This window comes from Adiantum capillus-veneris, chromosome 27, assembly GCF_014529385.1.
Source record: "Adiantum capillus-veneris isolate H3 chromosome 27, ASM1452938v2, whole genome shotgun sequence".
In the NCBI taxonomy this organism is placed as follows: Eukaryota; Viridiplantae; Streptophyta; class Polypodiopsida; order Polypodiales; family Pteridaceae; genus Adiantum; species Adiantum capillus-veneris.
In genome coordinates, this window is record NC_140957.1 from 136,985,995 (window position 1) to 137,130,173 (window position 144,179).

Genomic DNA, 144,179 nt, shown 5'->3' on the forward strand with positions numbered 1-144,179 from the left:
AGTTCTCATCATAACGAAAATTTCCTTTTGAGAGGGATTTAGCCTTGGAAAATCCAACACTCTACACTAAGTCAATGTCTATTTTTATTAGTAATCATGACTAATTAGTGAAATGATTATGAGATTTATTATTTGCAAGCTATGATTTAATTACAACTAAAACTCAGCCTTCAGCTATCAATTGTGATGGAAAGATATCTTGCCAGCTCACTCACTAGCAATTTCACATTGATTGTTAAACATAGTTCTGATTATGTTGTATTTCCCACGTGTTTTGTAGATCTTAGCATCATTTTGATTAGTAAAGAAGGAAAATTTATTTTCAATCTCCATATCCATTGTGTGGTCTCTTGGTTGTGTGTGTGTGTGTGTGTGTGTGCGTGCTTGTAAGAGATCGATCTCTCCCCTATCCAAGGCTCACCTGTGGTTGTTGCAGCTTCTTCCCTTGACAATATACATCGTCCCAAAGTGATGAAAATTTGCTAAAGGTGATCCAAAAGCAGACTGGGAATCTACTAGGAGCAAGGGTGGGCAACCACCCTTGGCCAATATTAACTTCATAAAAACAAACAAATTGGCTTCTATATTTCACCATATTTCCATCACCATCACCTCACATCTATGTGCAAGAAAAAAAGCTTAACAATGATGGAGAGAGAAAGAGAGAGATAGAAGGAGCAATGTACACACACACACACACACACACACACACACACACACAGATTGAATTATCGTCCATGAAAGTCAAATGGTACTAAAATGCATGTGGGACAACTTCTTCCTCATGCAAATCTTGCTACATTGAGAGGGTCAACAAGAGTTTTTAGGCCACCCGAGAGGTTTTTGTTGAGCCTAGATTACATCATGTTGAGGGCTTGCAGTGAGCCTTTCGACTATGATGAAGATATGTTATGGGATGACAAGCTTAAGTGGGAGAGTGCGATTCAATCAGAGATGGGTTCAAAATTATTTAAAGAAGAATTAGACTTGGGAGTTAATGCCTTTGTCAAAAGGGATGAATACTTTGCCATGTAAATGGATTAACAAGGTGAAGGTCACACTTAATGATGGGAATCTAAAGTACAAAGCTAAATTGGGTGCCAAAGGTTTCAAGCAAAACCAAGGCAAAGAATTTGGCAAGATTTTTTTATCATTCGTCGAGATAATTACCTTGTGAATAGTACTTGCTTTGGTTGCCAAAGAAGACATGCAATTAGTCCAAATGGATGCTAAGACACCATTCTTACATGGTGATCTTCATGATGATATTCACAACCAACTGCTTTTGTTGAGAATGGCAAAGATAAGTTGGTGTTAAGGTTAAGATAAGCCTTATATGGTTTCAAGTAGGTACCATGGGAACGGTAGCATAAGTTTGATGATTTTATGAAGTCTCACCAGTATAAGCAATGCAAAATTATTTTGCTCTACAAAAAAAAAATATACAGTTGATAGTGTTTTGATTTCAATCCTTTATGTGCATGGATTCCTTATGCATCTATGGTTGGTTCTTTGATGTATGACATGATTGAGACTCGTCTAAACATTGCATTTGCAGTGCAAGTCGCTAGCAGATTATGAAGAATCTTGGCAAGATGCATTGGGATGCAGTGAAGGATGTGATGAGATATTTTAATGGTACATTAGAGTTGTATATTTGATTTGGAGGGAAAGATAAATGTGTATTTGGATGCATGGAAATAATGACAATAGAATGTCTATGATAGGTTATGTCTTTATATGTAGTAATAAAAACCTCTTTTGGCGATTTTGTTTGCAAGATTTATTTTTCAATCTACCACAAAATCCATGCACCATACAAGAAACGCCATCTTGGAACAGTTGCACCAAAATGTCCTCAACGGAATCCTATAGGGCCAATAAAGTTGCATGTTGTATACAGGTCACAAAATCATTATATTCATCCATCTCAGTGCTCTTTGATTGGTATGATTGGCACAGTGCTCTTTGATGCTTTCATATCTCCCACAAAGCAACTGTGTCTAGCCTCCATCTCCATTTCTTCTGTGTTATTGGTGGTGGAGGAGCCGGCTACATGGCCCATTGAGGAGGGTCATTTTTGTACTTTTTCTATCTCTCCTCATGATCCCATTCCTCTTCGGGCGTGAGCTTGTCCTTCTTCTTCTTTTCACATTGTTTTGCTCTTTGAAGATTTTTTGAAGGCATAGAGATCCCGCTCCCAGCCTGTGCTTGTTGGATGGCTTGAGCTCTGTTCTCTTCCGCTTTCCTCTCTTCCTTTGCATGTGCTTGTAAATTAGCCAAGTGATCTCTCTAGGCCTTAACTCTTTGCCACTCCTCTTGCTCCATCTGTCTTCTATGTTCTTCTTGCATTTTCTGTGCTTCTCTCTCATCTACCTCTTTCTTTTCCATCTCTTGATTTCTCTTCCTTCTCTTGGCTTCTCGTGCTTTAGAAACGGGGTCACCTCGTATTACTTTGATCAACCTTTGTTTGAACCGTTGGGAAATTTTTTGAGGTGTAGATGCCGCGGTTACTTGAGCATCGGGTGTTGTGACGAGGGCTCCTCATTTAGCAGTGGACCTCGGTATTCTTCTTCACTTACTCGTGTTTCTTGTATGTGTCTGTTTAGAGATGAGATTGGTGGGAGATCCGATAGAGGTGTGCGGTTGGCATGATCTAGTGGTGGGAGATCACCAAAAAACTACTGCATGGTGGCTTGATCATCTGGATTCGAAGATTGGAGAGACTGTTGGGCGTTTGGAGCGAGTTGCGGTGTTGGGTTATCCACATGTAATTGAGGATGTGGATTTGAAGCTGTAGATTTTGCATGAGGTGTTGGCTACGGATTTTCACTGATGTGCATAGTGGTCTGAACTTGTGTTTTGTCTATGTGGTGCAAGATATGAGTGCTTTCTCGTTTGCACTCAAGAGGATCTTTTAAAATGTGAAAACGAGAAATGAACTTTAAGTTGTGAGTTTTGACTTATATAGTACTTAAAGTTTAATATTTTTTCAAAACCTCAATAAAAATAATACAAATTTAAAAAACTCCAAAATAGATGAAACTTGACCCACAGGACCACTGATTGGGACATCAACAAATCACTTGGCATTACAATGCATGTTTACAATAGAAATAGCTAGTATCAAAAATTTATTAATTTTCCATCCAATGCCTTCCATTTCTCCGGTGTATCCAACCATCGCTGGAATTGATCTCTTGCACTCGAAGCATGATATGATTGTGATTGCCTCACGCTACCCACGTTCTTTATTTTTCATTTCAAACTTCTTTGCACTCTAGTCTTCTTCTTATCTCTCTCTATGAAAACTCTGTAGAACCAATTCAACATCTTGTGTAGGGCATTGCTCCTTTTCCTTCCACCTCCATGTCGTGCATTTTTGAAATACACTGCTTTTGCTTGATAGTATGAGTGATCCATTCCTTGGCTACCCCGATGCTCAATGAACCATAGGTGTCGAGAAAAAATGCACTATGTGCAAAAAGAATGTGCTGGAAAAAAAACAATCTTTAGTTCAAACACATATGCATTTTGACCGTAGAGCTCAAGTGTTCACAACCCACCATGTAATGTATTACGTGTGTCTCCCCCAGGCATTCACCATTTGCGCTGTGAAATTATTGATTAAAAAACGTTAAGGTGGATATCTCATCATAGGTTAGCTTTGCCTTTCAAGCATACCAAAAATATCATCAAGAGACTACCACACATGAGCACGCTTAATTCTTAGGGCTGCTTCGTTACCTCTATAGGTGATAATGTCACACACCTTTTTCCACAACTGAAGATCATTAGGACTTTGGGAGTCAGAATAGTCTAAAAGCAAATGCCTAACTTTACTACCACTCATATATGTTTTATTAGGGTGATCCTGTGTACTTCCGGATGTCTTCTTGTCCTTTGATAGCTCAACTGCACCACCATGTAGACAACACTCGATAGAATAGCCTCGAGTTCTCTTTAGTACAATCTTTCCTTCTTTCTGCAAGATCCATATTCCAAGCATAATTAATATGGATCATTAGCAACTTGTCAAGAATTTGTAGATGGACATGAAGGGTGCACACATGCACATTTATCAGTGGAATCAATAGAATAGGATCCCAAATTTGGATCGTCCATGTCTCGATTAGGGGTACACTTTGGTCACAACTGAGGATACCTTGAAAGCATTGTTGTAGTGCTTTACCCATTGTTTGTGTAGTGGACACACCTTTTGCAGAGTTGACTGCAACTTTGCCACCCTTACCGTTACCACCCTTTAACTTGATGGACTTTGAACCTTTGCCCTTAGTTCCCATTGAGACTTTATTGTGGCAGCAATAAATGCATGGAAAGAGGGTCATTCCTCCTTGCTTGCAACCTAACATACACTTGAGATTTTTCAATTCTCCTGCCAAATGTCACTCAACTTGGAACGTACCCAGGCCTGAAACCTGCAATCTTTCTCCTTCTTGTTGTTTGTCGAATGATGTCAGCAACTGGGATGTGATTGAAATACCATTTCAGGGACTCATGTGTCTCATGCAGGATATAAAAAAGTTATCAGCCACCAAATATTCTTCTCTGACTGAGGACCTAAACACGTGTTTTCCTTCTCGTTGGCATTTAGCTCAACATCGACACCCACCAAGGCCCTGTTCATCAGCATAATGCTTACCCTTTTGAGCTGTTGATCATTGACAATCTGGCACTCATCAAGCTTCATTACAAATATAACTTTTCCATCACACTCTTCCTGTGTCAACCCATAAAATCTGATCATTGACTCTTAGAGCTTCAACAAGTCAACATACACATTGTTGAACTTGTTGTAGCGAAAGGATTAATGACATGACATCCTCCACATATTGAAATCCACCCACAGGCTTGGAGCATCATTATTAGCATAATTTTTCACAACACTGACATTGTAAGGTGCTGACAGCAACCTAAACAAAACTTTTGCCATGTGACCTAGTGTGACAATTCTGTACAAAGCTTCATAGGCCTTGAAACTTATTCATGCACTCTCATACACCTCCATCATCTCCTGAGGTGACACAATGCTCTTTAGTTCATTGAAATACTTTTAGCGCAAAATGTTGGCAATGCTAGTGTCATAAAATCTAATATCTAGCTAACCCAAATGATTTTCTCATATTAAACTAATCATTTAATGTGGGAGAATAAATGGGAACAAGAGTTAAAATAGAGACATGTGCTTTTAGACCTATCTTAGCAGGGGACCAAAAGGAGAGATGGTTACATCTCAATAGGGGTCCAAAAGGAGATTGTCTACCAAAGAGAAATTGTAATAAGTGCTTCTAGACTTATCTCAACAGGGGACCAAGATGGAGATGGTTGCATCTCAACAGGGGTCCAAAAGGAGATGGACTACCAAAGAGCAATGTGAAATAAGTGCTTCGAGACTTATCTCAACAGGGGACCAAGAGAAGAGATGGTTACATTTCAATAGGCGTCCAAAAGGAGGTAGTCTATCAAAGAGCAACGTGCATCTAATGGAGCTTAAAAGACCTTAGGGTTAGCTTCATTAAAGACCTCCAAAGGCTAGTGTTAAAAGTCCTTAGACCTTAGGCAAGCTAGGGTTGTGCTTGAGGTGGGAACCGGGCCCAAGCTTGAGGTGCTTGCCATGCTTGGTGACTAAGGTGCTTGTCATGCTTGATGAGTAAGGTGCTTGAGGTGCTTGTCGTGCTTGCTGACTAAAGTGCTTGAGGTGCTTGTCGTGCTTGCTGACTAAAGTGCTTGAGGTGCTTGTCATGCCTGATGAGGCAGGTGCTTGAGAACTCCATCTCCTTCTCCAAGCTTGTTGATAAGTTGAGAGCCTACACCAACACTCTTGGCTATGAAATGCAAATCCAACCAAGAGCCATGCTTCAATGCTTAAATTTTCCATCTTCTCCATCTTCATTACTATGCTATTATGCTATGCTAAGCAAGAAGAGTAATGATAAATGAGGAACTATTTCTTTCTCCTATGAATGTTTCTTCTTCCTCTTCCCTACCCTCATTCCTCCCTAGCTCTCTCCACCTTCAAAGGTGTTTGAGGCCTTGGAGCTGAGGTCGCAGATGGTTAATGCTTCTACAAAGTCTATGTTATGCTCGTGATGCATGAAGCTTTCCATATTCATTGCATCACCTAGGTCACAAGGAACACAAAGATTGTATTATACCAAGGATCTCTTGATGGGAGAATCTATAATACAAAAGCCTATTGGAGGGAGGACCGGCTCCACATAAATCCGGTCCTCAACTATTGTCAAGTTCTCTAAACTCTCTCTCTTGCAAAAGTATCGTTCATGCCAAGTTAATCAAGTATAATGGTTATGTTGCTACCTCTAATTAAGTTTACCCTCTATGTTCTCAAAGTAGTCTCACAAAAATGCTCTCTTTAATTCTCATAATGCCACTATTCTCAAAGTTCATGGGCCAATTTCCATTACGTTAGTATCAGAGCTATTGGTTTCTCTTTTCTTGCTTAAGAAGAGAGGTCCTTAAGTCCATGAAAGATTGGGCCTGTTTATTTCAATAGGGTAAGTGGGATAGGGATCTATTATCTTGGTTGAGAAGGACTTAGTTCGAGGTACACCGTTGGGAACTATAGTCTTAATAATGGAGTCTCTCAGGGCTTGCCTTCGGCTTAACCATTATTGAGCTACTAGCAATCTCAATAGGAACTATAATCAAATGAGCAATGTTAGACCTTCTCCACTAGTATTTGCAATCAACAGTGTCTAAACCATGGGTGTGGCTGCTTGAGAACTAATTTTCAAAGGTAAAGAAGAGTAGCGACTAAGGTTTTTGAGGGTACCAAAGCACAAAGTAATTTTATACATAAATATAATTAGCATGGCTGAAAATAACCAAGAGAATAGAATGAACATTGATAACTTTGATTTTTCACATGAAGGTGCTAATGATGATGCCCCCATGTTTGTTAATTATCATGTTACTAGGTTGCAACAAGTATGAACAACCCTGCTTTGCAAGCCGAAGTTTCTCAACAACTTCGTGCTTATGGGATTTTCATTCCTCTCCAAGAGAGAGCTTAGGAGGCCTCTTGATGAGACTCCCAAAAGAAGACTCTCTCCCATAAGAGAGGAGGAATCCAAAGAACAAGAAAGAAGCGAATCCCTAAGTTCCTCTAAAAATGTGGCTCCACGAAGATGGTGGTTTAGACGATCGCCAACTCCTCCTAAGCCTGGAAACGGTCAACCCATAGTCCTTTTCCTCATCACTCCAAAAGAGAAGAGAGGAAACAAAGCTAGAAAAGGGTAAGAAAGAGGTCACCCTCTTCTTCACCTTCCTCCTCTTTCGACAAAAGCAATATCTATTCTCCAAGAGAATACAAGAGGGGAGGACATCGCAAATCTTACCCTACATGGTGAAGGTCACAAAAGCTCAAGAAGTTCAAAGAGGGAGGAAAGAGTATCTCATTTCTCACATACGATGGAACCTTTGGTGGTACCAACAACAAAATATTGGCCTTCATCCAGTAATTTGATGTGGCCTTTGGAGATGAGGGATTCACAGAGTCCTCAAAGCTACGCCATGTAGCTATGCACTTCCAGAAATCGGCTCATCAATGGTGGGCTAGACTTCATGGCAACGACAAAGCCCCAAAGACATGGAAAACTCTACGAGTTTCCATCATGAACCAATTCCTTACAAGTGATGCAAAGGACAAAGTGCTTACTGAATGGCAAAGTTTAAAGCTACTCTCCAATGAGTCTATCCACAAATATATGGACAATTTTTGGGATTTACATCTCAAGGCTATTGTCTTTCAAAAAATAGACTTCGCTGAGTACAAGCAACAGTTATGTGCAGGATTACCTGAAGAAATGGCTGAGTATGTCAATTACCAATGGCCTCAGTCTATCATGGAAGTAATCCACCACTCTATGGTTGCTTCATGCATCAATTTCCAACAAGGGGCTAAAAGGAATGCCAAGCCCATGGAAAACAAAGATCGAAATCAAGCAAAGGGGAAGAACAATGCTCAAAATTCTTGCCAAGAAAACTCTATCAACAACAATAAAGCTAAGGAAAAAGGAGTCTACAAATGCAAGAATTGACTTTCTCCCGAGGAGCTAGAGCGTGATAACCAATGCTTCAAGTGCGGGGAGCAAGGACAGACCTATCGAGCCTGCCCCCAAAGAAATGTGCGCAATGAGCCGCCTAGAGCCTCTATGGTTGAATCTCCAAAATAGGATGCTCATTGCCAAGGATTTCTCCTTTCCTATGCTTGAGGAAAGATGCAAGAGTATGATGCCTTTATTTTGTTTGACCGTGGTTCAACTCACAATTTCATATCCACGGAGTTGACCACCAAGCTAGGCATATAAGCCCAGTGGGAGATACATGAAAGCCAGTGGAGCTATCAAGGGACAAGACATCTTAGTTACTCCCTTAATAGGAAAATTGAGGCTTCATGTCCAAAGCTATGTGGACAAAGAGGATTTCTTCATCTCCCCTCTCAAACATGAGGATGTTATCGTTGGGGCACCATGGTTTAACTACATGGCTTCCAACATGAAGTTCCCTGAAAGGAGAATCTACTTCACCTACAAGGAAAAGAGCATGTACATATATGCTAATGAGTCGGGGAACACCACATCCCTCATAAATACGCTTGCTTTTGATAAGTCCATGGAAAGCTCTACTTCTACGTATACGATTTTTGTTAGAGAATCTGTAAAAGATTCTAATGTTTTCACAAGTAGCAATAAAGGGAATAAAGAGGAATTAGAGTTGTCTAATTTTCTAAATGGATTCCAAGATGTTTTCATTGATGACAACACTAGTGAGCTACCTCCAAAATGAGGATGATGACCATGCAATTGAGCTCCTACCAGGAAGCTCACCGCCTAACAAGCCTCCTTATTGAGTTTCCCAAGCTCAACAAGAGGAGATCATGAGGCAAGTGCAATAATTGGTGGAAAAAAGGATGGTGAGGCCTAGCTCCTCTCCATTCTGTTCACCAGTACTTTTAGTGCAAAAGAAAGATGGCATATATCACATGTGTGTCAACTATAGCGCACTAATAGGATCACTATAAACAAAAACATTTCCTGTGCCGCGCGTAGAAGATCTATTTGAGAAGTTACAAGTTTTGGCCTGACAAATGCTCCAACCGCATTCCAACTCATGATGGACAAAAATCTTCAGGCCACTCAAATTCTCTTCAGGAGTACAAGCGACACCTCTAGGTAATCTTTCAAGTTGTGAGAAAGAATAAGCTTTTCATTACTCAAAAGAAAAGTGCATTTTTCCTACAAGAGATTCAATATTTAGGTCACATTATCTCTAAAGATGGCACCCGTATGGATCTAACAAAGTTAGAGGTAATAAAAGGATGGCCTAATCCAAGGAATCTACAGCAGGTACAAAGATTTATAGGTATGTGTGCATACTATAGACGCTTCATAGAAAATTTCTCGCAAATAACAGACCCATTACATGACTTAATGAAAAAGAACGTTAAGTATTCATGGACTGCAAAAGTGCAAGAAACTTTTGAGAAGCTTAAGAAAAATCTTATATCTCAACGTGTGCTCACACTACTAGATCTCTCAAAGCGATTTGAGATCCAATGCGATGCTTGTGGTGATTGCCTTGGAGCTATTTTGTTCAAGAAGGGCATGCCATAGCATATGAGAGTCAAAGACTCAACTCCGATAAGCGAGTACTGGGCAAATACAAAAAAGAGCTACTAGCTGTTCTATATGCCCTAGACACATGGAAACGCTATCTCTTGGGGACTCCATTCATCCTACGAATGGGTCAATCACAAAGCCTCAAGAACTTCATGACGCAAACCAAGCTCTCTCGAAAAAAAAATGAGGTGGGCAAATTTTCTTTTGCAATTTAAATTTCATATTGCTCACATTGCCGGCAAGCACAATCAAGTGGTCAATGCACTTTCACGATGGCCAAGGGAAAATGTGGTGTCTATAGCAACTCACAATTATCTATTTTTTATGATAGATGCTACTGGCCGAGACTTTAAGTACGTAATTACAGCCTTTTCATTAGGGAAGAAAAAAAGAACCATTCACCTTGGAGGATGGTTATCTTCCAAATGGCAATAGGCTATGTGATACTCACCCATACAAAAAAAAAGTCATGTATGAATCCCATGCTTCTCATTATGTGGGGAAAAGAAGGATTCCATAATCTACTCTTTGAGGAGTAGAAATGTATTTCTGTTGGTCTACCATGAAAAGTAAACTTACAAGAATATGTTTCAAATGTGTGGTATGCCAAAAATTGAAATTTGACCGAGGGAAGCAACTTGGATTGTTTCAGTCGACAGGCTTAGCAAGAAAACACACTCTATGCTTGTCAAAGAGACTATTAAGGCACATCAAATGACAACCCTCTTCAGATCTCAAATTTTCAAGTATCACGACTTTCCAACATCCATAGTGTTGGACAAAGATCTTAGAATGACTAATAATTTCTAAAAGGGTCTCTTTGAGAATCTAATAAGTAGATTAAATTTCTCTTTCAGCCTATCATTCACAAACGATGACTAAAGTGAAATAATTAATCTAACGATTCTTGAATACTAAAAGCCTATGTCATGAAAGTAGATCAACGTTCTCAATGAGAGAAGTAACTACCTCTTATAGAGTATGCGCACAATGACATTGTACATACTTCTATGGAGAAAGCACCTTTCGAGGTTAAAGAGGGAAGATCCAAAAGTCCCTTACTACTTAAAGTACATGGGAAGATCTTCGCTACTATTGAATATAGCCGAGACTCACAAGAATATTTTCCAAAGAGTAAAGAGGTTATAGCCATCTCAAAGTAAAGGCAAAAAGGGATGCTGCTAATAAAACAGAAGAGCCTTAACCTTTATGGAAAATGATTGGGTCTTGCTAAAGGTTCTCAAGGCTTGTCTAAGGCATACTAGGATCATGTTTGTGGTGACGACATCTCCCAAACACCATGTAGAACTTGTCACTCTACTTTGGAAGTATGATATGGACAAAAGAGAAGACATGCTTGCAGCAGCTAAGTCTCCCGAGAACCAAATGGATTAGTCATCCATTCTGGAATGTTGTCGTAGGGTAAAAAGAGATCCTCTACTCGCTAAGAAACATGGACTAATGACTAGCTTTATCTTATCTACCTCATAGTCGAGAACGACTATGATTTCAAGAGAGAGGTAATGCCATAAAATCTAATATCTAGCTAACTCAAATGATTTTCTCATATTAAACTGATCATTTAATGTGGAAGAATAAACAAGAACAACAGTTAGAATAGACATATGTGCTTCTAGACCTATCTTAGCACGGGACCAAAAGGAGAGATGGTAACATCTCAATAGGAGTCCAAAAGGAGATTGTCTACCAAAGAGCAATGTGCAATAAGTGCTTCTAGACTTATCTCAGCAGGGGTCCAAGAGGAGAGATGGTTGCATCTCAATAGGGGTCCAAAAGGAGACGCTCTACCAAAGAGCAATGTGCAATAAGTGCCTCTAGATTTATCTCAGCAGGGGACCAAGAGGAGAGATGGTTACATCTCAATAGGGGTCCAAAGGAGGTAGTCTATCAAAATGCAATGTGCATCTAATGGAGCTTAAACTACCTTAGGGTTAGCTTCATTAAAGACCTCCAAAGTTTAGTGTTAAAATTCCTTAGACCTTAGGCAAGCTAGGGTTGTGCTTGAGGTGGGAACCCGGCCCAAGCTTAAGGTGCTTGTCATGCTTGGTGACTAAGGTGCTTGAGGTGCTTGTCATGCTTGATGAGTAAGGTGCTTGAGGTTCTTGTCATGCTTGCTGACTAAGGTGCTCGAGGTGCTTGTCGTGCTTGCTGACTAAGGTGCTTGAGGTGCTTGTCATGCTTGATGAGGCAGGTGCTTGAGAAGCTTCCCATGCATGGGGGTAAGGTGCTTGAGTCAAGAAGAGACTCTACAAAGGAGGGGGAAATCCCCAAAGTTACGAGAATCCTTAACTTAACTTTCCACTCAGCCAAAGGACACCCCCGTTTTCAAGGGGCACATGGACACATGTGAAGATCTCCCTATGCTTAGCCACATGGTGTGCTTGAATCCTATTGGCTTGGCTAAAGAGGGGTCCAATAAGCAAATATCAACAAATATCTAGATATTTTCAAGCTCTCTCTCTCAAAGAGGTAAGGAGGACACTTGTCCTAATGCTACCCATGTTGCTTGAAATGCATTATGCATGTGATTGGCTAGGCTTAGAGGGGTCCGATGAGCTTCAAGCTTGAGCTACAAGGAGGGGTTAACCAAAGCAAGCAAGGGGTGTGCTTGGGGGTATACACTCTCTCTCACACACTCATTTTTCACACATTCTCACTTGGTGAAAGTGCAAGAACTCCATCTCCTTCTCCAAGCTTGTTGAGAAGTTGAGAGCCTACACCAACACTCTTGGCTATGGAATGCAAATCCAACCAAGAGCCATGCTTCAATGCTTAAACTTTCCATCTTTTCCATCTTCATTACTATGCTATTATGTTATACTAAGCAAGAAGAGTAATAATAAGTGAGGAACTATTTCTTTCTCCTATGAATGTTTCTTCTTCCTCTTCCCTACCCTCATTCCCCGTTAGCTCTCTCTACCTTCGAAGGTGTTTGAGGCCTTGGGACTGAGGCCGGGGATGGTTAATGCTTCTACAAAGTCTATGTTATACTTGTGATGCATGAAGCTTTCCATCTTCATTGCATCACCTAGGTCACAAGGAACACAAAGATGTATTATACCAAGTCTCTCTTGATGGGAGACTCTATAATACAAAATCCTATTGGAGGGGGGACCGGCTCCACATAAATCCGTTCCTCAGCTATGTCAAGTTCTCTAAACTCAGAGGATGATGCATATGTATAAGCTGACAGATACATGGTCGTAGAGTAAAAGAAGTCTAACTATCAAGATGTGCCCATGGGCACATCAACATCAAATGCAACATTTCCAGAGAAAGAGGGCTCAAAATGAGTATCTGCCAAGGAGCGTGAGAACACATCATTAAGAAGAGCATTTTTGTAGGAGTGTGCGATCAATCTACTCCAAGCTTCAGCTCAAACCTTAATATTATTAGTCACAATCGCATCTAAGATAGCTGATGGCTTCCCTTCAGAAGCAAGCGGTAAACAATTCCTTGAAATTGCAAGTCCTCAAGCTTCAAAAGGCTTTTTGGGTTGTTGCCAAGCTTCCAAAAGACTCAACATGAGGCTATTTTCCTTTAGAGCTTGCATTTTGATTTGATTGAGGATCTAGAGATTGTTTGCCTTTACCTTTTTCAACCCGAGGCTTAATATGCATAGAAGACTCACCGTGCTTGATTCTTGACAGTGAGACTAACTCGTCATTGGAAACACAAGAAGCCTCATTTGTTTGTCTTAATAGCAAAAGGAATAGCAAAAAGCGGAGGTTGCGGATCAAGTTTAGAATACTAAGACTGCATATGACCAAATTTGTCACATTTAAAGCAGATGCCCTCGTAAAATTTCACCATTTAAGCTTGAGAGGTCTTTTACCAATAATAGCATCATCGGAGGTCAACATTATGCCTTCAAGGGGTTGGTTTATTGGTGTCCCAAAGTATATAAAATCTATCGGTGTTTGCATCCAGTTTTGGAGGACATATAACCTTTCCGAGTGTCGCAACAACAACAAGCAATAAATGTTTCCAAGAAACGTCTTGAATTTCCACCCACAAGACATTGATGCCTTATCAAGCTCTAATAGTCTTTTGTGAAAGACCAAGGCAAAACATGAATCATCTGAGTGCCATAGGACACATGAGACATTTCCAACAGAGCTGAATCTTAGCACTCGCATCAGAAAGAAAGAATCCTTTGGCACCAAAGAAAACGCACTGCTCTGCTTGTCTTGTAAGACAATAATTGACCCATTGTGCATAAGGCATTTTTTCAGGGAAGAATCTTCACATTGAGCATATTAATGGTGAGAATGAAAATTTGGATGGAAGGCAAAGCACCTTCCCAAGATTTCAGGACACATAAGAGGTTATTTGTCAGACATGCATGCAAAACTTACAAATCCGCAATCTCAAGAGCCATCTTTTTCGTGCGCTTATAGACCTTGTCAGAATTCGATTGAAGCTCATACATGAAAAACTTCACAGACTAGAAGGTAGATGAAGAAACGAGAACAAGACGAGGCAAAGCTTATGCCAAAAAGTAATGAACAAACAATCTAAGTGCGCACACACCTTCTTGAGACTAAAGAACCAAAAAATTCAATTTACACAGTGCGTAGCCATGGTGATGAAAAGTAACCGGTGATAAAATCATTAGAAAGCTAAGGGAACAAAAAATATTGAAGGATTTTAAAACTAAGTCAAAGGCACAATGGGAGAGCTAGTGAGAAAAGTGCAATAAAGCGACATGGGTGCTAGAATGGGGGGAAGTAATCAGGTATTTTCAAAACTCCACCTCACAGTGGTCTCTTTGGTTGACAAAAGCAGTCGGAGTTAGCCTGAACTCTTACTGGAGGGAAATTGCTAGAAGGTTGAACAATAAATGACTCCACCAGCCGATCCATTTTTGGGATGAAAACACCAAGCACTGCAAATCTTCTAACTCTCTAACTGACCAATTTGAACTAAATGGCATGGAAAAGGTGCTTATGTGTAGAACGGTTGAGGGATTGGACAAGGGTTGAAGGATTGGACAAGGGTCTGATGCCGATCATAATTTACTAACTATCTCACTAAGATCAAACTTTGTCTCAGCTGAGGAACATATTGCACATGTCATAACATATATGATGCATCACTATATAATGACAAACAAACATCTCATGTACCTACAATGTCAAACACCGAACCATCGGCCCAGTGCAGACGACCAAAGCTTTCACTAGAGAAAGTACACTAAGTAACCCACACAACCATACATAAGCACAATACACCTGTGCTGCATAATCTGCATTGCAAAGAATGCAACACGTGATTAAAATATCTGAAATCTAACACACTATCTCATCGAGCGGAAAGACGGCAACCAAAAATCGAAACCATAGGAAAATCAACTACTTAACAGTGGTCAAAGACGTCATCCAAGAGCCGATGCTGCTTGCTAGAAGAAACCGCTCCAAAAGTGCGTATCGGAGCACAGACGACCAAAGATTTCACTAGAGAAAGTACACTAAGTGACCCACACAACCATACATAAGCACAATACACCTGTGCTGCATAATCTGCATTGCAAAGAATGCAACACGTGATTAAAATATTTGAAATCTAACACACTACCTCATCGATCGGAAAGCCGGCGACAAGCAATCGAAACCATAGGACAATCAACTACTTAAAAGTTGTCAAAGCCGTCATCCAAGAGCCGATGCTGCTTGCTAGAAGAAACCGCTCCAAAAGTGCGTGTCGGAGCCGCTATGTGTCTAATGTGTGTGGCGAGTGGAGGGAATCAAGTCGTCATCGAGGAGACTACCTGCTATGTCGTGGCTAGGATGCCAGGGAGAAACTGTGGAGAAATACCGCTCAAAGTGTGAGAGGAGAGCCGATGTCGAGGCTATGCCAAAGGAGAGTCGAACTGCTCTCGCTCGCTTCGTCGGTGTCAAGAAAATCGGTAGTCAATACCATCTTTCATCGTCGAAAAGAAGCACCGAATCTCCAAGTTGATGTCGAAGCCAAGGGAAAATGGTCTCTGGCACCAATCCGCTCCAGATATGTTGAGATATATTCAAATGTCCCTAATGCCGAGAGCCACGGGGATGTCAGAGCTACAAGAAAAGATGCCAATAAACTAGAGAGAGAACAAAATCTCTCTCTTTCTAGAGTTCAACTCTCGCCAGATAGATCTTTGAGGTCTCTTTGGATAGTTTCCCACGATGTTAAAAATTCTCTTATGTTCTTCTTCTTCTAGTTGAAAACTATGTGTGTGTGTGCGAGCAACACACATACACACTCCACCTTCGCTTGCACTGTAGCAAAGTTTCTCAATTACCAACGCTATGCATCTGAAATCCCAATGGTATGCTTTGTTTATCCTTGTGCTAATTGTAGACAGCTGCCATAAGGCCAACGTTTTAATTTTTCGCTCCCAAAAAAAAAACCAGTGCCATTGATCGATTTCAAGCTTGGCTACTGATTTCGAGTTGCTCTCTTACTTGTCTCCAAGCTCATGAGGCCCTTTGCTTACTGTCTTGGACAATGATTTACACATAGTCAATTTCTGTAGCTCCTCTGGAGGCCGCTTGACACGCATCGGGAAGGCGGGTTGAGCCAAGTGCTCCTTTCCCAACCATCGTGCTACACTTGATGCAAAGCCAAAGCTCTAATACTAGTTGTGAGTGCACGAATGCGTGTGTACAAGTACGGAAGCGAAGAAGCATAAGCAGACACAATGTAGGTGGAGCAGAGTGGCCACTCCTTATTCTTTGTGTACATAAAGGAGTACGTGAGTGGGTCAATGAGGTTGTTAGTGGACGGCCGACACTAGACGTACGTCTTGGGGCAAGGCACAAGACACATGTTGCCTTTGCCCCCAACACCTTTCACTAACTAGGAGCATTTACATTTTAACTTCTTACCCCCCCCCCTCTCCCTTGGTGAATGTGTGACCATCAGATGTCTGTGACCATTATATATGATGAGCCCTCATGGAGGACCATCAAATTTTGTATCAATGTATGTTCTATCTTTCTGCTCCTTCCTTGGGCACCCAGATGTAATGTTTTTGGACTCTTCTAATTAATTCACAGCGCGTACTTGGTTTTTTTTTAAAAAATGTGTGACATCTTGTCTTTTCAAAGGATGTAATCACTCTCCCTCCTACGCTTGCTTACCGGGCCCCTTCTTAAAGGCATCGTTCTACTAGAATCAAAGCCATCAGATTTGGACTTCAAGCCCCCGGGGGATTCACTGCGAGAACGTTCGTATCTTGTCCGTATGTAGAGGGGTAGGCTAGCAAGTAAGATACCGTATATGGGGGGGTTTCTCTAATTTTGATGCACGCAGGTGACATCCCCCCATTACTAATAGTGAATCCCCCGGGTTCAAGCCTCCTTGCTGGCCGCGTTGCCTTCAATGGTTCGGCTTGGGCGAACGCTTTTGCTAAGGCTGGGTTCAGACTGAGCCGGCGGAAGAAAGAAGTCTTTGCAAATCTGCCGCCGCCTAGTGTGAACAGTGTGGAGGCAGAACAGTGAAAAAGCAAAGGGGGCTGAGAGAGGCCATCAACTCTTCCGAGGGGGGGAAGGGGGGTCGAAAGAAAAATGGAGGGCCCGGCGGAAGAGTGCCTCAACTTCAACCAATCAACTTTTGCCATGGAGCATTGACGCCCCTTTGCAGTTTTCTTCCGCCGCCTAGTCTGAACCCACCCTAAGCGTCGTTCACTTCGTCCTCTTTGCCGTAGTCTCTTGTTGCACAAATATAATTCTCCGTGGAGTTTCGATGCCTCTAAATTGGCTCCTCTACCCTATAGGAGTCTCCGCCGGGTAAGGAGTAGGGAAAGGACACTCAATGTCCTTTCATTGAAATAAGGGCAACTCCATGTGGCGACCGGCGGAGGCCGGGAGCCATGGGGGAGCGCTGATTTCAAGGAAAGGACACTCAGGTGTCTTTTCACGGTCGTCAAATGTCCAGGGAGAGGGGGGCCAGACAACGACAGCTATGTAGTGAATCCCTGCAACCACGACAAATTCCATGCGGCGATAGCGACCCACTGGGCAATTCCAACTTTTGATAGTGACGGACGGGGTTCCGTGTGCTGATGTGTCAATGTAGTACAGGCTGCTGCAGGCTTACGTTCCAGGTGCTGATTTGGCGAGCATCGAAGCATACAAGTCTCATATTACGGATTTTAATCGCCAGTAAATGGACGGCCCAGATTGGCGGGCCCCCCTCCCCTGGACTTTGACGGTGTCCGAAAACAACCCCCAACCCCCCCCCCCCCCCCCCCCCCCGGGCGTCGTCTTGTTGTCGTCGAGGCTCATGTCACATGCGGGCGCTCGGTCATGGCAAAAACACCCTGGGCAGGCGCCAAAACACCATGGGCGGTTGAAAGAATTCTGCAGCTTGTGAACCGTGATTCCAATGAAAGAAGCTCTCGTGCAGGCTGTCAGCCATGGGCCCTGTTTGGCGAGGGGTTCATGCCGCCATGGCTCCATTGAATCCCTTAGTAAAGGGTCAAGTGGCATATAGTCTGCAAATAGATTTCCACCATGTGATTAAGCAGCAGCTGTGTCCAGCTATAACCACTCTGTGGGACTGCTGTGCGTAGTGCTTGTAGAGCTTTCAACCCCTCCAAGGCGAGACGGGGCTCTAAGTTATAATCCCCTACTGCCTTTCATCGTCTGCATTGCTAAGCCCTGGAAAATTATGCTACAAGATGAATATTTACAGAGCATTCGTAGCCAAAAACAGAAAGCAAGGCTAGAAATCGCGCATGCAAGCAGCTGGAGGCGAATCAGATGCTGCCAACATAAAAGCTAATGCTGTCAATCAGGTGTTTGTGAGAATCTTCTCTAGCCCCTCCTTCCGCTAAGCTGGACCGGGCTCTTAGCAAAATCAGAGCCCTCAATTTCTAATAGGCTCATTGGACTCCGACATACGCACTTGTCTTTCATTCTCGTTTTAGAGTGCACTACGGATGTTTTCATTGGCAGTTGGCAGCGTCATACCATGGAGCACGCTACACTTCTCACAAGGAATGTTCTTGCCCCCTTTGCATTTCTTACCAACTTCTAATGGAATTTTCCTTTTCGTTCTCTGTATCGTTCAGTTGTCTTGAATTTCTGACAGGCTCATTGGACTCTGACGAATGCACTTGTCTTTAATTCTCATTTTGGAGTGCACTATCACATTGGATGTCTCAAAGGATATCTTCATTAGCACTTCCATACTATGGAGCATGCGGCCCTTCTCACAAGGCCCTTCTCTCTTGCCCCTTGGCATACTAACCTCTCTTTAATTTGCTTTTCCTTGTACTTTTTTTTGTGACCTTTGTTCCAAAAAGGGGCAAAGAGAGAGAGCGAGAGAGACATATCCTAGCCTGTGTTGGTACTCCTCAAAATCTATCAGTCTCGATCTAAAGCTAATGCGAGGATGTGCGTATCTAGCCAAAAGCACACCGTATCCCATGAGATACGTGTGTATCCATGTATCCAGGCCTCATTTTAGAGTGCACTACCACGTTGGATGTCTCAAAGGATATCTTCATTAGCACTTCCATACTATGGAGCATGCGGCCCTTCTCACAAGGGATGTTCTTGCCTCTTGGCATACTAACCTCTCTTTAATTTTCTTTTCCTTGTACTTTTTTTGTGACCTTTGTCCCAAAATGGGGCAAAGAGAGAGAGCGAGAGAGACATATCCTAGCCTCTGTTGGTACTCCTCAAAATCTATCAGTCTCGATCTGAAGCTGATGCGAGGATGTGCGTATCTGGCCAAAAGTACACCGTATCCCATGAGATACGTGTGTATCCATTTATCCAGGCCTCATTTTGGAGTGCACTATCACGTTGGATGTCTCAAAGGATATCTTCATTAGCACTTCCATACTATGGAGCATGCTACCCTTCTCACAAGGGATGTTCTTGCCCCTTGGCATACTAACCTCTCTTTAATTTGCTTTTCCTTGTACTTTTTTTGTGACCTTTGTCCCAAAATTGGGCAAAGAGAGAGAGCGAGAGAGACATATCCTAGCCTCTGTTGGTACTCCTCAAAATCTATCAGTCTCGATCTAAAGCTGATGCGAGGATGTGCGTATCTAGCCAAAAGCACACCGTATCCCATGAGATACGTGTGTATCCATGTATCCAGGCCTCATAAAAAATCCAGGCCTCATTTTGGAGTGCACTATCACGTTGGATGTCTCAAAGGATATCTTCATTAGCACTTCCATACTATGCAGCATGCGGCCCTTCTCAGAAGGGATGTTCTTGCCCCTTGGCATACTAACCTCTCTTTAATTTGTTTTTCCTTGTACTTTTTTTGTGACCTTTGTCCCAAAATGGGGCAAAGAGAGAGAGCAAGAGAGACATATCCTAGCCTCTGTTGGTACTACTCAAAATCTATCAGTCTCGATCTCAGCTGATGTGAGGACGTGCGTATCTGGCCAATAGCACACCGTATCCCATGAGATAAGTGTGTATCCATGTATCCAGGCCTTATAAAAAATCCAAGCCTCATTTTGGAGTCCACTATCACGTTGGATGTCTCAAAGGATATCTTCATTAGCACTTCCATACTATGCAGCATGCGGCCCTTCTCAGAAGGGATGTTCTTGCCCCTTGGCATACTAACCTCTCTTTAATTTGTTTTTCCTTGTACTTTTTTTGTGACCTTTGTCCCAAAATTGGGCAAAGAGAGAGAGCGAGAGAGACATATCCTAGCCTCTGTTGGTACTACTCAAAATCTATCAGTCTCGATCTGAAGCTAATGTGAGGACGTGCGTATCTGGCCAATAGCACACAGTATCCCATGAGATAAGTGTCTATCCATGTATCCAAGCCTTATAAAAAATCCAAGCCTCATTTTGGAGTCCACTATCACGTTGGATGTCTCAAAGGATATCTTCATTAGCACTTCCATACTATGCAGCATGCGGCCCTTCTCACAAGGGATGTTCTTGGCCCTTGCATACTAACCTCTCTTTAATTTGCTTTTCCTTGTACTTTTTTTGTGACCTTTGTCCCAAAATGGGGCAAAGAGAGAGAGCGAGAGAGACATATCCTAGCCTCTGTTGGTACTCCTCAAAATCTATCAGTCTCGATCTAAAGCTGATGCGAGGATGTGTGTATCTAGCCAATAGCACACCGTACCCCATGAGATAAGTGTGTATCCATGTATCCAGGCCTCATAAAAAATACAGCCTCATTTTGGAGTGCACTATCACGTTGGATGTCTCAAAGGATATCTTCATTAGCACTTCCATACTATGGAGCATGCGGCCCTTCTCACAAGGGATGTTCTTGCCCCTTGGCAGACTAACCTATCTTTAATTTGCTTTTCCTTGTACTTTTTTTGTGACCTTTGTCCCAAAATGGGGCAAAGAGAGAGAGCGAGAGAGACATATCCTAGCCTCTGTTGGTACTCCTCAAAATCTATCAGTCTCGATCTGAAGTTGATGCGAGGATGTGCGTATCTGGCCAATAGCACACCGTATCCCATGAGATAAGTGTGTATCCATGTATCCAGACCTCATAAAAAATACAGCCTCATTTTGGAGTGCACTATCACGTTGGATGTCTCAAAGGATATCTTCATTAGCACTTCCATACTATGGAGCATGCGGCCCTTCTCACAAGGGATGTTCTTGCCCCTTGGCATACTAACCTCTCTTTAATTTTCTTTTCCTTGTACTTTTTTTGTGAGCTTTGTGCCAAAATGGGGCAAAGAGAGAGAGCGAGAGAGACATATCCCAGCCTCTGTTGGTACTCCTCAAAATCTATCAGCCTCAATCTGAAGCTGATGTGAGGATGTGCGTATTTGGCAAATAGCACACCGTATCCCATGAGATAAGTGTGTATCCATGTATCCAAGCCTCAAAAAATCTATGCCTCATTTTGGAGTGCACTATCACATTGGATGTCTCAAAGGATATCTTCATTAGGGCTTCCATACTATGGAGCATGCGGCCCTTCTCACAAGGGATGTTCTTGCCCCTTGGCATACTAACCTCTCTTCAATTTGCTTTTCCTTGTACTTTTTTTGTGACCTTTGTCCCAAAAAGGGACAAAGAGAGAGAGCGAGAGACATATCGTAGCCTCTGTTGGTACTCCTCAAAATCTATCAATCTCGATCTGAAGCTGATGCAAGGATGTGCGTATCTGGCCAATAGCACACCGCATCCCATGAGATAAGTGTGTATCCATGTATCAAGGCCTCATAAAAAATCCATCCTCCGTGAGTTGGAGAAGATGCTTTCTACAGAAAGCCATCTTCGTGCCCAACTCCTATATCGGTTGTATCCATGTGCTCCTGGCATCTAGCTGAATAAGATCCAGACGTATGAGTCTATTGATCTCTGTCCGTGTGATAATCAGGAAGGGTGCATTATTTTAACGTCGTAGGAAACTATCCCAAGAGACCTTAAAGATCTATCCCACGAGGAGAGTTGAACTCAAGACCTGTTATTCAAGAGGGAAATGGCATAACCAATCTATCACACTTAGGCGATAGAAAGGTCATACCATTTTCCTCTTTTTATTACCATTTTCCTAATCAAGGAGGGTACAGTATTTTAACATCGTAGGAAACTATTCCAAGAGACCTTAAAGATCTATCCGACGAGGAGAGTTGAACTCAAGACCTGTTATTCAAGAGGGAAATGGCATAACCAATCTACCACACTTTGGTGATACAAAGGTCATACCATTTTCCTCTTTTTATTAGAGCACACACACCCAAGAAGAAGAGTATTTTAACATCGTAGGAAAGTATCCCAAGAGACCTTAAAGATCATCCATGGGAGGATTGTATGATGGTTTCATTCAGTACTTTTCTCCCTTCTAGAATGCATTGTTATTGGCCGCATGCTAGCTTCCCAATGCAAAAATGGGTAGAGGAAAATTACACGAACGTCAGAATGGCCATGAAATTAATCTTTTAAAACTTGGACATACAAGTACATGGAGCTACAGACTAATCAACCATTATAAAATAAACAAAGAGAATTGTTGGTCTAAGAGCAAGGAAAGCTAAATAAAGATTAGCTGGGAAAGGGAATAAGGATGGATAGGCAAAAGATTGTAAAGATTGTAAGTGTAAATGTTCTCAATGGGCAATCAAAAAAAGAAAAATTCAAGCCATTACAATGTCATTATATGTGGATCGCAAATATTCGACTAATGTTTGATCCTCCATTTTACAAGGATATACAAACAAATTTGTGCTGCTTTACCCATACACCACATAACAAATGGTGTGTTTACACATCTAGAAGGAGGAGAAGAGAAATTCCGAAGTCCTAGGAACAATCCCAAGAGACCTCTTAGATCTATCCGACGAGTCTTGAACTCAAGACCTGTTACTCGAGAGGAACAAAAGCTATGAAATCGTCCTTTCTTTGATGGTACATTTGGACAATTTTTGTATGTTATGTACAACATATGCATTTGATAACATGAATGCCTGCAACCAAAAGCACAACATTATCAATACCAACACCAGGAACTCAGCTTTGTTGTGTTCTTTATCTTGCTATACTCATCGTACCTATACGGACAACTGGGCTACTCTTGCAACCCTTTGACAGCCCCTTCTCCATGGCTCCTGTATGCACACAATCATGCACATGCAAATTGTTTATGTGCCTGCCTTTCTCACAAAAAGCAACTTAAAAGGTTTATATGAAGTAGGGTCATCTATACCTTTTACCATGCCTCAAGGATGCAAAAAACCCAGGTGCAAGTTTCTTGTTAGAAGGTTTTGGTCTCAAAATTGCATCTTCCATGAAGGGTGGCCTGCCCTGTTGATGCAAATGTTGATCTCAAAGCATTTGTACCCTACTGAAACTCAGCCGCATGTAGCATCCTTGAAGGCCTTGCTCTCGTTATAAAGGACTCATCACCATGTCTTATCCATTCTGACAAGCGCCAGGGTTTTTGCCACTTCCATTTGAATTGAAGGAGCCATCTCTCATGGCTCCTTTTCCACCTCAACAGTTTGCCCATCTGCGGATGGCTATGTTTAACTCGTCCACCTCGAGCGTTAATCTGCAAAAAACAGAGGACTGCCATTAAGACTGTTGCAATGATACTCAATGCCCTTCTATAGTACAAATGTCAACTCTCTCTCACAAATGGCCTACATAAGCATAACATGCCATGTGGTACCAATCAACCAACTTCATCCAACCGTCCATGATTGCTCCCGCTCCCAAGAATTCGATGCTTTACTAAGGCCTTACATAGGCCAAAAATGAGCTAAAATTGGGAAGGAGGTTGTATATGCAATAGGTGTAACAATGGGAGTCAAATTGTAAAGAGACACCATCAAACATGTCCCCCCACCCCCCTTCTGCCCACTTGAAGCATGTGCACACGTGCACACTCCACTCCTTTCTCCAAGACCGACAGTGGTGCTTCCTCCCATAAGTAGCCCCATTAGTTTCTTTGCACTAATTTGGCAACATTCACATCTCTTGGTGCATAATAATTACCAATTTTTTATTACTAACCTTAATTGGTCAATCAGATCAATGCACATGTGACAAAGCTTGGAAGTGCTGATTATTGGTGCCTAAAGTGGTTAAATGATCTAATCTTTTTTATCGAAGGCCAATTCAATTCTAAAATGCATTAAATTAGCCTCTGTCAATAAGCCTCCTGAACGATTCTCAAATGCAATAAGTTAGACTCTTTCAATCAAACAACCATATTGAAATGACAAGGACTGCAAAACTGGGTCTTTCCTTGTAGTGGCATGAGATGGGCATAAAATACAGAACATGCTGGCATCCGAAAATAGATAAACAAAATCCTGCTGGAAACATCTTATATTAGGTTTTGTCCCAAAAGTCCATATGAAAGACTGGTAGTGGACAGAATGTTGCATTCGAAAAAAAAGGGCATTTCCCTTTGGTAGCATACCTTTCTGAATCCATACTGAGATCCACCACTTGAAATAGAGAGCATGTCTGACTGATTGTAAGAAGGGAAACATTCTCCAGAATCAAGACTCCTTGAATGCAAGAAGCTCAATGAGACCTCGTCAACCCCTCGCACCCTCGACATATCAACACCAACCTGATATACCGTATACAAGATGAAAATTATTCAAATCAGTTGTGTTCATCAAATCACCTCACACTAAACAGCTGACATATATATGTATTTGTTCACCTGAGTGGATGTCGTTATGGCTTTTGCAATGGCATGCTCTGCTAACTGTTGTTGTCTGTGAGCTTCTCTCCTATGGGCCTCACTCTGCTTCAACATCTCCTTAAGCTTGCCAATATTTTCCTTCAGTTCTTTATTCTCTCGATGTAGATCAGAGAGCTGACACCTGAATGCAGACCCTTCAAAATTCAATTATATCTACAGTAATGTAGGCGGGAATTACATGTTACAAGACCAAAGAGTTGCTTGATGTTAGCATGGCAGCAGACATGCTAACAACAACTAATGAAAATTTGAAGACAGCACAAAAAACCAAATGAAGAAAAGAATCTAGACAGCACAAAAGGGTAACAAAGATCTAAACAAACCTGGTATCAACAGCATTATTGAAAATATGATTGAGCAAGGCTTTAGCATCCCCCATTGTTCGCAAGTTCTGCCAACGGCCTGGTCCAGAGCACACCCTCTCACGTTCTTCTGCCTCTGACAGTTCTGAGGCCATGGCGACAAGTGCATTCGAGGAGGTGTCAAGCATGGTTTTAAGCAGTTCAGCTCTCACCTGTCTCGCATCAGGATTTGTAGCAAAACTCATGGAATCCATTGTGCTGCCATCAACCAGAAAAAACGAGTCTGAGCTTGATGGGCTTACATATCAGATCCAAAAAAGATCATGCAGATGTTTACCGGTAATCTTTTTGCAAGGAAACGGGTACTATGTCCCCCTCTTGCTGCAACTTCTCAAGTTCTCCAGCTAATGAAGCTCTCCTGTAATGTAACAGCTGGTACTCAAAACTAAACTCGATGCAGATTTTTTTTGTACATGATGGCTCCTTCTGTCAGTTAAAACATGGCCATCAAGCTACAACCCATACAGAGAGGGAACACATACAAAAAGGCTCCCAACGTAGGACCAGAATATACAATCACAAAATTGGAGGTGGGAAGTGCCAAACGCAAGGCCGGCAGAGACCTTAAAGAAGGGCCTGGCCGCCAAAAGCAAATAAAGGCCTGCCACTGCCCAATCTTAGCTGTATTTAATATGATCATGCTATCATCTGGCTGTATCAATTAGTTCGAGCCAGAAGGCCCTGATGATCACTGCAGGTGACACTGCCTGCCCCTTGAAAACTTGGAAGCACCGAGCGCACTAGATATAAGCCGGATATAAAGGTGGTGACCAACTCCATGGTATATCCCTCTCCTGGGCTCATGTTCCTGAAGAAGAATCTGGCTAAGGGCACTGATGAGAAGCCCAAACTGCTTAAACTCGGTCTAGCAACCAAGGGCTAGACAGAGAGCGCTCACTCTAGGTGTAAGTCATGTCTAGAAGGGAAGATACCATCTGGCAAAGAATCCTGAGCCAAACTCGGTGTTCCTGAGGACAAGCTTGCAAAGGCCACTGTGAGTAAGCCAACCACCGACCATCATCCCCCATGAGAGACCCACCCCTGAGGACAAGCTTGCAAAGGCCACTGTGAGTAAGCCAACCACCGACCATCATCCCTCATGAGAGACCCCACCCCTGAGGACAAGCTTGCAAAGGCCACTGTGAGTAAGCCAACCACCGACCATCATCCCCCATGAGAGACCCACCACTGGAAGGTTGTAACCTTGCAATGATGGTGACTGGCTAGAGACGTGTCCAGAAATCTGAAAGAAGGGCCTCCAAGTATCTGTGTTTCCATCAGTGCTCTATTTTTGTTGAGAGGCTTTCCGTGTAGCGGTTAGGATGTAACGACCGAGTCGTGCAGTGTACTAGGAGAAAGGTACCCTAGGTGGCAAAGGAGGTCAAGGGGCCTGAAATGGGATGAACAAAGAGCCTGAAGGAAGGAACTGACATCGGTCCGCATAAGTCCGCATATATGAGTGCACGAGGCTCGAAACTCGATTCTGGGCCTCCTTTGGAAAGCCCTCTGTGTTGTTTGCCCAAACTAACAAACACCTCATTGAGAACCTTAACGCCTGATTGAGAGTGAATGTTTGGCAATCCTTCCATGAGAGACTTCCTAGCTCCCTTACGCAGCTGTCCGTAGTTCAAGTGGACGAGAATAGCATGCCAAATTGAAGAAGACATTGCTCCATGAGAAAGATGAGCAATGAGCTTGAAGATAGAGCCTTCTCGATCACCACGAGCAAGAATTGATCCTGTCGCTGAATTGGAGATAGTAACCTTACCTCCATCAAAGGATACCTATGCTCCCTAGGAATCTAGGCTAGTCAAAGAAAGTAGGTTGAAGGCAATGTAAAGCACCTCCAGAATACTCTATTTTCCATGGGTTGAAGAATGGAAGATCAATCTCTGGCCTAGACTAAACATTGAAACCTCATGCGAATCACCCAACATGATAGTCTGTCGATGAGTAGGCTGGAGAGAGCTGAACCACTCCCTCAGAGGGGTCATGTGTACCAGCCATATGTACCGTAGCACCAGTCTACAATCCAAGCTCCCAAGTGAGATGAACTGAGAGCCGTCTCCATAGTTGCAAGCAAGGAGACACCCTCCATGGCCTGCGTAACCACTGTCAAAGCCAATTGCTTCTTTTTACTTTCCTCATCCTACTTCTTCCGACATTCCCCTTCCTTGTGCCTCTTCTTCTTGCAATAGTGGCACTCAATGGCCTAGTTTTTTTCTGTCTTCTTTGATGACTCTACCCCGAGTCTTGCTTCGTCTTGCCTTTGCCACCACTACCCTTTGCAACAAGGGTACCGTCCTGTCAAACGCACAACTAACCCATGCGGACAAGCTAAACTCCTACTTCTAGGATTTAGGACAGCCTAGGAAGTGTTCTGGCACCCTTGAGAGCCTATACGCAAGACATGCATGTCCAGGCACTTAGATTAGTTGCATACCCTTTGATTGCACATGAGCACAACCAGTGTTTTCTAGGTGTAGGCCCTAGGGAGTGTCCCCATACAGTAGCATCAGTATCCAAGCCTAGATAATAATTGCATGTGAAGCACCTCTTATAAGTGGGTTTATTAACTCATTAGTAAATGAAACTTAGCACGTTATTAGCAAGTCGTGGGCTCCCCTTGTGGCTGCTCAACCGAGCATAAATTAGCTGTATAGGTGCCCCCAGGGTCACCCAATGATCATAAGTTAGTCCCTCAATACCTGATGGGCAGGCAGCCCATCAGCACCCCCAGCCTAGCGTTTTCCAACCAGCAGTACCACAGTTTTTGCATCCTATACTCAGCCAGCCCTAGCATTTTCTGAGGAAGTATCAAATCAGCCCATCCTCACAAAAGCTTTGCGTTTTTGCATCATCAGGACCGCTGCAGATTTCAGCCATAGTATCTCCGTCAAGTCACATATCCAAGCCAACACCATCAGCGTTTTCAATTTTCAACCATGTTCATCGTCATAATCAGCACCCTCAACACCGTCTATAGTAGATCAAATACCTCTCTAGCGATAGAGAGGGGGGGCCTTGGAGGGGGGCTAGGGACCCTATCTGGTGTTAATCTTCTCTCTCTCTTTCACTCACAGTATCTCTCCACTCTCTAGTCTATTGCACATCTCTCTCATGAAGTAAAAGGAACCTTAAGTACGCACTGAGCAGTCACTTCCACTAGATATTACATTGGTATCAGAGCTCTTTGGAATGTTTCGCTACCATCACTCAGGAAAGAACCTCTCTCAGATTTTTTATCAATCGAGTTTCATGTCACTACCCCGGACTAATACCTATTGCCTACAAATATTAGCCACTCCCACTCTTAGTCCATCGTGCATCGGGCGCGCTCCTGTCTTCATCGCTAGTCTTAGGGGCCATTAAGCCATAAAGAACCACATAACATTTTTTGCTTGTTTGGGATTGCACGTAACCAAGACCACTTGGGCGTGTCAATCGTGTTTTTTTTTAATTGGCACATAACCTAGAAAAGAAGGGCTTGTCCAACCTCCCCTCGTTCCTCTTTTTCGCTCATCGAGAGTGGACCTTGCACATTGAAGCAGGCCAATCAACGTGAGGAGGGAAAAAGCAACCTTGGTGTGAGTGCAAGGCCGCCAAGGGGTGCACTTGTAAGGAGTTTAGCTTGGATAAGAGAAAAGCCTATCTTAAACACAAATTGCAAGCAACACCAAGCACCAAGAACCCCAAGTACCCCCACTACCCCAAGTACCCTAGTACTCAGTGCATGGTCTTCACTAGAGGTAGAATGGATACTTACTGTGAAGGTGATGAAACTGAAGGTGGAGAAGAAGTCCCTACACCAGGCGGGCGGTTTCCAAATCCTCCTCCATCCCCATCTACACCACCGATTGCACCAAACTCTACGGAGGCTTTCATGAAGTCCATGATGGAGATGATGCTTCAACAAGAGGCTCAACGGGCCGCAATCAAAAGGGAAAGAATGACTCCAAAGAGGAAATGCGAAGCGTTACGTTTAGGTACTCAAGAAAAGAGGGTAGCTATGGAGCAAGATCGTGAGGTGAGAGGCTAACACATGCAAGAGTTGATCTATGAGTTCCTCTCCTCGAGGTTCCATCTTCCAAAAGAGACCAACGAGTCATCACGTAGACCGGGAAGAGAAAAAGACTCCGACAGCCCAATCATTGAGAAGTTGACTTTCAGTTAGTATGATGGTAAGATGGATGCTTCTATGATTTATTCTTGGTTGCATCAATTCAATGCCTGATTTGCAACTGACAAGAAGAACAGTAACAATAAAGTTTTAACAATTGCCATGTATTTGTCGGCTGATGCCATTAATTGGTATCAAGCTCGATAAGAGGCATAGATACCTGCACACCTTGAGCATGCCGCAGATGGCGAGCCCCTATCAAGCTGAAGGGTCGCTTTACGCCACCGCTATATCTTGATCCATTGAAAGAGGATTGGAGAGATCTCAAGGAAAATAAGCCTCCTGTTACGTCTTTTTTAAATCGCATTTTGTAGATTGGTGTTCATTTGCGAAAGTCAGACGAGGATCGAGACTTTCCTTCTTGGTTTAATTGAGTATATCAAATACGGCGTGAAAGTCTTATGTCCCACTAACTACAATGACGCTGCGAGGATCACTCTCAAGTAAGAAATGATGCACTAACCTAAGGAGAACAAGTTCAATACCCCACATAACAAACATAATCAACACAATGGTAAGAACCACACTACCTCTTCTTCTTTCTCAATCTTCCACTACACCTAGAGCACAGAACCCTTCACCTAACACTAATAATAAAGAAAAGGCTTAAAACTTAGGAAACCCCTTAGTTGGCACTGGATGAAAAATCTACCCAAGGAATAGTAGGAGGTTGGTTAAGTCTTGAAGAAAGAACCGAGTATGGAAAAGAAGGAAGATATTTTAAGTGTCTTACTAAAGGTCACAGGAAACCTGACTGTGACCTTTAGTACCGAGTATGGAAAAGAAGGAAGATATTTTAAGTGTCTTACTAAAGGCAACAGGAAACCTGACTATCCTAAGAAAGAACCCACAAAAGAACACGCATCTTCTATAAGTGTCATAAATGAGCAAAGTCGTGTACCCCAAGTTTCTATTCATCGTCCTGACGAGTCTCTTGTATTTTGTATGGTTGAGATTTTTAGTGTCAATATTGATTGTCAAACCCTCAAGTGGCTCCAGGCCCGGCCCAGTGCATTTTGGAGCGACGGTCAAGCTAGATGGTCCCAGGCTATTGAGCATTTGGTGATTTGATTGATTATGTTCCTAGTAAAGCTAACCCAATTGTAGATGCGTTCAGCCGCAAAGGACATATCTTATATACCTTCATAAGTTCAGAATAGTCTGTGAACTCACGAATTATAAGAGGGAATAAAGCACTCATAAAACTATAAAAGCAAGGGACACAGTAAAAGAAAAGAAAAACAAAAACAAACACACAAACTAACTAAATCACTTTGTTTGCTACGAAACAAAACTAGATAAAACAAAACATTATTAACTTAAAAATGTTTTTAGCAAAGGATATATCTTGGCTCTAAAGTCAAGGTCCAAAATATCCATTCACGAAGTATGCTTTGTTTGCATGAAAAGTCGGTATGCATATCCGAGCGTCTCATTTGTGACGGTCTCTTTTATTTTTGTCACTGTTTTTGCGTGTTACCCTATCATAGGAAAGCCATATTGCACGATGCACATGATTCACTTACGCATGAGCACAATGTTAGGGAATGAAGGCCTAAGTGCCTTGTACTTATTAACTTATAAGTTAAAAGACTTATAAGTGAGGGGGCCCAAGTGTGAATGGCCCCCTAGTCACTTACTCATATACTCAAAGGTCAAGCCCAAAATGACTATTGTGACTTTTCCCAAACTTCTACGAGTTCTCTCTCTCTCTCACGTATTTTTTCTCTGCGTGTGCTTCTTCTGCGCCTCTCTCCTCTTCTCCTTCACTCTCATTGCATAGAGTAGCAAGTGGGCTCTCTCTCCTGCTACCCCACACATGGTATCAGAGCTTTAGGGTTTCCAAGAGAGCCATTTTTGCAACACAGATCAGAATTCTGTTCTTGCTCGCTACGGGAAGGATATTCAACCGTTTTCGATCAACTCTGTCGCGAAGGGATCCTCTCACCGTGTAGAATCGACCTCCGGTGACAGTTTCCCCAAAATTAGGGTTTCAAAAACTGGCGAACAGCAGCCTATTTCTGCTGAAATTGACCAATTTCGGGGTCAATTTGATGCAATTTCATTAGGGCAAGTCTCACAGGTCAATCTTACAGGTGTTTCCACCAACGAGGTTCTGAAAATTCAGCAAAACAGGTGTTTACAGGTCTGTTTTTGCCCTAAAACAGGGAATTTCAGCAAGCAAATGATGTATACACCTTGTGGAAACCTTTGGTAAGGGTTTGGCAGTGAATGTACGCCGTTTTTGGGGTGATTTCGCGTGAAATTTGCTCGCTGTTTTTCTGTAACAGCAAGCTGTTTTTGCCCGATTGCGCACATTTGGGCGTGTTTAGGTCGGCAAAACAGGGTTTCAGTGCTTGCAATCACTCAGAATGGCTTCTAGCAGTGAAAGTGGCAATTTGTTGCACATTCGCAAGCTTGAAGGGGCCAATAACTTTGCTATATGGAAGAAGCAATGTTATAATGTGATGTTGCAAAAGAAACAGGCGAAACCTATTAAGTTACAGGGTGTGAAACCGGATGATATGGAGGTTGAAGAATGGGAAGAAGTGGACGAGTTGGCTCGCTCCACGATCATGCTTTCGGTGTCTGACAATTTACTCTTCAATGTAGAGAATGAGCAGACAGCATGGGGCATGTGGAAGCGTTTAGACGAGTTGTATGCACAGCACTGCCAGTAAAGTGTATTGGCTTAAGAAGCTTATGGATCTCCGCATGAAGGAGGGCACGCACATGTCAGTGCACCTCAATGAATTCAATTCTATTTTCAGCCAACTGACAGAGCTGAAATTCACGATTGATGAGGAGTTCAAAGCTACTTTTCTGCTATGCACATTGCCCGAGAGTTGGGATGTATTCCGGACAGCTCTTAGTAACTCAAGTGCGTCACTTAAGTATGCAGATGTAGAGAGTTCTCTCTTGATGGAAGAGATGAACAGGAAGAACACCACAGGTGGGTCTTCTAATGCATTGCACTTGAGAGGCAGGTCTCAACAGAGGGAGAAATCTGACAGTAAGGACAGGGCACGCAGCAAATCTCGTAGGAAAGATGTTGTGTGTCATCATTGTGGAAAGAAAGGGCATTATAAACGGGAATGCTATGAGTGGAAGAAAGAGAAGAACAAGGGTGCTGAAACTGATGCAAAGGACAAGGGAAATGCCAAGAAGAGCACTGTGTTGATTGAGGAAATCAATGTTGCTAGTAGTTGTGACAGTGACAGCAGCACTGATGTACTCAATGCCTCTTCTGTGGATGCACATACCCTTGCTATGGGTTCTGATGTGGACATGCATACTTGGATTCTTGATTCAGGTGCCTCCTTTCATGTAACACCTCATAGGGATTGGTTTACACAGTACTCAGGTGAGGTGCAGGGCACTGTTTATTTGGGAGACAACTATGCATGTGACATTGCAGGTATTGGCAGTGTCCAGTTTTCCTTTGCTGATGGTATGACTTTTGTTTTGCACAAAGTGCGCCATGTGCCACAACTCAAGAAGAGTTTGATTAGTACAGGGCAGCTAGATGATGCAGGCTATCACACCACTTTTGGTGATAGCAAGTGGAAAATTTGTAAAGGGGCCCGGATTGTAGCCAAGGGTTGTAAATCGGACACTTTGTATCCTTTGCATGTATCTAGTGTGCGTGACCATGTTGTCGCCGTAACCGAGCAGCCAAGTGTTTCTTTGTGGCATGGCCGGTTGGGACACATGAGTAAAAGAGGAATGGAAACTCTGTCTCGTTGTGGTTATTTGCCGTGTTTGAGGTATGCTGATTTTTCTCATTGTGAGCACTGTATTTATGGTAAGCACAGTCAAACACCGCACAAAAGGTCTCTTTCTTTGAAGTCTGACAGGTTGGACTTAGTGCATTCCGATGTATGTGAAATGCCACAGTTGTCCTTAGGGGGAAAGAAATATTTTGTCTCGTTTATCGATGATGCTACACGTAAGGTGTGGGTGTATCCAATACGTGCTAAAAGCGATGTTTTGGATACTTTCAAGAAGTTTCTTGCGTTTGTTGAGAATCAAACTGACAAGAAGCTTAGGTCTTTGCGCTCAGACAATGGGGGGGAGTATGTATCAAAAGCATTTATTGACTTTTGTGCTACTAAAGGTATTAAAAGAGAGCTCACGGCTCCTTTTAATCCCTCTCAGAATGGAGTTGCAGAGAGGTTGAACCGGACTATCCAAGAGAAAGTTCGGAGTATGCTGTCACATGCTGCATTACCTCATGGTTTTTGGGCAGAAGCTGTGCAAACAGCTATTCACTTGATTAATCGCTCACCTAGCAAGGCTTTGGGTGGAAAGATGCCTGAGGAGGTGTGGTCTGGCAAGCCACCCTCATATGCACATTTAAGAGTGTTTGGTTGTGAGGCCTATGTTCACATCCGGAGTGAACTGCGCACCAAACTAGAACCAAAGTCTCATAAATGCATTTTCCTAGGATATGGTGAGGATGGTGAAATGGGGTATAGATTATGGGATCCCGCATTACGGAAAATCATACGCAGCAATGATGTCACCTTTGTGGGCTGTTTGTGCATGCAATTCTCATTGAAGATGTTACATATGGACAGCCAAGAAGGCCCAATGTTCAGCAGCCTTTACATGCTGAAAATGGTGCTGAAAATCAACCAGTAGCTGCTGAAAATCAGCCCCAACAAGTTGCCATTGATGCACCACAGGTAGGGGGACAGGTTGATGCTCCTAGACCGCCCGTTGTTGCGATGCAACCGGCTGAACAGCCTGCTGTTTTTGATGGTTTACAGGCTGAAAATCCACCTGTTATGGATCATTGGGTGGTCTACTCGGGTGACAAGGCCCCCCCATAGATATGAACCGTCTTTGGACTATGTCATGCTTACTGATTGTGGTGAGCCGTCTTGCTATAAAGAGCCTATGCAACGGGAAGACAGTAAGAAATGGTTCAAAGCAATGGTTTCGGAAATGCAGTCTTTGGAGAAAAACCATACATGGGACTTGGTTGATTTGCCTAAAGGGCATAAGGCTCTGCCATGTAAATGGGTTTACAAGACCAAGGTCACATCTGATGCTTCTTCTAAGTACAAGGCACGTTTGGTTGCTAAAGGGTACAAGCAAAAGCATGGTGTTGATTTTGATGAGATTTTTTCTCCTGTTGTAAAGCTTGCCACATTACGTCTTGTTTTAGGCCTGGTTGCTTCTGAAGATATGGAGTTAAAGCAAATGGATGTCAAAACAGCGTTTTTGCATGGCGATTTGCTTGAGATGATCTATATGATGCAGCCAGAAGGTTTTGTGTCAAAGGGGCAAGAGAAGAAAGTATGTAGACTCTTGAAGAGCTTGTATGGTTTGAAACAGTCTCCCCGTGCATGGTATCACAAGTTTGATACATTCATGAGGTCTCAAGGATACAAAAGAAGTCATTCTGATCACTGTTTGTATATCAAAACGGCAAGTGATGGATCTCTTCTATTGCTGATTTTGTATGTTGATGACATGCTTATTGCGGGTAAAAATGTCACGGAGTTGGATGCATTACAGCAAAGCTTAAAGAATCGCTTTGACATGAAGGATCTTGGTGATGCTAATCATATTTTGGGCATGCGTATCTCTCGAGATAGACCCAACAGGCGTCTGTATCTATCTCAACGAGATTATGTTCATAAGGTGCTACATCGTTTTCATATGGATGGGGGAAAGGCACTTGGTACTCCGCTGCCTCCATATGTAAAACTGACTGCACATGACTGCCCAAACACAAATGATATGCGGGCTGAAATGGCCAAGATTCCTTATGCATCAACCGTTGGCAGTTTGATGTATGCTATGGTTGCTACACGTCCGGACATTGCATTTGCGGTGGGAGTGGTAAGCAGGTACATGAGCAATCCTGGCAAAAAGCATTGGGAAGCAGTGAAGTGTATCTTGAGATACTTGAAAGGCACTAAAGACTTGTGCATTTGTTTTGGGAAGAGTGAGACATCTGTGCATGGCTTTACAGATGCAGATTTTGCTGGACATCCAGATTGCAGGAAGTCTACCTCTGGATATGTGTTTACATTCACAGGAGGTGCAGTTTCTTGGATTTCTAGACTGCAAAAATGTGTTGCTTTGTCTACCACTGAGGCTGAGTATGTGGCTGCCACTGAGGCATGCAAAGAAGCTTTGTGGCTCATGCGTTTGGTAGAAGAGCTTGGCATTAAGTCACCGGTTCCTGTGCTACACTGTGATAGTCAGAGTGCTATTATGCTTGCAAGGAATCCTGTTTTTCATGCCAAGACAAAGCACATAGAGGTGAAGTATCATTTTATCAGGAGTGTGCTTGATGACAAGAGCATTACACTTGTCAAGGTGCACACAGATGACAATCCTGCAGATCTTTTGACCAAGAGTCTTCCAGCAGAGCGGTTTGCATATTGCCGTCAGATGATGGGTGTTGGATGAGTAAGTGCATGATCAGCTGATGTATCATAGTTAGCTGATTCTTTGATCTCCCAAGGTACATTGCCTTTAGGTGGGAGGTTGTTAGGGAATAAAGGCCTAAGTGCCTTGTACTTATTAACTTATAAGTTAAAAGACTTATAAGTGAGGGAGCCCAAGTGTGAATGGCCCCCTAGTCACTTACTCATATACTCAAAGGTCAAGCCCAAAATGACTATTGTGACTTTTCCCAAACTTCTACGAGTTCTCTCTCTCTCTCACGTATTTTTTCTCTGCGTGTGCTTTTGCGCCACTCTCCTCTTCTCCTTCACTCTCATTGCATAGAGTAGCAAGTGGGCTCTCTCTCCTGCTACCCCACACACAAAAGCATGAAGATCTCTTTAGAAAAAGTAGAAAGATTGCATTCAAGGAATTCACAATGCTTCACCATTTTTTTCGTGTCAATAAGTTTTGCATGCCTATTCCTTGGCAGGCAAGCATTAGCACCATTGTCAATCAAGCATTGGTATTCCGTTGTGCTTTGCTAGAATCGATTGTTTTAGGTAGAAAACTCAAGTTTAGATCACATTTTTGGCAAGCACTCTTTGAAAGGTTTGGCATTTCATCACAGTTTTCATTTGCATTTCGATGGATTTGTGATTGTTTAACTCATGGTCAGTGCACATCAATTTTCATGTTTTTTGGTTAAAGTTGTTTCACGAACATCCCCCAAAGGATATTCTTGAAGAGGATGAGCCCGAGATTGTAGACAAAGTTGACGACATGCAACCGAAGCAATTTTTCCCACATCGCTTTTGGCGCAGCCCAATAGAAGCAAGCACTGCAGTCCTTTTTGAAGTTCAAGTTTCATGGCACCCATACAGAGAAGTGAGCTGGCAAAGATTTCTTCACAGATTCCCCGAAGTTGTCGGCGGACTACATCGAAGACACGAAGCTCGGTACCAAAACCTCACCTTGAAAAGGGGGGGATGTCATGTGCACATCTAACCCGTAAGAATGTGGACAAGCTAACTCCTCCTGCTAGGATTTAGGACAACCTAGGAAGTGTTTTGACACTTGTGAGCCTATGCGCAAAACGTGTATGTCTAGCCATTTAGATTAGTTGCATACTCTCTGATTGGAAAGGGAGGGATGTCACTTGCACATCTAACCCTATGTGCATGTGGACAAGCTAACTCCTACTTCTAGGGTTTAGGACAGTCTACAAGGTGAGGAGGGATGTCATGTGCACATCTAACCCGTGTGCATGTGGACAAAAGTGCTCTAACACTTGTGAGCCTATACGCAGAACGTGCATTTCCAAGCATTTAGATTAGTTGCATATCCTTTGATTGAAAAGGGAGGGATGTCACCTGTACATCTTACCCTATGTGCATGTGGACAAGCTAACTCCTACTTCTAAGGTTTAGGACAGCCTAGGAAGTGTTCCGGCACCCTTGTGAGCATGTACCCAGGACGTGCATATACAAGCACTTAGATTAGTTCCATACCCTCTGATTGCACATGAGCACAACTGCTGTTTGCTAGGTCTAGGCACTGGGTAGCGTTCTCATACAATAGCATCGGTATCCAAGCCTAGATAGTAGCTACATGTGAAGCACCTCTTATAAGTGGGTTTATTAACTCATTAGTAAGCGACATTTAGCTAGTTATTAGCAAGTCATGGGGCTCCCTTGTTACTCCTCAACCCAGCATAAATTAGCTATCAGAGTTGATCTGGTACTTCCTCAGAAAACGCTAGGGCTGGCTGAGTGCAGGATGCAAAAACACTAGTATTGCTAGAAGCACTTTCATTTCAGCCCATCCTCAACAGACGCTTCAGCGTTTTTGCATCATCAAGACCGTGTTGCGGATTTCAAACATAGTATCTCCGTCAAGTCGCAAATCCAAGCGAAACCATCAGCCTTTTCAGTTTTCAGCCATGTTCATTGTCATCATCAGCACCCTCAACGGAATCTATAGCAGATCAGCCCATAGCCTCGTCGCCAGTAGCAGATCCCGTCAGTTACCGTAGCGTTTTGCATTTTCAACCCTTGGCCTTGCAAATCCAAGCACCTCCCGCAAGATCCCATCAGTATCTCAACATCTAGGACCGTTGTATCAACATTTGTGCAATCTAAAGAAAATACCTCTCTAGCGATAGAGAGGGGGGCTCTTGGAAGGGGGTTTAGAGACGCCATCCTCAGCTAAGGATGGTTCTCTACCCATCCTTTGTGAAGAACCCTCCATCAGTTCTTTCTCTACTAAAAGCTATAGCAAACAATATTCTTTATTGGCCTTCCTTGTTTGATGCCATGTTATTGGCTCGCTCTCATTCTAGCACAGCTTGGGGAAGCTTACTAAAACTTTCATTGTAGAGTAGCCTAATTGTAGCTGTTATAGAAAAGGCCACCAACAAAACATGCCCTCATAGCAGCTGATCCGACAGGTTTACTAAAAGTCTTAGGAGATTGAAGAGCAGATGTGCTATAGTAACACAGTACTCAGACAGGATCTCTGGCAACTCACAGAGACATGGATCACACCTAGACAGCCTCTTCCCCCAGAGATGCTATATTACAATGAGCACTTCTTGACCATGTTAGATAGAGACAAGAAGAGCTGCCCATAGTAGAGGTTCTTTTTACACAACAACCACCTACGAAAAATCATGGAGTCTAGAGATCAGTGCCAGTTTGGCCATTTTCTAGTGGAGATAGAAGACAGAGAGACACTGTTGGCACCTGTAGCAGCCCCAAAGGGTGGCAAACAGTCACAGCTTACAAACTTCTTCCCAAGGACCATAACCCTAGTGCCACATATCACACACACACAGAGGGATCACCCCACAGTAGGCGCTCGATGGCCAAAGCTAGGAGACACCCCTGAGCTCCAGGATAAACACTCCGAGACTCCATTGCATGCAGATCTAGGAGATCCAGATTTCCCAACACCAGATAGCCTAGGAGAGATTTTCTCTGATGCTGGCTGCAGCTAGTAGTCTTGATGCACTTCATGATTGTACTTCACTGAGCATGTAGATGTGCACCCATACCCCCCTACACAGGACTACATTTTGTTACTTTGTACTTTTGTCCTTTCTTGATAGATGGAGGGGACACAAGTACATTAGATTTGTCTCATAGCCCGATTTCAGCCTCTAATAGACATAAAAAGATCTTTCTTTCTTTCACTTACTTTACATGAAGAAAGTGAAGGTAGATGCGCTAGAAAATATCCAGTCCTAATTTTACAACTGAATCATGTACTGACTACTGAAAAAAACAAGGGTATGTGTACTGACTACTGAAAAAAGCAAGGGTGGGTAATCCCAGCCTCTACCTATCTCCAATGCTGGGCTCAAAGTTCCAAAGGAAAAATCTTTTGTTAGCAGACAAAAATAGTAAGAAGGTTTAAACAGCTTGCCACATCCACCCAAAGAGGTGATAAAAGTCTTTGACAGATTCCAAAAGCATGAAACCAGTGGATGCATTAAATGATAAGGAACAAACAAATAAAAACTGTAAAAACAAGCATCCAATGAGATGGAGACATGCCAGAGTGGAGAGGGGAAAAGTGTTAATGAAAGGGTAGCAAAGGCAGTGGAGACATGCTGAAGCAGCAAGCACACAGAAGCACATGCACACACATGTATATGCAATTCACAGAGAGGAAGAGCTCAACAAAATTACAGAAGGAAACTGATACTCACAGCTCAGCCTGTTTTTCATAATTGAAGCGAACCTCATGTATATGAACTGCAACCTCTAAGTCATGGTCCACAGATTGCTGTAGTGCTTTTTGGCTCATCTGTGATGATATTAATCAGCAATGCAGCGGATTGGAGAAGACATCATGACAGGAATATGAAGCTAGACAAGACATACATGTTTGAAGGATCCATTGGCATTTGACCCTACATTCAGCACAGTATGCCAATGAGAAACACATCTAAGGTTTCATAACATTCACATTGCATTTAAATTTTTTCAACTATACCTGCAGTAATTTCACGAGCAGAAGACTTGCGAGCCTCTAGAATGTCTTTTAATCGTCGAGTCGCCAATGCCGCCTCTTCGGTTTTACGCTGCAAAACCTGCTTGTAGAAATAGCATCAATCAGTATCATCACCACCTTTGAAAAAGTTTCAAAGGCACTATTACCATTTTCTGCCGCTGATTCAGAGCTTGAAGCTTGAGCATTTCGTGTTCATTCCTGCGTCCCTCCTTCCTGAGCTGTTTACATGCATTCAGTTATAGTGTGGACTAAGATCGACAAACCTTGAAAAGACGTCAAAACTCATAGAACATGCTTACACAAGGCCATTTACCTGCATAAGCTCCTTTTCATGGGCTGCTTTCCAACATCGAAAATACTCCGACTCCTGTTTAATTCTATGTTGCAGTTGAACCTGAAATTTAAATTTTCCGTGTTAATGTCCCCTTGTAATTGTAGACAAGGAAACAACAAAAACTTTATATTACAACCACACAGGCCAATTATGGAAATAAAAATGCTGCTTCCAAGAATGATCGTGAAAGGCTTCATTTGTGTGACGTCCAGTCCACATACAGTGTATCCCAAAAGCAAGAATTGCACAATGCGGAGACACTCGTTTCTTCGACTATGGCACGTTTTTCAATGTTTATCAGCAAGGAACGGGGACACATTACATGGCACTATGCACCTCCATGGTGGTTCATATTGCACTCATCCTATATCCCCTGCACTAGTCCAGTTTGTACGTCCTCTAGGAAACAGGCTTCAATAAGCATCCCCACAAGTCTCTTTTGTACACAATATACAGCTCCTTTTTTCTGCCAGATAAATAATAGCATCATGCATGGAGAGAGAGAGAGAGAGAGAGAGAGAGAGAGAGAGAGAGAGAGAGAAATGAAATGAAATGTTATATTAACGTCTTCAAAAGGCCAAAGTGACCTATGAGACCAGAAAGTTACAATGCGGTGTATCTGATACAAAGTCATATTAACAAAATAAATTAAACTAGGATAACAAAATATAAATACTGCTGGATCCTAAACTAAGCAGTACAATGTGAAGGCAATATGGGAGGGGAGTAGAGATCCATCTTCATATTACATGGCACTATGCACCTCCATGGTGGTTCATATTGCACTCATCCTATATCCCCTGCACTAGTCCAGTTTGTACTTCCTCTAGGAAACAGGCTTCAATAAGCATCCCCACAGGTCTCTTTTGTACACAATATACAGCTCCTTTTTTCTGCCAGATAAATAATAGCATCATGCATGGCGAGAGAGAGAGAGAGAGAGAGAGAGAGAGAGAGAGAGAGAGAGAGAGAGAGAAATGAAATGAAATGTTATATTAACGTCTTCAAAAGGCCAAAGTGACCTATGAGACCAAAAAGTTACAATGTGGTGGATCTGATACAAAGTCAGAGTAACAAAATGACAAAATGACAAAACAAATATACTATGGAATCCTGGACTGCTAGGTGTGAACGGGGCAGAGCAGCTAGCTAGGGTAGCTAAATCACAAGAGATCCAGCATCGGTCGCTGGCGGATCTCATCAATCTCCTCTATGGTCAGTAGTCTGACCCGGCGTCGTGCATGTCGGGCCAAAGTGATCCGAAGCCTCTCATGCAGCCTCCATCGATGCTGTGTAGTCCTCCGCAGTCGTGGGCGTCTGGATCTCCCCAGCTCGGTCGCCCGGTCGATCAGTGTGCCTCTGGTGTGAGGCGACGAGCTCTGCTGCGGTAGTGGCTCCTCCGGGTGTCCGGTGTCTGCTCTAAAGAAGTCTGTGATGTGTCTCTGAGACTGGCTAGCCTCTCCTCTCATCAAGCTCTCTCCGTGTCGGCGCAGCTCGAGTAGAAACAAATCCAAGCATCTCTGATCCTCGTACTGCATGACTCTGGAGAGTGGTCCAAAGCCCTCTCTAAACAAGCAGTGGAAGCGGCCTCGTATCTCGTAGTAGATGGGGCAGTGGCATGTGTAGTGCAACTCTGTCTCTGGCTCCATGCCACACATGGGGCATGTCCTGGCCTCTGCTGGTACTCCACTGTATCTCCCAGTCTCGATCCGCAATTAGTGTGAAGATGTGCGTATCTAGCCAATAGCACATCGTATCCCATGAGACAAGTGAGTGTCCATGTATCTGGGCCTCATCACAAAACCGTCCTTTGTAAGCTGGAGAAGATGCTCTCTGTAGAAAGCCATCTTCGTGCCCAGCTCCTGTGCTGGCTGTATCCATGCCCTCCTGATGTCTAGCTGAGCCAGGTCCTGTCGGATGAGCCTGTTGATCTCAAACTGTGTAAGAGTCAGAGAGGGTGCCTCTAATAAGTACTGGAAGGGGGGCAATCTGTCTATGCTGAACCCATGCGCCTGAAACCATGATGTCATTTCACCATACCAGCATGCTGTATCTCCCTGCATGGCTAACTGTCGAGAGGACTCAAGTGCAAGGCGGGCATATCTATCTCTGGGAAGTTCCCACATGCGGTGTATGAAGGAGACAGATCTGGTAAGCGCCTCGACTACTAGTGGGGGAGTAGCTAGCTCTGCTCGGGTAATGGCACGTGGTACTGAAGCCTTGGCTCTAATGAGCCGCGAGATCATAGAGACCACAGAGAGAGAAGAAGAAGAAGAGAGTTTTAATGTCGTAGGAAACTATCCCAAGAGACCTTAAAGATCTAGCCGACGAGGAGAGTTGAACTAAAGACCTGTTATTCAAGAGGGAAATGGCATAACCAATCTACCACACTTGGGTGATAGAAAGGTTATACCATTTTCCTCTTTTTATTATCACACACACCCACACCCACACACACACGCGAGAAGAAGAGAGTTTTAACGTCGTAGGAAACTATCCCAAGAGACCTTAAAGATCTAGCCGACGAGGAGAGTTGAACTAAAGACCTGTTATTCAAGAGGGAAATGGCATAACCAATCTACCACACTTGGGTGATAGAAAGGTTATACCATTTTCCTCTTTTTATTATCACACACCCACACCCACACACACACACCCGAGAAAAAGAGAATTTTAACGTCGTAGGAAACTATCCCAAGAGACCTTAAAGATCTAGCCGACAAGGAGAGTTGAACCAAAGACCTGTTATTCAAGAGGGAAATGGCATAACCAATCTACCACACTTGAGAGAGAGAGAGAGAGAGAGAGAGAGAGAAATGAAATGAAATGAAATGTTATATTAACGTCTTCGAAAGGCCAAAATGACCTATGAGACCAAAAAGTTACAATTGGTGAATCTGACATCATGTCTGAGTACGGAAATTAGAAAGTTACAAAGAACTAACACTAGAACACTAAAACACTATCGAGAAAGGAAATAAATCTGAGGTTGATTCGGGATTGAGACGAGATAAAGCGGGGGGGGGGGGGGGGGGGGGGGGGGGGGTTAGATGAAATCTCTCATCAGTCGTTGTCAGATCTCATCAACCTCTTCCATGGTGAGTACTCTAGTTGGGTGTCTTGCATGTCGAGCTAGAGTGATCTGTATCTTCTGATGCAGCCTTCGTCGGTGGTGGGAGACCGCCCAAGGTCATGGACGTCTAGGTCTGCCTAGCTCAGTGGCTCGGTCAAGTAGCGTACCTCTAGTATGGGTGGGCTCTGAGATCTACTGTAATGACTGCTCCTCTGGCTCTCCCCTTGCTAGTGTAAAGAAATCTGGATCTCATCAACCTCTTCCATGGTGAGTACACTGGTTGGGCGTCTTGCATGTCGAGCTAGAGTGATCTGTATCTTCTGTTGTAGCCTTCGTCAGTGGTGGGAGACCCCCCAAGGTCGTGGGCGTCTAGATCTGCCTAGTTCAGTGGCTCGGTCAAGCAGCGTACCTCTAGTATGGGTGGGCTCTGAGATCTGCTGTAATGACTCCTCCTTTGGCTCTCCCCTGGCTGGTGTAAAGAAATCTGTGATTCGGCTCTGAGACTGGCTTTCCCATGATGTCCTCAACAAGCTCTCCCTAAGTCTGCGTAGCTCTAGTAGGAACAATCCAAGACATCTCTGATCCTTGTATCTCATGACTCTGGAAAAAGGTCCGAAACCTTCTCTAAACAGACAGTGGAAGCGGCCGCGTATCTCATAGTACGCCGGGCAATGACATGTGTAGTTGCAGCTCAGTCTCTAGCTCTAAGTTACATAGGTGACATATCCTAGCCCCTGTTGGCACCCATCAGAATCGGTCAGTCTCGATCTGGAGCTGATGTGAGGATGTGCGTATCTGCCCAATAGCGCATCTTATCCCATGAGATAAGTGTGTATCCATGTATGCAGGCCAAGTCACAAAGCCGTCCTCTGTGAGTTGGAGAAGATGCTCTCTGTAGGATAAAGGATATTGATCTAGTCAATGCCTCCACCACGAGGGGGGGGGGGGGGGGGGGGGGGGGGGGGGGGGTGGGGGGGGGCTGGCTCGGCTCGGATAATCTCATGCGGCAATGAGGCCTTAGCCCGAATCATCCGAGCGATCATAGAGACCAGAGGCCTCTCCATACCTCTCCATCCATCCGTGTTGCTAGATCTCCCATGGTGGTCTACTGAGGGTCCCCATACCTAAACTCCATAGAGCATAGCTAGAGTCACTAGAGTGTCAAAAAGCCAGAGCTTTGTTCGCGGTTCCTAAAACTGAACCTGCGAACACATCCTCTCCAGTCCTCCCAAAGCTGCATATGCTCTCGTTAGTCTAGTCTCTGATGCTCTCCTTAGTGAAAACACCGGTCCACCAAAGACTACCCCAAGATAAGTATATGCATCTGTGTACTCCACAGTCTCCTGGCCATACGTAAATGTGGGTGCTGACCTCCTGACCCATTGTGGTGTGGTGTTGAACACCATAACCTTGGTTTTCCTCAAGTTAACAGACAATCCACAGTCACTAGCAATATATGCAGAGCATCCAAATGACGTTGCATCCCCTCTAGAGAGTCAGAAATCAGCACAATATCATCAACATATAGTAAAAACGGAATCCATTTCCCTGCTAGCTGAGCCCCCCTGTCTCCCTGACGCTCTACATAGTCTAAAAACTCATCCACATATATCATCAGCATATAGTAAAAACGGAATCCATTTCCCTGCTAGCTGAGCCCCCCTGTCTCCCTGACGCTCTACATAGTCTGAAAACTCATCCACATATATCCCAAAGAGAGTCGGGGATAGGGGGCATCCTTGCTTTACTCCAATAGTGGAGTGGACCATGCATGTCAGACATTCCCTCAGTGCATACATCATGCTCCTCGTCATCCATCCCACATCCATATACCCTGCACATTCTTTGTTCTCTATGAATTTGTCCTGCTTTCGCAACCTCAATCTATAGTCCAAGCGCCACTCTAGCACTATGTGGCATATGGTCATTGGATGAAGCCATCCTCTATAGTCACTTTATGATACTTCATCTTTGATGGAAGGGGCTTTCTAGGCGTAACCCTTGTCTCTTGCAACTCTCAGTGTGAGAGGTGCATAAGTGGTGACTATCATTGCAAGAAGCTTTGTGAGCAGATCCCTGGCATGTATAAAATGCTCAGCCACTAAGCCATCATGATCATATGCTCTCCCTGTCCTCATCCTATCAATGGCCTTCTTCACCATCTAAGCAGTGAAAAAAGCACTTGTGTGTGGGCATGGCTTGGGGGTTCGGGGGAAAAGGCGGCTGTCCAGGAACTGTGTACAGAGATGATGCATACTCGCCCTAGGCCTCTGTAGAATGGCAAGAAGGGGGAGTGCTCATGAAAGGGTCGCCATGCCTCATTTGAGTCCTGACTCAACAATAGCTGATATAGATCTTGCTCTAGTCGATCCAAAAATGCCCTCTTCTTTCGCCGCACTAGACGTCGGAAGGCAATCCGGGACTGTTTGTGAGTAATGTCCCCCAAAAGCACCTCCCTCTGAAGTCTAGCTCTCATCTCGCGGCATCCTCATCATACCAACTCTTCTAGGGCATGCTCCAAGAACATCGTCTCTACTGAGGCTGGGTGTGTCCTCTACTGCTACAGCATGCAATGCCTCTGTCAATATAGTAGTAAGCTCCTCCAAAGGTTGCCCTGGCTCCTGAGTACACAGGAGTCTGTAGATCCCATCTATGTAGACAGGGTCCGTCTCCCGAGTTAAGGTGTAGAGAGTAGGGGCTGCTACCTGTGGCAGTGTGCTACACTTAATTGGAAAAGGGATGGTAATCGACACAAGGGCATGATCTACTGCCACACCAACACATCTAGGTCCAACTGTGAGGTCTTGGATACTAGAGATAAAGCTCCGTTGTGCCATGACATAGTCCACTATGATGGCTCCATGTCTGCGTGGAAAGCATGTAAAACCTCGCAACGGGAAATCTCTGTTGGCCATTCAAAAATGGCCAATCTAGCAATCCCCATGTCTATCAAGTGTCGTCCATACTCAGTATGCTTTACATCCTGTGGTGATCTAGGTGGCCCATCTTGGCAAAATCCAGCTCCCTCAGCATCCGCTCTGAAGTATCATAGAATAATGTTTGGTGATGGGCAGTCCTAGCATTGAAGTCCCCCAGGATGATAATGTCACCAATCCCTAGAGAGCTCCCATATGTCATCATCTAAAATAGAGAAGGGGAGCTGTCCTCTAGGTGGTCATTAACTAACGGAAAGTAGCAAATAGCCTGTCTATGCCCTCAATCTCACCCACATGTATCTAGCCTGCTCATCCCTGTGGGCTATATGTATCAATGGCTGCAACTCCTCCATGAATAAAACTGCCACTCCCCATGAACCCCGTCCTCTGTGCTCTGATCGAATTGCCAAGAAGGGGAAAGGCAAGGAAACAACATCTACGCCCACCGTTATTAACTTGAGACTAAAAGAGGAGCAAAGGAGACGAGTGCGTGCCTTACATGTGAGAATTTGTGGCCTTAAAGACAAAGATAATGTGGACGAAGAGGTAAAAGAACTCATGACTATGATGGGGGTTAATGAGTCGACGCATACGAGAGCTTGGAGAGTGGGTAATAATAAAAATGGAAGCAATGGGAAAGCGAAGGACTTTTTGAAGAAGAGACCAACTCTTAAAAAGACAGGCATCTTTCTTGAAGATGACCTCGCCCTCTCGCAGATTGCTCATATGCAGGAGATCTTAGAGCGGCAAGGGAAAGAGAGAAATGAAATGAAATGAAATGTTATATTAACGTCTTCAAAAGGCCAAAATGACCTATGAGACCAATCTAAGAGAGAGAGAGAAATGAAATGAAATGAAATGTTAGAGAGAGAGAGAGAGAGAGAGAGAGAGGGGGGGGGGGGGGGGGGGGGTGCATCTAGAGAATATTGAAAGAAGAGGCGCCTATCCATAGAGAAACCATATAGCTCAAACCATGCTACCATCCGTGCATACCAACATGATGTATCTCCCTGTGCACTCAAGCGCCGGGAGGACTCCAGGGCCAGCCGAACATAACGATCTTGTGGGAGCTCCCAAAGGAGGGGAAGCCGTCTCTGCTCGGATGATCGCATGGGGAGCCGAGGCCTTAGCCTTGATCATCCTGGAGATCATGGAGATAAGTGGCCTCTCCATGTCTCACCACCCATCTGTACGTCCATGGTGACGACCATGATGATCTACTGAGGGTCCCCATATCTGCACTCCATAACGCATAGCTGAGGCAAACAGAGTATCAAAAAGCCATAGCTTGGTCCGAGGCTACTCGAACTGAACTTGTGAACACATCCTCTCCAAACCTCCCAAAGTTGCGTGTGCTCTAGTCAATCTAGTCTTTGTCGCTCTCCTCATGGAGAAAATCGAGCCACTAAAAACCACAAGTATACATACCCCTACACTCCACTCGGTCCTGTCCATGAGTCAAAACTCAGTGCTGATTGCCTAACCCATTGCCTTGGTCTTCACAAGGTTAACAGACATAATAGTATCCTGCGCATCAAGATGGCATTGGATCCCCTCAGGTGAATCTGAAATAAGCACAATATCATCTGTATACAACAATAGGGGTATCCATGTCCCTACCAGCTGTGCTCCTCTCACTCTCCCCTCCCTCTTCTTTGTTGGCCTTAAGCTGCCCTCACCGGTGGAGGCCATCACAACCAGTCTCGCACCATAGCCTGTCTTGTAGCCATAGGGCTGGCCACCTCAACGCAGCTACAACCCTTAGCTGACTGCATAGTCACTTATCTCATCGGCCACAATCCCTCACCAGCCTATCCTCTCCAACCATATCTATATCCCTCCTACCCTCCTCCTAGCTTTTCCCTTTTGCCTATGGCTTCTGCCAGAATTATCCGATAGCTTACCCTCCCCCAATTGCCACATTTTCCTTCTTTGACTCCATCTTTTTTACTGTTGGTGGCGTTGTACATTGCGTTGCAGATCTCGAAGGCTCCACGCTATGTAAGACGCTCTGTTGGCAGGAAATTCCACTGGGTCACCAAAAAATTGATATCTCCCTGTTGATATTCGGTGCTACAATACTGTTTTCTGGAGGTGAGTTTTCTCGACATCATGGATTTTGATGAAGTCTCCACTCCATTCATAGCTCAGTAATGTCATTGGAGGAGTGTTGCTTGGTTTGAAAGGTGGTGGAATATTGGGTCTCAGGTAGTCGAGCTGTCTCAGGTAGACAGCTCGACTACCTCCAGGCAGCTTTGTCGACAGTCTTATTCCCAGGATTGTCTTGTCTCTCCATTATGGAGAGGTTTCTTCAGGGTTCAAATGAGAAGTCAGACCAGGCTAGTCAAGCTCTTGAAATCCGCTCAACTTTGGCAGAGCTTATTGCTATTTATCTAGATCGACACATAGGATGGATCTTGCTAGTTTGAGTGGAGTTAGTGATACACTTAATTTTCCAGGCTTTAACAGACTTTCGGCGACATATGTCAAGCATCAGTAGTAGTCCTTTGCATTTGCAAACCCAAGCTTTATACATTAAGAGACTAATCACAATACAGCAGGCTCCTTCATCCATCTACAGATAAGGGCCCTTTAACGAGCTTTACAGGTATACAGCTTAACTGGAGAGAGTGCTTACATGCCTGATTATTATTTGAAGCAAATAAGGCAGCAAGCATGCTATACCTCCAACTAGATGTAAGGTGCACACACTATGATTTTTTTACAACCTTTTGTGATTTGATTCGTTGGATCTCCTCCAGCAAGTGTTTCTCAGCATCATCATTGTGGATCTTCTGTTTAAAAAACAGGGTCTGATTGTCTTGATTTTGTTTCAGTTCTGCAAGCTATTGGCCAGAACACCGTCAAACTTGTCAGCATTTAACCCATACAATTTCATTACAAATTGTAGAAACTTATACCTGAGACTCTAAATCCTTCAGCTTATCAGAATAAGCCACCTGCATCTTCTGAGTCTGCTCATCTGAGACGCAAGAAAGATTTTTGACCTCCCGCAGAAGTTTGTCTCTCTCCATCTGATCCCAAAAAAGAAGTCTAGTTTGCGGTTCTTCCGACTAAAAATGTCACAGAAGAGATTTATATGATGAAAGACCTGTAGAGTTCTTTTCTCCTCTTCATGTTCCATGAGCTTCTTCTCAAACTGTTGTTTCAACTCCGTATTCTCCACTTTGACCATGAGAGTCATTTCCGCCTTCAAACATAAAGAACAAGAAAAAACTGAAATAAGTGAGATTTTATCACTGAAAAGCTACTTCCTCTGTGATCATTAAAATCATGGAACGCTATACTGTACATCAATAGGAAAATATACAAGCGTGTGCAAGTATGTGCACGTCTACGTGTGTGTGCGTGCACGTGTGCACGTCCCTCACTATCACTTTGGAAGACTATTTAAAGTTTTTGGTCACTTGCATCCACCATTACCAGAGTAGGACTACTTCCTTGCTTGGGTTCAGTTCTGAGTCCGTTGTTGATTGATTGTATATGCACTCAATTTTCGTCATGGCATCCGTTCTTCAGATTTACCCTACCCATCTCTTCGTAACTGTTTCTATTTGAGACACATTTCACTTTCAGCAGTTTGAGGTCTTCTATGATTGTGTCTATCCTTCTTGCATGGCTCCACCCCATTTTGAGTGGCTGTGTCTAGTAGATTATTGTTGTTAATGTAAATTAGTTTCACCAAAAAAGTGTGTGTGTGTGTGTGTCCCAGAAGCGAAAACTTTATACCGGCTTGCAATTGACGCTCATGAATGTATGTGTTCGCGTGTGGATACTATGTCGGCCAATAAGATTTATGCTCTTCTTCTATCTCAGCCCTGGGTCCCTGATCATTCTCTGCCCTTTAGAAGAGTCATTCGCCTTTGAAGGAGCGATTGTTTCTATGGCGATGCTTGCTTGGAGTTCTTCCAGTGGGTCCTTTTCTCAGTGCGCGTCATATCTGCTTCTCCCGTTGTGTTTGTTGCTCGGCTCCGGAGGAGACTCTCAGTCACAGAAGGCAAAAGAAATCTCCTATGCACGAGTTCGCTAATGTTCCACCTTTTCCCTCAACACCCTAGGTCTGATGCCCCACCCACTCCATAGCACTCTGCAGTGTCTGAAGACTTACCCTTTCAGGAGCTTCCACCAGGATGGTTACAAGAGGAGTATGCGAAGTTTAAAATCGATCAAACACCGGCCCATGACGTCTTGAAGCTCCAAGAGGCAGCTCACTCTCCATTTGCTGAGACGCCCTCTCCAACTACTACTCCTGACCCAGTCAAAGAAGTCAACCTGGGCGAAAACCGTCTGGGATAGTTACCTTGTTCAGAGCGTGGTAATCGACGCGCGCACAGATTTTATTGGATCGTGGTAATCGACGCGCACACAGATTTTATTGGATCGCTTCTTAGCTATCACCATAGGTGATAACCACTCAGAGTGCTCCACAGGTACAATGATCCCTACTTCTTGCAGTTTTTCTAGCTCTGACTTGACAGTTTCTGCATATACTTTGGGTTGAGCTTGTAAGCTTTGACTGGCTTAGCCCCTTCAACCAAAGGGATAGTATGGACACCCAATTCTGGTGGGATCCCTTCTAAATCCTCGTAGGACCAAGTAAAAACATCTTTAAAAGAGTGCATGAAAGAGACTACCTGATCGAGTAGCACGGGATGCTCCCATAACCAAGCAGTTAAGAGGATGTGCTGAGGGTTGTCAGGGTCGCCCAGGTTGACTTCTTTGACTGGGTCAAGAGGAGTGGCTGGATTGCTTCTTAGGCACTATCACCATAGGTGATAACCACTCAGTGTGCTCCACCGGTACAATTATCTCTGCTTCTTGCATTTTTTCTAGCTCTGACTTGACAGCTTCTGCATACTTTGGGTTGAGCTTGTAAGCTCGGCCTCTGACCGGCTTAGCCCCTTCAACCAGAGCGATAGTATGGACACCCAATTCTAGTGGGATCCCTTCTAAATCCTTGTAGGACCAAGCAAAAACATCTTTAAAAGAGTGCATGAAACAGACTACCTGATCGAGTAGCGCGGGATGCTCCCATAACCAAGCGGCTAAGAGGATATGTTGAGGGTTGTCAGGGTCGCCCAGGTTGACTTCTTTGACTGGGTCAGGAGGAGTGGCTGGAGAGGGCGTCTCATCAGATGAAGAGTGGGCTGCCTCTTGGAGCTTCGAGACGTCATGGGCTAGTGTTTGATCGATTGGAAACTCCGCAGGACTCCTCTTTCATGCACTCTTTTAAAGATGTTTTTGCTTGGTCCTACAAGGATTTAGAAGGGATCCCACCAAAATTGGGTGTCCATATTATCCCTCTGGTTGAAGGGGCTAAGCCGGTCAGAGGCCGAGCTTACAAGCTCAACCCAAAGTATGCAGAAGCTGTCAAGTCAGAGCTAAAAAAAATGCAAAGAAGCAGGGATCATTGTACCTGTGGAGCACTCTGAGTGGTTATTACCTATGGTGATAGCGCCTAAGAACAATCCAATAAAATCCGTGTGCGTCGATTACCGCGCTCTTAACAAGGTAACTATCCCAGACGGTTTTCCCACACCCTTCATTGAGCGTGTACTCGAAGATGTAGCAGGACATGTATTGTACAGTTTCATGGATGGGTTCGATGGATACAATCAGTTAGGTATCCATCCAGGTGATCAGATCAAAACGGTTTTTGTGACTCCCCGGGGTATTTTCATCTACACTAGAATGTCGTTTGGGTTGAAAAATGCTCCACCCTCCTTCAATCGCACCGTATATCTCATATTTTGTCCTTTGCTTACGGATCATCTTCGCATCTTCATGGACGATTTTTCAACCTTCTCGGGTGCTCAATGTTCAACCCCAGTGGAAAATCTAGAGGAGCACCTCACTTAGCTCTCTGCTGTCTTCCGCTCTCTGCTGTCTTCCTCAGGTGCAGAGGCATACCTGAAGCTCAATCCGAACAAATGTCATTTTTTGGTCACCGAGGGCACACTTCTAGGCAATGTGTTGTCGGCTAAAGGTTTAGCGCCTGACCCATAGAAGATAGTGACCATCTTGAAGTTACACCTCCCATCAACCCAAAAGGTGTTCAAAGCTTTGTAGGCCACACAGGCTATCATCGCAGGTTTATACACATGTATGCACACGTAGCTTAACCATTGACCCGATTCACTAGTGCTACTGTACCCTTCCAATGGTTAAAACCTGAGACTGAAGCATTTGCATACCTAAAAAATGCCTCACTGAAGCACCTATTCTAGTGGCTCCCGATTGGTCTATCCCTTTTCATGTGCATACTAATGCCAGTCAACTAGCTATGGGTATTGTGCTGACTCAGCCTAGTAAGGAGTACAACCTGGATCGCCCTGTTCACTATGCAAGTCACCTGCTCACCAAAGCAGAGCGCAACTATAGCACCATGCTCTACAAAAAATTCGTCATTATATTTATTAGGGGTCCACTTCACAATTATTATTGATCACCATACCCTGTGCTATTTGCTTAATAAGCCGCAAGTTGCAGATCGAGTATGGCGGTGGCTACTCTTATTTCAAGCGTGATATTTCAAGGTGGTACTCACACTCGGCAAACATCATGTCCTTGTTGACCACCTCTCTCGCATTCACACAGGTGAAGCAACAACAGGGGTTGCAGATGACTTTCCTGATAGCAGTCTCCTTAAGGTGGATACCACTCCGCAATGGTACGGCGATGTCTTACATTTACCCTGAGAATACGTCTCCACTGCAAAAGAGAAGATTGCTTTTGAAGTCTAGGCCATTCACTCTGAATGGAGGCCAGCTCTACAAGTCAGGACGAGATGGTGTTCTGAGACGGTGTGTCTCCCCTCATGAAGTTGAGAATATTCTGGAGGATGCCCACAGTGGTCCCATTGGTGGCCATTACCATGGTCACATCACCGCCCAGAAGATTCTACAGAGTGGTCTATGGTGACCCTATGTTTTTCGGGATGCAATTGCCTATGTGTAAGTATGTGATGTGTGTCAGCGTTGTGGACCTAAACCAAGCAAGCAGTCCAACAGTCCTCTGCAGGTCTCTATGGCATGGCTTCCCTTTGAGAGATCGGACATAGATTTTGTGGGTCCAATTGCTCCTCCGGCCCAACCAAGTAATCGGCAGTATCTGCTGGTGGCTACAAATTATAAAACCAAGTGGGCAGAGGTACTGGCGACAACTGATTGCACTGGTAAAACTGTAGCCAAGTTTCTGTATGAAAATATTTTGTGCAGGTTTGGATGTCCCCTAGAGATCACCAGTGATAGGGGCAGTCACTTTGTTAATGAAATGATTTCAACCTTGCTCGCCAACTACAAGATTTTTCATCGTAAGTCTTGTTCTTATTACCCTAGAGCAAATGGGTAGGCTGAGAGCACCAATAATGTTCTGATAGCCCTTTTGCGGAAAGCAGCATGTCATCTCCATCCAGCGTCTTGGGCTCAAGCTATCCACGGCACCCTTTGGGCATACCTCACTTCCTTCAAAGCCACAACTAATCACCCCATTTCAATTAGCCTTCAGTCTGGAAGCAATAGCACCCTTCGAATTCAACTCAGGATCTCCGCGAGTAGGCAGTCTGTGTGCCAATGCGTGTTTGGGGTCTGCCTCTATCTCTCGTCTCGCCCTATTGGAAGAAAGCCGCCGTTTGGCTAATCAGGCTCTGGCTGTAGATCAGCTTCATCACAAGGTGTGGCATGATCGCCATCTCAGAAAGCCAAAAATTATGCAAGGCTCACTGGTGCTACTGTATCAAGCTAGAAATTTAGAAAAAAGCAAAGAAGTTGGTCCCAGCTTGACAAGGACCATTCATATCTACCACAGGGGGCAATACAAATAACTAGTCTGGAAGGTGCTTCTCTGCCGCTAGTAAATGGCTCCATGATTAAATGCTACTACCCTTCACCATAATCCATGGGTTTAAAGTCACTCCAACTAGTACTTTCCATCCTGCCAGCTCACTTCTATCATTTGCTGTATCACAGTCTTTCTTTACCTTCATCTTTGTCCCACTCTTCAACACTTCATCTTGTCGATGTCTGTCTTCTGTCGCCCAGTTTTTCAATGGATTCCTGCTCTAGGTCAAATGAGTGACATAAATTCTTTCATAGTTACATTTTCCTTGGGGTTAATTGCATTGTCTAATTATCAAGTTACTGAGGTCTCGATCTGTCCATATTTAATTGGGTATTTCTCTCTTCTCATGGAGCCTTCTCGAAGCTTTCTCATCTTAACTATATTGCCACTTTTCCTCCTTAGTGTCCTTTTTACGAATATGCCTAGTTGCTGTATTACTCGTTTTTCCTAATTGCGATATTCATCTCACATGTGGAATTCAAGCTTTGTTGGTTAGCCATGGTCAAACATAGCACTCTATCGTTCCTTTTCTAAGGTTGGCAAAACCATCTTTTCCCTAGCTATGCTGTGTAACTTGCAACCGTTCCTTTCCTTGTATTGGATGCTCTTCCCAAGAACTTACAGATCTTGACGATCGAAATAGGAAGGGTTCTTTGCAAAGTTTGTGTGGGAAACGTTTTGATGCGGCATAAGAATTGGAAAGCTAGTTGCAAGAAGATTCCCCTAATTCCCTGGCCACTCACTACACTCAATCTCTAGCCGCTATATAACCTCCCCTCGCTACTAAATACCCCTAGCCTCGCCCCTACCCTAACCCTTCGCCCTCTTAACTCCCCTCGCCCCTATCTCCTAGACTCGTCCCTCACCTATCCCCTCGCCCCTACCTAGCCTTCCCTTGCCCCTCACCTGTCCTCTCTCGCCCCTATCCTCATCCCTTATCCCCTCGCCCCTCACCACCCCCTCACCCTACCTACACTAACCCCCTCGCCTGCCCTTTCCACTCGCCCCTATCCTCATCCCTTGTCCCCTTGCCTCGCACCACCCTCCCTCGCCCATGCCTAACCCCCTCGCCCCTACCCTTTCCACTCGCCCCTCACATGTCCCCTCATCCTACCTACCCTAACCCCTCGTCCCTACCCTATTCCCACGACACAGTATCCCCACCCCACCCTATCCCTCGAACCCTGCCCTCTAATCGCCCCTAGCCTAAACCCGTAGCCCCTACCCAATTTTCCTCGCCCATATCCTCACCCTTTTGCCATCGATCTCCTCACCTTTTCGCTTTTTATTCAATCGCCCCTACGCACCGAGCGCCCCTTCCTTATCAAGCCTACCTATCTAACCTCTACACCGAGGCTTGCCTTTACCCAGCGCTTTTTATCTATCTTCTGTCTTCAATTGGATTGATTGATATGGCAGGTACCAGCAAGCAAGTGTACAAGGCAGCTTTGCGCAAAAAGCCAATTGTGGTTGTAGAATGAGGGAGTGATGACTCAGACAACAGAATAGGCCTCGAAGACATCACTTCAAGTGACCCCAGTGATGAAAGCTACAACGCCTCAGCAGCAGACTCAACGTCGGATTCTGAAGCTGACTATGATTTGGATGCTTCCAGTGATCACACGGAACAGTCGAAGGGGAGTCAAAGCAAAGGAAAAAGTCAAGTCCTCACTCATGATATAAGGAGACCCTCAACATCTAAAGGTCACTCAGCTTTCTCCTTGGGTTTTTTTCTACAGCCACCTCGACCATCTCTAAGCGAGGTCCTTTCCAATGCTCAGCTACAGAGTCTAGGTCTCACAGCACTAGCTGCTAGCGATCTACCAACCACAGTTCCTGTTGAGATGATCCATGAGCTCTTAAAAAAATTTCCCAAGGTAAGGGACCACAAACTCACTCCTACACGGCTTGGCCATGTGAAACCTGCTACACGCACTTTTTCTCAGTTGTCCAAGGATGCAACCATTCAAGCATATCAAGACCTGCTCAGCACAGATCACCCCGAGTACGAAAGAAACAAACGGCTCCTGGCCATCTTTAGATACTATTTTCTAGCTAGAGAGGCAAAGGCAAATAAGGGGAAGTGTGACATACCCACTACATTCTCCCACTTGGACGGCCTCTACTGTTTGATACACACCTTACCCTGTGGATTCCACCAAATTCTCTTTACATCCTTGCTATCTCGGGCCAAACGATTTCGAGCCCAAGTGCATTCTGTGCAGTTGAGTTTCAAATGTTTTGCAGCACCTCTTTTGGCATGGGTAATAAATATTCATGGAACCCCTGCCCAAGTGGATGGGGATATCCAACTAGTGCTGCGAATCGGGAAAAGAAAATATCTAACTAGTGAGACTGAGCAGGCAGTAAAGAAGAAAAAGAAGATCAAAGCCAAGGTGGCTAAGGACTCAATAGAGTCTCTACGCTCATTGCCAAAGTCAGAGAGCCAACAAACTAGGATGACGCATCTTCCGAGACGCTCTCCGTCTACATCCATTCCTTGCTCTACTATGCCAGTGTCTACTTCCACTCCTCGTGACGAGTCCGCCGTTTCTCGCTCACAGCATCCTCTCCCTTCTTCTCCCATTTTCACCACTCCTCTAGTACATATATCTCCCACCCCATCAGCACCAACCATCCCAAATGTACCCACTACACTAGTTGTAACCACTTCACCCATTCCTAATCCTAGTCCACGAGCAGTGCCACCTAATCCTGCGCGTCCTCCAACATCTCATGCTCCAGCACCCCATGCACCTATTGCGTCTTCAACGGTGGTGGACTCTACTTCTCTGTTTGAGCTTTCTGAGAAGATATTATAGGATTCCAGGAATGCTATCGCCACCATAGAGCTAGAAACAGAGCAGTTAGCGGGTACACGCCAGCGTCACTCCGCTACTTATACAGCTATGGAGGGATCTCTGCGAGGCTCAAAGAGCGCCATCGCTGATCAGGCTACTACTATTTTCGCACTACAGCAAGCTTTGAAGTTAAAGTCCCAAATGATTAATGACCTTCAAGCTCAGGTATAAGGATTTAGAGAAATGCTTCTACATGAAAATAGGGCTACCCAGCCTACAATGATGGGCGTGGGATATGGATGGACTGGATCGGGTACACCTATGCAGAATGCAGCAACAGGTCCTTCTCGGCAATTTATGGGACTCTACACACAGCCTCCAGTTCAATACTACAATCAACAGTATCCTCAAGGGTTTCAATCGTCGCCATTGCCTCAGATGCAGAACGTTCCTTGCTGCGATGATGTTGCTGGTGTACACCGCCATGGCTGCGTTACTCGACATCCTCAGTACACTACTACAGGAAAGGTGCTATCCGCTGCTCCCTTCACAGGCAACCCAGTTATTGACAGCAGAGCCCACCAACAGCAGGGTTCCACAATTAATTTGATGGCTCCACCTCCAGAGACTGATACTTCGGGTGCTGTGGCGACTAATCTTTCTCTTGGGTGACTGCGTGACAGTCTTTTCACCATGGCATGCAATGCAGTAGTGGTTTATTTTGCAGTCCTACGATCTTTTAGCAGTTTTAGTTGTTTCTCTCATCGAGACCGTGAGTGGTTTTGTGGCGGGCAACCTGTAGCAGGGCTATAGTGTCATTGGCACGGATAGGCAGTTAGTCAAAGTTGGCCAGGTTCCACAATAGACACACTCTCTTGCCGGGTCGCTGACGTGGCAGGGATACGAGTGGTGGTCCAATCGACACCGTGGCCAGCGCACCCACCACAGTTCAGAGATATTCTTAGCTGGATTAGATATTGATGAGCCATTGGTGGCTCTTTATGGTTGTATATATCCGTAGTTGTTTGTGTTTTATGGATCATCTACTTTTGTGTGGTCAATCATCTAGAGTCTCTTATTTGGAGTTGTATACAGCACGTCTGCACCATCCCTGCACAGTTGAGCCTCGACACCCCCACTGTACCTATGAGATCTGGGCTGGAGCTGAGTGTGCTGCCATGCGAGAGTTTGTATCGGTTTCTTTGAGTTTGTCGATGTTCATGCTGTTCATGATCTGTTGAGTCGTACTGTTGTTGCTTGGTTGTTCTTGCTCTGTTGTTCTTTGTCTTCTATGTTTTCATTCTGTGGAGTTAGATATCACGCACATTGCACTGAGGAGCACCCTGCACCCACTATAGAGGGCACAACACATTATCTCCGCTACAGTTCTTTCGTTTTCTGATGCGGTGTCCCGCTTTCGGTTGGGCCCTCGCTATTCTCCTTCTCTGGCGGGAAATTCAAAGGATGCTTGCTGATCACTCACCCATTCCTTCTTTGGATGTGGACTCCCTCTTCTCCGATTGGAATCTAGCTACTACCAGATTGGACTGCATTTCAGCTGGCAACGTCTATGACATCCTTCAGTCTGATGTATGGATTGTGCATCATTGTAATCAGTTGTGGTCGCTTTCCGAGTCATCCTTGTGGTGGCAACACACATTGTCTCGCATTTGGCAGAGTCATCTACCTTTGAAGGAACATGTTTTCTTGTGGCGTTGCTTGGTGGGAGCTCTACCTGTTTTGGCAGTGTGTTACATGCACGGCATATTGCGCCTTCCCGCTGCCTAAGATGCCTTGAAGCTGAGGAGACCGTGCCACACTTACTGTGTCATCTACCTTTGAAGGAACATGTTTTCTTGTGGCGTTGCTTGGTGGGAGCTCTACCTGTTTTGGCAGTGTGTTACATGCACGGCATATTGCGCCTTCCCGCTGCCTAAGATGCCTTGAAGCTGAGGAGACCGTGCCACACTTACTGTGTCATTCGGCAACTATTGACTGCTCTTCGGCTGCAATTTCCTTCCGGCTCTTTTTATAGACGCTTTTGGCTTTTCGAGGTGCTCCAGCCACTGCAATCTCAGTTTGCGGTGTTCTTTACCTGGGTCAGATTTTGGACTCTATGGGCCATCTGGCACCATAGAAACTCCTTAATGTTCCAAGGCACTTATGTTGACCCTTTTCTCTATTTCAAATTATCTCTTGGTCAAGCGCTGCATTTCGCTTATGACGCTGGAGACATCACTCTTGATACCTACAGGATTTACTTTGACTGTTTCTATCCTTCGGAGCCTCATTGTGCTCTGCTTTTTGTATCCCTTTCTTTCCGTGGGTTTTCCTCGCTTTGAGGTTTTCCACATGTAAATTCAATCAAACAAGATTTTTTTTTAAAAAGTGTTTGTGTGTGTGTGTCCACTAGAGGCAAAAGATATAGAAAAGGTGTGTAAGGAAGACATTACATTTCTCATTTTCCATTAAGGACACCTTTAACCAGATTTTAGACTCTTTCTAGGTGTATGCCACCAAAAAATGTGTAAGCCAAACATGACATTTCTCATTTTCCATTAAGGACATTTTTCACAGATTTTAGACTCTATCTAGGTGTATGCCACCGCAACCCTGCCTTGGTCCCATCTTTGTATACTATCTTTTTTTGTAAGTTATTCCTGGCCTCAAGGTTTCCCACCACTGACATATAGTGTTTCTGAAAAAAGTGTCTGTGTGTGAACGTGCACATGGACACATGCATTATTGAACACGTTACCTCCTTTTGTTGCAATCTTTCGTTCAGTTCCTGAAGTTCCTTATCCATGGAGACTTGCAAGCGAGTGTGCTCTAACTCTTTTGCCACAGCTTCATCTACAGAAGGCATGATAACGTATAACGCTAATTAGCATACATAGCATGAATCAAAATAGAGCTATACTAAGACAATCAGGGAAAAGGAGCATCACACAACCTTCCTCCAGTCCACTGGGAATAAATCCTACATTTCCTCCATGAACCTCTGGAAGATCCATATAATCTCCAATGTGAGTTATCTGACTGTTCACACATCTGGTATACGGACTCGGTAAAAATGGTGCAAAATTCTGTGACTTTGCATGTTCAATGCAGTGTATATTTGATTCCAACTCATGAATTTTTGTCGTATAGGCATGCAGTAACTCCACACTCTGCAAGAAGCAACTTGATCTGCATTAGTACCTGACTTTGTACAAGTAAATGCAACCACAAACTTGTCTCACCTCATTCAAACAGCTAGTCTGATGTCCATCCAATCCATTGACCTCCTCCCAAGACTTGCCACTACGCAGAAGGTCAATTCTGTGGCGCAAACCATCTCGTTCGATCTAGACCAAAATGAAGACATCTTCAGTAACAAACAATTACAGACTTATAAGAAGGATTGTATGCCAGTTCTTACCAACACATCTAGCACTCTTTGTGCGCAAAACTGCAAGCCCTCACGTGCTTGTTGTAATTCTTGTCGTAGCCCTGAGTTACTAGCCTCAAGCCATGAAATCTTTTGGTTCAACATCTGGACATTAAACAGAACTTGATGTGATATCCATAGATTGCCACGTTTAAGAAACACACACAGTTCCAAAAAGTTTATTGATACTATGATCAATACTATAACACTATAAAAAAAGGTTGAAAGTGTATTGAAAGGATGTGCCCTTGTCTATATGAATGTTGTAGCTGTAACTATTGTTAGGTGCAACAGAAGGGTTCAAGGATTTTAACTCGGTTCGAGTACTCCGCACAAACAAAAGGTTATTTTACTTCACTTGAGAGAGCTGAACACAATGAAAGAGAGAGGCGCACACACATACACATACAAAATGAAATGAAATATTATATTAACGTCTTCAAAAAGGCCAAAGTGACCTATGAGACAAAAGAGTTTACAAATGGTGAATCTGATACAATGTCTGTGTAAAAGACTGAAAACTGAAACTGAACTAAGCTAAAGTGAAATGAAATGAAAGGCTGAAATGCTGGAGCCTGGAATCAAGATCCTATCCTATGATATCCAGCATCAGTCGTTGGCGAAGCTCATCAATGTCCTCCTCAGTGAGTCTATCCTATGATATCCAGCATGGGTCGTTGGCGAAGCTCATCAATGACCTCCTCAGTGAGTACTCTGGCAGTCTGATGCAGCTTCCACCGATGTCTCAATGACCCTCTGATGCAGCTTTCACCGATGTCTCAATGACCCTCGCAGTCATGGGTGTCTGAATCTCCCAAGCTCAGTGGCCCTGTCAGTCACTGTACCGCTGGTGCAGGTGGACTCTGAAGTCTGCTATGATGCCTACTCATTTGAATGTTGCGTATGTAGTCTGAAGAAATTAGTGATCTCCCTCTGTGAGTGTCTCCTACTGTCTGGTCTCCTCAAGAGGCTCTCCTTGTGTCTGCACAGCTCCAATAAAAATAGTCCAAGGCATCTCTGATCCTGATATCTCATAACTTTGGGCAATGGTCCAAAACCCTCTTTGAATAGGCGGTGGAAACGGCCTCGTATCTCATAATAGACTGGGTAGTGATATATGTGATGTAACTCTGTCTCTGGCTCTATATGGGATAATTGACAAATCCTGGCCTCTGCTGGTACTCCTCTAAATCTGCCAGCTTAAATCTCTAACTGAATCAAGTCTTGTCTCATGAGCTGAGTGACATGGAAAAAGAACTTGTCAAAGCCAAAGCGGCATGCAAAGTCCACTTGTATAACGAACTGACAATAGAAATGCAGAACAGGATGAGGGTAGAAATAGAGGTAGCACAGGTCCTTTGGAGAAAGGAATTGGAACAATCACCACCTTTGCGTCTGGAAATCAGAGATGAAGAAGCGTATGGATGAAAAGGATGCTATGATTGAAGGACTCGAGAGAGAGTTTGCAGAGTGCAAAAGTAAATTAGAAAAAGATAAAGTTGACCAACCCACAATGATCGAGGAATTGAACAATAGCAAAGAGCAGATAAAAACTCTTAAGGAGGAGGAGCAACACAAAACATGGGAAGCTTCCTCGTGGCCAGATAGGCACTTCCAAACGCAGAAGAAGGCGGACAAAGAGGAGAAGTGGATTGAGACTACAAAGAAAGTAAAAGGTGGAATGTCTACTACCACACCCCCATCCACCATCATTAACTTTGACCTTGGAGGAGGAGCAAAAGAGGAAGGCGAGAGCTCTTCATGTACGTGTCAGTGGTCTCAAGGACACTAACAATGTGGAAGAAGAAGTTAAGGAACTTCTGAAACGAATGAACATCCCCGAGCCTACTCACACAGGGGCTTGGAGAGTGGGGAAGAAAGGGAAGGATGGGACAGGTATCTCCAGAGAAAGAGCGCTCATTATATGCTTTCCTACTTGGGAGGAGCTTTTGAGGAAAAGACCAGCACTCAAGAAGACCGGGATTTTCTTGGGGGATGATCATTGATCTCACCCTAGCACAGATAGCGCACATGCAAGAGAAGATGCCGAAGATCAAGGCAGCCAAAGAGAAAGGAAAAATAGCTTTTTATAGAGAAGCCAGAGTAGTGATTCTGGAAAAAAAGCACCGCATCGCGGTGCGAGACTTATGAGACAAGCCTAAAACTAGCAGCATGGAATTGCAACGGGTCATAGAAGCTAGATGTGGGCGCCTTTGAAGATAGTTTCAAAGGAAGAGACATTATTTTCTACTCACAGACGCACCAGACTCTCAATGGCACATTACCTAGAGTGTCGGGGTATCGTTGGGAGACTACTTGTAGACGGGAGGTGAGATCAAAGTATAGAGGACGTGGGTCAGGAGGTGTGGCAGTCTTATTCAAGGAGGAGTTGCAGTCCCTCATTTGTATTGTCCGTAGAGATGAGCATGCCAGGTATATGTGGTCAAGGTGAGAGCGGAGACTGGGAGACCACTCTACATTGCAATATGCTATTTTCCACCAAGCACATCTCACTATGCATCCCCCAAGAGAGAGAGAGAGAGATGTCAGGTCCCAACCAACCTCAAGGGCCCCCTTGCTCTGTTGCTAAAGCAAGTACTTGCTTTGATTATGTGCACAATTGTTGAATGTTGAATACTTCATGTCGATGTTGTTCTCATGGAATTCACGCTAAGGCTAATGTGGTGCAAAAACGGTGGGTTGAACTAATGTAAAAACGTTCATGATGATGCTTGGGTGTTGTCAATGGAAACGCTAGGTGCTTTGGGCATCGAATGCCCTTGCGGAAATTGGATTTTGATATCCTAAAAAGTGAAGGCCGAGTGACTCCTTAAAGGTTGTTTTGCCATTTGCCCTACCTAGTTTTTATAAATGTCATGTTAAATAAGTGACTTAACTGACTCTTCATATGCCTATATGCTTAAGTGACTGTATTGTGCAAGTGAGGGTATAGAACAATGACTTGCCTGATCATGCATGTCCTTCTGAGGCTCATGAGGTGCCAGGCTAGATCCTAAGCTATACCAAGACTAACGCTGACATGTGGTAGTAGCTTGTCCACATGGCTCAAGTGCAATGCGCACGTGACACCCCCCCTCCCTTAAAGGTGACACATTGCCGAACTTCTTCTTGTTGATAATACTTCTAATGTTGAATGTTTCTGATGCTTGTAGATGCATAAACCGTCGAAAACTCCTCCAAACCGGTAGGTGCTATGCGCTATGGATGTAGGTACCGCTGCAATGTAAACACCGACCATACAAGTTACTAGGCAATCTTACCACTGTCGCAGATCATCAGCCTTGATGATGACTCTGCCTTGTAAGAAAGTGCTACCACCTGGATAGTTGTATTGTGAAAACATTTCGAGTGAAGATAGGAGTCAACAGTAGTGGGTGCACGCTACATGCGAATGCGAATGCACGAGAAGGTAAGGGATCCTCTCTCCAACTCCTTTCATATCCGCATACTGTTAGGGTTCATTTTCATGTCCGATGGTAGCTCCGGTATCTCCCAGGAGCTAATTAGGGAGTGAGGGCTGTTTTGTGGCTATGCCCGGCCAGTGTGAAGGCCGAGTGACTCCTTAAAGGGTTGTTTTGCCATTTTCCCTACCTAGTTTTTATAAATGTCATGTCAAATTCACTTATTAATAAATGACTTAAGTGACTCTTCATATGTCTATATGCTTAAGTGACTGTATTGTGCAAGTGAGGGTATGGAACAATGACTTGTCTAATCATGCATGTCCTTTTGGAGGCTCACGAGGTGCCAGGCTAGATCCTAAGCTATACTAAGACTGACGATGACCTGTAGTAGTAGCTTGTCCACATGGCTCAAGTGCAATGCGCACGTGACACCCCCTCTCCCCCCCTTTAGAATTGAACTATAGACCACACTATGTCCAAGAATCCCGATTTGTGAACTGTGAACACATCACGTCCAAACTTTCCTAGAAAATGAAGTTTATCCATAATGCGGCCAACAACAATGGATTGGCGTGCACAACCATAGTGCTTTGTATACGTCGCGTTGGTGCCTTGCCATATGCATGTGCCTTGAACTCCGACCCACGGGCTCAAACACCGATGAACTCCAACACATGGGTCCAATCATTTGTTAAGAGCACCATTTGCCCCCTCTGTCGATCACAAGCCTCTCTCTAGCTGAAGCCATTGGGCTAGAAATATGGCACCTTGGCCACTATGGCCAACGCCACATGTGCCATGCCGATTTCTTGAGACGAATCGTTATTTTGGCTATCTCTGTCAAACTTGCCTTTGCCTTCGTCCTCTTGTGAGATCTTGCATTTGCCTTTGGCTTCACATTCCCGAGCCAAACAACGCCTCTTCTTGCAATTATAACAATGGTTCTCAGACCTTGTGGGTACCAAGGCAACTAACAGAGCACTCACCTTGCCATCCTCATCAAGCTTGCCTTTGTCCTTTCCCTTTCTCGAACCTCTAGTTTTTCCCTTGAAGACCAAGCGACTTCCAGCAAGAGTTGAGATGTTCGCAATCTGGCTTTTCCTTCATGATTTGAAAGCATAACCGCCTGGGCAACATCTCGTACTCCTTTGGCAACTCCAAAGCAATTAATTGAGAACCTAGAAATGCACTATGCATACCCAAATGTTGGTTTTGGTTCATCTTTGCCCAATGGGAAGACGAGGCTTCACCGGGAGACGAACTTTGTGAGAACTTCCCTCCAGGACCTTCATTATGGACCTTCACCCACTAGGAGAGTTTCAAAACGCTAAGAGGACAAGTTGTAAGAAAACCCATACTACTTTGAAGTTGTAGCCCACCCAAACCGCTTTTGACTGTAGTGTTTCAAAATGCTACCAACGCAAAGCAATGAGCTTGGCATGAAACCCATTTTTGAAGATACCCTAGAAACTTAAGGCCAAGAAACTTTTTTATAGGTTCTTTTTCCATTTGCCCCCCTAAATTTTATAAATGTCATGCCAAAGTCACTTATTAGGTGACTGTTCATATGCCTATATGCTCAAGTGACTGGACAGTGCAAGTGAGGGTATGCAACTATGACCTGCCTGATCCTAAGCAATACTAAGATTTATGTTGACCAATCGTAGTAGCTTGTCCATGACGCTCAAGTGCAATGCGCATGTGACATCCCCCCTTATTAAAGGTGAGACACAACTGCCGAACTTCTTCCTATGGATGCTTTCTGTACTTCTGATGTTGAATGCTTCTGATGCTTGTGGATATATAAACCGATGAAAACTCCTCCAAACTGGTGGGTACTATGGATGTAGGTGTTGTTACAATATAAACACCGACCATATGAGTTACTAGGCAGCCTTATTGCTGTCGCAAAATATCACGCTTGATGCTAACTATGCCTCGGGAGCAAGTGCTATACCTAAATAGTCTCATCCTGAACACATTGCGGGTGAACCTATCTCAGAGGTAGTTCCAATGGTTTCAAGTCAACGAAAATGGATGCACGCTACATGCGAATGGGAATGCGAATGCAAAAGAGGGTTAGGGAACCTGTCTCCAACTTCTTTTACATCCGCCTACAAGACAACAGATCTTGGCACTCAAGATTTAGATCTTCATGTATCTGATGTTAATCTTCATTCAAAGACATAGCGATGGAAACGGGAGCGTGCCTGATGCGCGATGGACTAAGGGTGGGAGTGGCTAACAGATCCAGGAAATGCCGAGTGCTGAATACTTCATGTCAATGCTGATCTGATGGAAAACACAAGCTGATATGATGCAAAAACGATGGGCTGAACTGATGCAAAAACGCTTAGTTGAACTAATGAGAAAATGCTAATGATGTTGGGGTGTTTTGGGGTGTTTCCCATGGAAACTCTAGGTGTTGAGGTGTTGTGGGCGTTGAATGCCCTTATGGGTACTGGGTTCTGATATCCTAAAAGCTGAAGGCCAAGTGACTCTTTTATAGGTTTTTTTGCCATCTATCCTACCTAGTTTTTATAGATGCCATGTCAAAGTCGCTTATTAATAAATGACTTCAGTGACTATTCATATGCCTATACGCTTAAGTGACTGTACTATGCAAGTTAGGGTATGCAACAATGATTTGCCTGATCATGCATGTCCTACTAGAGGCTCACAAACTAAGACTGATGTTGACATGCAATAGTAGCTTGTCCATGTGGCTCAAATGCAATGCACTGTTCACGTCACACTCTAGAGGGACACCTTGTGCTCACCTGGTGTTCACGTTGCTAGGGCTCTTGCCCTTGGACACTCGAGTGCATCCTCCTCCTGGGGTGGGTCACCCGAGGAGGAGGTTCCTAGCTGGTTGCTACGAGTTCTCTCCGTTGTTCCCAGCATGTGGTGCATCAATTAGGTGACCATGGTGATGCCTACGCGTGGCTCTTGCCCGATGGTACGCGGCCCTTGCCCGACCATGTAACATGGCTAATATTTGGAAGGGATAAGCGCCTCCCCTTGTGGGCCCTATGGTGTGTCGAAAAAAAAAATTATACTTCAATATGTGTAGGAACCCTTAAACAATCCCCTTCCTCTGTAATAAAATGAGAAAGCTTTCCTTCTAGCTTAGGGCGACTCTAGCTTCTCTTAAAAATAAAAAAAGATACTCTCATTGCCCAAGGGAAAAAAATGCCAGCTCAAGATCCACTTGACATGCACAGCGATAATAAACGTGACAAGATTTCTCTCAAACAAATCACTAACCCCTTTGGTTGATTAAATTCAAAGAAACCATTATCCCATTGGTTGATTTTGATGAAGGCTTTTCCCTATAGAGAGGAAGTATCCATGGCATATTTATGAGGAGCATTGGCCCTCACAAGAGTGGCATACCAAGGAAAAGGATGTGTCTCACCAAACAATCAAAAGAGTGTAATATGTTGGAGAGATGATGTGTTAAAGGGAAAGATAGAGAGCGAGGTGGGGAGGGGGGGACGCCAAGGTGGCATGGTGAGGGACACGGAGGATGGCTCCCGCGCGAGCAGGCAGAGACAGGCAAGAGAGAATCTCGCGAGATTCACATTAATTGGGGTACACCTAAAAGATAGTCTATAAACACACAATACAAAGGAGAACTTGTTAACATCCTAAAGTATAAAGAACAATCTACCCTCTCTTAGAGAGCGAGGTGGTTGCGGACCAACTACAAGTGACCTCCAAATGAGCATGGATGTATTTTCAACGTTTGTGCCATGTTTTTTATCCTCTAATTGATGTGGCTTCCGAGGAGGCAAACTTCCTCAAGCTACTGTATAGGCCATATCATAGTTCAGGGAGATGGGGAAATGGGAACAAAAGTAGAAATGGTAGCGGAAACAAAAATGGAAAAAATTGAAGTTTTGGGGAGTTTGGTGTAACTATAGGAATTATTGGAAGCAGAAAAAGAAACGGAGACAGCACTCTTGTATGGAGGAGAGACTCTGGCAGCCACTGATATGGAGCCCCTTGACATGGGCGGAGCACAGACATATGCTGGGCAGTCGATCACATGTAGCTTGGAGTCCCATGGTTGCTGGTTCTGCCCAAAGTTTGGGAAACAGATTCGCATTTGCAAGCTGCCAGAGAATGTACAGAGGAGAGTACTCACTGTGCCACATGCAGCAGGACATTCAAGTGTTGCTCGCACCAAATTTAGCGCATACCTTTGAGCTCTAGTTTCAATGGGTACTTTCACCCATTTAGAAAGCGTTGGTTGCAGTTGGAGCATGTCCAAATGGGAGAGAGTGTTTTTTCTTTGAGGCACAGGAGGAGAGGCAACTCTGTAACGTGTAGTGCTAATCTTTTCCTAGTCTCGGAGTGTACCAGTAGTCCGGCTACGATTGAACCCTGGCTAGGAAGGTATTCCTCTTCCCCCCGACCATGCTGGGGTTCCTTTCTCTCTGTACGCTGCACAACATGAATGTCACATCTTGACAGCTACGCAAGAGGTCATACGGGCGGCCGCGCAACACTGGCAACAGCAGGACATGACTAAGGACTTTCTCTCTGATTCTGGGCTAGTAATCCAAACTAGCCAAAGTCTTTCTGTTCAGGAGAATCTAAACGCTGCAAGGAAAGAAAAAAGCCCTTGGCTGAACTGTCAAGATACACAACACCAAACCTACATGAGTATCTTCTGGTGATCCTCCTCCAGCGCGAAAGCATAAGAGCTCAGCTTGAAGCAGCTCTAACTGTTGACGCAATCGCTGCATCTCAGCCACCATTGGATCACGATTCACCTGAAAAAAGCAATCATGTGACCAACACTACTAATCAGCCTGCGGCATCTTTGAACATGTTGTGATCAAACTCTTAACATATAAGCAAGGTAAATCTTACAAGTGGCTTGTTCTGTATATTACGAGCCCTGTTGGCATATTTTAGAGTATTAAGACTCTCCTCTGCATTTGAATCTGCTGGGCTGATACAAGCTGTGGCCAAAGGTCAATGCAGCTTTTCTTTAGGAATGACATCTACCCAAAAAAGTGTTCTTAGATAGACAATCTGAATAAGGGCTGGAACAAGCTGTGGCTAAGGGTATATGCACTTCTTTAAGGAATGTCAAGGACATCAAATAGACCTAGAAAAATATTTGTTCTAAGTGGAAAGCTACATAGGCGGTGGTACAAGCTGTGACAATAGAGGGTGATTACGAACAGATGGAGCTCTAAATCTACGGGTATGATAACTATATGCTCAGAAAGTACAATCATAAGATGCATGTATCTAGCTAACTCCATACGGTTTCAGAGACACACACACACACACACACACACACACACACACACACGCATCCAAGCAAGCCAGACATAGAAGACATACCAATCATTACAGTCCTGCTATTGCCTCCTAAAGAATCCTGAAATCAGCCCAGGTATAGAAAAATATAAGCGTCATCGTCCTCATGATTATGACATTCAATGATCAAAGCAACACCACCATACCTGTAAAAGTCGTGTAAGCTTGCTGTCACGATAAGGAACATGACCACCATCTTTCCTCTTCTTCTCATCTCCAAGTGCACTTATGACATTACCAAGAGCTAATAAGCCCTTGTTAATATGCACGCCTATCAAAGAAAAAGTGCTTACTTCAGAAGTTCACAAAAGTACTTATTGCAAATATCAAGGGTAAACATATATTCAGAGGAGTTAGACGAACCAGATTACCTTCTTTAAAGCGCATCCCATCAGTACCAGTTCGTTTCACTCTCTCAGAACCAGCAAGGTCCACTAAATGTAACTTTGCACATAAACAATCGTCATGGAAGTTATCGAGCATCCCATTATTTGATAAAACATCGAATTTCCGACCTTGCTGTATTGTTATTGTAAGAATGGCATGGGAACGACTGTAAAACCATCAACTACATAGTAAGCTGCAACTAATACCCATGAGTAATGCTTACTACTAGTCCACAGAGAAGGTAAAGAAAAATATGTGAAGGTTTTCTGGCACATCAGTAAAGACCTTGAGGTGGAATTCATATTTGTGCTTGCTGTTGCACGAGAAAGGGATCCTTGCTCTAAGAGTGTTGCCATTTGATGCAAGCTACTGACTTCAATCTCCGTCACTCCTGACAGAGTTATTTCTCCACCAATTGTCTCTCGAATCTGAATAGAGCTCTTTGAAGGTGTGATAGGCCTCATGTTAGCTCCTACATACATGTCTGGTCGGGTTGCAGTCAGGGCATTAGAAACCAGCAGATCATGAAGCTCCTCATTAAGAATCTGTGCACCAAAATCATCAACAAGATTCTTCCAAAGAGAAAATTGAATAACCACTCAAGTTCAAGCTTGTTTACCTCAATAAAGGAAACACGAACTTGGTAAACCACTTTTTCTGATGTTTGTTCCATTTTCTTGTACAGCAACTCCATTACCTTCGGTATAATACCATCATTGCTACCCCCTACAGTATCTCCCGTGCCCATTGTGTATGTTTTTCCAGACCCTGTCTGAGAAGTAAATCAACAGAAAAAAAGTAGCATGAGCAAGCAGTATGAAGATAACCAAGGTGAAAGGTAAGCCTTGTGTGTTCGAAAGGACAAAATAAATGTTCACCACAGTTAAAGGCACCTGTGTTGGAGAACCCATTCACTCACATATTCATGCACATAAAACTCTTTGTTAGTGATTTAGCCACACAAGCAGCAAGCTCTCGCTCTAACAAGAATTTGTCCATTCTGATGGAGTTCAATTAAAAATAGCAAGTAGAAAGGTATCTTGGCTCTTGGAGATGAACCATAGCAATCAGATTGCACGCACAAAGGGCACATGATCATGATGATATAGTGGCAGATCATTTCATACATGCTAGGATAATATTGACAGTTTGTTGGCCTTCATGTTCGACAGGGCTATGTGTGAGGGGTTTCCTGAGACTTAGAGAACATCTACGATTGTACCACTACTCAAATCTGGAGATCCAACCTTGCCAACTAACTATTGCACTATGATGATTGGCCACTCATTGGCCAAGCAGGCCAGAGAGTTCCAATACAACTGAAGAACGTGGCAGAAAAGGAAAGATGAAAGCAAGACTGATACTAGATTGTATGGGGACCAACCCGGATCAAATGGATGGAAGCACAAAACTTTGTTGCGCATGGGGCAAAGCACGAGATCAGGAAGCCCTCAACTCTTTTACGGAGGAGCCAAGGCCAACTTCATTTCATCGGAATTGGCGGCTTGATTTGGAATTACGCCCGACAGAATGGGGCCACAGGCGGAGGCAGTTCTAGCGGCACCTAAACGGGATGTTGCCATTATATGTCACGTGACACATCCAACCCTATGTGTCCGTGGACAAGCTACACCATAGCAGGGTTCCCCTCAGTCCAATCAGTTTAGATTAGAAGTGATCTGGCACTTTTGTGAGTCTATTCGTAGACCGTGCATGCCCAATCACTTAGTGTAGATGCATATCCTCTGGTTGCACACCGCATAAGCATAAGCATTTCCATCAGATTCCATCAAAGTCAGTTTGGGGATTTTTCAAGTGACTTTAGCCTATTTTTCCCTATATTTAATATTTTTCACTTATTTATTAAGTGACTTTTGTTGGGTACTCAGTAGGGCAAATTGGGTAAGTTAATATATAAGCAAACCCAAGTTAGCACAAATTGGCAGATGAGCCAAGGAGCACAGCAGGCTAACAAGCAACGTGAGGCCCCTTCACCCGCAGCCATCAGATAGCAGGATCGCCATCTATCCTCTCACCCCCTGGCGTTTCCTTATCCAACAGACATCGCCAGCAAGCAACTGAGCCTAGCGTTTTTATCTGATCACCATCAGCGTTTTTCAGCCATTTACTAACGCTAGCACCATCATCATCAAGTCCAGCGATTTCCCATCAGCAAATTCAGCAGAGTAACCACAGCTTGACAAGGATTTACTGACGCTAGAGGTGCTGCCATTTTCAGCAAGAAAAACACCTGCTGTTCCAGCATTTTTCAGCCAAGGATCTCTCCAAAAACGCAGCCAAAGGTACAGATACATCAGCGTTTTTCATCCTCACATCAGCCCCGACCAAACCAGCGAATTTCAGCCGTAAAAACAGCAGTCAAGCATTCATTTTCAGCCCCCCAAAGTGGTGCAGACTTTCAGCCTATACCCCTTTGTGAACAGCAGTTAGAAGAGCATCGAATTCAACCCTAAAGTCTTCATCGTCGTCATCGACATAGTCGCCATTTGCATCAGTCCATTGCATACGCATTGTACACCTTTGTGCAATCAAAGTAGACCACTCTCGCCGACGAGAGTGGGGCCTTCGGAGGAGGGTTTTACAACCTCTCGGGTGTCGTATCTCTTTTCTCTCCTTCTCTCAGTCTCATTCACTTGCACGCACAATATCCACTCACTTTGTGTTGGAACGAGGCTATGGAGGATGCAGGTGGTGGGTCGCCATGGCGTGGAGGTAGCACAGCAGAAGGCGAGAAAAGAGAGAGAGAGAGATTCGACACAGTAAAATGCACGCTATATTTTTTTTCTTTTAATGGAAGCCTTTACATAGCTTTTGCAATATGATGTCTACCTCACCTTTTTCCACATGCAAACTCAACTAACTAATGGTCTATACCTGCATGCCTTGAGACTTGTTCTCACGGGCTGACCAATAAGGGCTTGAACCCAACAATCCCCCCCTCAAGCCCGAACTGGACAAGCAACTCATGATACCTCGAGTTTTGGTATACTCGTCAATCAGTGAGTTTTAGGTTTTCTCACAACCAAGGATTTTTGGTTTATCCATAACCTGGTGCTAGGTCAGTAACCCCCCCTTTGAACAGATAGGGTGTAGGTCAAAAAAGTTAGCTACCAAAAGTATTGGAGTTTTTGGTTCACTGCCAAACCTTGGGTTTAAGGTGTACCCAGTAACCTCATGAGGAGCGGACAAAATGGTACTTGAGAACAAAAAACTGATAAATTGGGAGGTCTTACCACTTATGGGTGGCAGTGTCTATAGCCCGTACAATTTATTTTGACTAAATAACATGAAAAGAGTTGATCTAATAAATTTCCTCATCAACGGAATATATTGGAGATTCAGTGTCTCCCTCAACCACATGAATTTGAGTTTTACCCTTTTGAAAGCACTTATTTGATGGATGATTTGTTTTACCACAGTGAACACAAGGATTCTTCTTGAAACAGTCTTTCGTCTGATGATTGTTGCGCCCACAAATGGCACAAGTTCTGGTTCCATTGAATGGTCGAGATGAAGCTGCTGTAGCAGCACATTTAGTGACTGCATATGCACTGGAAGTATCAGAAGAACTGGTGGGTGACACGGCATTCGAGACTGTATATGCCCTGGGAATAATAGTAGAATTGGTACTAGGTACCCTGCGTTCTTCTTCCTGCAATGAATTGATGATACCATCCAAGGAGGGCAGCGGATCTTTCTCTTTTAAAACAGTAACAATCTGATGAAATTTGTCAGTCAAACTTTTCAACAAAATGGCTATGAGATCTTCTTCTGGTACTGAAGCTTCGACATAAACAAGTTGAGTTCTAATACTCTTCAGTCTATTGGCTAAAGCTGCAATATTTTCATCTTCACGCATGCGGATGGAATATAATTCCATTTTTAAACTCATTTTTGAATACTTTGCTTTGGCACCAAACAACTTCTCTAACTCTATCCAAGCAGCACTTGAAGAATCGACATCATCCAAATAATGAATAAAATCATCTTCTAAGGAGGTTAGGATAATACCAAAAGCTTGTTCGTCTTTCCTCTGTAGCTCAGCAGATAGTGCCCTTGTAACTGCAGCGGATGTGCCGGATTCGTCGGCTGCAAGAGGCTTGACCACATTCCAAAGATTTTTCCGCATCAGATAACCTTTGACTTTGATCTGCCAAGTATGAAAGCCCGATCCATTGAACTTGTCGACTTTTGATGTCATATTGAAGTCTTTAAGAAGCTTGGTAACGAGGGTGGTCGTTGTTGGTTATTGCACGTATAGCTAAAAACGAGCGTCCTTTTGATATGATGCTACGCTCTCACCAGCTTTTAGAGTTATAACGTTGAAGACCACTTTGTGTTTGTTGCCATCCAAATTGGGGTTTATAAGCTCTGAATAAAAAACTTTCCAAGATGCTGTCAATTTTGGAAATTTTACTGTTATGTAAGCCTTCAGAAAACACCTGTCTATCTGCTATGACTATGAGCATTGACGAGCATCCGGCTTTTTAATGCTAAGTACTGTATTCTAGCGTCGAGGATACTCGAGGTGGGAAGAGTACCTTGCTTGACAGGCCACTTTATTAAAGTGTGAAACCGGATGAAAACAAAACTTGAAAAACCAAACTGTCGATGGCGAGCTCTGCAGGCAACAGCGCCAATTGGCGGTTTGCTTCACAGCCGGCTCTAGAGGCCGATTTAGGAGATGATGCAGTATCGAAATTTGCTCAAACAGCCAGGGCGAACTGCATGATGTCGTTTTTGCGTGTTTTGCAGCAGGTCAATTTCGGGTCTTTCCTCCTCTGCAGGCAGCGCTTCCCACAAGGCAGCTTCGTCAAGTCGAGCCGAGACCGGGGCAAGATGGCTCTGATACCAGTTGTTGGAACGAGGCTATGGAGGATGCAGGTGGTGGGTCGCCATGGCGTGGAGGTAGCACAGCAGAAGGCGAGAAAAGAGAGAGAGAGAGATTCGACACAGTAAAATGCACGCTATATTCTTTTTCTTTTAATGGAAGCCTTTACATAGCTTTTGCAAGATGATGTCTACCTCACCTTTTTCCACATGCAAACTCAACTAACTAATGGTCTATACCTGCATGCCTTGAGACTTGTTCTCACGGGCTGACCAATAAGGGCTTGAACCCAACACTTTGTTCGTGATCATAGCACTCTCCCTAAAGACGGAAGGCTCTCTCCTTCCCTAAGAACTAAAAGGAACCTTAGCGGCACCTAAACGGGATGTTGCCATTATACCTGTCATTGGCAAACTCTGTTTGCATTGTCGGGGGTATTTAGGGCACAAGGACTTTTATATCACATCTTTGGAAGGGTGTGATGTCCTCCTAAAAATCCCTTGGTACAACAAGAACAACGTCGTGGTTGATTATCGGGCCAAGAAAGCTACTTTGCAAATGAGAAGGGCAAGAAAATTGTGTTTGATGTAAAATTGAAGGGCGAGTCTGTCTCTATTGTATCGGCTTCGGCCATTTCCAAATTAATAAAATCCACGCTTTTCATTTACTCAATCTACTTGAAAGAATGAATAATGAACAACGAACCAATACGTCTGAATTGGATAAGGAACGACAACAATTTTTGCACACACAGGCTGATTGTTTCTCTGGCGAGCTACCTCCACCTCGTCCTGAGGACAATACGATTGATTTAATTCCTGGAAATACACCACCGGGCCGGCCACCTTATCAAGTTAGTCGAACCCAAAATGAAGAAATAATGAACCAAGTAAAAGAACATCTAGAAAAGAGTCTCATCCAGCCTAGCATGTCACCTTTCTGTTCTCTGGTATTGCTAGTACTAAAGAAAGACAGATCTTGGAGAATGTGCATTGATTACACAACTCTCAATAAAATCACCATTAAGAACAAATTCCCTATCCCAAGGATCGATGGTATGTTTGACAAACTTCAGGGATCCTCTTGTTTCAGCAGAATTGATTTGAAAAGTGGATATCATCAGATCCGAATTGCTCTGGGGGATGTCTACAAGACAGCTTTCCGGACAACTTTTGGGTTTATATGAATATTTGGTGATGCCTTTTAGGCTTACAAATGCTCCAACAACATTTAATTGGATGATGGATAGGCTTTTCCGAGAGTATCGACCTTTTGTGGGCACTTTCTTTGACGATTTTCTCCGAGAATGAAGCAGAGCACAGACATCATCTGCTACAGGTCTTCCAGGCATTGCGGAAGCAAAGATTGGTTATCAATGTCAAAAAGAGTAGTTTTTCTTACAGGAGATACATTTCTTGGGGCACATCGTCTCAGAAGGTCTCAGAAGAGGGAGTGTAGATGGACCCGGCCAAAAATTGAGACTATCTGTGATTGGCCTGCCGCCTGACTTAAAGAATGTTCATGAAGCTCCAAACTTTTTGGGCTTGTGCTCTTACTATTGGCGGTTCATTCGAAAGTTTGCTGAGATAGCTTCACCTTTGCATTTACCGACTCAAAAAAAAGTCCCTTTCACGTGGGGACCGACAAAGGTGACTGCTTTTCAAACGGTCAAAGAAAAATTGACTACCGGACCAGTGTTGGCTTTGCTAGACTTGCAAAAGCCATTCGAAGTTTATTGTGATGCTTGTGGCCGTATTTTGGGAGCAGTTTTGATGCAAGAAGGCCATGCCATTGCTTACAAGAGCAGGATGTTTTCACGGCCATAGTTAGTAGCACAGATTTATGAGAAAGAACTATTGGTAGTGATCCATGCTCTTACACATTGGCGACACTATTTACTCATAGCTGACTTCACAGTCTTTACGGATCATCAGAGTTTACACTACTTATCACAGAAGCAGGTTTCAGAAAAGCAAATGCGATGGGCACACATCCTGTCACACAGTTTCACTTCCAAATTGTCCATGTTCAAGGGCATAAGAAGTCAGTGGCAGATGGGATGTGGATGACTTTGTTCGCAGTTGTTTAGTATGTCAAAAGGTCAAGTTTGACAGGCATAAGGCACCAGGACTTCTACAGCCTTTACCCATTCCCTCCCACCCCTCGGAAAGCATTGCTATGGATTTCATCTTTGATCTCCCCAAGACTCAAAGTGGGCATGATGGCATTTGGACAGTCATTGACAGATTTAGCAAGCAAGCTCACTTTATTCCAGTAAAGAAGACAGTCAAGCTTGATCATTTGGCGAGATGTTCATTGCTCAGATTTTTCGGTTACATGGCATGCTGAGACGATAGTTTCGGACAGAGATCCCCAATTCACGGGTTTGTTTTGGAGGGCAATTTGGGAGAACATTGGCAGGCGGCTACAGTTCTCATCATCATTCCACCCACAAACAAATAGGCAATCTGAGATAGCCAATTCGGTGGTTTTGGATTAATTAAAGTCTTACATCTCCAATAAGAAGACTTAATGGGAAAAATATTTGCCTTTGGTGGAATTTGCCTACAATAACACAATTCACTCCATTTGAGGTAATCAAAGGTGCTAAGAAGGTCCCTCCATTTCTAAGCACCAAGGACAAGATTTTTGAAGCAGATCAGTACACGAGGGATTTGCACACTGCTTTTGCCAAGGTTCGCGAGGCTCCAGAGAAGTCTGAAGCACGGCACAAGAAGGCAGCAGATAGACATAGACGCGACTTGAAGTTGAAGGAAGATGATTGGGTGCTCTTACGTGTTGAGAAGGCACACCTAAGGACAAGAACTCTAGATACCTCATTTTGTTCACAAGAGCACATGCAAAAATACAAAAGAACCCCACATTGTGGCTTGTACCAAGGGTAAGGACATGGCAGGCACACGATGCATTGAAGAAGAAGAGGCCAACATGGCTCAACTATTCAAGACTGCCAGCTTGTATATATATAGAGAAAACTATCAAAATACCCCTCTAATTTGTGGAAATTTGCAAAATATTCCTCAATTTTGAAATACCCCAAATATTTTGTCATAGATTCTCAAAATTCCCCTTAAATTTTTAAAAATTCTCAAAATACCTTGGTTATGAGATTAAATTTCTCAAAGGATAAAAAGCTATGTGGCTTTTTATAAGGATACTGATTATCTTTGAATACAAGAATTTGAGTTGGTTATGTAGGCTTTGGAGATGAATTGCTTACTTTTATTTAGACATAATATAAGGGAAAGGAGCGGCTTTTTCCCAAGCTCAGCATGAGGTATCATGGCCCTTTCCAGATTCAAGAATAGATAAATGATGTATCCTTCAGACTCAAGTTGCTCGACACTTGGAAGACTCACAATGCGTTTCATGTGAGTCTCATGAAACCTTATAAGGGTGAGGTGCCAGTTGGCAAGGAGCCTGATGAGCAACCTGAAGTGGAAGAGAGCGAGGAGATACTCGTTCCATAACAGATTCTGGCCCATAAAGAAAGGAAAGTGAAAGGTAAAATGATTCGACGGTTATCCGGCAAGAGAAGGACCTAGCAGATACTCTTCAATTTTTGGAACTTTACCTTGAGGCTTTCGGCTTAGCTACATCTATTTCGAAAGATCTCGCAGATCAGCAGGGTTGAATCTAGTGCAAACGAGACTGCATGAGAGGGGATTCACTCCGCTCCTTTGTCACAGATTACCTGACTGGAATAAAGTCACTGATTTCCCTTAGGATTTCAGGGATACTGCTGTGCTGACAGTATACTCCGGTATGACTTTACGAATAAGGAAATTAAAAATGGGAATTCCTAAACTCGAATCTGATTGATGTGTACTCTCTCATGTGATTTTGTTTGAGTGCAGGATTGAAAGACGAATGACTGCAGCATTTCGGTCTCGAGAATCTATAAACATGATCGCAATAAGAATTAGCTAATCCGACATCAGTGAGGTCTGGTGTGGATCTAGATGCGATTGCTAAATACGTTGCCAAGAATCATGGTCTTAGACCTGGAATCAATTCTTATGTGATTGATATGATCTGAATGTGCACTAACTAAGTCGTCTTTGTGCAAGTGCTAGATTTGTGTTGTCTAGTGCATCGGTACTTAGAGTGAGTGTCCACTAAACTGGTTTATGGCCTCTGTCTATTTTGCATGCGTAATCGAGGGCGATTACAATTCTTTCAAGAAGGGGGTATGTCACAAACTGATGATGTGGCATGCCCAAAGGAAGTTGTTCCAACTTATAGGGTCCAATCCGATGGGGCCTTAGGGACAGTAAATGAATATAGAGGTTGGCGGCTGACTGTACGCAAGTCCGCAAATCGTGTTGGAGTGCTGACGTGGCTGGCCGTACAGAAATCCGTAAAACGCTTTGGCTGTGCTGACGTGGCAGGCCGTATGGAATTCCGCAGAACGCATTGGCCATTTTTTGGAACTAGAGCTTTAGAAGCCGAGTGCTTTTGAGTTTGGAAGCTTTTCATGTACTGCTTTTCCATGGCCAAGGGCCTCTAAATAAGACCCTTGGGCCTCTCTTGGCTCACGTGTGCTAACGAGCCGGGGAGCCAAGAAAGGCCCTGCGGGCAACCGTACTTTTATCAAGCATTAATACAAATAGAGATACCAAAAGGATCGCCAGTCTTTGGGGCCCATCTCTCTGAGCACGGAACTACGTCGAGCCGTGTCGACTCAATTGAATTGTGAATTAAGTGCGAAGTGTTTTAAAGCGATTCTCTCTCGTGTGTCGTGCCAGATTCTCGACTTGGGGTGTCCAAGTCTTTTACAGGGTCACATGAAAAAGGAGTGTCCTAAGAAAGAATTTAAAACTGAACCCACTACTACATCAACTTTTGACTCTACCCCCTCAAGAATATGCTATGAGTATGGTGGAGCAAGAAGCTAAGCGGGAGTGGGCATTTGAAGAGAATGAACTCATAAAATGTTATGGACATGTTAATGGTCAAAGGGTCATTGTGTTGTTTGATTATGGAAGTTCTCATGATGTCATAAGTGAATCTCTTGTGAAATGTGCACGTCTTCAGACTTCTCCTGTCCCCACCCTCCGAGTGCAGAGATTCTCTATAGGCATGGACACGTCAAATTAACCATTCAATAAACTCAACTCACTCGTCGTTTTGTAGTCTCTAAACTTGCACGATGTGATATCATTTTGGGCATGAAGTGGTTTCGCAGTTTCAAGCCCATTATCGATTGGGAGAAGCTTACGTTTCTCATCAAAGATAATGTGTCACAGCCCGTCTGCATTCAAGGCGAGAGCAGTATTCCCTCTCCCTCTCTCATCTCTCGCGTCTGGGAAAATAGAGCGCTACGTCGAGGAGCCCAAGCGGCGATCACCTATGTCAACCCGACAACAACGAACTTGGGTATTTCTAGCAGATACAACAAAGGATTTCTCAAGGTCAATTCCGTGCTTTCCCAAGATCATCATTCCCCTACACACCATCCCCATCGACCTATGGACATTGTCTCTAACCAATTGCATGACGCAGAACGCATAGGTAAAATTTAATTTTTTCTGAACCAAATAAAGAGAAGCCAAAACTGGATGAATTCTTGTTTAAGAGGCTTCGCCCTCCCAAGATACCGTCTTTTGGGTTACTAGTTCTCTTTGTTCGTAAGAAACCAAACTCATTTCAGTTTTGTGCTGATTTTAGGGCACTCAAGACAAGGATGGTCAAATTCTGTAAGCCGAGACCTCACATGGTTGTTCCTCCGGAGCGTCTACACCAGGCACAACGAGTTTCCAAAGTAGACCTAACAAGTTGCCGCCACAAGGGTGGACTTCCAAGGAGCAATCCAAAAGAACCACCGGAGATCATTGCATAGTCACATTGGGATGGGGACGGGTCTCGGGGACATGATGGGTCCCGGGGACGGGAACGTGGCAAAACAGGGGACGAGGGACAGGCCACGGGACGTGTAAAAAGCGCATATTGGACAACACTAGAGTACAAGATTGCAAAGAAAAAGTGGGTTTTGTGGTCATAATATCAAAATATGACATGTGGTAAGGACGCGAGACGCGCGCACCGTGCACGTTGACGCGATGGAATTGTGATCAATCATCATACTCAAAGGGGCAAAAGTAAGGATGTGCAAGTGAAAAGTGGATAAGTAGAGTCTAGTGGGCAACATTGGCTTATATGGGACCTATCCTCTAGCAAAATTCAAACTGGCTCGTCCCCTGCCCACGTCCCGCCTGCTTATGTCACTAGGGACACGCGTCCCGAGACGCGTCCCCTCTGCGCCCATGTGAGGGACCCCTTTGCCGTCCCGTCCCATCCCGCCAAAAAGCATCCCGTCCCCGGGTCCCCTATGACTATGGATCATTGTTCCAACCAAAGTCATCAAGCCAAAGCATGCTCAATTGCTTCAATTCCAGTGTGGCAATAAGAAGGAAGCAAAGCAATATTTCCTCAAATTCAGGGATCGAGGGACACATGAAGCGGCTTGGGCGAACGAGGAATTTTTCATCGACTACCCAGATCTGCTAGCCTCATATAAGGAGGCCATGCAAATCGGTACCCGTACCTCACCTTAAGCAGGAGATGATGCCAATTGCACATGGTTTGTGTGCCATGTGGACATGCTTCATCGACTTCCAGAGCTAGTTTTCCCCTTCTTCCTAGATAGGAGTGTCTAGAATCCTAGGAGAATTAGTATCGGCAATTTTGTGAGCCTGTTCGCAGGACTTGCATGTCCCAACAAGTCCATTAGATTAGATTTTCTAGTTTTGGAACCCTCTTGCAAAAGCGGTTTGTACGCGCTTTTTGACACATGTTATTACACTACGGTGGGCATCTCGCATGGTGTGCATATAGTTTTAGGTTAGAGGAATCCAACGAGCCATTTCCCGCGTCAATCGATTCTCAGGTGGGCAGATGTGCAATAGTTTCACCTAGAAACTAACCCCCTGGTCCAATATTTTGTTGGGTCTGATGGACAGTTTGCCCTACCTAGCCCTTAGCTGATTTATAAGTCAAAAATTGGGCCTATAAAGAGAGCACTCAGCCTAGCGTTTTAAGTCAGATTTCCAATTCTAGCACAAGGAGAGCAATCAGCCAAGGGTTTTTGCTCAAATCAGCCAGTGTTTTCTGCAGTCAGCCCTAGCGTTTTTGCCTAAAAACGCCAGACCAGAGCAGATCAGCCAGCGTTTTCAGATTTCAGCCCCCTTTCGTCGTGGGAAACATGGATCTGCTCTCGCCGGTATCTTCATTGGTCCGGTTCTTCGGCAGCCCATCGAGCCTCACCTCAGCCATTCCCTCACTGTCATTGAGTGCTCACATTTTCAGAAGTTCTTAGCAATGTAGAAAACCAATCAGGTAGAAAGGTTAAAGCTTTGCGAACTGACAATGAAGGCGAGTACATCTCCTCTCAGTTCAAGGACTTTTGCAGTGAACGAGGCATTAGAAGACAATTCACCACGCCTTACACACCCGCTCAAAACGATGTGGCAGAAAGGATGAATAGGACTATCCAAGAACGGGTAACTTCTATGTTGTCTACGGCTACGATACCTCAGGAGTTTTGGGGGGAAGCTGTTATGACAGTTGTTTACTTGATAAACCGGTCACCTAGTACACGGCTGAAATATAAGATTCCGCAGGAGATATGGACGAGCAAACATCCTAATGACAATAGATTACGTGTATTTGGGTGTGAGGCATTCTTACATGTGCCAAAAGAGCTTAGGCAAAAGCTTGATCCGAAGTCACACAAGTGCATCTTCATTGGATATGGTGTGGATATAGAGATGGGATATCGTCTCTGGCACTCGAAATCTAAGAATTTACGCAGCTCAAAGGTGATATTCTACGAGTCTAAGATGCATAGACAGCCACTGAAAGAGATTGAAAATCGCAAAGTAAGGTTTGAGGATATTGCCTCACCACCCATTTAACATTGCATGGCCAGTGTGAAAAGGCTAACTAAACGTGTTTCTCACATCGAGAATCTAGGTCAGTTAGTCGATGTCCGGTAAGGCCAGTTAGCACTAAATTTTGATGAGTACGGAAGAGTGTGCGTGCCTAAATCGAATATGGGCACGTGGCAAGTCACCGACAACTTTATAAGTTGGGACGTTAGGAAACTAGACAGAGGTTCACTTACCTGCCTAGTCAGCATCTGCAAGCAGGTGCCAGCTGAGGGGACGCCCAAAAGGAGAGGGCTGATTTTGTCATTCTGTGAGGGGATTTTCAGGTTTGAAGATTTCATGGAAAGCTTGCCTTCTCCCCCGTCTCTTGTAGCACGATGATTCCGATCTCGTGCATCTCTCTCCCCCTTACACATATGGTAATGCTCCAATAGCTGGGCTTCTTAGATCATTATGTACAGTCTTGCGGGCTTTATGCACATTTGCCAAGGCAAGGGCCTTCTAAACAGGATAGCTAATCCTCCACAAGTACATAGAGTTAGGTCGCTAAGACCTGCAAATTGGAGATTTTTCTTGTGTGAGAACTCATGAAATTCAAGGGGCAAGTGTCCCATTGTGTGCAGGAGCTCTAGGGATGCATGTAGTCATGTTTGCTTCGTCCGTACCAACCCTAAACAGAGGACTACAGATTATGGCTTGCTGTGTAAACGTGTAGGTCTAGGGCTTCCCTCCGAAACTACATCATAACACCAAAAAAGCTTCAGGGAAGCTAGGGTATTGTTCAACAGGTTTTTGAGCACCCGCTAGAGGCTGAAACACTGAAAATCAGCGCTCTGAATTTTCTCGCTGGCCATCAAAAAGCTCCTATTTCGCAAGGAAAGTCATCCCCGACTTGTGTTTTTGGCATATATGGATTATAACGTCGTTATGCTATTGAAATTGGACTGAAATCTGAATTTACAGCCCTAAACATTGTAAAGATTACTCGGGATTCGTGTACTGGCCAATTTCATTTACCCATTGCAAAATTGGTCATTCTAGACTTCCAAGCATGGAAATTGTTCTTGTCCAGCTTCTCACAGAATACCATTGATTCTATCATTATTAGAGATGTTTGCAAAAATCAGAATCCTGCACAAAACCTGCAGTGGACAAAAAGTAACCTGTACTTCACACAACCTATGATTACAATATGCATACATACATCCAACACAACACTTCACGCTACTATATAGTAGCTATGAAAGCTGTAGCACCAACCGAGCTTCGTGTTACACCAAAATGGGAGATTTGCAAAAACATAAAATCTTGTGTTCTTGCACGCGAATGCACTCAAACTCGAAAGAGGAGGCCGAAACGTGTTTGAAACTCTGGCTGCAAAAATATAGTTAGTAGGCATAGGAAGAATAGAGTTATAGGTTAGGGTTACGGACATGCAGGTTCGCCACAGGTTATGCACAATTTCCAAGTGTTCTCTCTCTCTCTAATAGACGTAAAAAGATCTCTCACCCAAGTGTGGTAGATTGGTTATGCCATTTCCCTCTTGAATAACAGGTCTTGAGTTCAACCCCTCGTCGGCTAGATCTTTAAGGTCTCTTGGGATGGTTTCCTACGACGTTAAAACTTTCTTCTTCTCGGGTGTGTGTGTGGGTGTGTATGTGGGTGTGCGCGTTAATAAAAAGAGGAAAATGGTATAACCTTTCTATCACCCAAGTGTGGTAGATTGGTTATGCCATTTCCCTCTTGAATAACAGGTCTTGAGTTCAATTGACTCCTCGTCGGCTAGATCTTTAAGGTCTCTTGGGATGGTTTCCTACGACGTTAAAACTTTCTTCTTCTTCTTCTTCTTCTTCTCTCTCTCTCTCTCTCTCTCTCTCTCTCTCTCTCTCTCTCTCTCTCTCTCTCTCTCTCTCTCTCTCTCCATCCCCCGCTCGCTGTTGCTCTGCACCCACCCGCCCCTGCTCACGCGCGCTCTGCAACCCCCCGCCCTCTCTCTCTCTCTCTCTCTCTCTCTCTCTCTCTCTCTCTCTCTCTCTCTCTCTCTCTCTCTCTCTCTCTCTCTCTCTCTCTCTCTCTCTCTCTCTCTCTCTCTCGCCCTCTCTCTCTCTCCACCCCTATGCGCGCTCCTGTTTTCCCGCTGCTCCCGCACGCGCGGCCTTGTTTCCTCAGCCCTGACCTCCCGCGTAGAGAGAGAGAATGGGCTTTTCGGTTCTCTTCCCAACGTAGAGAGAGAAGAGGGTCCCAACATAGAGAGTAATTTCGATTTTCCAGCGTAGGCGTAGAGAGAGAAAGAGGGGAGCAAGCGTAGAGAGAGAATAGGCTTGCACGCGTAGAGAGAGGAGAGGAAAAAAAAATTTGCGAGCGTAGAGAGAGAAAGAGCTTGCACCCCCCCCGCCCCTGCGCGCGCGCCTGTTTCCCCCCTACTCGCTCACTGCTCTGCACCCACCTGCCCCTGCTCACGCACCCCCGCTCTCTGCTCACTCGCTCTCTCCCTCTCTCAGCAGGTCACGAGCAGTTCAGCAGGTCGTCAGCAGTTAGGGTTTTGTGTGTCACTGAGGTAGCCGCACAGGTTCAGTAGGTCGCGAGCAGGTTCAGCAGATCTTGAGCGGGCAGCAAATAAGTCACGAGAACATCTCTAACAGGCGTGCAAGCAGCAAGCAGGTCGCGAGCAAACCCAACAGGTCTCTCTCTCGGGGGGTCGTGTGCTGTTCTCAACAGGTACAGGTACAGGTGCAGGTTCGGGCCAGATGTATGCTTGATGTGGGAGACAATGTATACATAGTGTGGATGCATATGTGCGCTTAGTGGCTCTTTTCCGGACGGCGATTAAGCATGAGGAAGCTGAGTGATAAAGCCAACCCCCTAGAGGATGCCATTCAAAAGTGCAAAGTGAAAATGACGGAGACTATTATCAAGATGAACCGCAATCTATTGGGCACAATAAAAATGCTTGAAGGACGCGTCTTGATCCAAGAAAGCAAGATAAACGAGTGTCGACTCAGGATGAAGAGATTGCGTCACTCAAGAAAGATCTCGCCGAAGCACGATCAAGAAACACATTGGAAGAGGGCGAATTGCAACCCTCAGTAATCGAAGAAATCAACACGATCAAGGAGCAAGTACGGGCCATCAAAGAGCAACACAAAGAGATGACGACTTCTTGGGTGGATGTTCTTACAAAAACTCAGCAGAAGGCGGATGAAGCCGAGAAATGAATCGAGGTGGCCAAGAAAGGAAAAGGCAAGGAGATAACGTCCACGTCCACACCCACTATCATTAATCAAACACTAGAGGAGGAGCAAAGAAGACGTGTACGCGCTTTACGTGTGAGAATTTGCGGTCTTAAAGACAAAGGCAATGTGGACGAAGAGGTAAAAGAACTCATGGCCTTGATGGGGGTTCATAAGCCGACGCACACAAGAGCCTAGAGAGTGGGCAACATAAAGAAAAATGGAAGCAGTGGGGAAACCTCAAAAGAAAGGGCACTCATCCTCCGTTTTCCCTCCATGGAAGCGAAGAAGTCCTTGAAGAAAAGGCCAACCCTTAAAGAGACCGGCATTTTTCTCGGGGATGATCTTACCCTCTCGCAGATCGCTCATATGCAAGAAGTAATCGGAAATTAGAGCGGCAAGGGGAAAAGGCAAGATTGCCTTTTACCGAGATGGAAGAGTAGTAATACTGGAGCGACGCTCCACATGACGGTGCGAGAATTATGGGACCACACTCAAAGTGGCGGCCTGGAACTGTAATGGATCCATGCCTCTTGATGTGGGTGCTTTTGAGGATAGCTTTACTGGAAGAGACATCATCTTTTACTCTGAGACACACCAGGCCCCTAGGCAATCCATGCCTCACATCAGTGGATACAGATGGGAAACAGCTTACAGACAGGAGACGCACTCAGAGCACAGAGGACGCGGCTGGGGGGGGGGTGGCAGTGTTATTTAGAGAGGATTTGCAGCCATTGATACATATAGCCCGCAGGGATGAGCAGGCTAGGTACATGTGGGTGAAATTGAAAGCAGAGACAGGCAGATATCTCTACATTGCTATTTGCTACTTTCCCCCAAGTACGTCGGTCTATGCATCACCCAGAGGACAGTCCCCCTTTTCTATTTTGGATGATGGCATATGGGAGTTCTCTAGAGATGGTGACATTATAATTCTAGGGGACTTCAATGCTAGGACTGCCCATCACCAAACAGTGTTTTATGATACTTAAGAGGAGATGCTGAGAGAGCTAGATGTTGTAGAGACGGGCCTGTCCAGACTATCACACGATTCAGAATATACTGAGTATGGGCGACACCTGATAGACATGGGCACCGCACATGGACTGGCCATCTTGAATGGCCTACAAAGGTTTCCTGCTTCGGGAGGCTTCACATGCTTCCCACACAAACATGGAGCCAACACAGTGGACTATATCATGGCACAACCGAGACTCATCCCTAGTATCCAGGACCTCACGGTTGGACCCAGACCTGTTGGTGTGGCAGTGGATCATGCTCTTGTATCGCTGACCATTTCTTTTCAGTGTAGTGTAGCACACAGGCTACAGGCAGCAGCCCCTACTCGCTACACCTTCACACGGGAGACGGACTCTGTATACATAGATGGGATCTACAGACGCCTGTGCACAGAGGAGCCAGGGCGACCTCTAGAGGAGCTTACTACTATACTGACACGGACACTACATGATGCAGCAGCAGAGGCATACCCACATACCCAGCCTGAGCAGAGACGCCGTTTAGGGAGCATGCCCCAGAACAGTTGGTATGATGAGGAATGCCGGGACACTAGAGCTAGACTTAAGAGGGAGGTGCTTTTGGGGGACATCACTCATAGGCAATCACAGATTGACTTCCGACGCCTAGTGCGGCGGAAGAAGAGGGCATTTTTGGCTCGCCTAGAGCAGGATCTATACCAGCTATTCTTGAGTCAGGACTCACGTGAGGCGTGGAGGCTCTTTCATGAGCACTCCCCCCCCCCCCCCCCCCCTACCATCACTTCTACAGAGGCTTGGGGCTAGTATGCATCATCTTTGTACACAAATCCTGAGCAGCCCCCCCTTCCCAACCCCCCCGATCCATGCCCACACGTGTGTTTTTTTCACCGTTGAGATAGTGAGGAAGGCCATTGAGACAGGATGAGGACTGGGAGAGCATATGATCATGATGGCTTAGTGGCTGAGCATTTCATGCATGCCAGAGATTTACTAGCAGAGCTTCTAGCAGTTATGTTTAACCGTGCCATGTGTGAGGGCTTGCCTGATACCTGGAGCCTATCTACTATTTTACCTATCTTCAAATCGGGAGACCCTATGAAGCCTAGGAACTATCGCACTATCATGATTGGACACACATTGGCACGGTTGTACGCATCTATTCTTGAGCAGCAGCTGAGTAGATGGGCAGAGAGGGAGGGGATGCGCGCAGTCGGGCAGACAGGTTTCAGGAGGGGGTTTTCTACTCTTGACAATCAGAGCCATCATTGACGAGGGCAGATCGCGAGGGAGACGGATCTATTGCAGCTTTGTGGATTTCCGTAAAGCATTTGACACAGTGCCCAGAGCTAGATTGATGGGCAGATTACAACAGATGGGAGTACCCACAGAGCTCATTTGGTGGGTCATGGCATTATACAAGTCAGTAGTGGGGCATGTATGCTATAAGGGAAGTACGTGCCACTTCCCCCAACTTGCGAGCCCCGTTTTCATGCGATTCTTCGCGTCCCTTGTATTCGGCACTTTCTTTCAATATTGATCATTCGTTCGCGTCCCTCCAACTCGTGTCCCTCTTGCGTCCCATTTTCAAGTTGCGTTCTTGTGTATGCGTTTGCTTGCCTGCACGTCCCGTTTGCAACGCAGGTGAGCCGGCGCGGTCCCGTTTCCCTAACGTCCCGAACGAGGGTATCAGAGCTTCGGCTCGAGTACCCGCCGACCCGACGTCAGCCCGTGGCCCGTGGTTGTCACCACGTTCTCGGCCCGCTTTGCCCCGTTTCTCCACGTTCTCCGTGTTCTTGGCCCGTTTTGCCCGTTTTTCTACGTTCTCCGCGTTCTTGGCCCGTTGTGCCCCGTTTTCACCACGTTCCTTGCGTTCTTGGCCCGTTTTGCCACGTCCCTTGCGTTTTCTCCACGTTCCCCACCGTTTTTCAACGTTTTGCCCCGTTTGACCCGCGTTCCTTGCCGTTTTGACGCGTTTCTCCACGTTCTTCATCGTTTTTGAACGTTTTGCCTTGTTTTGCCCCGTCTTACATCGTTTGGGACCGGTTTTCATCGTTGTTCATCGTTTTTGACCCGTTTTTCTCGGTTTTCATCGTTTTGGACTCCGTTTTGCGCTGTCTCATTGTTTTTTGACGTTTTCAAGCCCGTTTCTCACAGTTTTTCAGTTTTTGACATTTTTGAGTTTCTCTCGGCTTCGGCCACCAGAGTACAACAATGGCTGAAAATCAGGAATATGACGAAGGATACAGGACCAAACCTAACCTGAATAAAGACCGCAAGAAGAAGAAAGAAATGAAGCTACGACAAGATGACCAAGACCTAATGGAAGAGAGACTTGAGGCACGCCTCATGGCCTCCTTGGAATACCAGATGAACGTGATGTCTGCTAACCTGGGCGACCTGATTCAAACACAGCTAGGCCGGCGACACGAAGACCGCCCAGGCATAAGTAAGGTCAACACGCGACGAAAGACGCTACTACAGCTTTGAGAGAAATTTAGAAGATGAAAACAGATTGGGAAAGTTCAAACCCATTCCCCCAGAGAAGTACAAAGGCCATCGCAACTCCCTGGAACTCAACAAGTGGTTCAGAGAGGTAGAAGACTACATGCAGTGGAACAACATAGGCAGACGCAGATGGGTGCAAGTGGCCAAAACCTTCCTGGCCGACGACGCCTATGTATGGTTTCTCACCGAACAGCCATCAAAGAACTGGGAGGAATGGAAGACTTACAAAGAGATATGATCAGCTATTTTGTGCCAGATAATGAAGGCAACAAAGTCAGAGACTCGTGGCGCAAACAGCGCCAGGACGGCAACATATCAGATTACATTGTCAAGTATCGTCGACTCATGCTTCAACTCCCACTGATGCACATAGCAGATCGACTACATGGTTTCTTGTACGGCCTTAAGCCCTGGGCCCGTCGAGAAGTAGAAAAGCAGAACCCCACCACCTGGGAAGTGGCCGCCAATATGGCCGAAAAGCTACGCGACACAAACTCAACACAAAGTTTTCCTCCAAATATCCCGCGCCCCAACAATTTTGCCCCCACTACCCCCCACAGTTGGTCTAACCCACCCGCCGGGCGAGGCCGCGGATTTACACCCAATAACAGAAGCAATGACCTTCGTCCACCACCAACCAATTTCAACCCTGGATTAGGACGCGGAAATGGCGCCTTAGTCCCACGCAGCGCTTTTGCTAGCAACTCTTACAGCACCACGTCCAACAGTGGTGTCCCCAATACTTACAACGGCAGTCATAACAACCCACACCCCGATCGCATCCGGTGCAGTGACTGCAGAATTGCTCATGGCCCCTACTACGCATGTGTCCGCAAGCGCAATCAAGCATCATCACCATCTAGCAGGGTCAACACCCTCCAAATAGAAGAACCACCCTCCCTCCCACCCACCTATGGGCGAAGGCTCCCGGAGTATGTAAAGGATGGCCCGCCACATGAGCCGGAGGCCATCCTAAAGTCGCGCTTTGGGCGCCGGGGACAACTCTTCTATGTCAAATGGCGCAATCGCCCCATGACAGAATGCACTTGGGTACCTGAAGAAATCATGCTTCGACTCGGAAGACCCCTTGTGCTGCGCTTCTACAACATGCCCACTGAAGAGGAGGACAACACACTAAATGAAAACCACATAGAGTAGACCAACCAATTTCAACCCTGGATTAGACCGCGGAAATGGCGCCTTAGTCCCACGCAGCGCTTTTGCTAGCAACTCTTACAGCACCACGTCCAACAGTGGTGTCCCCAATACTTACAACGGCAGTCATAACAACCCGCACCCCGATCGCATCCGGTGCAGTGACTGCAGAATTGCTCATGGCCCCTACTACGCATATGTCCACAAGCGCAATCAAGCATCATCACCATCTAGCAGGGTCAACACCCTCCAAATAGAAGAACCACCCTCCCTCCCACCTATGGGCGAAGGCTCCCCGAGTATGTAAAGGATGGCCCGCCACATGAGCCGGAGGCCATCCTAAAGTCGCGCTTTGGGCGCCGGGGACAACTCTTCTATGTCAAATGGCGCAATCGCCCCATGACAAAATGCACTTGGGTACCTGAAGAAATCATGCTTCGACTCAGAAGACCCCTTGTGTTGCGCTTCTACAACATGCCCACTGAAGAGGAGGACAACACACTAAATGAAAACCACATAGAGTAGTCCTCCCCCCCCACTTTGTAACTAGCATCACCCTAAGTAGCTAGACATTTTTGCAACACCTAACTCCCCCCCTTGTAAATATCCGCCCCCAAAACCTCGGCATCAACTTTTGTATCGGCACCTCTCCAAACCCCGGCGTCAAGCTCTCTCAACCCGGGGGTGTATATAAGGGAAGTATGTGCCACTTCCCCCAACTTGCGAGCCCCGTTTTCATGCGATTCTTCGCGTCCCTTGTATTCGGCACTTTCTTTCAATATTGATCATTCGTTCGCGTCCCTCCAACTCGTGTCCCTCTTGCGTCCCGTTTTCAAGTTGCGTTCTTGTGTATGCGTTTGCTTGCCTGCAGGTCCCGTTTGCAACGCAGGTGAGCCGGCGCGGTCCCGTTTCCCCGACGTCCCGAAAGAGGGCGTCACATATGCACCCCAGAGGGTCAGAGGGTCTATCCACACTGGTTTATTCCACTATTGGTGTGAAGCAGGGCTGCCCGCTCTCTCATACTCTATTTGGTATGTATGTAGATGAGGTTTCTGACTACATTGAGAGAGATGGTGATAGAGGTGCACAGCTAGCAGGGACATGGATTCCACTATTGTTATATGCTGATGATATTGTTTTGATCTCTGACTCTCCGGAGGGGATGCAACGTCACCTGGATGCTTTGCATAGGTTTGCCCAAGAAAGTGGTTTGCCCGTCAACCTTGGTAAAACCAAGGTCATGGTATTTAATACCACCCCACAGTGGATCAGGAGGTCAACGCCCACCTTCACATACGGCCAGGAGAAGGTGGAGTATACAGATGCTTACACTTACCTTGGAGTGGTTTTTAGTGGGCCAGCATTTTCATTGAGGAGGGCAGCAGAGACTAGATTGACCAGAGCCCATGCAGCATTGGGTAAATCGGAAAGGATGTGTTCACAGGTTCAATTTCAGGAGCCTCGGACGAAGCTCTGGCTCTTTGACACTTTGGTGGCTTCTGTATTGCTCTATGGAGCTGAGATTTGGGGACCTTCACTGGACCTCACGGGAGGACAGGCCGCAGTGATGGATGGGGGGACATGGAGAAGCCTCTGGTCTCTATGATCTTGCGGCTCATTAGGGCCAAGGCTTCAGTACCACGTGCTATTATATGAGCAGAGCTAACTGCCCCCCCCACTGGTGGTTGAGGCGCTCACCAGATCCGCTCCTTCATACACCGCATGTGGGAACTTCCCAGAGTGCACGCCTTCCACTTGAGTCCTCTCGACAATTAGCCATGCAGGGAGATACAGCATGCTGGTATGGGGAGATGACATCATGGTTTCAGGCGCATGGGTCCAGCATAGACAGATTGCCTCCTTTCCAGTACTCACTGGATGCGCCCTCTCTAAGTCTTACACAGTCCGAGATCACCAAGCTCATTCGCCAGGACTTGACTCAGCTAGACACCAAGAGGACATGGATACGGCCAGTACAGGAACTAGGCACGAAGATGGCTTTCTATAGAGAGCATCTCCTCCAACTTACGGAGGATGGTTTTGTGACAAGGCCCAGATACATGGACACTCACCTGTCTCATGGGATACGATGTGCTATTGGCCAGATACGCACATCTTCACACTAGCTGCGGATCGAGATTGGGAGATACAGCAGAGTACCAGTAGAAGCCAGGACATGCCCCCTGTGTAACATCGAGCTTGAGACAGAGTTGCACTACACATGCCACTGCCCCGTCTACTACGAGATACGAGGCCGCTTCCATTGCTTGTTCAGAGAGGGCTTTGGACCATTCTCTAGAGTCATGCGGTACGAGGATCAGAGATGCCTGGGTTTGTTTTTGCTCGAGCTGCGCAGACACAAAGAGAGCTTGATGAGAGGAAAGACTAGCCAGTCTCAGAGACAGATCACAGACTTCTTTAGAGCTGCCACTGGACACCCGGAGGAGTTACTACCACAGTAGAGCTCGTCGCGTTACACCAGAGGCATACTGATCGACCGAGCGATTGAGCTGGGGAGATCCAAACGCCAACAACTGCAGAGGACTACACAGCATCAGAGGCTGCATCAGAGGATCCAGGTCACTTTGGCTCGACATGCACGGCGCCCGGTCCGTACTGACCATGGAGGAGATTGATGAGATCTGCCAGCGACCGATGCTGGATCTCCTGTGATCTAGCTATCCTAGCTAGCTGTTTTAGCTGCTTAGTCCACACCTAGCACTCTAGGATTCCATAGTATTTTATTTTGTCATTTTATCATCTTGTTACTCTGACTTTGTATCAGATCCACCACATTGTAACTTTCTGGTCTCATAGGTCACTTTGGCCTTTTGAAGACGTTAATATTTCATTTCTCTCTCTCTCTCTCTCTCTCTCTCTCTCTCTCTCTCTCTCTCTCTCTCTCTCTCTCTCTCTCTCTCTGTGTGTGTGTGTGTGTGTGTGTGTGTGTGTGTGTGTGTATCAGATCCACCACATTGTAACTTTCTGGTCTCATAGGTCACTTTGGCCTTTTGAAGACGTTAATATTTCATTTCATTTCATTTCTCTCTCTCTCTCTCTCTCTCTCTCTCTCTCTCTCTCTCTCTCTCTCTCTCTCTCTCTCTCTCTTACCTCTCTCTCTCTCTCTCCCTCGTACCCAGACATTGTATTAGTTTCACCATTTTGTAACAGATTTGTCTCATAGGTCATTTTGGCCTTTTGAAGACGTTAATATAACATTTCATCTCTCTCTCTCTCTCTCTCTCTCTCTCTCTCTCTCTCTCTCTCTCTCTCTCTATTAAGCAACAAAATATGCGTCGCAAGGCATATGAGGAAAAGAATAATAAAAACAAGGAGATCTCTCATGAAGAAAATGTGCCCAAGGAGGAGGCAAGTCTCTCAAGCAAATAGGGATGCGTGACCTATGAGACCGAGTTACAATTGAAAATATGCTTTTGGAATTGTAATGGATACCCATGGAATGCGGGGGTTGGCATTGATGAACTAACAAGCAAAGCCGATGTTGTACTTCTTGTTGAAACTTGGGAGCATGATACACAAAGGATTAACGGCTTGGAGGATTACAATGTACATTCATTGATGTGGTCAAAGAATCTCAAGCAACGAAGAGGACAAGGAGGGTTAGCATGTATGGTTAAGAAAGGATTGGAAGATTTTGTATCAATTGTGAAAGATGACAAGTACAAACGTTATGTATGGCTGAAAATTATGACACCAAAAAGAGCACCCATTTTTGTAGCCAGTTGCTACATTCCTCATCATGATTCTCCCTTTTATGCTTGCATGGATAGAGATCAACCATTTTCTGATTTGGAAGAGGACATTGCTTATTTCAAAGGTGAAGGTGATGTTATTGTATTTGGGGATATGAATGCTCATACAAAAACATTGCACCATGATACTCATCAATTTGATATGCCATACATTTCAAGGGAGTTGGAGGAAGTTCACTTGTATGATCGTACTTCAATGGATAAGAAAGAGCCGGATCACTATGGAAAGTTACTTTTACACATGTGTAATAGCACGGGTATGCTCATTGCCAATGGTGTATCTTTGTGGAGTGGAACCAATGCATTTACATGTAGAAGACATAATGGGGATAGTGTGATTGACTATATGCTACTCTCTGAAGCCATCATGTATCGCATAAAGAGTTTTATGTTTGGTCAATGGACCCCGGAATCCGACCATCGCACCTTATGTATTGACCTTTCATGTGGAGAAGCAACTAAGCATGATAATCTCAGCCAAAGGAAAGAGAAGTTATCACTATGTATGGATTTCAAACGGGCACCAATGTACATTGAAATTGTGATGCACCATTGGAAACTAAATGGGAAGCTTTCAAGAAAGCTATTTGTTCTTGTGCGGAAGAATGCTTTGCCATGAAGCATCTCCATGGTATCAACAAAGATAGATCACGCAAAAGGTGGTTTGATAAAGAATGTCAAGATGCTCGAAAGTCCTTGATAAAGCTTGATGCAACTATGGACAAAGACAACTATCAAAGTCATTTGCATACATACAAGGCATTGATTCAAAAGAAGAGAAGAAGATGGGAAGTAAAGCAACAAGAATTTCAAGTCCAAGAAAAGGCACATGCATGTGGAAGATTTTCGAGAAACTTGAGAGGCAAGCGGGTTGAGAATTTTGGTAACTTGAGTCTAGTGGATATGTACACACATTGTAGACAATTATATGAGCAAGAAAATACTGAAAAAATGCCATTTTATGGTTCACTCCCATGTATGCCGTCTTTTTTTACTATTGAGGATGTATGCGGTGGGCTTGAAAAGTTGGCCACTCGCAAAGCAGGAGATCTTCAAGGTATCAAGCCGGAGATGATCAAATGGACGGGAGATTTTACCCATGAGTGGATGTGTGATATGTTCAACCTTGCACTTCAACATGGTATGCCTTATGATTGGAGTACTAATTGGGTTAAGCCTTTGCATAAAGGAGGGGATGTAAAGAATGTAAGCAACTACCGGACTATAATGATTGGGTCTCTTATGGCAAAGTTGTTTGGGTGCATAATGGAGATGAAATTGAGTGATTGGGCTGAAGAGAATGACAAGCGTGCAAAGGGACAAGCGGGTTTTCGTCGATGCCATAGCACCATTGATCATCTTGTCACTCTTCGTGTTCTCATGGAGGAAAGTCGGTTGAAAGGCAAGCGATTGTATTATTGTTTTGTGGACTTTAAGAAAGCCTTTGATATGATTCCACGTAGCAATTTGTGGAGAAGGATGGAAGAACTCCAAGTGCCAAGTGAGTTTATGCTTGCGGTTTCTCGAATCTATGAGAAGGTGATTTGTCAATTGCGCATGGGAAGAGAAATTTCAGAAATTTTTGTAAGCACTATTGGGGTTAAACAAGGATGTCCATTGTCACCAACTCTCTTTGGTCTATGCATCGATCAATTGAAACAAATGGTACTTGACTTTATGCAAGAAGAAGGCATTGAAGAGGTCACTATTTGCAATGCGGTAATCATGCTTTTGTTGTATGCGGATGATGTAGTGCTTCTAGCACACACTTTAGAAGATGCACAAAAGCTTATGGTTGTCCTTGAGAACTTTTGCTTGCATAGTGGGCTGATTGTAAATGAATCCAAAACAAAGGTTATGCTTGTGAAAACCAACCATAAGGAGAAGCCATGCATTGTGTACAACAACGAGACACTTGAAGTTGTTGAGAGCTTTAAGTACCTTGGCCTTGAGGTTCCATCCAATCACAAGTGGCATGAATGTGCTATGCGTCGTTTGGAAGCGGGAAAGAGAGCATATTATGTATTTGAGAACATGTGTAATGCGGGAAACATCAAGTGTTGGGTTCTCAAGAAGTATCTTTTTGATGCATTGGTGACACCGGTTCTTCTTTATGGAGTTGAAGTGTGGGGCGGGAGCATCTCAAAGTCTACTTGTAAAGAGTTTGAGAATGTCCAAAAGAGTTTTCTTACAAACTTGCTCCAAGTTAAGACACAAACACCATATATGCTCCTACTTCTTGAGTCGGGATCTCTTCCAATTGAGGTTATGGGCATGGAAAGGGTTGTGGAGTACATGATAAAGATGCGTCAAAACCCCTCACATCGACTTCCTACAATTGCATGGGAAGCAAGCAAAAAAGTTCAAAAGACGCATAAAAGCAAGATCATGATAAAGATGCGTCAAAACCCCTCACATCGACTTCCTACAATTGCATGGGAAGCAAGCAAAAAAGTTCAAAAGACGCATAAAAGCAAGATCTTGAGCACGGGATGGATGCAAGACATAAAGAAGTGGTTTGGGAGATGGGATGCATTACACTTGCTACATGATGCTTCAATTGAATCTCAAGTGAATGAAGCTTTTCTACAACGCCAATGTATTACGGCTTGGGAGAAATCCGGTGGGTCACGCTTCATACATTACACCACCTATATTGCCCCCAACTACAAAACCATGTTCTTCGCTGAGAGAGGAAACCGTACTCACACTTACATGCTTGAGCCTATTCCCTTGTCCGCGATACGCACTATCGCAGCAATTCGGCTTAGCTCCCATTTCCTTCGATGCGAGATAGGGCGTTGGGGCAATGGAGAAGAGTCAAATCGATTGTGCACATTATGCTCACTGCAAGTTCGAGAGTCTGAGTACCACACACTACTAGAGTGCTCAGCTTTTGATCACATCCGAACTTGCTTCTCTCACATTTTCAGCCATAACTTAGACCTACACACTTTCCTCTCCCAGCCAAAGTGTGGGCTCTCCATTGCGACTCTCATCACTACAATTTTGGAGCATCGAGAGTCACTCATCAGCCATACACATACTACATCACATGTAACTTTGGTCCCATAGGTCATATTTGACCTCCGAGGACGATAATAAAATCTATCTAAAAAATCTCTCTCTCTCTCTCTCTCTCTCTCTCTCTCTCTCTCTCTCTCTCTCTCTCTCTCTCTCTCTCTCGCGCGCGCGCGCGCGCGCAGACGGGCAACTCGCAGAGAGTCTTCTACGACACTTCAGATGAGATCTGAATGTGGGTGAGTTGGGGCTTGACAGATGCTCAGATGACAAAGAGCAAACGGAGTATGGGAGATACCTCATGGAAATGACGACTACACATGGATTAGCCATACTTAATGGCTTACAACGATTTCCTGGAGCAGCCGATTTCACATGCTTTCCTCATAGACATGGGGCCAGTACAGTGGATTATGTTATGACACAACCGAGTTTTATCCCCTGCATTCAGGATTTCACAGTGGGAGCCACGCCAGTGGGCATAGCAGTAGACCATGCTCTCTTGACACTATCCGTTAAATTTCAGTATAGTACAACCCAAACATCAGGAGGCAGGTCACACACCCGCTATACATTTACTCCAGAGACTGATTTCGTTTATTCAGAGGAGATCTGGGACCGTCTATTGGAAGGCACAGCTGGCACAAATGGTACAGGTCTCTCAGTGGAGGAGTGCACCACGCTACTGACTGAGACATTGCACGGGGCTGCATCAGTGGCATACCCACACACTCAGCCGGGCAAGAGACGACATTCTGGGAGCATGCCCCAGAATAGTTGGTATGATGAAGAGTGCAGAGAGATGAGAGACCAGCTTCAGAGGGATCTTCTTTTAGGAGTCATCACTTACAGACAGTCTCGGATTGCTTTCCGACGCCTTGTGTGACGGAAGAAGCGAGCTTACCTAGCCCAAATGGAGCGAGACTTGTATCAGATGTTCTTGAGTAGGGACTCAGGAGAGGCATGGCGTCTCTTCCATGAGCACTCCCCTCCCCCAGTGATTACTTCACCTGAGGTGTGGGCCAATATGCGACATCATTATATATGGTTCCTGGACAGGAACCCCTTCCAGACCCTACCAAGCCTTGCCCAGCTACGAGCACTTTCTTCACACCTGAGATGGTACAAAGGGCCATCGACAGAATGAAGACCGGGAAGGCATATGATCATGACGGTCTAGTATCGGAGCACTTTATACATGCCAGGGATATGCTGATGGAGGTTCTCGCAGTGTTGTTCAATCGTGCCATGTGTGAGGGATTACCTGAGACTTGGAGATTGTCTAATATTGTGCCCATCTTCAAGGCTGGTGACCCTACAGAGCCTGGGAACTACCTCACTATCATGGTTGGACACACATTGGCACGGTTGTATGCATCCATCCTGGAGCAACACTTGAGTAATTGGGCAAAGGGCGAGGGGGTACGAGCAAAGGGTCAAGCCGGCTTCAGGAGGGGTTTCTCCACTCTTGATCATATTCTGACACTCGGGGCCATCATTGAGGAGGGCAGAGCACATGGGAGACGAATATATTGTAGCTTTGTGGACTTTCATAAAGCATTTGACATGGTACCAAGAGCTCGATTGATGCGCAGACTGCAGGAGATGGGGGTGCCCATAGAGGTGATTTGGGGGATTATGGCCTTGTACAGATCAGTGATGGGACGGGTACGCACTCCGGAAGGGGTATCTGATTTAATTCACTCTACCATTGGAGTGAAACAGGGCTGCCCATTGTCTCCTACTCTATTTGGTATGTATGTTGATGAGGTGTCTGATTACATCGATAGAGAGGGTGACAGAGGTGCACAGCTGGCAGGGACGTGGATCCCATTGTTGCTATATGCTGATGATATTGTGTTGATATCTGACTCACCAGAAGGTATGCAACGACAGATGGATGCACTACGCAATTTTGCAAAGGATAGTGGATTGTGTGTAAACCTAGGTAAAACCAAGGTTATGGTGTTTAACACCACACCGCAATGGGTCAGGAGATCAGTACCCACTTTCAAATATGGTCAGGAGATTGTGGAGTATACTGATGCATACACTTACCTGGGGGTAGTCTTTACAGGGCCGAGATTTTCCTTGAGAAGAGCAGCAGAGACTAGACTAACTAGAGCTGGTGCGGCTCTGGGAGGAATGGAGAGGATGTGTTCGCAGGTTCAGCTCCAGGAACCTAGGACAAAGTTATGGCTCTTTGATACTTTGGTTGCCTCTACTATGTTATATAGGGTGCAGGTTTGGGGACCTTCTATAGGCCAGGATGGGTGGAGGCGTAGGGAGAAGCCCCTGGTATCTATGATCTCTCGGCTGATTAGAGCCAAGGTTTCTGTACCGCATGATATCATTCGAGCATAATTAGCTGCCCCCCCTACGGAGATTGAGGCGCTCACAAGATCAATCTCCTTTGTACACAGTCTGTGGGATACTACCAGAGACAGATATGCCAGGGTGGCTCTAGAGTCCTCCAGACAATTAGCTCTTAACGGGGATACATCATGCTGGTATGCTCAGATGACATCATGGTTTCAGACACATGGTTTCACCATGGACAGGTTGCCTCCTTTTCAATACTCTCTTCATGCACCCTTGAGGTCTCTGACACGGGTAGAGATTAATAGACTCATCCGTCAGGATTTGATCCAGTTGGGCACGAGGAGGACATGGATAGAGCCATTACAAGAGTTGGGAACAAAGATGGCTTTCTATAGAGAGCATCTTCTCCACCTCACAGGGGATGGGTTCGTAATTCGACCTAGCTATATGGACGCGCATCTTTCGCATGGTTTGCGTTGTGCCATTGGCCAGATACGAACGTCCTCACATCAGCTTGAGATTGAGACTCGCAAATTCAGAGGGACACCAGCAAATAACAAAATATGCCGCTTATGCCATCTAGAGCCAGAGACAGAAGTACATTACATATGTCATTGCACAGTGTACTATGAGATACGAGGTCGTTTTCATTGTCTATTCAGAGAAGGTTGTGGGCCTCTATCTAGGGTCATGAGTTATGAGGATCAAAGATGTCTTGGGCTTTATCTACTTGAGTTACACAAGCATAGAGAAACTTTACTTAGGAGAGGTGAAGAGAGACATCCCCAGAGACTGATCACAGATTTCTTTACACTAGATACTATACACCCAGAAGAACAGACAGAGGAGCAACCAGCGACGGTGGAGAGGTCTACCCGGCATTACTGGCATTCTCATAGACCGAGCTTTGGAGCTAGGGAGATCTAGACGACCACGAGGGAGGAGAGGAGCTACACAATTTCGAAGGAGGCTATGGAAAAAGATTCAAGCCATACTCTTTCGTCGTCCAGAGTGAAGATGAAGATGGATCTCTACTCCCCTCCCATATTGTCTTCACAATGTACTGCTTAGTTTAGGATCCCGCAGTATTTATATTTATATTTTGTTATCCTAGTTTAATTTATTTTGTTAATCTGACCTTGTATCACATACACCGCATTGTAACTTTCTGGTCTCATAGGTCATTTTGGCCTTTTGAAGACGTTAATATAACATTTCATTTCATTTCATTTCTCTCTCCACCACCCCTGCTGCACTTCGAATAAGCTCTATCTACTCAAATTTATCAGACTCTCTAGCAGATCTATCTAACCTATCCGGAGAATGAACCACCATCAGGGCAAAGGAACCATCGTTATCACAAACCAACCTTATTAACACAAGGGTCCTTCCATTAACGCAAAGAACTAAGTAGCAGCACAACTAAGCACAAAAGGGAGTTTGGATTGGTATTATGACTGGTCCCTACGTCACCTATATCATCCGTTGCAACTGACACTATGAACAATCTTATTGTTACCCTCTCCTATTGACTCAAAGTATCCACCCAGCCAAACTATGAGAAGATTACGACTACCATTGCTACAAAAGGCTTCTATGAGATGATCTACATTTATACAATAGAAGATCCAGTTTCATAGTATGATACTAAGATGGATGCAATTGTCATTTATTCTTTGTTACATCAATTCAATCCTTACTTTTAAGCCAATCTTCAGTCCCCATTCTTCTTCGTAAAAATCTTTTAGTATTCTTCTCACCCTACATGGATTATGTTAGTGAAACAAAAATTCAATGGCAAACTCCCCTAGTGATTGCTAAAACACTGTCAACTCAATGACAAACTGCCACAATAATTGGTAAGATCAGAGGTAAAAAGTCGTATATTACCGGCCAAAAATGAAAATTTCAAGCAATAACCAAACAATTGTAACAGACAGAGTCACTTACCTGCCCATAAGCAAGGACTGTTGCGTTGTAACCATTGAACAAGCCATCAACGAGAGGTACAACACATTCTTCAAAAATTCTTTCTGAAGGAGTGGCAGTGCTGCCATAAACATGGTCATACGTATAGCTGCAGTTCCCGATTTGCACCTGGCCAAAGAAAAATTTGGGTGACAACCTCGTGAAAGATGGCATGAACTGAACATGTGATGGTTCCTTACAGTATGAGGGACACCAAGAGAGTTCACCAACCTGAGGTTGTCCAGGTGTAATGGTGACACAGTCCTTGCATCCTTGAAGCCTTTCAATAGCAATAAGTGGTCGAACATGGACAGCAACTTTGACAGCTTGTGTCGGTGCTGTGATATCCTTCTCAACTAATGCTCCATTGCTATCTGGTGTTGCATGACCGTAGCTGTTCGTCATGCTACCAAAGGAGTATAATTTGGACCTTGGCGAGCCTAATTAGAGAGAACTGCGTCCAGGTGAAGCGTGGGCCAGATGAACAGCCATTCGAAAGAGATTCATGCGAGTAAAATATGTAGTTTGACTGTGTGTGCTTCTTGGGAGATATTCTGATCATATGAAGCTGCCGCCCAAATGCAATTTGATTTTGTATTCTAATTAGATGCCACAACTAGCAATTTAATCACTAAAATAACCTACTCTGGCATCAGAAAGAATTGACACAATATCATCTGTCAATTGCAACTTGGGAGTGCCCCAAAAACCAAAGACTTCAGCTGCTACTTGGAAATCCGACCTGTTTGTGTATCATATTTCTGATGGTATGAAGCTCCTGCCAAATGCAATTTTAATATGTCCTCTTAAATGCTACAATTACTGAAAAGCCAGCAAATTAAGCATTAAGTTCAGCTGCTCTGCTTCAAAACGAGCTTCGACACAATATCCTCTGTCAATTGCAACTTGGAGTGAGCCAAAAACCAAAGGACTTGGGCTGTTGTTGAGAATTCGAAGGGGTCCGGGCAGGCAGGCTATGAGCGGCAAAGCTGTGTCACAAAAGATAGTCTTTATGAGCTACAACACTACTTTGTCCTGGCAGCATTTGACTGGATTGCAAGGCAATGCAGAACCGAGGAAACTCGACCGTTTGAGGTGAATGCTGACCTTTGACAGTAAACAAGTCTTGTCTCTTTCAAGCGAGCTTCAGATGATCATCTGTGTACTACCAATTCATCCAAGACATCCTAGAGGAGACAGGGATGAGGGGAAAGCAAGCTACAATGAAAGCGTCTTCTACTTCTGTGTGGAGGTCCTGTGGATGCATGTGTATATGTGGGGGAAGCACGAATTTCTCCTGACCGTTGAGAATTACCTTTTAGAGTGCACTGTAGAATTGAGAGAGAGAGAAAGACAGAGGTGGAGACAAGAGGGAGGGTGTGTGTGTGTGTGCGCGCGCCAAATTGTGTGTGTGACGATGCAAGTACCGTACTCTCGCGAAATCGCTCACATACTCCTTTTCTCTCTCTAGATATTTTGTTTGTATTGCTCTTCTGCAGACTGCTATCACCTCCTCTCGCTTCTTTCCTCTCTCTACGCTTCTCTGATCTGTAGTCCCCACAAGCGCACCACCACAACCACCAGTGCTACGCAGCGAGGTCCACCTCTTCTGTCGTCTCTCTCCTCCGTTTCCTCTCTCTACCGTCCAATTGGCAATGCCCCATTTCTTCTCTCTCTATCTCTATTGCCCAAATGATCCACCTGCTACCTTGCCGCCATTTTGCTTGCTGCCACTTCCAACTCCAAGCATGGAGACAGGACTTTTTCTGCTGAAAGTTAGTTGCGAGGAGAGGGACAGGAGAGATTATTGCAAGGCTTTCCAACTAGGCGTATGAGAAGTCTCTCGTCCTCCCTCAAGGACTATCCTCCTTTGCGCACATGCTACATCGCTTTTCTGGAGGAACGCAAGAGAGAAAAGAGAAGAGTGAGGTAAGGGGGGACAGAGAGAGGGGATCTGCAAGGGAAGCTTCCTTTACTCGAAAGTGTAGATAAAAGCAATGAGCAGGAAAGCCCATTCGCACCAAACGCTCTTCGCAGCGCAGAGAGAGAGAGAGAGAGAGAGAGAGAGAGAGAGGATTGTATTGGTGGGCACTGGATTGGGTGCACCAACTCGGTGGGTGAAGGCCAAAAGCCCAAAGGCATCAGAGAATGCGTACGCAATCTTCGCTCTCTCTCTCTCTCTCTCTCTCTCTCTCCCCCCCCCCCCCCCCCGGCAGCTAGCATACGCCAACCACACACAAAAGAGCGCAGTGCGCAGGTGAGGAATAATCTCCAACAAAGGCTGCACTTCTAAGGGGGGGGGGGGGGCGGGGGGGAGAGAGAGAGAGAGAGAGAGAGTTTGGACATTGTTGACGACACCTTACGCCTTTACCATCAAATTACGGTTGTGCCTGTGACCTCGGTTGGATTTGGGAATGCGAGCCCCATCTCTTACGTACGTGGTTATGCACTTGGGGCAGTGGGCACCCCTCCTAACCTCCACCTTCCAAGGCTATGTTCTCACGCTGCTTCTCTGTCATGTCAAGTTTCAACCATGGACCCATTTCTAGCTCTCCCATTCAATACCTAAGAGCACCTTCCCGTAGTGTAACTGAACCGCTTTTTTTGTAGCTGGCGGTTCGAGTTGGAAGGCCCTCTGAAGTTACAAGTACAATCCCATACCAGTCCACCTCATCGGCTACATCCAGCACCCACAGCCTGGCATCGGGCTATAGGCTCCTGCCTAGATTTAAACTACACTTTGCAAGCTTGGGTGGCGTAAACATTTTCCTATGTTGCTTTGTTAATTAAGTCTGTCGACATGGACGTCTATCACCTCCGCAACCCCCTCGGACCCCCTATCTCAGTAATCGTGTTATCCTGTTCGTCGCATTCTCTGTTGTAGAGCCTACAAGTGGCACCCTCTCTCTCTCTCTCTCTCTCTCTCTCTCTCTCTCTCTCACACACACACACACACACACACACACACACACAGTCAACCTTGAAAGTGCATCACGACATATACTACATGCACTCAGATGAACTACTTGGTTATTGGTGCGCTCGGCATGGCTATTGTGGCAATAAACGTCGCCCTCCAACATTGGGTCCAATTACGAGATGGCTTGAGCTTCACCTTGCAATCTAGCCTTCTGGAGGTCAACACATTGAAATCAAAGTTTGCACTTGTAGTTGTACACGCCCCTCATTCCATTGCCGCATGCGCTCAAAGCATGCTTCAGCGAAAAATGCGCTTGTTGGCATTTGGTATGTGAAACCTCGCAGCAAACACTTTTGGGAGACCTTCTTCCAATTCAATACAGAAGATGACATGCGACTTGAAGAAAATGACAAAATACCCAAAGCATGTTTCGACCACATTTGTGCGCTCTACATGATGATTTGAAGCACAAGCCCATTCCTCAACAAATCTTGGAGGTTGTTCCTTCACGTTACTTGCCAGTAGAGAGAAAGGTAGCCATGTTCCTACACGTGCTCGAAGTGGGGTGTCCATTGCACACCATTGCCAACTTTGTATAGTGTGGGCCAATCAACGGTGAGTCGAGTCTTAAGACAGTTTGTGTGTTCCCTCCTGTAGCACAAGACCACAATAATTTCATGGCCACAAAGTCCACAAGGGTGGAAAGCTATTAAGCAAGGATTCAAAGAGAAGCAAGTCTTTCCTAATCGCTTCATCACAATAGACGTCACTCACATTAACATGGAGTTTCCCACTGGGGAAGCACACACTCGTTGGTATGGTAGAGACCACAACTACTTCATGTGTTTGCAGGGAATTGTAGACAGCAATGTGAGGTTTTTTTGGACATTATGTGTGGCATACCAAGAGTATTTAATGACATTAGGATATTGTGAAACTCATCTATTTACATGAAATCGTCGGCTAATGCCATTTTCAATGGTGCTTCTGTGGTGTCCGATTGTTTATAGGTCAAGGAGTATATAATTGGAGATGGTGATCATCTCAATCTACCTTGGATAGTCATCCCATTTTCAGTTGCCAAAAATGATAGGGAAGCATTCACATTTAATTACAAGCTATCGAGCTTCAGAATTATTGTTGAGCGTACATTTGGGCGCTTAAAGCAAATTTTGGGCTACTTGCAGCAACACATCTGCAACCCGAATGTGGAATTCTTGCCCAAGGTCATTACAGCTTGTGTTTTGCACAACATTTGGATCAACTTTAGAGGCCTCAACCAAGTGAAGAGAGATATGGAATCAGACAATGAAATTGGAGCTCTGAATCCTAGTAGTGCTCGACATTGCACAATGGACATCTTGTTTAAAGTACGTGAAGGATTCAGGGCTTTTATGACTTTATTGTGCACTTTATGGAAATGTACTTAGTTGACTAAAAGATTATTTGGCTTTGGAATTAGGAGTAATGTGTGAGATACACAGGCTTCAATTTCTTCTATCCTTTTTAATGCTATTGTGTAATGTCAAGTCATATTTAAGAATTAATGAATTTTGGGTTTTGCAATAGCTCTTGATGTGACTCTCTATGCCAAGTTCCAGTGTAAGTTTGAAATTCAAAAAAGATATATATCATATGAAGCAACATTCAGGCTATAAGGCTATAAGATACAATAGTGGCAAATAATACATCACAAAGTCTTCCAAATAAGGTCAACACAAAGATAGACACACATACTTGCAGCCATTCCAGCATTACAGAACACATGAAAGCTTTTTAGGAGCACCACTACAAAATGCCATTAGACCACAGGAAGAATAGTGCACCTCTAATCTTGAGTTGTGTGCAGTGGACCATTGAGTCACAATCTTATTCAAGGAGCGGGACAAATTGTTGTTACTCTCCTTGACACTACAACACGTCGCGTGAATATCGACGAGTGTCTCGACGGGTAAAAGTTTGTTTTAAGAATAAAAAGCCTTGGTATAAGCGTCAGTATCAACACTGGTATCGCATCGTTGGTATGCTCGCTAGTATACTCACCATCGGAATAAGCAATGAAATGAGCGTCAGTATAGCCGCTGAAATATGCGTCGAAAAGACAATAGCATTCCAACGCTGATAACAACTTGCATATCAACGCTACTTTCAAGGTACATATCGATGCCTGTTTCGAAGCTCATACCAGTGCCTATTCCAACACCTGTATTGGTGCCAAAACCTGCAAAAAAAAAAATGGGTAGAGAGGGCTGGGAATTGATGTTGCAGGTACTATAGCACCAGGAACCAGCCCTCTCTGCCCAGGAAGAGTGCAAAATCAACCACACTCCACCTACATTTTGACGTTGAAGAGCGAGAGGTACATTCAGTCAGATTAACAAAATTGTAAGCATAACAAAACTCTTGGGGTGGTAAAGCCCAATGTGTCGCGCCTGAGTGTTGGGCAGCTGGAGACTAACTGGGAACTAACACTAACCATTCATTCTACATAAAATAATAAGGACTCCTAACCCTAACACTATTGTGTTTGGAGTCCACCCAAACTTGTGTCTCATCTCTTCTTCTCTCTTCTCCATTGTTGCACACACACACACATGCTCTTGCACGCACTCTTCAATTGGTATCAGAGCTCAGGGATTGGGAGCATGGTAGAGAAGCAGCAAAAACTACAACACATTTTTGCAGATCTATTTTGGCCTATCAAAATGTCTTCATTCAAGCCGATTCCCTATCACCCTTACCGATTTTTTGTCCTCTTCAACTCTGCAGAAGAAAGTTTTCTCGAAATCTTCACCAATTTTGAGATACGTCACTCAGACTGCCTATAGGTCGTGAGTACAAGCTGTAGATTTTTACAGATATGTTTTGACATGTTAAAACAGCTTATTTCATGTCCATTCTCATGATTCCAACCGTTTTGCGTGGTCTACAACTTTGCAGAAGGAAGTTTCTACAGATTTTGCACGGTTTGAGAGATATTCAGTTTTGCACGGCTTGAGAGATATTCAGTTCATACAGCAGGGTGGTCTACCTTCCTCGGTTCTTCTGCGTACAGGTTTTTGTTGCAAACTCTTTCTGCAATCTCTATCACATGCATATTTGATGTAAGATCTTGAGGGTCTATTAAATCAGACAAACTGCTGCAGCGGTTACAGAAAAGGGTTTTCGTGGTTGATGTAAGATCTTATGCGGTTTATGTATTGTGATGGAAATATGCAAAGTCTATTGTTGAGGGTCGTGGTAAGGTTTTATTGAGCTGGGGGATTCTCAAATGTGGAGATCCTTTCGATGATACAGGTTTTGGAGCGAGCCCCCGACATCCCCATATTGTCGGCATCGACATAGGATGTATGTTTATGCGGTTAGTGCAGTATTGATGTGCATCTGCTGACCCGCCATTGTTGGCATTGCTGTCATCTTAATGCGTATGCGTTTGACAGTGTTCAGTTGGTCAGAGACATTCATCTAGAGTTCGAGACATTGACAGTGACAGTTCTTTGAGATTCTATCTTGCTAGCTTAGCCACTTTGGTCAACGTTTCAGTCATTATACACATTTGTTTTGGGTTCAGAAGTCAACTTTGTAGGGGAGACTCTGCCAAAATGTTTCAGGTTTTCTATCATCTTCTTTAGTGCAGTGGATCTATCACTTTTGTTCCTTGTCAAGTGATGGCTACATCATCGGAAGCAAAGTGCAGCATCACAAGTTTATTGGCTGAAAACGTTAGTTGATTTGAAGATGGATGAGGGCACACCCATATGCAACCATCTCAATGAGTTCAACACAATTTTCAGTCAGCTTTCTACACAAGGAGTCAATTTTGACAATTCAATCAAAGCAATGTTCTTGCTAGTTACGTTGTCAGAAAGTTGGGATACTTTCCGCATAGCCATAAGTAACTCAGCACCTCCTGATGGTTTAACATGTGCTGATGTTGAGGGCAGTTTGCTTATCGAAGAGGTTAGCAAGAAGAATCTTGATGCTTCTCGTGGTACTAGCAATGCTCTCTTTGTTCGTGATCGATCACAGAAAAAAAGCAAGCAGAATCAGAGGAAAATCTCATAGCAAATCTCGTGGTCGAAAAGACATTGAGTGCTATCATTGTCACAAAAAGGGTCATATGAAGAAAGACTGTCGAAAGTGGAAACAAGAGAAAGGTAAAGACAAGAAGCAAGAAGAAGCCAAGACTAAGGAAAGCAATATAAAGATTGAAAAGATCAACATTGTTTTTGTTGAAGATTATGATGGAGACATTTATCTCCCATATGCCATGGATTCAGCATTTTTGGTTGCCACTGTTGACTATGCTTTACAGGATTGGGTTCTTGACTCGGGCTCATTGTTTCATGTGACTCCTCACAGGGAGTGGTTCAGTACATATGATGCAACCCGTAAAGGTCGTGTTCGTCTTGGCAATGATTTTGCTTGCGACATGGTTGGTGTCGGCGATGTGCAACTAAAATTTCAGAATGGTTCTTCATTCATGCTCAAGAATGTGAGACATGTGCCGAAGCTTACCAAAAGCTTGATTAGTACATGACAATTGGATGATGCAGACATATGTCTCAAAATGAATGAAAATCTTGTCTCGTTTTGGTTGTGTTCTTGGCTTCAATTTCTCAAACTTTTCAGTTTGTGAGCATTGTCTTTATGGTGAACAAACACAGTCACCACACAAAGGGGAAGCACTCAAAAAAGTGAGCCATTAGAGTTAGTGCATAGTTATGTGTGTGGACCTATGCCTAACGTATCCATGGGAGGCTCATTATACTTTGTTCCATTCATAGATGACTTCTCACAAAAAGTGTGGGTATATCCTCTCCGGAAGAAGGATGAAGTTCTTTCAAAATTTTAGAATTTTGTAGCATTAGTGGAGAATCAGTCTGGCAAGAAATTCAAGCGCTTTAGGTCAGACAATGGTGGTGAGTATGTCTCTAAAGCCTTTCTGAAGTTTTGTGATTCCAAAGGCATCAAAAGAGAGTTGACTGCTCCATATAACCCTCCACAAAATGATGTTGCTGAGAGGATGAAATGTACCATACAAGAGAAGTTATGTATCATGTTGTCTAATGCAGAGTTGCCTAATGGATTTTGGGCAAAAGCATTAGCAAGTGCTGTCCATCTTATTAATAGATCTCCTAACAAGGCTTTAGATGAGAAGGTACCTAAAGAGCTTTGGTCTAAGAAGCCACCTTCTTACAAGCATCTTAGAGTCTTTGACTGTGAAGCGTATTGCCATGTTCTAAAGGAGTTTCAAAGCAAGTTGGCTCCTAAGTCAAAGAAATGCATATTTCTTGGCTATGGCAATCTTGGTGAGATGGGATTTCAGTTATGGAATCCTGAAGCTAAAAAGATAGTTCGTAGAAATGATGTATACTTCAACGAAGAAAAGATGCATAAGAAGCCTATGCATACAGTGGAGTTCAGGAGAGTTATCTTCCAAGAAGATGGAGTTGTCCACAATAGGACTGAAGTGCCTAATGTCAGACAACAAGGACAGAATCTTCATGTAGTACAAGATGTTGTTGAGGGACAACCGGCTCAAGAAGTTATTAGACGATCTACAAGAGTTTCCTCCTAATAGATTTACTCCCTCATTAGACGATATTATGTGGACAGATTGCGAAGAGCCTTCCTGCTATAAGGAAGCCACGTCAATGGATGACAAGGCAAAGTGGGAGAAAGCTATGGAATCATAAATGGACTTGTTGCATAAGAATCGAACTTGGAAGTTGGTTTGATTGCCTAAAGGTAAAAAGGCATTACCATGCAAATGGGTGTATAAGCAAAAAATTACACCACATGATAATAAACCCAAGTACAAGGTATGACTTGTTGCTAAAGGATTTAAGCAGCAGCAGCAGGGTATTGACTTTGATGAGATCTTTTCTTCGGCTGTCAAGATGACTACTCTGCGGTGTGTACTTGTGTTGGTTGCTAAAGACGACATGGAACTTGACCAGATGGATGTCAAGATGGCGTTCTTGCATGGTGATCTTCAAGAAGAAGTTTATATGCACCACCAAGAAGGTTTTGTTGAGAAGGGCAATGAAGACTTGGTGTGTCAGTTAGAAAAGACTCTTTATGGTCTAAAACAATCATCAAGGGAGTGGTATCGTAAATTCTACTCGTTCATGCTCTCTCAAGGCTACAGACGTAGCGATATGGACCATTGCCTCTACACTAAGCGAGCTAAAGATGATAGTTTGCTGATTTTGGTCCTTTATGTGGATAATATGTTAATTTTCGGGAAATGCAGGGATGAGATTTCAGCCTTGAAGTCAAAGTTACATGCAAACTTTGAAATGAAAGAGATGGGTGAAGCAAGCCATATCCTTGGCATGCGCATTAGGCGAGACAGATGCAAGAAATTGGTCTATCTGTCACAATCTGAGTACATTGCTAAAGTGATCAAGTGTTTCAATATGGAGAGGGAGAAGGCATTGAGTACTCCATTGCCTCCATATGTGAAACTTTCTAAAAATGATTGCCCTAAGTCTGAAGAGGAAAAGGTTGAAATGGCACTTGTCTGAAGAGGAAAAGGTTGAAATGGCACAAGTGCCTTATTCATCTACAGTTGGGATTTTGATGTATGCTATGATTGCTACACGTCCTGATATTGCTTTTGCAGTGGGAGTTCTTAGCAGAGATATGTCAAATCCAGCCAATAAACATTGGGAGGCAGCGAAAGGGGTTATGCGATGTTTGAATGGTACAAAAGACATGTGCATTTGCTTTGGAAGAAAGGAAGCATGTGTAATGGGTTACACTGATGCAGATTATGCAGGAGACTTGGACAAGAGAAGGTCCACTTTAGGCTATGTTTTTGAATTCACTAGAGGTGTAGTTTCATGACGATCTCGTTTGCAAGATTGTGTTACCTTGTCTACTACAGAGGATGAATATGTTGAAGCTTCAGAAGCTTGCAAGGAAGCTATCTGGCTTGGTCAGCTGGTGGGAGATTTGAGAATCAATGTTGAGATGCCTATGCTACATTGTGATAGCCAAAGTGCTATACAATTGGCAAAGAATCCAGTGTTTCATGCAAAGACAAAACATGTGGATGTGAAGTATCACTTCATTCGTGAGGTGCTTGAGGACAAGCGATTGCAGCTTGCCAAGATTCACACCACTGAGAATCCTACTGATCTTCTAACAAAGGGATTGCCTTCAGAGCGGTTTGCATATTGTCGGGCACCCATGGGTTTTGGGTAGATGATCATGGTCATCGTCTACCTGTATTGTATGTATATATACATTGTCACCCCAGCTTAAAGGCACATTGTCCTTTAAGTGGGAGGTTGTTGGGGTGGTAAAGCACAATGTGCCACACCTAAGGGTTGGGTGGCCAGAGACGAGACTAACCGGGAACTAACACTGACCATTCATTCTACATGAAACAACAAGGACTCATAACCCTAACACTATTGTGTTTGGAGTCCACCCAAACCTGTGTCTCATCTCTTCTTCTCTCTTCTCCATTGTTGCACACACATACACACACGCTCTCGCATGCACTCTTCAGAAACCACAAAATCGAAAGCTTAAACATGACAAGATTCCAAAAGCATAACCATAACGGCGACTCCCAACCATAGGCACAACGACATGAAGATTTTCCAACCATAACTAAAACATGACTTAAAAACCGCAAGTATAACCATAATGTGATTGCCAAACCATATTTGTAAAACCATAAACATAACCATAACCATAACGTGATTGCCAAACCATATTTGCAAAACCATAACCTTCATGTACGTAGATCCAGTACAAACTTTAATCTAGTATATGCGGATTACTTAAATGCATCGATCTAATACGGACCGATCCTCAACATACCGCAAACTCATTTGCATTTTTTGTATCCGTTTGCGTTTCTGAAGTCTATTTATGTTTTGAAATCTGTTTATGTTATTTTACTTTGTTGGTAGAAGACCGTTTACGTTTTTGAAGTACACAAGCCGTTTCGAAAGTCTGTTTAATTATTAAAATTAAGTCAGTTTGAGTTATTTTACTTCGCTTTCCAAAGTCCGTGTAAGGTTTCCACCTTTCTAGTCGAGGGAAATGAACTCAAGGCTTTATGAGAAAGCATTGGGTGTACAAACAGGTAAAACACTATCTCGAAAGCAATTATTGGTATTTTTAAAATCTTAAGCACAACAAACCTATAGCCAAGAACTCTCAAAACTAAATTCGGGTAAAAACTAACACGCTATCCTCTCTGAAAGATTCACTGCCACTTTAAATTGCAAAAATAATTGGATGGTTTTTAGTAATCATTAAAGCTTAGGACTTTCATTATAACCCTTAGATATTTTCTCAGATATTTATCAAAATAGCAGAAAATAGCACAGAAAATTAGCAGATTTGATTGTTACAGCAGGCAGGTGCTGGGAAGGGGCATCATTGATCTCCCAGCGATTGAATTACCAACAGGGGGTGCCATCTTGAGCCTGGGGGTGCTTGAGCTGCAAGTAACTGCTACATTCAGTCTATGACTAGAAAAAGCTATAAATAGGACCCCAAGCTTCTCATTTTTGGTAAGACTCGAAGTCTTGGCCAGAATTCTCTCATGCAAGAGAGATACTTCACAAAAATCACTAAGAGAGCAAAATTCTAATTGATTAAGCAAGGTAATTATACTAATCTCAGTTAACTAGCAATTTATATCTAGTTTTTAATTAAAAAAGATTAGATCATTATGTACTATTAAACACTCTATTATAAATTATTAAAGTGCTAATTATTTAATCTTAATGAAGATTAATAATCTACTTAATTACTAACCCTAAGTAGGATTAAAATTGTTTAATTTTGGTCTTAATTAATGAGAAATATATTAATCAAGCTCAATCAACTCTAAAATAACTATTAGAGCTTAATTATGCTATTAGAAAGCTAGGAAAATTATATGTTAATTTCTATAATTAAGTAGGCAAAAATGAGCTATTTTTAACTATAAAACTAATGAAAAACTTAGTAAACCAACTCAACAAATAACAAGATAATTACCAAAATTAGAAAACATTGTTAAGAACACAGGGTAATTATCTCATTACAAAAAATTAGTTTAGATAATTAATTAAGCTAAAATTTATTGATTTTAATAATAAATTAAAAGGAGAAATTAGTTAACTAATTTAGATAATTATAAGAGTTAGTAAACATCATTAGTAAGCTAACATAATTATGTAATTAATAAAAATTATTTTAGTTTTTTAATTAAGCTAAAATTGACTGATTTTAACTCTAAGTTAAAGAAGGAAATTAGATAATTAGTCTAGATAATTATAAGGTAACTGCTAGAGTTATTAATCATCATTAGTAAAAGCGGTGAAAATTATCTCATTATCAAAAATCTAGTTTTGCTATTTCATTAAGCTAAAATGGATTAGTTTTAGCTTTAAGTTAAAGAGAAATTATATAATTATCCTAAATAATTAAAACATAATTTAAAGAGTTAGTAAACATCATTACTAAGCTAAAGTAATTAGCTCATTAATAGAAAATTATTTTAGTTATTTAATTAAGCTAAAATTGATTGATTTTAACTATAAATTAAAGAGAAAAATTAGCTAATTAGCTTAGATAATTAGAAGAAAAAATTTCAGAGTTATTTAACATTATTAGTAAGAGGAGATAATTAGATCATGACGAGAAAGATAGTTTAGCTATTTATGTAGGCTAAAATTATCTAATTTAAACTGTAAATTAAAGAGGAAAATTAGTTAACTAGTTTGGATAATTACAAGGAAATTATGAGACTTAGACAGGGATTTCATTAACGTAATCACGATTGGGTGATTATGTCAATAACTCTAGTATTTACACAAAAAATTCACGTGATCACGTAATTGTTAACGTGACTTTGATTTTGACCTGCAAAAACCTATAGAGCCGGTTAGTCCTGTGGGACCCGTCGGGCTTTTTCATTTTCCCGACGGGCTCGCCGGGTATATGCAGTAGCCTGGTGGGCCCGTCGGGAAAATGAAAAAGCCCGACAGAAGTAATCATATATAGTAAATAGTGTGCTTACCCCGGTCTTTTAGCTAGGCAAATCCTTGGGGAGTGTATCGGAGTGCCGGGTATCATCTCCTTGTGAATTGACCTAAGGTTACAGAGTCACAGGTCCGAAACCAAAACAACTGAAAACTTGGAGAATCATGCTCATTGCGAAGAAGCCATTGGTCCAAATGAGGGCTGTAATTGGTTTTAGAAGATGAGCATATGTAAATGACGAGTAGATAGTCAAGGGTCGGATGTCCTCTACTAGTGTACTGGGCATATAAAGATCCTTGAAGTCTTGCATTTGAGTTGATTTACACTTGCCACTCCACAATATAAGAGCTATAATCCTTGATTGGGTTAAAATAGCTTTTATATATTGAATTGGTTACATGGGTGGACTACAATCCTTCACTGGGTACAAGTAGTCCTTAATTGAGTGATTATATTGAAGATTTATTTGCGTTAGTTCATGCATTGGTTTATACAGAGAGTGCATTATGTATTAAGATAGATTATTAGTGCATGAAATGACCAATCATATATTTTATTGCTTTCGTTTGTTTTTTTGCAGCAAATGAAATTAGCTGTGTCTTATTGTTTGCAAATCAAAGTAAACATATAAATAATCATTATAATAATAATTGCATAGAGAGATTCATAGCATTGTTATAGTTATTATGCCATGCATATAGTACATTGCAATGTGTATGGTTGCTCACAATATAGGTGATTGATATGTGGATTGACTAGCGTGCATTGAAAATCTCATATTGTGCATCATGGTTACTTTCATATTGAATGGTTTTTAAATTATAATATATATTAAAAATAAGAAAAATGTTTCAAAAACTGAATATCTTGTTCTTTTGTCTTCAGTTTTAATTTAAAAGCAATGGAGCAAAATGTGGGCACAAGTGGTACGAAGAAGCTAAAGAATAAAAAAGCTCTTGGCAAAGAGTGGAAATATGCTCACAACATATGCGGCCGATATATGGAGTGGCAATAAATTTTGTCACACAACAAAATCAGGTGGTGTACCACGTATTAGGGATCATTTTCTGGGTAGCACTAAAAATAGTTGTAAGAAATGTGAAGATTCTCAGGCACCTGCAGTTGCAAAGCGTTTGAGAGAAGAGCTCGCCAAAAAGGGTGGCAAGAGACAATAGATATATAGCTTTGTGCCTTCGAGTCAAGAGTTCCCAGAGCCAAATATTAACTCCGTAGATCCTATAGTGATGAAAACTAACCTTGGAGAACAATCTGCACAAGGAGAGAAAATTCCAGGCAGTGTTCCTTTTAAACGTCACAATGAAGGTGGACTTTGTCAAATGCGTCAGAAATCATTACATCAAAGCTTTGGAGTGCAGTCTCTAGAAGAAGCACAAACTGCACTCACCAAAGCAATATTCTTTACTGGAAGCGCTTTGGTCATGGTAGACAACAATCATTGGAAGGCTGCTTGGAAGAGAATTGGTGAGTTTGGTCCAGGATTTTCAGCTCCTTCTTATCACAGGATAAGAAATTTTTTCTTGGACAAATGTTACATCGAAGTCAAAGAGCCTGTTGGCAAAATAATACTTGGGAATATTTCACTTTCAGGATGTACGATTGTGAGTGATGACTCGTCAAATGTTCAGAGAAGACCGCTGATCAATGTAATGCTGGTTTGTCCAAGGGGAGAAACGTTTATAAAGGCGATTGATAGTTCTGGTAATACATTTTTGAGGTCTTGATTAATGTAATTAAAGAAATTGGTGCTGAACATGTCGTTCAAGTAGTCATGGACAACGCAAAGAATTGTAAGAACGCCAGTAAATTAATAAAGAAGTGCATTCCACATATTTTTTCCAATAATTGTAATACGCAGAGCTTGAACTTGGTGCTGAAAGATTGGTACACTAGCGAAGAAACCACATGGTTCGCCAAAATAATTGATACATCACGTCAGGTTGTGAAATTTATCTTGAAACGACAAAGAGTGCTCGATTTGTATAGGATGCGCATGTTAGTGATGTTGAAACTTCCTGCTGAAACTCGATTCTGCACACACTTTTATACCTTGGAATCAGTTCTCCGTAATAAATGTGATGTGATTGACACATTCAATTGCGCGGCCTTTGATGATGGCAGCTTGAACAGAAAGAAAAAGTGAAAGATAAAATTACATGTCTACGTGGCAATGTAAACAAGGTTGCTTGGTGGAGGAGTGTAATGGATGCATACCATGTAATGATGCCCGTTATGTTTTCGATCCGCAATCTTGATCAAAGGGCACCAAACTTGGGCAAAGTGTGGATGACATGGTGGTCAGTCCAACAAAGTCTTGAAAATCCTGAAGAGCTGAAAGAGTCTGTAGTAGAGAAGGAGTGGCGATTACCATTCTCTGGCAAACAACGAAAAATTTTGGCTAAGTATTTTCATGCAAGGTGGAAGAGCGCTCATAGTCCACTCCATAGCGTGGCTTACATGCTCGATCCAGAGTATTGAAATTTAGATCTAATGTCCAATACAGAGATGGTAGGTGATTTCTATCATGTGGTCAACACGTTCCACTCCAACGTTCAGGACCAAATTGATTGCATCAAAGAAATGAGTGCATTTAGATTAAAAGAAGGTCCTTTTGCGAATGATTTTGTACAGGTAATGGCAAAAGAGCAACCTGCATGGAAGTGGTGGATGATGAATGGTGGAGAGCATTACTCTGCCTTACGTCCCCTTACAATGAAAGTACTCGCACAATGTGCAGCAAACTCAAGTTCAGAGAGAAACTCGAGTATGTACAAGTATGTTCACAGCACTATTCGCAACAGACTATTAGCAGACAGAGCAAAAAAATTAGTGTATATGTATTGCAACAAAAAGATATTGAATCACATCGAAAGTGCTGGCTACAAGGAGGAAATGCCAACCTGGTTGTATGACTGTCAAAAGGAAGATGAAGAAGAGTTCAATGTTGGTGTATCTCAATGCACATTAGACGAAATAGAAGAGAATTTGATAATAGATGTGGAGGTTGAATTACAAGGAGAACCACAACACTCAGACTTAGAATCAGATAACAACTCAACTGATTCAATATAGCTTGAGAGTAGAATGAGTAAATGTCAAAAACCATTGTAAAAGACCTTGTATTCAAATGTGTTTTGAGTAATTACAATGCTTCGTATTCGCGATAGTACATAGTTTGCCGATCTCAATTGTGTTGCCCTAAAGCAGCATCTTGCTCATCAAACAGATTTCTAATTGTGCTTGGGGTATGTGGGTGTGCTTGCTTGAATTTATATTCGTTTGCCATGCCAAACATAATACATATTCCTTGTGGAATATCTTGTGAACAAATTGCGCATCGACTACTATTTTGCATCAAACAAATAAGACAAACTAAATGATAATAATGACCACATGTCAATGTATAATATCCACTGCATCCATCAAAATTCTTGTAGCAAACTGGACATTGGGAAGATGAGGATGCATCTGAAGTAGACAAGGGGACCAACTTCGGATGCAAGACAAGGTGGCTGATGTGTGTCCCTTGTACAGGTGTTGGATTCACTCGCTGTGTCAGATTTTGAACGTCTTGCATTAAGCGGTGAATGCTTTTCTCCATCTGGACTTGTGAGGGTTGTGGTGTCTGGGTGGCTATAGAAAGCCGTGTTATTTCTGCATCTTTCTCTGCTAACTGTGTCGTGTAAATATCCTTCTCTCTTTTTAAGTGTAGGTTGGCGCCTTCCATTATCAATGCCAGCTCATCTCGAGTGAAAGTGACACAACTCTCCCTTAAATCATGAGTGGCAATAGTTGTCTCCTTTGACGAGAAGTTTACTGGTCGCTATTGCACAAAGTGAACATATAACCTTTTTGCAAAATATAGCGCACAATCTGCATTGTGCAGGGGATGGCCATAAACCTCCAAATAAATCCTCTTAGCGTTATCTTTGATCGCATCATGGTTTCACTTCAAAACCTTCCACCTTCCTTTCTTGATCTCTGCGTCCTCACATGGCCATATTGTCTTGATCATGTCCTTTGTCACTTCTTTATTGATCTCTTTCCATTGCATATGGTTTGGATTTGCCCACTTTTGAGAGTCGGCGAGCAGTACGCATCACTTGTTGTGCCAACATGCCGTGTGCCAGAGACTTCATGCGCTGAAATGCATTAACAGCCGTTTGTTGTTGATCATCAGGCAGTGATTGGGCGCCAATATCTTGTTCTTCATCGGCCATTTTCTCTTAGAGCTACAATCAATAGATAGACAAATATTCAATATCATTGGCAAATATATATTCTCACTCATTGGGACACTGCGTGGAATCCACTAAATCAAACCACAACAAATGCGACTAATTGAACCACAAGGCAAATTTGAAATACTGATACTTAAATGACAAATTTGAAATGACTATAGACAATTGACTAAATTAAGTGAACCACTTCAAACCAAATAATACACTTCAATAAGAAAAAGAATACCGTGGACAAGACATATGTATATCATAGAAATGTTTAAATCGGATAAAATGATGGTGCAAGTCCAACAAGTGGACGTTGGACAGGGTTAGGGTCTGTCTTTAAATGTTCTTTGAAAAATATCAACACGTCAGAAGCATTCCTTCTTTGCTCCCGCTCTTTTAACTTCATCCAACAATCTACTTTAATTCGAATAGCCCTCATAACATCTTCGTCCGGGTGGTGAAAAACTTCTTCTGGAAAATAAACTTTTCTGGCTGCACTCCAAAAATCTGCGAGCATGTCAAATAGGTAGCCCAATTCATACATGTCACTCGCTTTTGTGTATGCATCTATGCACCGTGGACCGTATAGTTCAGGAGCAATCCACGATCGCTTAGCCATCTCGGCATTCCCTGCTCTCTGTGCATTCAAAACTGCTTCGTTTGACTGTGCGCTTGGATGTAGATAATTATTTGCTACACGCTTAGCTGGTGTTCTCAGCATCATACCCCAATCAATGATGCCGACGCGGGGTTTATTGGTACGAGTAAAGTCCAACATTACGTTAAACGAGTGCAGGTCATTGTGCACTATACCGGTCAAGTGGGCAACCGCAATGCCGTCGATTAAGGCATGACAAATTGCTAGCATTTGCTCGATCACTCCTTTGATCCGCATCATGTCTATCTCGCTTATAGGAAGATTTTCCACAGGCAATGACCTCCAACTGTGTTGTAGCCTGTGCATGTGTCGTCTGAACAATCCGTGAGCAAACGGTAAGCAACACATCATGTCGCCCATGGTACCCCCATTGTAGTATGGGAATATCGTGATCCAAGGAGCTTCTGTAGTAAACCCAATGCACCTTACAATGGAAGGGTGAAGCGTTTTCATTCCTTGCTCTGTCTGAAACCTGTCAAATTTCGCCTCACTCCTCCCTTGTAACATTTTTCCACATATGTAATGTGGTCTAGAAAAAATGAGATGCCTTTGATAGTGTACAATGTGCACACACCAAAGGAGCCTGCCCCAATCCTCATACCTTCTACCAAGGCTTCGTGAGGGATGCCGACAAGATGAGCGCACTTTGCATTCAAAGCAATGCGCATGATTGTGTCGGTGCCACTGGCATCGGATCGACCTCCCAAAGCTGCTTGCGCATCTTGGGCCATCTTCAATCTCTTGGGTAAGGCTGCTTGGTCCTGCGCTTTCACACGCTTCATCTTTACCTTCTGTTATTCCCACAATTCATCCCAGAGCTCTACTTTTGATATGTCATAGGCAGGTGGGATATCTTCCTTTAAGTCTCTGCAACATACTTTCATATTGCCCAACACTGTCCTGACCTTGTGGTGGGGGTCAAATTATCGTATCCCAGCTGGAAGCAACAACTCATATTGGCCTTCAAGTCGCAACCTGCGCTCTGTGTTCTTCCATATAGCGCTAGTGATGTCTTTGATGTAGACATTGCTTTCACTAATCTGTTGTATGCGATCAGCTGCACATGATGAGATTGCCCAAATACATTCTTTACGAATGGCATGCATCATAATACATTTCTTTTGCTCTGGCGTCATATTTGCATTGGATAATAAAAAAACAGCATATCAAATATAAATTCATGGTTATGAATGATACTAACACTCTCACACTATCTCAGGTAAACTCTGAACCACCACTTGAAGACTTTAACAAATGTGCAAGGAAATATTGATAAAAATTGAAAATAATCTTCACTTAAAATTGCAATCTGTTACACGTGTAAAAAGCAGTTCAAACAAGTGGTTTATAAGAACTTAATTCAGATCAAACAATACATGTTAACAGTCTGGCACATTTCAACATATATTGAATTTTTAACTTATATTTCTCTCCGTGCGCACATACTAATTCAAACAAAGCACACACCGACTTAAAAACTTCAAAAACATTTAAAACATTGAAAGTATACAAATTGGATTAGCAAATTGTGTTCACACACTTTTTTACATAGAATTTATGTAAATGTAGCAATTAAAAAGCGATGATAATTGATGCTCTTTAAAAAGATACAAAAGAATATTTAACATGCAAATTGTGTGCATTTAGATTTTTTTTACAGAGAATTTATGTAAATGAAGCATTAAAAATAGCGATAATGCTTGAGAGTCCTTTAAAAAGATTAAAAGGAATATTAAATATGCAATTTGTGTGCAAATACTTTTTTACATGTAATTTATATAAATGGAACATTTAAAATAGCGATGATTGATGAATAAAGTATTCTTTTGAATATGATTAGCTAGTATATAATTTCAAATGGACAGTTAAAAACAACAAAATCAAACAATTCATACATTTTGTATATGAAATACTCTTCACAACCGCGTTATCGACCAAGTATTTCATATACTTAATACTTGAAAAATTAACAGCACATGCACATATAAATTATATGACGTTCGTACGGTCGGGTTAACGACTTGAACACCACATTTATGCAAAAACAGATGCTTCTAACAAACGACACTCTATTAGCCGCGTTACCGATTGAGTTCCGCCTGAATCTAAGGAAAAAAAATGACCTGCATACAAACATCATATAGCCGCATTACCGACCGATGCCCATATGTTTTTTGAAAAGGGGAAGGGAAGTTGACTTACCATAAGGATACTAGATTCGCCGCCGTTACTGACGTAGTATCCAGACAGTAAGCCAGTACTTACCACAAGGACACCATCTTCCCCGCATCACAGAGGTGATGCCCCCGTGATAAGCACTGTTTCGTAGAACAACTTACACACACACACTCCCATTGTGTGGTAAGGTACCTTATTACTGTCGTGCAATACGACAAAAGGCACGCTACCACACAACGTATACACACACACAACACATACCCGGATCGTCTCTCCTCTCTCCTCTCGACGTACCTGCAAAGGTGGTCGCAAGCTCTCTCTCTCTCTCTCTCTCTCTCTCTCTCTCTCTCTCTCTCTCTCTCTCTCTCTCTCTCTCTCTGTGAAGATGAAAGCAAGACAAAAATACACCCAGCGGGCCCCGATCGGGCCCGCATATATATAACGCTGAGAGCCTGCCGGGCTTTTTAGTATCCTCGGCGGGCCCGCAGGGAAAATGGTGAATCGCGAGAGCCCGCCGGGGATACTGAAAAGCCCGACGGGAATTTTGTGGGTTTGCAGGTCACTATTAACCGGGTTCTGTGTGATTATGTTTATTGTGATCATGTAAATGTGTCAATAAGACCTTGTGATCACACAAAATTTGACATAATTATGTAAATATTAAATCCTTGGACTTAGGACCATCATCAACTAGCTGTGATAATGATATCATAATTAGGTAATTAGTTTAAGTAATTATAATAGATCAAAAACCTTATTTTAAGCTAAAAATTGATTAGGATAAATAAAAATTATGGTTAAAAGTTTCTAGAAAAATTATTGGAAGTATAAACCATTGATAGAAAGTTGAGGAAATTCAATCTTAAGGAGATAATGAACTTAATAAATATTAAGAAAAAAAAAGCAAATCTTAGGCTTATTAAAAGAAGGAAAAAATAGAAAACGAGATGAAAAAATTTATAAGAAAATTAGGGGAGCTTAAGAAACCCTTAAGGAAGCTAAGATAAAATTATCTTACCTATGTAAGAAAATAAGGAATTACTAGGTAAAGAAATTACCATTTATGACTGTAAATTTAACCCTAGTTGGGGTGAAAAGAGGAACGAGATTCAATACGAAGGTGAAGTCAAGTTTTTTTTATAATTTACCTAATAAATAGATGTCCTTTTTATAAAGATAGAAGTCATGTCTCCAAAGAGGAGCCGAGTAAACCCTTAATCTGATGAGGAACCTTCTCTTAGATTGTCTCCTTGATTTTGAGGAATGGCTCTAGCAGTAGTTCGAAGGTTTTGCTCTTCTAGACATCTATTTCTATAGTGCCCCATTTGATTGCATCCATAGCACCTAACGTTTGGGAAGGTCTGCCCCAAGTTCATTGCTACAGCTACTCCACATTGTTGATATCCTTGGTTGAAAGTTCCCCTGGCTCTTCTCCTAAAAATATTAAATCCATTATAGTTCCTTGTAGAGTTGGTTTCTTCAGCTGCAAGAGGCTTGGCCCTGAGAAGGGCATCCTGAATTGATGTAGGCTTCATGCCTTTGAGACATGTACTCAAGGGTTTATTGAGGCCTTGATAGAAGCGGAAACCAGCTGCTTCAGTGTCATCTTGGGAGCATATCATTGTAAGGACACAAATTTTTTGTAGTACTCCTCCAGAGAGAGTCCTAACTGGCATAGACCAAAGAACTCATTTATCTTGATAGCCTGATGTGCAGGAGGGAGATAGCGTTCTTTGATTGCATGCTTCATTTTCTCTCAAGATGGACTGGTGGGATTATCTCTACACTGTTTCTTCCACCAAAGTTTGGCATCTCCGCTGAAACGGAACATGCCTAACATTGCTTGGTTTGCTTGAGCAGTTCTTGCAGCTTTAAAGTAGTCGTCCATAGCATCTAACAAAGCTTCGGCATCTCGCTCTAAATTGGGTCCCTCTCCTTTGAAGGTAGGAAGTTGGACTTCCTTTAGTAGTAATTTTTTCTCTTGAGTAACAATGTAAAGGCTATTTACGCAAGTATTACTCTGGGATTGAATTAGTGGAGTTTAGTACTAGATGAAAATATCTCTTACTTATACTTTTAACTTATCTGATACTCAAAAAATTTGCACACTAGATGAAGAAAATTGCCAAACCATAAACAAAACTGCTTATTGCATACCCATGAGAACCATAGTATGTACAAGAGCTAATACAATCCATGAAGATCCTACTATGTACAAGGGTGACGACAATTCTATACTAGAATCTTGTGGACTTTGGATGGATCAAATATATGATCAAAAGATACAACATCTTTTGGTCCACTAAAACTAGGGCCTACACCTATGGGCCTAATTCTACCTGGGTAGATTACTTTAGACACATGATCAAACACCCATTGATTTTTTGATACTTGGACACCATCTACTACAAGAGTTTCCTCTAGATTCTCTGTCTCAATGAGAAAGTATACTTCAATCACTTGAAGATCTTCCGCTCATTTGAGTCTTTTCATATTTAGTGCTAAACCTTCTAACTCTCCCACATCAATGAAGAAAATTCCACTAGATCCTGACTATCTGATCCTCCAAGTGGGAGGAGAAAATCTCTTGTCTAGCCATTTCATCATGCTTTTTTGCATTGAATAGCGTCGAGATAGGCATGTCCTCATAAACTTAATGTTGAAATCTAATGAATTTATGGTAGGCCTGATGGAAATCTTCCTGCAAAGATGGGGATAATTCTCTCTCTTTCTTTCTCTCCCTCTTTTCAATTAAATACCTCTTTAATCGAATTCGTCAAAGATCACTTATTTCAACCTAACACCTTTAAATTTTACTAGGTTCAGGATCTCAATTAACACACGCTCTGATACCTAGTGAGATGTCCCCAACCCACCAATCACCATGGGGTCCTTGACAGGTCTCTAGGCCTATGAAAGTCAGAGTCTCTAGGGAATATACCTTTACCATTGACAATGTCTTGGGTCTATAGCCCTAGAAGAAGACCTAGTCCTATCTTACAACGAAAACGGGACAACATCTTAAAAGTCTAAAAACTCTTTCAGCCCTATAACTTCCAGAAATTGAGCTAAGGTATCCTCAACCAATACTTTTTTCTCCCTAACAGATGTGAGGGCACAGCCGTTGGTGGGCTCCTCTTCCAAGTGAAGAAGTTTTCTAAAAGTTTTTAGCATGCGGGGATGGATAGTTACTTGACTAATCAGGTCCACCCATCCATGGTTGACAACCTTAGTCAATCTCCACTTACCACCCCGCACTCACACATGGTTCTTTTGTTTTCTAATTCCTATCACATTGTTTTAACAATTAAATAATGGTTTCTTTTAACTTTTCGTCATAGTGATCCCTTCAATCAAGTATTAAAGACAACATTGAAAAGCATTATTTTAGCAAACAGACATCTTTAAACTTAAGAGAGGGTACTGTCAATCAAAAACATTGACCATAATAACCATGACTAGTACTCTTCTTGTCTCAAGGCCACCTAAGGGTGAAAAAACGACACCCATTCCTTATTCATAATCTAGGGTGGAAGCCCATCACCCAAAGTTCGTGGTGCCCATACGCCAAAGTAGTTGCCCATACAACCGGGCGACTTCCTTAGGATAAAAACGGTATCCTAACTTATGTAGAAACATCAAGACATGACGCGGAGTAGAAATTCATCGTTCATGGGGGTAACCAACTTATCCATGGCTGGAAAGCCATCATTATTCGTCAAAATATACCAAGGAGTCGGAGGTGTCTTGAGACAAGCTGTCTTAAGGATGATCGATCATATCTTTCCTAATTGAACCAGTCTTAACCCAAACAATTCTTTCCTAATTTACAAACAAATGCACGTTGGTTGCTTGGAAGATGCCTTCGTTTTCAGCCAGTTTTCACTTTTTCTAATTCCTTACATACTCTTTTATGTATGCAATGTTAAAGAAGAACTTGAATTATTCAACTTAAATTATAATGAATACCCACCTGGGATTGGTCGGGTATTTGTTGCAGTGCTGGGACCTGAATGCTTTCATCTATAGGCCTACTACTAGGCTCAGCCTCGTGGTCATGCGACGTTGTAGCCCTCTTGGGAATATTGCCTTCCTCATCAGACTGAGGATTTGCTCGGGTCCTCTTTGGAGCCATGACTCTTATTCTCTGAAAAGGACATTATTTATTAGGTAAATTATTAAAAAAACTTGACTTCACCTTCGTATTGAATCTCATTCCTATTTTTATCCCAACTAGGATTAAATTTGTAGTCATAAATGGTAATATCTTGACTTGGTAATTTCTTAATTGCTTACAAAGGTAAGATAATTTTATCTTAGCTTCCTTAAGGGTTTTCTAAGCTCCCCTATTTTTCTTATAATTTTTTGTATTTTGTTTTCTAAATTTTCCTTCTTTATTAAGCCTGAGATTTGCTTATTTTTCTTAATATTTTATTAAATTCATTATCTCCTAAAGATTGAATTTTCTTAGCTTCCTATCAGTGGTTTATACTTTCAATAATTTTCCTAGAAACTTCTAACCATAATTTCTATTTATCCTAATTAAAGTTTTGCTTCAAATAGGGTTTTTAATCTATTATAATTACTTAAACTAATTAACTAATTATGATATAGCTATCACACCTAGTCGATGATTCCTACTACTTTGATAATTACCTCGTAAATATCCAAGTTAGTTAAATAAATTTTCCCTTTAATTTACAACTAAAATCAGTCCCGTTTGTATTTTTTGAAGTACATAAGCTGTTTTTGAAGTCTGTTTGTCTTTTTTATACCCTAAACCGTCGAAACACAGACATATCCTAGCAACGAAACCTTGAGCGTCTTCATACGGCCAAACACATAAGCAACTAGCCCTACCTAAGTAACGAAGCAGGTAGGTCTAAACATTTCGGCAAAGAGGTTGTTAACCTAAGTGGCTAGCCCTAAGCAGCAAGCCCTGAGCGATAAGTCTTAAGCGGTTTGAATGTCGATTCGCCCTAAGCGACTAGCCCTAGTTAAGCGGCTAAATGGCTAAATAACGAAGCGAGCGGGCCTAAGTGGCGCGGCTAAGCACCTAAATACCTAAGAGACTGTCCCTAAGCAACCAACCCTAATTAAGCGGTGTCAATATCGATTAGCCCTATGTGACTAGTCCTAAGCGGATAAATAAAGAAGGGGGAAGGACTAAGTGCCACGACTAAGCGACTGAATACCTAAGCGGCTAGTTCTAAATGGCTAGCCGGAGGTGGCTAACACTAAGCGGCTAACCCTAAGCGTGTAGCCTTCAACGACCTAAATAAGAACTAGTCCTGAGTGGCTAAGCAACTAGCAGGCTAAGCAGCAAGCCCTAATAAGATATTTGAATATCGATTAGACCTAAACGACTAGCCCTAAGCGGCTAAGTGGCTAAATAACAAAGCTAGTTGAGTTGCGGGTAGGACTAAGCGGGCTCGTCTAAGCGACTCAATACGTAAGCATCTAGCCTTCACCGGTCTAAATACGGACTAGTCATAAGCGGTGAAACCACTTATTACCTAATGGTTAGCTTCAAGGGGCTAACCCTAATTAAGCGAATAGCCCAAAGCGGACAACTACGTCCGATCAACATAACGTCAATTTGTCCTAAGTGATCGACATAACAACGCTTTGGAGTTGTAGCTGTCAAATGGATGAAGGGTCTACATCAGAGCTCTCCCCACCCCAAACCATACCCAAAAGTCTCGGTTAGTCTCTTTGGACTATCTCTTGCTTCCCTACCTGTCGCACCTACGGCTAGTCTCTTCGAACTACCATTACATGCCAACGAGGGAGGTGGTCTTCTTTGGTAGCATCCGTGTTCCCTTTTTAGATATAATGTGACCTAGATAATGCATATCAGTCTCAAAGAAATCACATTTTCATTCCTTTGCAAATTATTTATATTTTCACAATAACTCAAACACTAAACGTAAATGCTTTGAGAATTCTTCTTAAGATTTATTGTAGACTAGTATATCATCTAGGAAAACTACTATGAATTTCCCCAAGTATGGATGTAAAATGTTATCCATCATCATTACAAATATTGCTGGTGTATTGGCTAGCCAAAATGGCATAACCAAGAACTCAAAATGCTGAAAAGGGGTCCTAAATGCTGTCTTCACTTCTAGTCTAATTCTAAGTTGATGATAACCAGATCTCAGGTCTATCTTACTTTGACCTCAAGAGTTGATAAAAAACTCATCCATACACAACATCGTGTACTTGTTCTTAATTATTATATGTATAAGAGCCCTATGATCTATGCACATTCACATAGATCTGTCCTTCTTCTTAGGTGATGGGACTAGAACTAGGCCTAATAACATCTTTGTTTAAGTTTTTCGTTAACTATTTTTCCATATGCTGTGCTTTAGAGTGGATTAATCTATAAGCATGTTTGCTTATAGGTTTTGATCTTGGCACAACAATGATGCCATGGTCTACTTTTTGTGATGGCGATAAATTCTTAAGGGTCTCTTTTGCCTTGGATTTTTGTTTTTGAATGGCATGCATGCCAAAGAGGGTTCTCAAACAGTGGGTCTCGTCCAAGGCCGTCTTTTTTAGTGTGCTTGTCTAGGCAAACATTACTTACAATTTCAACTATGAAACTTTATTACTTTAATTTAAAACAACAAAATTTAAAAGAGAATAACAAGCAAATACCTTAGCTATCTGGCCTCTAGAGCTGCTCTGTGTAACTCCATGGAAGAAATGAGAGGGATAGAGCGGACACTACATTCACCTTGTAGGGTGATGACCCTACCACCATGCTCAAATTGTGTGTTATGCAAATAACTCCGAACTAGACTATGGCCCAGCTAGACAACCATTCCCTGTCTAAGTACACATTTTCTCTAGAAAAGTGTATGACTAGAAAGTCAAGCAAAGACTCATAGTCCTACATGGCTAATGAAACTCTCAAGACTACGGTATCCTATACCATCTTATCATAACCATTGGCCAATCCAATAGTGTACTCATGATCGCTCACAGTTTTGGTCAATCTTAACTTCTTATCCAAAGAGTAGTTTAAGAAGTTATGGCTAGCTCCATCATCTATGTAAGCATTGACTCTATGGCCACCTATTGTGCCATACATGCACACCATCTCATGAGGACCTACGCTAGGCTGCCACATAGTTGGTGTCACTAAACAAGCATGACTGTAATGCCTATTGCTCTGCAATGGAACAATAAGCACTACGGGAATGGATACCCTCACACTACCTTACATTATATGAACAACAAGGTATATGAAGACAGAATAGAAGACAATACACAAGAACAGAACACCGTTGTCTTCATTGATATGTAACAGAACATAGAATTACATAAGAATGATATATTGATTGCATGAAAGATATCCACAAAGACTGGTATGCTCCTCCAAATACACCCGCTGCTCGAGTGCAAATCGAGAACGGTGCAAAACCTTGTCATGTCCCATGATATCCCATGAAGAGCTGTCGTAAAGCCGCATGACTCCTAGTCCGTAATGTACGGACATCCGTAGGACCGCAATGTGCGGGTTATTCCGTAACACCTAGCACGCACGGTGGATTGCGTGAACCCACAGCTTTAGCCTCTTTGTGTCGAAGGCTCCGGTTGTTGCTCCTCTTCCCGCTCTGGTGACGAGGAAATATCGATGTAGCCAAATCCCCAAAAGTCTTGCCGATGGGCCCTGTAAACCTCCGCCAGCAACTGTGGATCTATCTCAGGCTGCTCTGGCCAAGGATCCCTTGAAATGAATTGCGTTGGCAAGGAAACAGACTAAGGGGCCTGTGGTAAAGGGGCAAGAGGGGTATGAATAGGGTAATACCGAGCCAAATATCTATTTAGAGCAGTCCAAAAAGGTGGACATGGCGGGAGACTAAGTGAAAAAGAATGAGCCAGTGTCTCCCCCCAAAAACAAACTCTATGCTGCTCCCTACGAAGACGACGAATCACTTGCTACAAACGAGAGACATGGGCCTGGGCCTCATCACATTCTTCTGTAGCTTTCACCCAATCAGAAATATCAAAACCTTCTTGGACAATGCTCTTACCTCTGTCATTAGTCGGCGGCTCAGACTGGCTCACCACAAATTGTTGAGCTGGTAGCTGTGTTAGCGCCTCATCAGATAGCCTTGACCTCCAACTTTACATTTGACCCTCCAAAAAAATGTGCAGGTCCTGCTGCATTTTAACTGCTAAGGCATCAAGATCATTCATATTAATCATCACATCACCAGGATGCGATGCTAAATAATTGGCCAAGCTATTCTGTGTGTGCAATCGAAGAAGTTCATCTTGGACAGAAGCGACAAACGCAAAATTAGTCCCCCCTCAAGCATTTCATCAGCCCCCCTCAAAGTCTGTTGCCGGGTTGTACTATCCAATGTTGAGTTTTGGCTTATCAGCCTCACATTGCGAGCCTGCAAGGCAGCCACCTACGTTTCGAGCTCGGCAATGCGTGCCTCAGGAGCTGACCAAACCGACCGCAAGGAATCTGCAATGTGCTGCAAAAATGCTCTGCATGCCTGGAGCTAATTTGAGGGATTTACGGTATGAGTCTCCTAAGGTAGAGCTGGAGAGATAGTTCCCACCGCAGTGGCAGTTGCTATATTAACACTAGGGTTTTTTGGTTGCGAGAAAGTGTCCGCACCTACAGAGCCAGTTCTAACCGGAGTGGAAGTTGCAGCCCGCTCCTACATTCTTCGCCGCCAACGCGCAATTGCGGAATCCTCCGGTAGTCTGCCATTGATCAAACAGGATGTTGCAGTAGGAGGTGGTGTGGAAAGCAGGACTTCCTCCCGTCCTCGCTTTTGGCTCAATGTCCTTGCAGTGGCCATCTCCTATGAACCAGAGGCTACCACTGCAGTAGAAGTACCATCCACATCCAATACTCGAGCAGGTGTTTGAGACACCCCCTCAACAGGCACTACAGAACTCTAAGCTTGTGCTGACTGCGTAGTATTGCGTGCGAGAAATCGATCATCTTCGAAGTGGCAAAAAGGGCGAAGGGCAAGTGGCAAAACTTCCTACAAGGGAAACACTAGAGTAAGAAGTTGCCCGACCTTGGTATTCATTGGGGTACTGCACCCCATCTACCCCACCACTCATTGAAATTCTGCTAGCAATCATTCTCTGATGATCGCTGCCCAAGCCACTGGCCCAAAGTTGTCCGAATGCAATACACTACGCACTTTAGAAAAAATTGTGTAGGTTTTGGCTTGCAACCAAATTGCCTCCAAAAACCAGCGATATCTATCTCGTATCATTGCATCAGTGAGGCTTGATAACTTATATTCGCCTCTCACTTTTAAGTCGCACTCCAGCTCTACCTCTACAACATGAATAACATGTGAAGCTCGCACAACACCATCGCTTGGCAGGCAACAGCATCTTGAAATTCTTTCAGCTGTCAACTGAATCTGCTGATTGTTGACCTGTACCATATCACCAAGAGCTAACTCCTCAATCAAAGCAGTGGCCTGCTGTTGAACAGGAATACCCTGCCAATCGAGGTTAGCAAATACGCGCAACACAAATCCTGCAACCATGTGTCCACCCGTCTGAGAGCCAGCTGGTACATAGGAGTAAACGGAATGCACGGTAACAAGGAGGCCGTCATGGTGGCAAAGGCACACAAAGGGAAAGAAGAACACAGAAGTGCAACCTTGCGAAAGCCCTGCAAATAGCGCAAGCAAAGGTATCTACTACATGCACAAAACCACTCACAAAGAGTTCTCAAAATAGGGCGTGCCACGGTGTCGCAACCATCATAACCCTTTTTCCGCTTTTCGAGATTGCATGTTAAATGATCCCCAATCATGATTAAGGAAGCTTCCGGCTCTTGTACCGTAGGAAAGGGGCACTAAATTGAGCTAGGTCAAACATAATGGGAGAGTCGGAACCCATTCACTGGCACAGAAATCACCTCCACCTGCAAGTCAGCCAAATAAAAGGAGGTAGGCCCACATGACTTAAAAATCCAGAACGGCCCTGACCACCGTAATTTTAGCTTCCCGAGCATCTTTCCCAGGCGGGAATTAAATACAAGAACCAACTAGCCCCGTAAAAATTGCCGAGCTTAGGGCCATCCAGCCATTTCTTCCGCCGAGATTGCAGGTCTTGCAACACCGCAAAACTACGCAATCGCTCTTCATCTAATTCCTGCAAAACATCCAAACAATAAACAATGGAATCTTCCGGAAGAAGCCAATGAGCATCCGCAAACTCGGAACCACATGCTCCACATGGGTGATTTCCTCCATTCCAAATGCCAATTTGAAGGAGTTAGTCATGTTGCCACTTTATATGTTGTACGATAGACCCATAATGCGAAAGGAAGTTTGACATCCCAATCCGTTCAATGCAGATTAACTAGATTTGTCAAGATGAAAACCAATTGCTTATTAGTTGATTCAACCTGCCCATTTGCCTGAGGGTAATATGGAGAAGATTTCATGTGTAACACAAAATAAAATTTTAACATTTGCTCCATCACCTTATTCAAGAAATGGCTACCCCGATCACTAATCAACTCAATAGGATAGCCATATCTCAAAAAAATATCCTTATGTAAGCACCCAACAATAGAAACCGATGTATTATCTTTCAAAGGCCATGCTTCCACCCATTTAGTCACATAAGCCGTGGCCGTCAAAATAAACCTATTACCAGTGTTAGCTGCTACTGGTTCAAAAGGCCCAATAAAATCCAATCCCCATTTCTAAAAAGGCTCCAAGGGTAATACTAGTTGTAAAGGCATTCTGGACATTTTAGTAGGTTGCCCCAACCGCTGACACACATCACAATGTTGTACAAAACCCCTTGCGTCTTGAAACAATGTTGGCCACCATAATCCAGATTGTAACACTTTCCTTGCCGTGATCAAAGCTGCAAAGTGGCCCCCTGCAATGCTTATATATACCTCCTCCAGAACAGATCCTTGTTTTTGTGGGTAGGACATCCATAACCGTGTGACGTTCTTGCCTAACAATTTTCTCCAATGGTTCGGGAATAGGCAAGACTTTTTCTTGCCCCCTTGCTCTGCTATTCTTGGGTCCCCTAAAGATTGCCCCTCCAAAATCATAGAAATATCTGCAAGATAGAGAGAAACTAAATCCATGTTAGCCTTCAAGAATTGCTCCTCTTCATCTTCTTATAATCCTTCCACCATATTCACTATCTCCGCTATCACAAGCCATGCTTCCTGAATTGGTTGTCTGCATGTTCCCAACATCACCCGAACTTTCCTACGACCTTTTTAACTGTTAGCATATTTGCCTCCCAATTATGTTTCACCTGGCTTAATGTAACCATGGTCTCCCCAAAATAACAAAATAATCCTGACTGTGATCCTCAATATTTAAGACTACTAAGGAAACAACAAAAGACAACCCAGCCACATCCAGCACAATGCCTCGGAGTAATCCTACTGGCTGTACTCTTCTCTGATTTGCCATGCAAACTACAAAGGGTACAAGTTCCCAATCACTAAGGCCAAAGCGCTCACAAGCCGCTTGAGTAATAATACTCACTCCCGCATCTCCATCTAATAGGACTTTGTCGATGTATGTGCGATATCTTATTGAAAGCTCCGGAATGCATGTATCCGTAATCTTAGTTGTCGGCAACGAGACTGAATCATCCCACTTACCCTGAGCTACCGCAATATCAACTTCCATCTCATTCATTGCTTTGAACTTCTGATTCTAGAACCTCTTTCCAAATTGAATCCCAATTATCCTCTTCAATGGTATTTGCCTTGTTTTGGACTTTCCCCTCTATCTTTTTTGGCAATGGTGATACTGAATGTGGCATCCAAGTTACAGTCTTTTTACGTACATCTTCTTGAGTTGCCCAATCCGGGACCTTAACATCGGTTGTTGGTACCACATTTTTGCAAGAACAGGTTATCAACGAAACTACCAGGTCTGATTTTTCCAGCCCCTCAATCTGAACCATAGCCACACTCCATTACTTCTCAACAGCACGTTCCTGTTTCTTCCGGATCATACTCCATAGCCTTTGAACACTCGGACCACCAATGCCCATCTCCCAAACAGAAAAGACTGGTCTTGGGTCAATTAGGATCTCGGCCACCTCTTTGGTGACTGCGACCCCCTCCTTGACCCCGTCCATTGGCTTGTCCTTGAAAAGGCGCCTCTGATGCATGAGCATGAGCCATGACCACCACATGCTCTTGTCCATGCCCTGACTGTCATGACTGCAATCTAGAAGAATCACGACTCCTACGGCCATGACCATTGTAAAAACATTCCACTATATTATGGGTGGTGGCTGTGCAAATTGCACACCAATTCTGATTCATTGCACACTCTTGAGCGGCATGTCCCAGATTTCGGCACTGAGTACACCACAGCTCCTTCAGACTTTTAACCACCGTAGAAGATTTCACCGATCCGGATGGAACACCTTTCCCTTGACGCTGGGATTTTTTCTGAGGTGCTTCCTCCGATTCTTTCATCGAACCACTGTTGCCTGAATCTAAGGATTCTGAGTCTGCACTCTCCGACTCCAAACTATCACTACCACTTCCCTGAGATTTACGATGAGATTTCTTGCGATCCTTTTTCTTTGATTTCTTTGGTGATTCCGTATCCTCTAAAGCCTTTCCTGCTACAACAACCCTTGCAATGACATTATCCAGTGGAGTGGTTACCTTATCTACTGTTGCCATAGAAATTTTGAGATCCTTATTGAGTCCTCGCAAAAAATAATCATTAAACACCTCGCTGGCCGTTGTGCCTGAGGTACCCGCTGCAAAAGCATCAGGAGCTTTGCAGCATAATCCTCCACTGACAACGACTTTTGATGTAACGTCCAAAGCTTTTCCAAATGTTGAGGGATCATCTTTTTCGTTCTAAATCGACGCAAGAATGCTCTAGACCCTTCGACATACGTCCGAAAGTGATCGTCAGGATACTCTGACAGCCATTTTGCAGCTTTCCCTGAAAGTGTGGATTCAAACACCGATTGTTAATGGAGAGGAACCACAACGCCAGGATGATTCAATCCATACACTTTATTAAATTGTTGTAAATGTGCATCAGGGTCTTCCTTTGAAAGACCTCAAAAGCACCTATACTTAATCTGACCACCCGCCACTAGCTGTGCCATAGTCCCTTACCCAAATGTACCCCCTCCTGGAAAAAGCTGTCTAACAATAGGAGGCGAGGACGATGGTGGTGAAACCCTGGGACTGCTTACCGGAGTTGGTGATGGAGCAACATGAGTGGGTGAGGGAGAGCGCATGGAAGGAGGACATGACTGACTACCTGGAGTACGCCGAATACACTGCAGAATACACCGACCACGCACCGGGCTTGGCGACGGAGACACATGTTCCTCAGCCTGAGGTGTAGAGAAAACAAATTCATCCGAACAGCCTCTCCTCCGCCGTCTTCCCACAATTGGGACAATAGGGTCAGGAGGACCCTACGACATAGTGCGCATACATGTTCACAGCAGGTCACCCATCGCGCATCGTGGTCGCCAGATGTAACGCCTATTGATCCACAATGGAACAATAAGTGTTAGGATATATGACGTAGCTAAATAGATATTTGAGTAGTTTAATTAATGGAAAGAGATAGATTTCACACACAAGAGATTATAGAGTAGAGAGAGAAAGAGAGTACACACAATATACGTGGTTCACCCAATGTGGGCTACGTCCATAGGAAAGCAGCCAATCAATGGTTTTAGTACTTCAAAACAAGAAGTAGTTTACAAAGGGATTATACCCTTAATAGAGCTCCCGCCTTGCTTCACTCTCACCACCTCACACCCACCTTGTTGCATCAACTTCACACTATGAAATGTGTGTAGAAATGGCCTACTTTTATAGGCCAAAAGGGCTGCCCTCTCTCATGAGAGGCAACCGTGTGTAGCTGTCCTTATGTAGATAAGTCCAAATTGGACCCTCCAATCCGCCCATGTGTGGCCGCCCTTGAGAAGACAAGTCCGCTTTTGAATTCGGCCACCGGCCATTGAATTTGACCATCGGCGCCATTGAATTTCGACACCGGCCATTGACTATTGGCCGTGAAAATTTTGGTTTCCGGCGAGTGATTTTCCTTCACGCACGATGGCTTCTCCTCATAATGGGGGCCTTACAAATGTGCATTTTAACCACAAAAAATTACAAGGGGTAAATCAGGCTCCATACTTAACAATCTCCCACTTGGAGACTGATCTCCAAACCAAACCTGTGACTGCTTTCCATCCTGTCTTCTTATCCTTGAATTCCCATTGAAGATGAGAAAAAGCTCAACTTCCCCTTGTTGACCACCTTTGTAAACATGTCTGCAGGATTTTCACTTGTATGCACCTTTCCTAGCTTTAGCTGTCCCTCTTCCAAAAGAGTGCGTATGAAGTGATATCTCACCCCAATGTGCTTTGTCCTTGAATGAAAGGCCGAGTTCTTCACAAGATGGATAGCGCTTTGGTTATCACTGTACAAGACACAATTGTCTTGTTTGAATCCAAGCTCTTCTAAGAATTTGTGAAGCCACATAATTTCTTTGCTTGCCTCCGTCATTGCTACATACTATGCTTCCATGGTAGAAAGTGAGACCACTTTCTGCAGCTTTGAAGCCTAGCTTATTGCTGTGCGTCCAACCGTGAAGACATAGGCCGTAGTGCTCCTTCGAGTATCTTTGTCACCTGCCATATCTGCATCAGCATACCCCTGAAGAAAAATATCAGTTCCTCCAAAATACAAAGCATTTGTTGTTGTCCCTTTTAGATACCTAAGTATCCACTTCATAGCTTGCCAATGCTCTTTACCTGGGTTGTCCATGAACCTACTCACAACTCCCACTGCATGTGCAATGTCTGGCCTTGTCTACACCATAGCATACATTAGAGAACCTACCGCTGCAGCATATGGAACTTTAGACATATAGGCTATCTCCTCTTGTGTCTTTGGACACATATCCTTCATTAGTTTAAAGTGACCAGCCAAAGGTGTAGAAACTGGTTTTGCATTCTGCATTGCAAACCTTTCTAGTACCTTCTTGATGTAATCCTCTTGAGATAGCTTTATTGTCTTCTTCGTCCTGTCCCTTGATATTTTCATACCAAGTATCCTCTTTGTAGCACCTAAATCTTTCATTGAAAAAGATTTAGATAGCTTCTCTTTTAGGTCTTTGATGTCCTGCATGTTAGCACTTGCAATCAACATGTCATCAACATACAACATTATGATAATAAATTTACCAGCTCCCAAATTCTTCGTGTAGACGTAGTGATCCGAGTTGCATCTTGTGAATCCATGATCCAACATCCATTGATCAAACTTTAAGTACCATTGTCTTGATGTTTGCTTTAAACCATACAAGCACTTCTTTAATCTACAAACCATTTTCTCCTTACCGTTTACTTCATAACCCTTTGGTTGAAGCATGTAGATTTCCTCCTCTAAGTCACCATGAGGGAACACCGTATTTACATCCATTTGCTCGAGATTTAGATCATGAGCAGCCACAAGGCTTAAGACAAGCCTAATTGAGTTCATTTTTACAATAGGAGAAAATATTTCATTGAGTCAATACCTTTCTTTTGAGAAAACCCTTTTACCACAAGCCTAGACTTGTACCTTTTCTTCCCACATTCTTCTTCCTTCAGCTTGTACACCCATTTGTTTTGAAGTGCTCGCTTACCTTTAGGCAACTCAACCAACTCCCATGTTTGGTTGCGATGTAGTGAGTCCATCTCCACTTGCATGCTCTTTGTCCATTCTTCTTTGGATTCGTGTTGCATAGCTTCTTCGTATGATTCCGGCTCTCCAGAATTTGAGATCAAGAGTCGGTTGAAGGAAGGAACAAACCTTTCTGGAGGTCTACTTGCTCTTGTAGATCTTCGGGGAATAGGTTGAGGCTCCTCATTTGGATGACGTTATTGCACATTGTCACCGTTTGCAGTCCTTGAGTCTTCACCGTCTTTAAGCTCCATGTCTCATCACCTGTTTCTTTTGTTTGTTTTCTTTCCAAGTAATCTTTGTACATATTTTGTTCGTTAAAAATTACATCCCTACTCCTTAAGATTTTACCATCTTCAGGATTCCATAGGCGATACCCAAAGTCACCTTCTCCATAGCCAATGAAGAAACACTTTTTGGACTTTGCATCTAGGTTTGATCTTAGGCTTGTATCTATCTAGCTTTGATCTTAGGCTTCTATCTATGTGCATGAAAGCATCACACCCAAACACTTTGAGAAATGCATAATTCACCGGTTTACCTATCCATGCCTCTTCTGGAACTCCCCCATCCAATGCCGTTGAGGGTGACCGGTTGATTAAGTACACAGACGTACTTATAGCTTCCGCCCAAAGCTCAAGCGGTAGGCCTGCATGTATCATTCTCCACAAAGGCTTTTCACCTTTGAAATATGGAAAACACATCGGACTTATTCTTCATGACATAAACCCATGTTTTTCTAGTCTCATCTTCTATGAATGTTACATAGTACAATGAGCCACCAAGTGATGGTGTACTTGCAGGACCCTAAGCATCAGAATGAACCAACTCAAGTTTTTAATTTTTTCTTTCATTTCCCGATTTTTGAAATTTTACCCTCTTTTGTTTACCATAAAGACAATCTTCACAGAACTCTAAGTCCACTTCTTTCAAACCTGGTAGAAGCTCCTCATTCAAAGGATTCGCATTCTTTTGGCACTCATATGCACAAGCCGATACTGCCACACCGCACTGTCAACTTCTGTAGTTGCTGCACAAGCTGAAGGTGCGTGCTGATAGTACACAAGCAAAATGTACCGACCTTTTCTCCCTTGGCAACCACCAAGGTCCCTTTGAGATCTTCCACCGTTTGTTTTTGAATGCAATGTTGTGACCTTCATCGTCCAATTTTATTGTAGAGATCAATTTTTTCCGAAGAGAAGGAACATGCCTAACATCTTCAAGCTTCCATTCATTTTCATTAGCAGTTTTGACAGAAACTGTACCTTTGCCGACAATCTCACAAGCTTCATCATCTCCCAAGTATACATACCCAAAATTACCTTTGGTGTAATCTTGGAAATGTTGCTTGTGTGGTGTTGCATGGAATGAAGCCCCAGAATCTACTATCCAGGAATTAGACACATTGTCTAATGAGAGAATTAGAGCATCTTGCTCTACTTTACCTGCCACATTGGCCTTTGATGTTGGCTTGTTGTCTTGAGACTCAATCTCCTTCTTCTTTTTGGACCAGCAATCCTTCTTGACATGTCCCTTCTTGCCGTAGTTCCAACATTCAAGAACTAACTTTGTGCGTGACTTGCTTCGTCTTGAACGATCACGACCCTTTTGGTTTTTGAACCTCTCCTTATCCCTTCCTCTTGTTTCCACTGACAGTACAGTACTTGATGATTCTCCTGTGCTTCTCCTTCGTATTTCCTCACTTAGGAGAACACCCACAACATCATCAAACTTAAGAGTATTTGTGCCAGAAATAAAATTACTTACAGCCATGACAAGGCTATCCCAACTATCCAGTAGAGATGATAGTATAAGGAGAGCTCGCACTTTGTCATCGAAATTGATTTTCACCGATCGAACTTGAATTATGTTTGTGTGAAAGTCATTTAGGTGTTTTGCAACCGAACCATTCTCTGCCATCTTTAGATTGAACAAGCACTTCATAAGAAATACCTTATTGGATGCCGATAGTTTCTCATAGAAGTTGTCAAGTGACTTCATCAAGTCCTCCGTGGTCTTCATCTCCAAAACATTGAAGGCCACCGTTGACACCAAGCTTAACCGGATTATTTCTAGTGCCTTTCGATCAAGAACAATCCATGCTTCATCTGCCATTGTTGCGGGCTTCTTCGCAAGACCGCCTAGTGGTGCAAATAGAGGTCCTTCTGGTAGAGATAGTCTTCAATCTTCATCTTCCAATGTTGGTAATTTTTGCCGTTGAACTTCTCAATCTTGAGCTTCCCTTCCTCTGCATAACTCCCACTCAATTCAAGGAATCCTTTCCTTGAGATACTTTAGCTACGAGCAAACCTTGCTCTGATACCAGTTGTTAGGAAATATGATGTAGCTAAATAAATATTTGAGTAGTTTACTTAATGGAGAGAGATAGATTTCACACACAAGAGATTATAGAGTAGAGAGAGAGAGAGAGAGAGTACACACAATATATGTGGTTCACCCAATATGGGCTACATCCACGGGAAAGCAGCCACTCAATGGTTTTAGTACTTCAAAACAATAAGTAGTTTACAAAGGGATTATACCCTTAATAGAGCTCCCACCTTGCTTCACTCTCACCACCTCACACCCACCTTGTTGCATCAACTTCACACTATGAAATGTGTGTAGAAATGGCCTCCTTTTATAGGCCAAAAGGGCTGCCCTCTCTCATGAGAGGCAACCATGTGTAGCCGTCCTTGTGCAGATAAGTCCAAATCGGACCCTCCAATCTGCCCATGTGTGGCCGCTCTTGAGAAGATAAGTCTGCTTTTAAATTCGGCCACCGGCCATTGACTATTGGCCGTGAAAATTTTGGTTTCCGGCGAGTGATTTCCTTCACGCACGATGGCTTCTCCTCATAATGGGGGCCTTACAAATGTGCGTTTTTACCACAGAAAATTACAAGGGGTAAATCAGGCTCCATACTTAACAATAAGCACTACGAGAATGGATACCCTCACACTGCCTTACATTATATGAACAACAAGGTATATGAAGATAGAATAGAAGACAATACACAGGAACAGAACACTGTCGTCTGCATTGATATGTAACAGAACACAGAATTACATGAGAATGATATATTGATTGCATGAAAGATATCCACAAAGACTGGTATGCCCCCCCAAATACACCCGCTGCTCCAGTGCAGATTGGGACGGTGCAAAACCCCGTCCTGTCCCATGATATTTCATGAAGAACTGTCCTAAAGCCGCATGACTCCTAGTTTGCAATGTCCGAACATCCGCAGGACCGCAATGTGTGGCTTATGCCGTATACAACAACAATGACGCTCAACATAGTCGCACACAATCACCTCCTTGAACTCTCTAAAATTGAGAGAAAGCCTCTATGCCATATGAACCAACCTAGAGGATTTACTATCTCTGTTGGGCTCACTACCACTAGTGCTAGCTTTAAGATTTGGGCATTTGGCCTTGGTGTTTGGCCTTGGTGTGACCAACCTCATTGCAGCTAAAGTAGCAATTTCTCTTTTGCACTTTAACGTAGTTCTCTTTTTCTGGATTTCAAACTTTTTTTTTTAATGATCACAAATTTTTAGTCCAACCACCACCCTGTCCCCTTGGTCTAACCTCTCTCCATCTACCTCTCACTATGGAACACCTTTCTTTTGAATCATGACCCCTTTTTCTCTTTATCCCCAATACTATCTGCCCCATCTTATGTACCACGCCACTTGATGTTATCATATATTTGTGCATATTTGATTGCCTCGGATAAGTCTTTTGGCTCAAGAGGCTCAATGTACTCAAGATTATCATTTGTAAGGCCTCTCTTGAAGCCCCACAAAGTCTAGAATGCATCCATCCCTTTTAACTCGAGCACTATCTCTCTATAGTATAAGATGTACTTAGTTAGGGACTCATTCTCCATCAAGAACTTGTCCCATAACTCCCAATATTTCTCTTCTTCATTTCCTGGCAAGAACTTCTTTCAAAATATCATTTTGAATTCCACCCAAGTGGCAGGACGAGTAGTCAAGCTCATCCACCACTTGTATACCTTGCCAAACAACAAGAAGCTAGCCTCTATGGGTGCTAGGCTGCTTCCACAATGGATGAATGTTCAACCATTTCGCTAGGAATACATTCACGAAATCTTAGTTTTTCTCTCTTTCCTTGCCTCCAAATCTAGGAAATATAAAATCCTTGAGTAGATATGAGGCTATCTCTATGAATGGCCCCATAGGTGCATCGGTCTGTACTCTTGTAACTACAGGTGAGGCTACGCTCACATGTGCCACGGGTGTCCTCCTACTACGAGGAAGAAGAGAGCCTAATAAAGAAGTTTTCAATGCATCTATGCGTGTGGAGATGCTCTGAAGCATCATGACTACATTAGCTTGGACTTTTTCTAAGGTGGTCAATTTTGCATTAAAATATTTAAGTATCTTACTGTTGAGCTTCATCTCTATATGAAAATTGGCAGAATCGGCTAGGTCATAGTCCTCCTCCTCCTCATCAAAGGGTCCCTCATGATCCCCCTTATCGACATCGATCTTCATGAAATCTCGATCAGCATCTAGAAGTGGGTCGTCAGAGCCGATGGTCTCTACGGGTGCATTGGGTCCAATCGCAGGGTCTACAATCGTGGAGGACTTTGGCAGATGATGTGAGGTGACCGATGATGTGCTCCAGAATGGGATAGAACCTGACATCTATGGCCAGAAGCTTGATCTGGGTTAAGTCCACAACCGATGAGAACAAACCCAAAAATCCTAGAGAACTAGAGGGCGACAAAGACACAGTATGATGAGCAGACTTTTTAAATATATTTTTAAGCAAATAAATGTGCAAAAAACCAAGACAATGGAGATTTGCACACACAACGCTTAACAAATGAGCAAGAAAGTAAAATAATCACCCCCCCCCCCCCCCCCCCCCCCCCCCCCCCCCCCCCCCCCCCCCCTTTTGAGAGTTGAGAATCGACATCGAAGGCCATGGTGCATCATACAATCCACTTTGAGAGTTGACCTTGCCAAGCAATCCAAAATCAATGGAGCTCGTAGCTGAACTTGACAAAGAAAATCCTTCCTTTAAGACTTTATTTGCCCACGTGTGTGAAGCTATGAGATAATCAATTTTTGAACATTTGAAGCCTTTTCCTTACTTTATTCTCTCTATAAATACAAGTAGAGAGAGAGAGAGAGAGAGAGAGAGAGAGAGAGAGAGAGAGAGAGAGAGGGTAGTGAGTTTGTGGCAATGGTGGTGGCTGCACACTCAATGGCAATGGCTAGAGCACGTGGGCGGCAAGTGTGATGGGCAGTGCAATGGTGGTGGCGACAACAAGTTCCCTATCAGTGGTGGGTGCTAATGGAGTGAAAGAAGGGGTGGCACAATGGACGTTGCTAGCCGCAGCTGGCGGCGCCCTCTATCCCTGTGTTTGATGGTGGGTGGTAGCCACCAAAGGTGGCATTGTACCAAGTGGTGGTAGTGGTGGGCTCCTACGGTACTATTGGGCAACGCGATGACATGCTACAACCGTCGACGAAGAAACAGATGGCGAGAGGGCTCTCAGAGGGATGACATGCAACACGACAGTACTCCAATAATAGGGGATGCTCATTGATGGCTTCAAAGGGAAGCAAGGAGTGCTTTCAGTTGGCAGCCAAGGCAATGAGGAGCACAAGAGGGCAAAGGATAGTGCAAGCCGCTGCTATAGTTCCTAACTGTGGTATGAAGAGTGACTATAGTGGAGGAGAGAATGCAAGTGATGGCCAACATTGTGTTGCTAACCCTAGGTCCGTAGTTTAGGCCAGACTGTTCACAATGAAACATGAAAGTGGATCATAATCATTTTGTGCAATCATTTCACGTGTTCTTGCTGAAAACTTATTGAAAGAAAGAAGGTTTAAGAAGGGTCAAAAGAAATGCATTAATGAATTCTTGTAGAGTTCTACCTTGGACAAGGACGAATTTCAAATTTGGAATCAATAGGGTCGGTTATCGATAGATATTCAAGATCATGAATAGAAATTTGAAGCACTCAAAATTGAAGGGCTCCTTACAACCAAAGCCATCAATTGTTCAATAGGCAACGGTTAATTAGAATTAATTCCACCATCATATAAATGCTTGGGGAGCCTTTTACATCAATGGCATATATCTTGGTAAGAAGAAAGGCCTTATGTTTAACTATTTCAATAACATTTTCTTTGACTTAAGGACTTTATAGTGAGAAATAATTGAAAGGAAAATTGAGCTATGGAGGATCACACAATGAACCATTCAATGTTGGTAATGAACATAGTGATTGCAAGTTTGTGGCGTTATATAGGCTTAAGATGGAAGGTGGTAATAAATGGTCAAAAGGATGTGCATCGCATGTGGAGAAGGGAAAATAGCATGTGGGCTACACAATGCCTAGCACATAGGCATAATGTGTAGCATGTGGTCTACATAATAAGTAACACGTAAGCTATAATGTGTAGCATGTGTCTATAATGAGTAGCATGTGTGAGCCTTATAGGGATTTTCCTCACTACGAGTGTAAGCTAAATTCTTACCCCAAAAGACACCCCCAAAAGCTAAAGCTTACATTAGAAACATGGACTCTAATCAAGTAGTCTAATATGGGTTACATTGGGTAATTACATAGGGCTCTTAAAGATGAATCTAAGGCATGAAGATAGTGTAGGTTTGACCTCCAAACTCTGTGGCTTGGGGTAGTGTTGAAACACTTTACAATGTGGGTCATCATTTTCTATTACTAGGAACTTCATGAGTGGCCTCATCTTCTCTGCTTTGATTCCTTGCCTTTTTTTTGGAGTCTAGAGGATTTTGATGATGATGCACACATGGGTGCACGTGTTTTGAACTGGGTTCCGTGCATATCCCTAGTAATGGTCAATTTTCCTCTCCATGAGCTTGAATTAGGATATGGATCATAGTAGCAGAAGCACTTTATGATTGTTAAAACCTTGATAGGCATTGCATGCATATCATGGCAAAGCAGTTGATCACATATTGTGTTCATGAGAAAGGTCCCTGTTTACATGCAGTAATGTTTAGTTCTCTATGTAACGCAAAAAAAAAAAAAACTCCATAATGGAGAACATACATTGTGGGATGTGATACACGGTTTATAAGGATGATTGTGCTTGTAGGGTCTTCTTCTTATGCTTTAATACTTGGAGTGCTTCGGATGCGCAGTGTGATGGAGACAAGTCTTAATGCTTTGCGAAAGTAGCCTTTATTGAAGAGAAATTAGAATTTAGATTCAAATAAAGCCTCTTAAATTTCAATGAATGGAATCCTTGATACTCTTAGAACTCCGTGCTATGCAGTAATGGGAAGGATGCTATG

General features: G+C 43.6%; 2 protein-coding genes across 3 annotated transcripts; both read right to left on the reverse strand.

Moving 5' to 3' along the window:
• Positions 1 to 22,699: 22,699 nt before the first annotated feature.
• On the reverse strand, positions 22,700 to 103,304 carry LOC147422812 (kinesin-like protein KIN-4A). Of its 2 annotated transcripts, XM_086503804.1 has the most exons (28): positions 101,366 to 103,304; positions 101,117 to 101,263; positions 70,020 to 70,172; positions 69,686 to 69,945; positions 69,385 to 69,566; positions 69,160 to 69,284; positions 69,038 to 69,074; positions 68,555 to 68,646; positions 68,341 to 68,454; positions 60,240 to 60,353; positions 60,061 to 60,165; positions 59,772 to 59,988; positions 59,577 to 59,671; positions 49,270 to 49,368; positions 49,079 to 49,192; positions 48,887 to 49,003; positions 40,128 to 40,208; positions 39,961 to 40,032; positions 39,797 to 39,893; positions 39,685 to 39,713; positions 39,510 to 39,607; positions 25,490 to 25,570; positions 25,174 to 25,410; positions 24,809 to 24,971; positions 24,557 to 24,712; positions 23,336 to 23,680; positions 23,181 to 23,237; positions 22,700 to 23,096 (listed from the first exon to the last, which is right to left on the reverse strand). In XM_086503804.1, exons 1-26 carry the CDS (start codon positions 101,537 to 101,539, stop codon positions 23,471 to 23,473), a joined length of 3,369 nt encoding a protein of 1,122 aa, XP_086359930.1. In that variant the 5' UTR covers positions 101,540 to 103,304; the 3' UTR covers positions 22,700 to 23,096; positions 23,181 to 23,237; positions 23,336 to 23,470. The 2 variants fall into 2 exon arrangements, with proteins under 2 accessions (XP_086359930.1, XP_086359931.1); XM_086503805.1 differs by lacking the exons at positions 101,117 to 101,263; positions 101,366 to 103,304 and having other exon boundaries at positions 69,686 to 69,884; positions 70,020 to 70,157.
• Positions 103,305 to 118,574: 15,270 nt separating this feature from the next.
• LOC147422813 (uncharacterized) lies at positions 118,575 to 119,198 on the reverse strand. The gene has a single exon (XM_086503567.1). The coding sequence runs from the start codon at positions 119,196 to 119,198 to the stop codon at positions 118,575 to 118,577; it is 624 nt and encodes a 207-aa protein (XP_086359693.1).
• Between the last annotated feature and the right edge of the window lie 24,981 nt (positions 119,199 to 144,179).

Excerpts from the sequence above, each read along its gene's own strand:
- LOC147422812 (XM_086503804.1), bottom strand. The coding sequence starts at position 101,539 with ATGACGAACAGCTACGGTCATGCAACACCAGATAGCAATGGAGCATTA. Across the intron at positions 40,033-40,127 it reads ATGAAAAGGAGCTTATGCAG|CTCAGGAAGGAGGGACGCAG; the intron begins GTAAATGGCCTT and ends GCATGTAAACAG. Across the intron at positions 39,714-39,796 it reads TGCTCGTGAAATTACTGCAG|GGTCAAATGCCAATGGATCC; the intron begins GTATAGTTGAAA and ends TGCTGAATGTAG.
- LOC147422813 (XM_086503567.1), bottom strand. The coding sequence starts at position 119,198 with ATGCGGATCAAAGGAGTGATCGAGCAAATGCTAGCAATTTGTCATGCC.